The 144,179-nt window shown below is 43.1% G+C and overlaps 6 protein-coding genes and 1 pseudogene across 8 annotated transcripts in view; 3 read left to right on the top strand and 4 right to left on the bottom strand.

Moving 5' to 3' along the window:
• The window catches only part of LOC311133804 (DNA damage-regulated autophagy modulator protein 2-like), a 6,180-nt pseudogene extending 3,465 nt beyond the window's left edge, over nucleotides 1–2,715 (top strand). The window contains exons 5-8 of the transcript XR_014615391.1: nucleotides 618–793; nucleotides 993–1,075; nucleotides 1,142–1,234; nucleotides 1,402–2,715. The product of XR_014615391.1 is annotated as a DNA damage-regulated autophagy modulator protein 2-like (transcript). The remainder of the gene's footprint in view (nucleotides 1–617; nucleotides 794–992; nucleotides 1,076–1,141; nucleotides 1,235–1,401) is intronic.
• A 4,723-nt stretch (nucleotides 2,716–7,438) lies between these two features.
• tpgs1 (tubulin polyglutamylase complex subunit 1) lies at nucleotides 7,439–9,423 on the bottom strand (the record flags this gene model as incomplete). Its single annotated transcript, XM_084166560.1, has 3 exons — nucleotides 7,439–7,930; nucleotides 8,367–8,526; nucleotides 9,095–9,423. 3 exons carry the CDS (start codon nucleotides 9,421–9,423, stop codon nucleotides 7,439–7,441), a joined length of 981 nt encoding a protein of 326 aa, XP_084022686.1.
• Nucleotides 9,424–10,467: 1,044 nt separating this feature from the next.
• Nucleotides 10,468–40,762, bottom strand: LOC311134250 (DENN domain-containing protein 2D-like). Its single transcript, XM_084167875.1, has 13 exons — nucleotides 40,384–40,762; nucleotides 33,764–33,862; nucleotides 30,408–30,574; nucleotides 30,215–30,327; nucleotides 28,816–28,885; nucleotides 28,648–28,725; nucleotides 17,008–17,148; nucleotides 16,501–16,649; nucleotides 16,194–16,365; nucleotides 15,743–15,793; nucleotides 15,394–15,475; nucleotides 14,344–14,583; nucleotides 10,468–11,103 (listed from the first exon to the last, which is right to left on the bottom strand). The coding sequence occupies exons 2-13, from the start codon at nucleotides 33,852–33,854 to the stop codon at nucleotides 11,015–11,017; spliced, it is 1,443 nt and encodes a 480-aa protein (XP_084024001.1). The 5' UTR covers nucleotides 33,855–33,862; nucleotides 40,384–40,762; the 3' UTR covers nucleotides 10,468–11,014.
• Nucleotides 40,763–55,643: 14,881 nt separating this feature from the next.
• Nucleotides 55,644–63,097, top strand: LOC311134257 (transmembrane protein 263-like). Its single transcript, XM_084167883.1, has 3 exons — nucleotides 55,644–55,977; nucleotides 60,804–60,888; nucleotides 61,410–63,097. The coding sequence occupies exons 1-3, from the start codon at nucleotides 55,969–55,971 to the stop codon at nucleotides 61,715–61,717; spliced, it is 402 nt and encodes a 133-aa protein (XP_084024009.1). The 5' UTR covers nucleotides 55,644–55,968; the 3' UTR covers nucleotides 61,718–63,097.
• On the bottom strand, nucleotides 57,117–59,713 carry LOC311133355 (E3 SUMO-protein ligase ZBED1-like). Its single transcript, XM_084166856.1, has 3 exons — nucleotides 59,144–59,713; nucleotides 58,037–58,665; nucleotides 57,117–57,952 (listed from the first exon to the last, which is right to left on the bottom strand). Exons 1-3 carry the CDS (start codon nucleotides 59,700–59,702, stop codon nucleotides 57,560–57,562), a joined length of 1,581 nt encoding a protein of 526 aa, XP_084022982.1. The 5' UTR covers nucleotides 59,703–59,713; the 3' UTR covers nucleotides 57,117–57,559.
• Nucleotides 63,098–64,122: 1,025 nt separating the features above from the next.
• Nucleotides 64,123–74,610, bottom strand: LOC311133757 (cryptochrome-1-like). 2 transcript variants are annotated; one of them, XM_084167311.1, is made up of 14 exons: nucleotides 74,446–74,610; nucleotides 72,483–72,654; nucleotides 70,469–70,577; nucleotides 70,176–70,318; nucleotides 69,906–70,090; nucleotides 69,700–69,797; nucleotides 69,465–69,605; nucleotides 68,933–69,244; nucleotides 68,658–68,809; nucleotides 68,278–68,480; nucleotides 68,013–68,126; nucleotides 67,762–67,857; nucleotides 65,377–65,597; nucleotides 64,123–64,927 (listed from the first exon to the last, which is right to left on the bottom strand). In XM_084167311.1, exons 2-14 carry the CDS (start codon nucleotides 72,638–72,640, stop codon nucleotides 64,883–64,885), a joined length of 1,977 nt encoding a protein of 658 aa, XP_084023437.1. In that variant the 5' UTR covers nucleotides 72,641–72,654; nucleotides 74,446–74,610; the 3' UTR covers nucleotides 64,123–64,882. The 2 variants fall into 2 exon arrangements, with proteins under 2 accessions (XP_084023437.1, XP_084023438.1); XM_084167312.1 differs by having other exon boundaries at nucleotides 64,130–64,924; nucleotides 74,446–74,588.
• A 735-nt stretch (nucleotides 74,611–75,345) lies between these two features.
• On the top strand, nucleotides 75,346–116,727 carry LOC311133617 (retinoblastoma-binding protein 5-like). Its single transcript, XM_084167137.1, has 14 exons — nucleotides 75,346–75,452; nucleotides 76,673–76,698; nucleotides 80,484–80,656; nucleotides 80,857–80,997; nucleotides 81,318–81,480; nucleotides 81,656–81,765; nucleotides 81,951–82,070; nucleotides 82,313–82,466; nucleotides 82,660–82,731; nucleotides 110,835–110,952; nucleotides 112,613–112,682; nucleotides 112,819–113,066; nucleotides 113,152–113,229; nucleotides 114,603–116,727. The coding sequence occupies exons 1-14, from the start codon at nucleotides 75,434–75,436 to the stop codon at nucleotides 114,653–114,655; spliced, it is 1,545 nt and encodes a 514-aa protein (XP_084023263.1). The 5' UTR covers nucleotides 75,346–75,433; the 3' UTR covers nucleotides 114,656–116,727.
• The last annotated feature ends 27,452 nt before the right edge of the window (nucleotides 116,728–144,179 follow it).

The following is a 144,179-nucleotide window of genomic DNA, read 5'->3' as shown; positions in this document are numbered from 1 at the left end:
GCCATCCAGGACCTCTATACCAGGCGGTGTCAGAGGAAGGCCCTAAAAATTGTCAAAGACTCCAGCCACCCTAGTCATAGACTGTTCTCTCTGCTACCGCACGGCAAGCGGTACCGGAGCGCCAAGTCTAGGTCCAAGAGGCTTCTAAACAGCTTCTACCCCCAAGCCATAAGACTCCTGAACATCTAATCAAATGGCTACCCAGACTATTTGCATTGCCCCACCCCCGCTGCTACTCTCTGTTTATTATCTATGCATAGTCACTTTAATAACTCTACCTACATGTACATATTACCTCAATTACCTCGACTAACCGGTGCCCCCGCACATTGACTCGGTACCGGTACCCCCTGTATATAGCCTCGCTATTGTTATTTTTACTGCTGCTCTTTAATTATTTGTTACTTTTATTTCGTATTATTTTATATTGTATTTTCTTGTGATTTTTTTGCGTATTCTTTCTTAAAACTGCATTGTTGGTTAAGGGCTTGTAAGTAAGTATTTCACTGTAAGGTCTACACCTGTTGTATTCGGCGCATGTGACAAATAACATTTGATTTGATTTGATGTATGTAGGTGTGATACTGTAAATCAATCCCTCCCCTCCCCCTCTACAGAAAACCACTGTTCTCCATGCACCTGGTGGGGGCGATATTGACGTTTGGCGTGGGGGCCCTGTACATCCTGGTGCAGACGCTGGTGTCTCTGTACATGCAGCCTCACGTCCACGGGAAGAGTATATTCTGGGTCCGACTCAGCATTGGAGTGTGGACCTTCGCCAGCATTATCAGCAGTATCCTCCACTATATTTCTGCCAAACATGCAAATATGAAATCATGATTCATTGTTGCTATTAGACAATGCCATTAAATTACAGTGAATGGAAGCTGATAACTTGCAGAAATTGCAAGGACCTCTGACAATTGCAAGAGTTGCCCTCTGTAACACGGCTCTAGCTCCTGACTGTTGTACTCCTTGACTCCTTCTCTCAGTGTTTGTGTCATCTGTCATCATGTACAGCAGTCTGCCTGGAGTGGACGTGGCCCATAAACTGCACTGGATACCTGGAGAGACGGTCAGTAGCCTTATTCTGTGTGTGTGTGTGTGTGTGTGTGCGCGCTAACAGTTCTGTTTGTTGCAGGGCTACATTCCTCACATCATCAGCACCATCTCTGAGTGGTCTCTGGCTCTCTCCTTCATCAGTTTCTTTCTCAGCTATATCCGAGACTTCCAGGTACCACAGCTCTCCTCCTCATTTCCTTTATTCACTTACTGTATCACTAGGGCCACACAGAATCTGTTATTGCTGGGCTGCAGTAAAATCCTGCGTACCCCATAGCTCTCCAGGGCAGAAGTTGAAGAGCACTATTCTAACAACTGTGCTCCATTTCCCATCTGTAGAAAATAACGCTGCGGGCAGAGGCGGACCTACAGAGTAATCACATGAATGATTCGCCACACTACAGCGTCACCACACCTGTCAACCAATCAGAGACCTCTCCACTGCTGGCGGGGGGCATCTGAACAAGACCACTCCTAGTAGTGTGATGGAGTCAAGCTGTAAATGTGAACAAACTGAATGGAATAAATGAGATTATAAACCGGATGGTTCGAGCCCTGAATGCTGATTGGCTGAAAGCTGTGGTATATTATGACAAAAGCATATTTTTACTGTTCTAATTTCATTGGTAACCAGTTTATAATAGCAATAAGGCACCTCGGGGGTTGTGGTATATGGCCAATATACCACGGCTAATGGCTGTATCCAGGCACTCCGTGTTGCGTCCATAAGAACAGCCCTTAGCCGTGGTATAGTGGCCATATACCACACCCCCTCAGGCCTTAAATACAGAATGCTGAGTGTGCAATCAACAAGGACTAAGATACTGCTGATAAACCTCATTCTTAGAAACAGTGGAAATGCCTTTTGATGTCAACTGCACTATTTTCACTGACATTTGGTTCTTGTGTTATGAGCGGTACTTGTATTAGAGAGTAATTATATTTTTATTGGGCCTAAGGGCATCATCTGATAAGAGATGTCATCTGTGGTGTGCAGTGGTTTTGATATCAGAACACAACTATGCTATTCTTATCAACCACTGGATGGTGCCAAAGAGCCAGCAACATGGTCTAGCAACCCCCTCATTTTTACATTTTAGTCATTTAGCAGACGCTCTTATCCAGAGCGACTTACAGTTAGTGAGTTTTCATACTGTTGTTCATACCCTCGTTGTCAACACAAAAATAGACATGAGCATTTGTTGAGTGAGTTTATGTTGATTCTTTCATGAGAATTTATATAATTAGGTGGTTTGAAGCAAGGCACTTGAACTAATTATCTAGAAGTATAATGATGCATTTGCTCTACTTCACTTTTGCTTTGGGATGCGAAGTTATTTTGCTTGCTGTGAATCCCTCAGTGTTAATGTGGGAGAATAAGGAGATAATTGTGTTTTGCTTTAGGTTTGGTAATTACTGAATTATGGATTGTATTTATTGTGCTGTTCTATTTCTTCCCCAATGATGATTTAAATTACTTCTATACAGACCCATAAAAAGTAATGAATTCACATCTCTTTCCCGTTGAATGGATAAAATATAGGGGGAAATAAGCAGGTTTTTCATTATTACTGAATGTCTATGATTCTCTGGTTATTCATTTGTTTCTACTAAAAGTTTTTTTTTTTTTTTTTTTTTTTGTATAAAAATAAATGGCAGCTGGCTAGTTGTATTTGCACAACAAACACTTGTCTCTGAAATACATTCTTACAGTTTTTGGTTAGCTAGCGAATTTTAGCCGTAATTAGCATTGAAACAGGTCAATTACAATTCCCCACATGTCAGTTTCTTGTAATTGTTGGTAGCTATCTGGCCATCCAGAATTACAACAACTCATGGACTTCTGCCCCATTGAAGTGTGCGAATCGTTTGCGTGATGTCAGCTAACCCATCTATGATTATCTGGTTATTCATTTTAGATTTTAGTCATTTAGCAATTAGGGTTAAGTGCCTTGCTTAAGGGCACATTGACAGATTTTTCACCTAGTCAGCTTGGGGATTAGAACCAGCGACCTTTCGGTAACTGGCACAACGCTCTTACCCACTAAGCTACCTGCCGCCCATTTAAGCTCTACTAAAGGTTTATTTTGTTATATAAAAAAAATTGCAGCTGGCTACCTGTAGCCACCAGTTTCTATGACCACACTGGAGATATGTGAAGGAGGTATTGCCATCATTACTGTTAACTGACAGCAAATCTGATGTTCCATGTTAACTTAATAAACGGTCACATCTGCAGTAACTACATAGGAGCTTTACTTGTCTTGTCTCCATTGTTAGGAATCGCAAGCATCATATATTCACTGTTGTATATGAAGGCTTTATAACAAAAAACCTTTTACTTGTAACTAGGGCTGTTACGCGACCATATTACCGCCACATCGGCGGTCACGAGTCATGACAGCAGTAAAATTCCACGTGACTGTTTAGTCACGGTAATTAGGCTTTTCCAAGCACTGATGCTGCTGATGGTCATTAGTAGCCTACCAAACTTGCTAACTGCCTGGTACTCAGCACTCTATTGTCCCTCTAATCACTCTGACATCAATGCAAATGTCATCGAAAATCTAATCAAACACTTCAGGAGAGCCAATGAGCTCATGTTGCCAACATTTCTATAGGCCTGATGGCCTGTACTAAAAAGAGGAGGATCCCATCAGCTTTTTATAGGCTAGGCCTTTTTTTTTTTTTTTTTTTTAGCAGAAGCTCTTATCCAGAGCGACTTACAGTTAGTGAGTGCATACATTATTATAAAAAAAAAAAATCATACTGGCCCCCCGTGGGAAACAAACCCACAACTCTGGCGTTGCAAACGCCATGCTCCACCAACTGAGCTACATCCCTGCCGGCCATTCACTCCCCTACCCTGGGCCAATTGTGCACCGCCACGTGGGTCTCCCGGTCGCGGCTGGCTATGACAGAGCCTGGATTCGAACCAGGATCTCTAGTGGCACAGCTAGCACTGCGATGCAGTGCCTTAGACCACTGCACCACACCTTTCCTAATATTAAGCACATTGCTTCTCTTTACATTTACATTTACATTTTAGTCATTTAGCAGACGCTCTTATCCAGAGCGACTTACAGGAGCAATTAGGGTTAAGTGCCTTGCTTAAGGGCACATCGACAGATTTTTCACCTAGTCGGCTCGGGGATTAGAACCAGCGACCTTTCGGTTACTGGCACAACGCTCTAACCCACTAAGCTACCTGCCGCCCCGGCAATAGGAGTATAGCCTACCTGGCTGGCATGAAAATGAACTACGTGAAACGCGTCCTCCATTCGCTATTTAAGTGCACAGATGACATGTATTTTTTCCGCTGCCCCTGTTTCAAGACAATATTAGCCTATCACTTGTGAATGATATATTATCACTTGTGAATGATGCCCAGCTTAAGGCAAACAGCGCATAACTTCTTTTGCGACTTTTTCTAATCATAGTCGTACACCTCGTGGCCTAGCCCATAGGCCTATATGTTTTGATAAGGTTTGTATCACAACTAAAGTGGCCAAATAACTTCTTAAAATAAAGCACATTAATCTGCTTTACAACGGGTGTAGAGCCTAACTGGCATACATATGCAGCGCGTTTCAAGTTTGGGGAAGAACATTTCCACCATAAAAATGCACCTTTATAAAAAAGCAATACATGCTTGTGGTCACTTTAGAGAATGGTGTTTTCCTGCTAATGGACATTCACACTTATAGCCTAATGCCTTGTGCGCATTGCTGCGCGTATAATGTAAAGAAATAGACTCATAGTTTATTATCATGTTAAACTAAACGTTCTCATCTGTTGCGTCAGGCTCATTGCTTAAAACTGTTTTTTTTTAAGCTAGTGGTTGTATTAATTTGGGATCTATCGCATCCCACAACTGTTCTCGCACAGAATAGGTCAACTTTTGTACTATGGGGGATAGTAGATTGACATACAGTAGGCTAGTGCTTTTGCAGTTCATTAGGCCTACTCATCTTGTTGGCTGATGAAAAGTAAATGTGGACAGTTCTTCCAATATCTTCAATATGGCCTCGGAATTGGATAAGGACGCGCGCAGTTGCGTACCAGATGGGTCTGTCTTCACTTGTAGCCTGTGAGAAAGACCTGATCACGTGAAGGAGAGCAATGTGAGTGAGAGATGCTTCAGCACGCAGCCGGGAGAAGGGAATTATAATTATTATATTCAGCCCAAGGGCACAACGGCCACTGGCCGCAAAAGGCATGGATTCTTATAGGGGGCATTATGGCCACACAAAGGGGAAATTCTAGGCATTATCAAGTGCTTGTCAAATTGTGAATGAGAGACTGATTAAGTGTGTACAGCCTGCACAAAAAACAAAACAGAGCTCATGCCTTTCATGCAACTTTTTTCAAATCATCATTAGTGTCGCTTCATGCAGCCTTAGAATGTATTAAAAATCTAAACATATACTCCAACATTTGTATCACAACTAAAGTTACCTAAATAACTCTAAATTAAGCATATAGGAGTACCTGTTTCTTTGTTAACAGCTCAACACAGAATAGCTACATGTGCGCACTCCCTCAATTCGTTTGGAGAAAATATCCTTTCTATTTTATTCAGCTATGTTCAATTGTATTCTTCATACTATAAAAGAATGCCACGGAATTCTAAGCAAATCTTGTCTGCTAAATGAACTAGTGTAACCCACAGCCATATGGCATAGCCAGATCAGGGCTAACATAAGGACAACTCAAGAGTATGCTATTCTGTTCTTCTGAAATAGACTACATTTTCTTCATATCATGTTTCTTTAGACCTGTCTAAAATAAATTATGGATTTATTGTGATAGTGTAGGCTATATTACATGGATTTATTATACTTTTTTAAATGTAGATGTTCCAAAGGTCTGCATCAGTGGCTTGTAGCCTATGGGTGGAAGCCAGGAGATGCTAAATGTGTTTATGTTAATTAACGGTCAATTACCATGAGACTGGCAGTCACCGGCTAACAAAAGTTCATGACCGCCACAGCCCTACTTGTAACAGATAATGTTTTCATTATGTTATAGATTAAAGCATTAATACGCAAGATCCAGTTATCTGACATTTATTGGTATATTGAATCATATTTACATTATCATACTATATTATTATACAGTATACACTACTGTTCAAAAGTTTGGGGTCACTTAGAAATGTCCTTGTTTTCGAAAGAAAAGCAATTTTTTTGTCCATTAAAATAACATCAAATTGATCAGAAATACAGTGTAGACATTGTTAATGTTGCAAATGGCTATTGTAGCTGGAAACGGCTGATTTTTTATGGAATATCTACATAGGAGTACAGAGGCCCATTACCAGCAACCATCAGTCCTGTGTTCCAATAGCACGTTGTGTTTGCTAATCCAAGTTTATCATTTTAAAAGGCTAATTGATCATTAGAAAACCCTTTTGCAATTATGTTAGCACAGCTGAAAACTGTTGTGCTGATTAAAGAAGCAATAAAACTGGCCTTCTTGAGACTAGTTGAGTATCTGGAGCATCAGCAATTGTGGCAATCTTAATCTTTTATTTTTATTGGCCAGTCTGAGATATTACTTTTTCTTTGCAACTCTGCCTAGAAGGTCAGCATCCCGGAGTCGCCTCTTCACTGTTGACATTGAGACTGGTGTTTTGCGGGTACTATTTAATGAAGCTGCCAGTTGAGGACCTGTGAGGCGCCTGTTTCTCAAACTAGACACTAATGTATTTGTCCTCTTGCTCAGTTGTGCACCGGGGCCTCCCACTCCTCTTTCTATTCTGGTTAGAGCCAGTTTGCGCTGTTCTGTGAAGTACACAGCATTGTACGAGATCTTCAGTTTCTTGGCAATTTCTCGCATGGAATAGCCTTTATTTCTCAGAACAAGAATAGACTGACGAGTTTCAGAAGAAAGTTATTTGTTTCTGGCCATTTTGAGCCTGTAATCGAACCCACAATTGCTGATGCTCCAGATACTCAACTAGTCTCAAGAAGGCCAGTTTTATTGCTTCTTTAATCAGCACAACAGCTGTGCTAACATAATTGCAAAAGGGTTTTCTAATGATCAATTAGCCTTTTAAAATGATAAACTTGGATTAGCAAACACAACGTGCCATTGGAACACAGGACTGATGGTTGCTGATAATGGGCCTCTGTACGTCTATGTCGATATTCCATTAAAAATCAAAAAATTGCTTTTCTTTCGAAAACAAGGACATTTCTAAGTGACTCCAAACTTTTGAACGGTAGTGTATATTTAGCCATGCTGTATGTTCTTTCCAAGTGCTTCATAAGAACGAGGAAAGTCATTCACATCTCATTATACTAGGTTCTGTGCAAGAAACTACATTACAAGGAACTGTGCAGGCATTATAGGAACGAGTATACACCAGCAGCTAACACACAACTCTTACTCGAGCAATAAAGAGCTCTGCCGCAGCATCCTCAAATTCCTTGGCGTCCATGTTGACCCCGGCTGGTTCCGCTCCAGACATAGCCTGGGCAAGCTTACCGGGCGAGATCTTAGCACTCGCCTCCAGGTAGCGGCTAACCTTAGTGTTAGCCTCCAGGTAGGGATTGGCCTTAGCGTTAGCATTAGTGTAGTGGTTAGCATCTGAGGAGCCACCGTCAGACCGGGAGGTTTCCAGGGCTTCATGGAGGGTGCCCAGCACAGCCAGACATAGTGCCCGACCAGCAGGCCCCTCAGCTGGGTCGCAGACCTCCGCATACAGCCTCTGCGCCCGCCGGATGTAGTCAGAAAACACAGCACACGTCAGCACACCGTGCCTGAAGACGTCATAGGGCACGGCCTCATGGTCCTGGCAGTGGAGCCGGCGTAGCAGAGGGGCTGAAGTGGAGATGGGGACACCTCCCTCGCTGCAGAGACACTGGAGAGTAGAATAGAGCAGAACAAAATAGTACTTAGATGTCCATCTACAACAGAAATTTGTATTTTGCTCTGCTCTCAAACACCTCGGCCAACACACAAACACAGCACTTGAGAAGACCACACAGGGTCAGCTGCAGAGGTTAAGGGCTAGATTCAATCCGATTGCCCGTTTTCGGCTATGCACCTTTCAAATATTTTTGTCAATATATTTTGTCACATGCACCGAATACAACAGGTATTAAAGGCAATGTTTCCGTGTTTGTGGAGACCACATTCACGGTAAACGCTGCATATGTCAGCTCAATGGAAAATTACCTTTAAATGTAAATCACGCTATAACGCGGATCTATTTACCTTACTCAAGGGCACAATGGAAATGGTGGTTTCTGAAAGCAGCAGTGTATACAGTATGAATTGTCAATTGTATACCCTACCTGGAGGGTGTGTGTGTAGAGTCGGCCCCTGACCCCCCCACCTGGGCTGTTAGAGCTGCATGGACCAGCGGGGCCACTGGGACCCACTCCTCCTCGCCGCTGGGGCCCTGTCTGGGTTAGTAGGTCGTAGGCCACACGAACATTGTTGCTGAAGGCAGATCTGAATACATACACACACGTGTAGGTACACATCACAGGAGGTTGATGGCACCTTCATTGGGGAAGACAGGCTTGTGGTAATGGCTGGAGTGGAATAAGTGGAATGGTATCAAATACATACATAAATAAATACATTCCATTGGCTCCGTTCCAGCCATTATTATGAGCTGTCCTCCCCTCAGCAGCCTCCACTTGTACACATGCACAGGCACACATGGAAGCACAAGAGCATTTCCACTGGGCACAGACATCAATCAGTTCAACGTCTAGTTTTGATTTACATTTGGTTGAGCAGTTGTAAACTAACGTAAATTCAACGTGAAATCAACCAAAAATGTCACCTGGTCATTGGATTTAGGTTAAAAGTTAGGTAGAAAATGTTGATGACTTTTTGCAAATCCAATCAGTTTTCCACGTTGATTCAACACCACATAGATTTTTTGTTGTTGTTAAAATGACATGGAAACAACGTTGATTCAAACAGTTTTAGCCCAGTGGGTTGTGTTATTTCATTGTGAGATAAAACGAGAACATGCATTTTGCGACTGCCAAACTCAACTCTGTCTTACCTCTGAGAGTGATGCGCTAGACGCAGGTGCCATAGGGCTCGGCTCAGCTGCTGCTGCTCGTGTGCGCCTGCACCGAGGTTTAGCATATCTCCATCGCTGCAGCATCCAGCCATCCCATTCTCAGTCTCGGAGGCCAGATTACAGAAATGGTCTGCCAAAAACCCCACTGGGTCCTCCGACCTGGCCTCTACCATCTTTAACAGAGCCCCCCGGAGTAACTCCCCGACTCCCGCCTGCGATAAGAACTCCCTCTCAGTGTCAGTCTTGGTTGGTTTGGCTTCGGACATCCCCGAAGTTCCCCCGGCCCGACGTTTCTCCGCCATTGTCATTCTAGGTAGTGACGGAAGTGATTCGTTCCTCAGGACCGCTCCGTTTGGAAAATGTGAACGTTTTTAATGCACACCCTGCGCCATTGCACACCGCAGTAATATAAAAATCGCCTTGAATGGAAAATGTGTGTGCTTAATCGTGATGACAGAGAGAAAAAAACGAGAACAAATTATTGATGCGTCTCTCGCTCTCTGGCACTGGTTGCTAGGGACGCTATTTCATGCTCCGGATGTGGTGTGAGTGTCAAAGATAATCTCAATGGTTTCTAAATGATGGGGCGTTGCTCAGCCTTCTTGACATCTCAGTCGACCAGACAGGTAATACAGGCCCTAGTTTTGTCGCACCTGGACTACTTGCCCAGTTGTGTGGTCATGTGCGGCAAAGAAAAAGGACATAAGTAAATTGCAGTTGGTCCAGAACAAAGCAGCACGTATCGCACTTAGAATGTACACGGAGGTAAAGTGTCAGTGACATGCATGTACGTCTCTAATGGCTCAAAGTTGAGGAGAGATTGACTGCATCACTATAGGTCTTTGTGCGAGGTATTGATGTGTTGAAGGTACCGAACTGTCTTTTCAAGCAGTTGGCACACAGTTCGGACACTCATCGGTACAACACAAGACATGCAACCAGAGGCCTCTTCACAGTCCCCAGGTCCAGTACAGAGGCTGGGAAACGCACAATATTAAATAGAGCCATGACTACATGGAACTCTGCCACCCCAGGTAACTCAAGCTAGCAATAAAACCAGTTTCAAAAAACAGATTAAATAACACCTTACTGCACAAAGGGGACTGTGAAAAGACAAAGCCATTTTATATATATTGTAATTTGCACTGTACTATGTATTAGTCCTAGATAGTGTGTGTATGTACTGATATGTAGGCTGTGTGTGACGTTTTAAATGTATGCATTTCAGCCCTTGACTAATAATGTTCTGTACTATGTATTATGTCATGTTTCATGTGGACCCCAGGAAGAGTAGCTGGTGCTTTTGCAGTGGCTAATGGGGATCCTAATAAATACCAATCTAGACAAAAATGTTAATCATCATTGGTCCAACTTTTATTCACAATTCTAAAAAGTTTTTATTCACATCCTATCTACCATTCACATTCATACCCACAGCTTAAATAAACAAAAACAATTTATAAAGGCACCCTGTAGGCATAATAAACATAAAATATTTAGGATACTATGAAATACTCAGAGGTATGTTTAGTTATGAATGTAAGAGCAACTTGCAGCACAAAAGTGCAATAAATAAACCTTTATCAATTAACATTTTGCCAATTAATCACAACAGAAGTAACACATCCTTCAATAAACCTAGAAACATTGACAAAAACATGTTTAAGTGTTTCTTCATCTTTAGCACACATTCATTCAACATAACAGGGAGTAGTCTACCATTTTTACAGGCAAGAGAAAATACAGCAGACTCAGATTGTCCCTATCTTCGCTCCACTTAGATAGCCGCAATGTCCTGTAGCGTCACGCTTAGCCAGCATCACAACTGTATACAAATATAACATTGTATATACACAATCAGAATCAGGGAAGAAAATGTTTGTCTGAGGACGCCTACATTTACACCACAAGCCCTCTCACCCAGCCTCTCTTTGCCTTCTCTTTCTTCTTACTTTCTTGGTACTCCGCAATTTTTTGGTGGAAGAATCCTTTAAAAAAAAAAGACAGGGAAAAACACATTATTCATTGCTGAGTGGGTAAGTGTATATATATGCTCCTATGAAAAAGTGTTTGTTAATCACACATCTTCTTCCATCTTTTGTCAGTGCTTGGCCCAATTCTGTTCTCATTAAACATCAATGATCTACCAGAGATCTGCCCAAGTGCCAGCCTTCAAATGTACGCTGATGACACTTGTCTATGTGTCTGGTAAAACCTGTGCCGATGTCTCTAAACAACTGACAGAACATCTGGACTCAGTGGCTAGCAACAATGCCGAGACCCCTAGAGTCACTGTATAACCATGCGTTTAAAATCCTGGACAAAAAGCATATACGGTACCATCACGGTCACATCTTGAAAAAGTACAATGTACTAAGCTTTGAACACTTAATCAGATTTGTACATGTGAAGCTTGTGTTTAAGTGTCTCAATGGTCTTGCCCCTGAATCCCTGACCAAACACATGCAGAAGCTGCAATGGCCTGGAATGTCAACCAGGGTCCTTCTAAATCAGGTGTCTCCAACCTTTTCTAGCATGAGGTACTTAAAAAAAAAAAAGGAAATATGTCGTGAGCGATAAAAAAAAAAAAAAGCTTTCAAATAGGCCCATTCTTCTCATCTCCTCTCTCTTGCAACTCTTCCCCGGTCCTTAGTCTACAAGAGAAAGTAGTGCACTATATTTTCTGTCAATATACACTATATACACCAAAGTATGTGGACACCCCTTCAAATTAGTGGATTTGGCTATTTCAGCCACACCCGTTGCTGACAGGTGTATAAAATCGAGCACACCGCCATGCAATCTCCATAGACAAACATTTGTAGTAGAATGGCCTTATTGAAGAGCTCAGGGAATTTCAATGTGGCACAGTCATAGGATTCCACCTTTACAACAAGTCAGTTTGTGAAATTTCTGCCCTGCTAGAGCTGCCCCGGTCAACTGTAAGTGCTGTTATTGTGAAGTGGAAACGTCTAGGAGCAACAACGGCTCAGCCACAAAGTGGTAGGTCACACAAGCTCAAAGAACGGGATCACCGAGTGCTGAAGCAACACTCACTACCGAGTTCCAAACTGCCTCGAAGCAACGTCACCACAAGAACTGTTCGTCGGTAGCTTCATGAAATGGGTTTCCATGGTCGAGCAGCCGCACACAAGCCTAAGATCACCATGCGCAATGCCAAGTGTCGGCTGGAGTGGTGTAAAGCTCGCCGCCATTGGACTCTGGAGCAGTGGAAATGCGTTCTCTGGAGTGATGAATCACACTTCACCACCTGGCAGTCCGACGGACGAATCTGGGTTTGGCGGGTGCCAGGAGAACGCTACCAGACCCAATGCATAGTGCCAACTGTAACGTCTGGTGGAGGAGGAATAATGGTCTGGGGCAATTTAAACGAAATTCCATATTCTGAGACCATGTCAATGCTTAAATCACATCAGAAGACTATTTTTTAGGTCTGGAACAAACTGATTTGAGTGCAATACCCCTTTAACTGCGCATCTGGCCCTTTAATTGCACGTCTAGCGAATGAGGAATGTGCATCTGATGTGCAGGTCTAGTGATGCTTCTGAACTGCTGCTTCTCATTTCATGGCAAAGTCAGCAAATAACAAATAATAGATACAAATGATATACTTCCTCATGATATACTTATGCCAGGTAAGCCTACTTTGCAGTTAACATTTAATTGAGAAGGTTTTGGGGAAAGTATTTCTGTCAACCCACAAGACGGTTATCACATCAACTGGCTACACACGGAGTGATAGACAAACGCACGCACCACACAGACAGACGGGGGCAATATTGCTGGAAATTAATTGCCTGATATTATGTTCGGTTTGGCCTTTTAAGCCAATAGTTGCTAACCAGGGGTGGGATAATGTTGCGTTGATTACATAGTAGCTGGGAGTGTGCGGTGTCTGATAGTTGTGAGATTTGTTTATGACCATTTGCAATGGAACACGTGAAAATTGCATGTACTTTCAGAATTGTTTGGCAAGCTACTCATAGGTGGGCTGCGAGCTATCGCGATCTACCTGTTGGAGACCCCTGCTCTATATAAAACTTATATAGGCCATTCCTTCTCCTACAGAGGAGCACATGCATGAAACACTATCAGAAGAACATAAACTGCTGGAACATTTGAATACGTTCAAAATAAATACCGAAAACTTGTTGCTACAGCTCCAACAGTGCAATCATGTATGAACTGATGTGCGTTATCCAACAGACCCATTAAGACCCTCCAAGTCATAAATAGACCTACTAGGGGTATATACAGTGAGCTCCAAAAGTATTGGGAGAGTGACATTTTTGTTGTTGTTTTGGCTCTGTACTCCAGCACTTTGGATTTGAAACGATACAATGTCTATGGAGGTTAAAGTGCAGACTGTCAGCTTTAATTTGAGGGTATGTTCATCGATATCGGATGAACAGTATATGTATTGTGCCATTTTGGAGTCACTTCTATTGTCAATAAGAATAGAATATGTTTCTAAACACTTCTACATTAATGTGGATGCTACCATGATTACGGATAGTCCTGAATTAATCGTGAATAATGAGTGAGAAAGTTAGACGCACAAATGTCATAGCCCCCAAAAATGCTAACCTCCCCTGTTATTGTAATGGTGAGAGGTTAGCATGTCTTGGGGGTATGATATTTGTGCATCAGTAACTTTCTCACTCATCCTTATTTACGATTCACTCAGGACTATCAGTATCCCAATACTTTTGGTCCCCTAACATGGGGTGGGGGGGGGACTATGTACAAAACGTGCTGTAATTTCTAAACGGTTCACCCAATATGGATGAAAATACCCTAAAATTAAAGCTGACAGTCTGTACTTTAACCTCATAGTCACTATCATTTCAAATCCAAAGTGCTGGAGTAAAGAGCCAAAACGAAAAAGGTGTCACTGTCCCAATATTTTTGGAGCTCACTGTATGTATGAGATTTGCTTTGTGCATATAATTGCAATAATGTAGTGATGTGATTTTGTGATTTTTAATTGATTATGTATATCTTTATTTTATTTTGTTTCTATTAGAACCCATGGGAACAGGTGTTGAAAATTAGCGTGAGCTAGAAACATGCAATAATAGTGCATGCATTGGACCATTGTTTGTTCAATGTGTTTGTACTTGTCCCCATCCAAATAAACCAAATTAAATTCAAGTTGTATTCTATTCCATCCTATTCTATTGTATCAGGTAGTGATGTGACCATACCTTCCTGTGTGGGCTGTCTCTCTACTTCCTGGATGAAGAGGTCAAACATCTGTGTCTGGATGAAGCGTTTGACAAAATGGCGGCTGGCCTTCGGTTCGGAGGCCTTGCAGAAGCTCTTGATCTGGAACACGCCAGGCTGCCCGCCGCTTCTGCGATTAACATGGGAGGGGAAGTGGCCCACAGTCTTCACAAAGAAGGAGAGGAAGGCCTCCGAGACCACCTTATTCAACTCCTCCGAGGCTAGATACAAAACACAGAGTACAGATAATACAGATGATTCAGTCAGGATGCTGAGGAGGTGTCTACAAACACAGGTTGGAAGGTCTCAGACAACACCTCTCTCATATATTCTGAGGCTGGACACAACAAAGTGTACAAAATATTCAGTCAGTTTTTAAGTGGTGTCTGCTTTGAGATATCCAATATGTTGTTGACACAATAATAGGTTGGAAAGCCTCTGAGACAACTCTGTTCAGCTCTATGGCAACCACAACATGGTGGATTGGAGTGTGTGTGGATGGGGGTTGGGTCTGTGTGTGAGCGCTGAGGGGTTGCGGAGTAGCATCTGTGTCTGGATCAACTTAGGCACAATCGACAGTATCCAGAATGGAATTTCCAGGGTCGTGACCCTGGTCAAGCCCTGGGTGTACGTTTCTACAGTATGTTCTCCAACATCACAACCCTCCCACGCACACACATTCAGACTAACATAAACTTGGGACTTTCCAGGGTTCATACTGTGTGGTCTGAAAGAGATGTATGTTCATATTACAGCAACCATCCAGAACATTTCATTGTACATCCACCTCATTATTATGTTTAGTTCATTCTGCAGAGGATCTGACTTCTATCATTGGGTTTGTATGGACTATGATGCTGCCTCATGTGGTTTGATTTGTGGCTGACTGAGTCAGTCTTATCTGAAATCGAATGGAAGCCTGAGTCACTCTGTTTGCTGAATCCTCTTAAGCCCTATAAACTAAAATCCTTGGATGCGTTGATAATAAAAATTCCAGACATCAGAACAAAATGGAGGATGGGTCCACTCACTGGAGTTGTCTTTCCTGCAACACAAGGCCTGGAGAAGCTCCTCCTGTAGTTTCTCTGGTAGGATGGTGCTCTCGTCTCCTATCTGCGCCAGAGAGAGAGGACACACACACAGAGGAATCTGAGAGGTTGTTGCCAGACCAGCAAGAATGTTTTGGTATTTCTGAGTATACGCACATTCAGCCAGAGAGGGAAAAACTGGTCTGAACCACACACACAATCAAGTTGGCTTTCAAATGAGAATCATGGGAGGAGTGACGCTAGTTTACTAATCTGATTGTGAGAAGTGTTTGTTTATTTCTGTACTTTTGTTTTTGAACTTGAGGGGAAATATGGTGCATGCAATACTTACACAGGTGATGAAGGTGTTCTCTGCTCCCTCTGTCAGATCTACAATGAGCATCTGTTTATGAGACAGAATAACACACACACACACACGTGCATGTGTGTACATACACACAGAGACAGGTAAAGAAATAAACACACACACACACACACACAGATCTTCAGGTCGGAGATAACACACACACTGGCTGGTTTCAATTGGCTGTAATTGTGTTAGCTGTGGCTGAATGAGTGTCACTGGATATATTCTCCCCAGCCGGTCACACAATGTAGAGGCAGGAATGCCTGATCCCAAACATTGTTTACAGCACTCAACAACTGCCCTTAACCTTCTTTAAAAATCTGGCTTTGTCCCCAAAACATAACTCTTCATCAAATAGTATTTTCTGAAGCCGAAATGTACGTATACAAACACCTTATTCTGCTCTGCCATACACACACAGAACACACACACTCACGTCGCTCTGGTCGATGACATCATCCAGTTTGTTCTTTTGCACACCAAGCAGGTAGGGAGTGGGTGCCATGACGACATCAATCAGCACTGAGGGAACGATGGAGATGAAGGTGTGTTGCCATGTGAACGGATAGAGCAGCGCCGCAACCGCATGCAGCACCTGGGACAGGGTACTGTAAGGGGTGAAGCAGGTACAAACTTTACACCTATTCAACATGCAGACAACGGGCCTGCCCTTGTCCAAGACACTTAGACGACCCAGGCTCAGTGATGTCCTTTTGGGGTTAGGGTTAGGGTTGGTGTTGTACCTGAGTTCGTCAGCCATGAAGATGATTCGTCGTTCGAGCACGGTGGAAGCAAACACCCGCAACACCTCCTCGTCTGTGAGACAGCGGAACAGTGTCCGGAAATCCACATGCTCCAACCACGAGTCCAACGGCCTCGTCAAACTGATGATCTGGAGAGACACAGGCCAGGAGCAGAGAGACAAAAGGTCTTCAGGAGGTGTGTATACACAAGTGTGTGTGTGTATATTTCAGTGCTGGACTCTAGGGTGAAGGTCTTGATCCTCATCGTGATGCCAAGTGCTTTGTGTGTGTGTGTGTGTGTGTGTGCCTCCATGTGTCCTCCAAGGATGCAGGTTTTCACTCTTTCTTTGTACTTGATTGATCGATTAATGTCATTGATTAATTAGGAACTCCACCTCACCTGGTTCACTAGGTCTTAATTGGCCATTAATTTAAAGGAATTAACAAAAACCAGAAGACACACAGCCCTCTAGGAATTGAGTTAGATACCCCTATCATACTCCATACCTCTGTTCCAGACTCTGGTATGAAGCTCTTGATCTTGACAGTGTTTCCGGGAGCAGGGAACGGCGCCTCCCTCAGGCTCTGCATGAATGGATAGATCATCGCCATGGAGATCTGCCTGCGCTTCTCCACCTCATCAAAGATCTGAAACACATAGATATAGAATTATAGAACTGTAAGCACCATTCAAACTGTAGTAAAGCTCCGTTGTGGGTAGACCAGCCTCCATATTAGGCCTACCATTTAGAATGTGTCATCAGCCCTATGTAAATGTATTGCAACCTGACTTTTGATGAATGCTATACTCATCTAGTTAACACTGTCATCCCAAATATTCAGTGTATGTAGAAGAGTGGCTCTCAGGTTGTAAATATAGTTGTTCATAAACAGTTTGACTTATCAGGGAACTTTGGCCTAATGAAGTAGTAGGGAATGACGTAATTACGTCTGAGCCAAGGGTTACGAGGGCAGAACTAGACCAGCCCGTTTCTCTCTTCGTCTGACACACAGTTTTCGCAGTGCACTCAAGTAGACACACTCAGACGTCCACATACATACACAGACACACTGCTGACAACAAACACACTCCTTGCCTGCCTCAGAATAGATAATATACTGTAAGGGGTAGAAGTCACCCTCGTGGAACGAGGACATCAGTTTAACAACCCTCAGTGAAGATTGCCTTGCTACAACAGCATAGGGAGCTGAAGAACACCCCGTTCACTAATAATGAACAATTTCCCCATGAAATAGTGGAGAGAAGACGTGCCCTGTACCCCACTTTCAAAAGGCTCCTAGCAGAGAAGCAGAATGTTGTCTAGTGGTCGATAACTAGTACATAAAAAAATTGTATATGAAAAAATCAAGTGTTCAAGGACTCGAAGATTACAACGTGGCTGTGAGTGATAGCTACTTCCTGCTGAAGTAGTCCTCGATACACATTGCACCACATTACAATTATGGATTATTTTTTATTATTTATATTATGAATTATTGTATTTTTTTGTGTATTTCTATTCATGCAGTACAGAACCGTGGACTATGTGGACTTAAAATAAGGTTGGACTTATGGAAAGGCGAAATGTGTATGATGGACTTATCTTTTTTTTTACTTAGGCAATATGGAACTTTGAACTTAAAAATCTGGTTTGGATCTAGGGGAAGACGAAGATGGATAAGGCTGACCGTTTTTCTTTTTGTTTGTTTATTTATTTAAATTTGAAGACTGCACAGGCAGTAAAATAAAAAACCAAGGTTGTTTTTTGAGTTTTATATAATATGGCCCAATTGTAGAGATCAGGGTATATTATGACTTAAAAGCTGTTATATAGTGCAGCCCTTTTTGACGGATGTGCATCGGAACAAATAGAATTTAAGATACGCCTATACAATCTTATAATAATAATAATAATAATGTGTCATTATCTTTTTACATAAAAAAAAATAGATCTCAATATTAAAAATGTAAAGGACATATTATTGTTCTGATACACACCGGCAAATGGATTGGTTATTGTCAACAGGGTTGTTGCCTATATTAGTGTACGGCTGACTTGTTAACACTGGGTTAAACTGATTAAAGTTAAACGGTAGAGCCAACACATAACTGGCTTATGGAAGCACTTCTCTAAGCGAGAAGTATATTATATTTATACATAAGCTATATGCGCTACCCTTATATTCTCGATCCTAATGATACAGGCCTATGTGTAAAGCAGCCGAAGTGATAGGGCAACGACCCTGGAATAAAAACAAAAATGTATGTGGGTAGAGAGAAGGTTGGTTTTACAGGTTTACTCGCTCTAGATTGTCAGTACTGCATGTCTTTATTTTCTGTTTTCTTCCCCCTCGCACACACATATATACACATACATACAGTGGGGAGAACAAGTATTTGATACACTGCCGATTTTGCAGGTTTTCCTACTTACAAAGCATGTAGAGGTCTGTAATTTTTATCATAGGTACACATCAACTCCTGAGAGACGGAATCTAAAACAAAAATCCAGAAAATCACATTGTATGATTTTTAAGTAATTAATGTGCATTTTATTGCGTGACATAAGTATTTGATCACCTACCAACCAGTAAGAATTCCGGCTCTCACAGACCTGTTAGTTTTTCTTTAAGAAGCCCTCCTGTTCTCCACTCATTACCTGTATTAACTGCACCTGTTTGAACTCGTTACCTGTATAAAAGACACCTGTCCACACACTCAATCAAACAGACTCCAACCTCTCCACAATGGCCAAGACCAGAGAGCTGTGTAAGGACATCAGGGATAAAATTGTAGACCTGCACAAGGCTGGGATGGGCTACAGGACAATAGGTAAGCAGCTTGGTGAGAAGGCAACAACTGTTGGCGCAATTATTAGAAAATTGAAGAAGTTCAAGATGACGGTCAATCACCCTCGGTCTGGGGCTCCATGCAAGATCTCACCTCGTGGGGTGATTATATCAATAAACAACAATTTTGATCCTATTGTGCAAACAGATCCTCAAGGAAGACGGATCCTTTTAAATATGCTATTGGAGCAAAAACAGATCTGGTTAATTAATCTATAATGGGCCAAATAATTATGATCTACACTTCTAAAATATACACTACCGGTCAAACGTTTTAGAACACCTACTCATTCAAGGGATTTTCTTTATTTTAACTATTTTCTACATTGTAGAATAATAGTGAAGACATCAAAACTATGAAATAACACATATGGAATCATGTAGTAACCAAAAAAGTGTTAAACAAATCAAAATATATTTTACATGAGATTCTTCAAATAGACAATTTGCCGCCTTGACAGCTTTGCACACTCTGGGCATTTTCTCAACCAGCTTCACCTGGAATGCTTTTCCAACAGTCTTGAAGGAGTTCCCACATACAGTTGAAGTCGGAAGTTTACATACATCTTAGCCAAATACATTTAAACTCAGTTTTTCACAATTCCTGACATTTAATCCTAGTAAAAATTCCCTGTCTTAGGATCACCACTTTATTTTAAGAATGTGAAATGTCAGAATTATAGTAGAGAGAATTATTTATTTCAGCTTTTATTTATTTCATCACATTCCCAGTGGGTCAGAAGTTTACATACACTCAATTAGCATTTGGTAGCATTGCCTTTAAATTGTTTAACTTGGGTCAAACATTTCAGGTAGCCTTCCACAAGCTTCCCACAATAGGTTGGGTGGATTTTGGCTCATTCCTCCTGACAGAGCTGGTGTAACTGAGTCAGGTTTGTAGGCCTCCTTGCTCGCACACGCTTTTTCAGTTCTGCCCACAAATGTTCTATAGGATTGAGGTCAGGGCTTTGTGATGGCCACTCCAATACCTTCACTTTGTTGTCCTTAAGCCATTTTGTCACAACTTTGGAAGTATGCTTGGGGACATTGTCCATTTGGAAGACCCATTTGCGACCAAGCTTTAACTTCCTGACTGATGTCTTGAGATGTTGCTTCAATATATCCACATATTTTTCCTTCCTCATGATGCCATCTATTTTGTGAAGTGCACCAGTCCCTCCTGCAGCAAAGCACCCCCACAGCATGATACTGCCACCCGTGTGCTTCACGGTTGGGATGGTGTTCTTCGGCTTGCAAGCGTCCCCCTTTTTCCTCCAAACATAACGATGGTCATTATGGCCAAACAGTTCTATTTTGTTTCATCAGACCAGAGGACATTTCTCCAAAAAGTACGATCTTTGTCCCCATGTGAAGTTGAAAACCGTAGTCTGGCTTTTTTATGGCGGTTTTGGAGCAGTGGCTTCTTCCTTGCTGAGCGGCCTTTCAGGTTATGTCGATATAGGACTCGTTTTACTGTGGATATAGATACTTTTGTACCTGTTTCCTCCAGCATCGTCACAAGGTCCCTTGCTGTTGTTCTGGGATTGATTTGCACTTTTCGTACCGAAGTACGTCAATCTTTAGGAGACAGAACGCGTCTCCTTCCTGAGCGGTATGACGGCTGCGTGGTACCATGGTGTTTATACTTGCGTACTATTGTTTGTACAGATGAACGTGGTACCTTCAGGCGTTTGGAAATTGCTCCCAAGGATGAACCAGACTCTGAGGTCTTTGCTGATTTCTTTTGATTTTCCCATGATGTCATGCAAAGAGTCACTGAGTTTGAAGGTAGGCCTTGAAATAAATCCACAGGTACACCTCCAATTGACTCAAATTATTTCAATTAGCCTATCAGAAGCTTCTAAAGCCATGACATCATTTTCTAGAATTTCCCAAGCTGTTTAACAAAGGCACAGTCAACTTAGTGTATGTAAACTTCTGACCCACTGTAAACAATTGTTGGAAAAATTACTTATGTCATGCACAAAGTAGATGTCCTAACCCACTTGCCAAAACTATAGGTTTGTTAACAAGAAATTTGTGAAGTGGTTGAAAAACGAGTTAATGACTCCAACCTAAGTCTATGTAAACTTCCAACTTCAACTGTATGCTGAGCACTTGTAGGCTGCTTTTCCTTCACTCTGCGGTCCAACTCATCCCAAACCATCTCAATTTCGTTGAGGTCGGGGGATTGTGGAGGCCAGGTCATCTGATGCAGCGCTCCATCCCTCTCCTTCTTGGTAAAATAGCCCTTACACAGCCTGGTGGTGTGTTGGGTCATTGTCCTGTTGAAAAACAAATGATAGTCCCACTAAGCCCAAACCAGATGGGATGGCGTATCGCTGCAGAATGCTGTGGTAGCTATGCTGGTTAAGTGTGCCTTGAACTCTAAATAAATCACAGACAGTATCACCAGCAAAGCACCCCCACACCATAACACCTCCTCCTCCATGCTTTACGGTGGGAAATACACATGCGGAGATCATCCGTTCGCCCACACCGCGTCTCACAAAGATACGGCGGGTGGAACCAAAAATCTCAAATTTGGACTCCAGACCAAAGGACAAATTTCCACCGGTCTAATGTCCATTTCTCATGTTTCTTGGCCCAAACAAGTCTTCTTATTGGTGTCCTTTAGTAGTGGTTTCTTTGCAGCAATTCAACCATGAAGGCCTGATTCACACAGTCCCCTCTGAACAGTTGATGTTGAGATGTGTCTGTTACTTGAACTCTGTGAAGCATTTATTTGGGCTGCAATTTCTGAGGCTGGTAACTCTAATGAACTTATCCTGTGCAGCAGAGGTAACTCTGGGTCTTCCACTTTCAATGTTCTTGAAATTTTCAGGATTGACTGACCTTCTTGTCTTAAAGTAATGATGGACTGTCGTTTCTCTTTGCTTATTTGAGCTGTTCTTGCCATAATATGGATTTGTTATTTTACTAAATAGGGCTATCTTCTGTATACCTCCCCTACCTTGTCACAACACAACTGATTGGCTCAAACGCATTAAGAAGGAAAGCAATTCCACAAATTAACTTTTAAAGGCACACCTGTTAATTGAAATGGATTCCAGGTGACTACCTCATGAAGCTGGTTGAGAGAATGCCAAGAGTGTGCAAAGCTGTCATCAAGGGAAAGGGTGGCTACTTTGAAGAATCTAAAATATATTTTGATTTGTTTAACACTTTTTTGGTTACTACATGAGTCCATATGTGTTATTTCATAGTTTGATCTCTTCACTATTATTCTACAATGTAGAAAATAGTAAAAATAAAGAAAAACCCTTGAATGAGTAGGTGTCCAAACCTTTGCCTGGTACTGTGCATGGAGGAGGCTTAATCAAGCCAGCCGTCTTGATTACTTCCTTGTTTCATTTTTGCTGGCATCAAAAGTTTAAAAAGTATTAATAGGAGACAGAATCCGATCAGACCATCATCTAAATTGGCCTTCACATAACTCTTACAGAATTTCCACGTGGACAGGGATATTGGAAATTTAATCAAAACATTCCGGATGACAATTTGTTCTTAACTAAGACAAAATAATTAATAATTGACTTTTTTCTGCACAACATAGGCAGATCCCTTATTGTATTGGACACTTTCAAAATGTACTTTTAGAGGCCATTCAATACAACACTCATCATTAAAACAAAAGCAGTTTAGGTCAAAAGAGATTAGACTAAAAGCAAATTGAGGAAAGAACAGCACAGGTAGATAGCAATAAAAACAGTTCTATAGAGGCAAAAAATAAGTTAGAAGAAAAACAAAAATAATTGGAGGAACTTTATCAATAAATATTACATTTATTACAGAAATAAAGCGATTTGGAAGGAAAATTGTGAAAAATGCACTGCATTTTTCTTGAATCTTCAACATAGAAATGCTACCAAAAAAGAATTTACAGAAACTCGTTACAAATGACGGAGTCATCCATGATTCACCAAATAATATTTTGAAAGAGGACGCAAAATATTTTAAGCATATGTTTTTGTATCAGTCTCCTCCATCTCCAATTAATGGATGTTAACTGTAAGGATTATTATTATTATTAACAAAATGTACAGAAAGACCTGTGTGAAGGCCAACTTACAGAGTAGGAACTTCTTGAGTCAATTAAATCCTTTCAGTCTGGAAAAACACCAGGGCTTGATGGTATACCAGTAGAGGTATATCAGACCTTTTAAGAAGTACTCAAATATCCATTATTAGCATGTTTTAACTACTCCTATAAAATGGTAGACTTTCAGGTACTCAACAAGAATGTCTGATTTAATTACTACTGAAACAGGACACAAGTGGTAAGTATAAAGATCCAGTCCATAAAAAACAAAAACTGGAGGCCTCTTAGACTTCAAATGTTGTTATACGAAAACCTTGGCGAAATGCATAGCACAGAATAAAAATATTTTACCATATATTGTTCATCCTGATCAGACAGGTTTTTTCCATGGACAATATATTGGAGATAATATACAATTATTACTTGAAACAATTGAACATTATGAAATGTCAAAAGACACCAGCCCTGGTCTTCATAGCAGATTTTGAAAAGGCGTTTGACAAAGTACAACTAGAATTTATATATAAATGCCTGGACTACTTTAATTTCGGTGAATCTCTTACAGTGCCTTGCAAAAGTATTCATCCTCCTTGGCATTTTTCCTATTTTGTTGCATTACAACCTGTAATTTAAATTCATTTTTATTTGGATCTCATGTAATGGACATACACAATTGGTGAAGTGAAATGAAAAAAATAACTGTATTCACCCCCTTTGCTATGAAGCCCCTAAATAAGATCAGGTGCAACCAATTACCTTCAGAAGTCACATAATTAGTTAAAGTCCACCTGTGTGCAATCTAAGTGTCACATGATCTCAGTATACATACATACCACACACCTGTTTTGAAAGGCCCCAGAGTCTGCAACACCACTAAGCAAGGGGCACCAAGAAGACCAAGGAGCTCTCCAAACAGGTCAGGGACAAAGTTGTGGAGAAGTACAGATCAGGGTTGGGTTATAAAAAAATATCAGAAACTTTTAACAGCCCATGGAGCACCATTAAATCTATTATTTAAAAAATGGATAGAATATGGCACCACAACAAACCTGCCAAGAGAGGGCCGCCCATCAAAACTCACGGACCAGGCAAGGAGGGCATTCATCAGAGAGGCAACAAAGAGACCAAAGATAACCCTGAAGGAGCTGAAAAGCTCCACAGAGGAGATTGGAGTATCTGTCCATAGGACCCCTTTAAGCCGTACACTCCAAAGAACTGGGCTTCAGGAAGAGTGGCAAGAAAAAAGCCATTGCTTGAAGAAAAAAATAAGCAAACACGTTTGGTGTTCGCCAAAAGGCATGTGGGAGACTCCCCAAACATGGAAGAAGGTACGCTGGTCAGATGAGACTAAAATTGAGCCTTTTGGCCATCAAGGAAAACGCTATATCTGGCGCAAACCCAACACCTCTCATCACCCCGAGAACACCATCCCCACAGTGAAGCATGGTGGTGGCAGTATCATGCTGTGAGGATGTTTTTCCATCGGCAGGGACTGGGAAACTGGTCAGAATTGAAGGAATGATGGATGACGCTAAATACAGGGAAATTCTTGAGGGAAACCTGTTTCAGTCTTCCAGAGTTTTGAGACTGGGACGGAGGTTCACCTTCCAGCAGCATACTGCTAAAGCAACACTCGAGTAGTTTAAGGGGAAACATTTAAATGTCTTGGAATGGCCTAGTCAAAGCCCAGACCTCAATCCAATTGAGAATCTGTGGTATGACTTAAAGATTGCTGTACACCAGCGGAACCCATCCAACTTGAAGGAGCTGGAGCAGTTTTGCCTTGAAGAATGGGCAAAAATCCCAGTGGCTAGATGTGCCAAGGTTATAGAGACATACAGCTGCAAGTCTCTTTGGGTAATTGCTGCAAAAGGTGGCTCTACAAAGTATTAACTTTGGGGGGGGGGGTGAATAGTTTTGCACGCTCAAGTTGTTTTTTTGTCTGATTTCTTGTTTGTTTCACAATAAAAAAGATTTTCCATCTTCAAAGTGGTAGGCATGTTGTGTAAATCAAATGATACAAACCCCCCCAAAAATCTATTTTAATTCCAGGTTGTAAGGCAACAAAATAGGAAGAATGCCAAGGGGGGTGAATACTTTTGCAAGCCACTGTACATAAGTTATACTTAAACCCAAACTGGTTCTCAAGTAGATTATTAAGAAAGGCTCATCCTTAGTTTTTTTTAAATGGCGTTTTTGCCTTTTATACAGATTACAACTTCTCATTTCCGACTAATTGAAAATGAAACTTTTCAAAGTATCGCCCTTTCTTAAACAAGCCATACAAAGCTGGTTACAATTTCAATTTTATCCTCCAGAAAAGATAGATCAAATATTACAACAAATATTATGGTTAAACTCAAATATACAGTGAGGGGAAAAAAGTATTTGATTCCCTGCTGATTTTGTACGTTTGCCCACTGACAAAGAAATGATCAGTCTATAATTTTAATGGTAGGTTTATTTGAACAGTGAGAGACAGAATAACAACAACAAAATCCAGAAAAACGCATGTCAAAAATGATATAAATTGATTTGCATTTTAATGAGGGAAATAAGTAGTTGACCCCTCTCAATCAGAAAGATTTCTGGTTCCCAGGTGTCTTTTATACAGATAACGAGCTGAGATTAGGAGCACACTCTAAAAATTATAGACTGTTCATTTCTTTGTCAGTGGGCAAACGTACCAAATCAGCAGGGGATCAATTACTTTTTTCCCCTCACTGTACTGATTAATAAAAAATAAAAAATCTTTAACATTATTTTTTGGTATTATATTTATTAATGATATTATGAATAGAAACGGTGGAATTATGTCACATATGCAGCTATCAAAAATATATGGGAATGTCTGCTCAATCCAAAGTTACAACCAACTGATTGCAGTATTACCGCAAAAATGGAGGCAAGTGGATGAGGGAGTGGGTAGAGAACTTGTTTATCTGCCATATAATAAAAGATACAAATTGGCTGAAAAGGATTGGCATAAATAGAAAAATATACCAGTTTCATGTGAGGACAAAGATGTTGACAGCTGCACAATACAGGTTGCAAAATAAATGGGAAGAGATTTTCGATGTACCGATTCCATGGCACATGGTATATGAACTGATACAAAAAAAAACACTGAGTTGAATTTAAATTATACAAAATTCTTGCCACCACCAGAATGCTATATACAGTGCATTCAGAAAATATTCAGACCCCTTGACTTTTCCCACATTTTGCTACGTTACAGCTTTATCCTAAAATTGATTCAATTATTTTTCCTCATCATTCTACACACAATACCCCATAATGACAAAGCGAAAACAGGTTTAGAAATTTTAGCAAATGTATAATAAAAAATAAATAATAAATATATATATACACACACACCTTATTTACATAAGTATTCAGACCCTTTGCTATGAGACTCGAAATTGAGCTCAGGTGCATCCTGTTTCCATTGATCATCCTTGAGATGTTTCTACAACTTGATTGGAGTCCACAAGTGGTAAATTCAATTGATTGGACATGACTTGGAAAGGCACACACCTGTCTATATAAAAAGGTCCCACAGTTGACAGTGCATGTCAGAGCAAAAACCAAGCCATGTGGTCGAAGGAATTGTCTGCAGAGCTACGAGACAGGATTGTATCGAGGCACAGATCTGAGAAAGGTTACCAAAAAATGTCTGCAGCATTGAATGTCTCCAAGAACACAGTGGCCTCCATCAATCTTAAATGGAAGAAGTTTGGAACCACCAAGAGCGGGCCACCCGGCCAAACTTAGCAATCAAGGGAGAAGGGCCATGGTCAGGGAGGTGACCAAGAACCCGATGGTCACTCTGACAGAGCTCCAGAGTTCCTCTGTGGAGATGGGAGAACCTTCCAGAAGGACAACCATCTCTGCAGCATTCCACCAATCAGGCCTTTATGGGAGAGTGGCCAGACAGAAGCCACTCCTCAGTAAAAGGCACATGACAGCCCGCTTGGAGTTTGCCAAAAAGGCACCTAGACTCTCAGACCATAATAATATAATATACCATTTAGCAGACGCTTTTATCCAAAGCGACGTACAGTCGTGTGCATAAATTTTTACGTATGGGTGGTCCCGGGGATCGTACCTACTACCCTGGCGTTACAAGCGCCATGCTCTACCAATTGAGCTACAGAGGACCAAGTTTCTCTGGTCTGATGAAACCAAGATTGAACTCTTTGGCCGGAATGCCAAGCGTCACGTCTGGAGAAAACCTGGCACCATCCCTACGGTGATGCATGGTGGTGGCAGCATCATGCTGTGGGGATGTTTTTCAGCGGCAGGAACTGGTAGACTAGTCAGGATCGAGGGAAAGATGAACGGAGCAAAGTACAGGGAGATCCTTGATGAAAACCTGCTCCAGAGCGCTCAGGACCTCAGACTGTGTCGAAGGTTCACCTTCCATCAGGACAATGACCCTAAGCACACAGCCAAGACAACGCAAGAGTGGCTTCGGGAAAAGTCTCTAAATGTCCTTGAGTGGCCCAGCCAGAGCCCAGACTTGAACATCTCTGGAGAGACCTGAAAATAGCTGTGCAGCGACGCTCCCCCATCCAACCTGACAGAGCCTGAGAGGATCTGCAGAGAAGAATGTGAGAAACTCCCCAAATACAGGTGTGCCAAGCTTGTAGCGTCATACCCAAGAAGACACGAGGCTGTAATCGCTTCCTAAGGTGCATCAACAAAGTACTGAGTAAAAGGTTCTGAATACTTATGTTAATGCAATATATTTGTTTTTTCCGAATGCACTGTATATGGGACATACAACAATCTCAGCTCTGTAGATTTTGCTGCGAAGAAACAGAATCACTAGATAATTTATTTTGGTATTGCCTCTATGTAGCTTGTTTCTGGTCACAGGTTCAGGAATGGTTAAAAACAAAATCACAACATTCACTTAGAATTAACCTTTCAAATGGCCGTGTTGGGCGATTTGGAAAGCCATAGTCAATCAATAATATAATACTACTCGCAGGAAAGTTTTTTATCTTTACCTCACAATCTGTGGATACTATGCGATTAGAAAGGTTGAAAATTCATGTAAAACATCACAGCACAAAATATATGGCACATGGAAACCAAACGAGGGTGGTCTACGGTGATAGGTGGAATGGGCTGAGTGGGTGAGGTATGGGATTAAAGATGGGTTAATAATAATAAAATTTTAAAAAACTCAGTGAGTGAGTGAATATATAATGTGTTATGTCGCTAACCTTGGAGAAGAGTCCAAAGCAGGCCACCCGGCTGATGATGCAATAGGCCTCCGGAGGCCGCGCCCCTTTGCCACTGGGCTGCAGGAAACAACAACATGTCATGAGAAACTAAACACCTGAAAGTAATTCTCATGTCCTATGAACAGAATGACACCATGGATCATTTACCAGTAACCTCCTGCAGTAGCCATTCCTCCTACTGCCGTCAACCTCTGTCAACACGAAGGAGAATGTCTCACTGCAGAGAGAGAGAGAATAGAACACATGTTGATAGATTACACCTTTTTACACTTAGTCCTCAGAGGTGTAGGTTCAGAATCAGAAGAATTCTCAGATGTCATCATGATTCATTTCTTCCCCACCATCGGAGTCGTTTTCATTAAGATTTTGTAGCAACACTAATGAGTGCATCCATTCGTCTTGGTTTTCTAGCCATTGTAAATTACGCACGCTCTCACTGTGTACTCCAAGTTCCAAGTAGGCAAGAGTAGACTGATAGAGTACATACCATTGAGATTATAATTAGAATAGATCAATAAAATAGCATGCACTGTTCTTCATTCACAATTTGTGATTACATAATTATGCATCGTTCACTTCCCCTCGCTCATCAACTCATCCATTCTCCCCCATCATACTTTAGCCTACTTAATTTGTTATTATAGCCTGTGTGTGAAATTAATTTCGGTATAGTTTAGGTTCACTTTCGAGGCAATTATCGGGTTAATTTCAACTGGGCACATCTTCAACTATCGGAAAAAGGAGGGGAGCAGGCGCTACTGTCGAGCGAAGGAGGGGAAACAGGAAAAACCATATTAAAAAAATGACATGCCCTCCTAAAACTGTTTACAACACAGAGGGGGGCATGACTTTAAAAATGGCACAGTAATAAATGTTTTAAATTCATGGGCAGTCCAAATGACGGCTTTAGCGGTTCTATTGTGGGTTTTATAGTAACATGTAATTTAAAATGTAAAAATGTATTAGCCTACCTTTTAATGTGGCATGAATACAACCAGTCATGATGTTTTCATCTGATTGTAAAACAACTCACTTAAAAAAAAAGAGGTTACCATCGCACGTCTAAAATAGCATCTGATCGACTGAAACAGCACCCTTCGGTTTTACAGTATGTAGCCCCATGTATCTATGTCATGCCATACTCTTCTGGTCCAGACAGCATCAGATACATGGGCTACACATACTGAGACAAGCGCTGTTTCACTTGCTCTGATCAATATTTTATTTGGACGGGCCAGGAGGTACATTAGGGCTGGCAAGGCCCCCTAAGGGCCGCCCATAACACCGGCCCTGGTCAAAGCTAGGTTGTTTGCAAGAGATGATGCTTTGCAGTCTTCGCAAACAAACATTGCATACAGACACACGCTAAGCAGATTTGTTCTGCGTGTAAATAGAACGGTTTGTGTAAAGTGCGCCGGAAACACTTTGCCACATCCTGAGAACACTCTGCACAGCGGTGGGGATGTGGCAGGATGAAGAAAGTAGATCTTTGTACCTAGGCGTGATTGCATGTGCACGAGAGAGAGAGAGGGGAGGTGGCACGTACCTGGTGTATTCAGTGAGGGGGGCCCAGTTGACCCCCTCTGGGAAACAGAAAAGGAGGATTGCTTTCAGGGACTTCTCTTCTTCCTCTCTCTGTGAGCGCCTCATATTAGCTAGCTACAACACACACATTTTAGATTACTGCTAATTTATTAGCACAAATACTTTCTCACTGTGTGTATGTATGTCGGTCTGACCTTGGGGAACTGATATGTGATCTGGGGTTCGTACGTTCCTTCCCCCCTCTTCTTCCGTAGGCTGACCACCACCAGGTACTCAAAGAAGAGGTGACTCTGGTCCTGGGCTGAGGTCACCGCGAGGGCTGGGGCTGTAGGCCGAGGCAGGGTCGAATCCCTATCACTCCCTAAAAGACAGACAGACAGAGGGGGACAGCAGTGAAGACAATTATTCATAAACCTCAATACCATCAACTAACTAACTGTGGCTTGGACTTCAAGGTAGGTTTTCATTCCAAACATCACATGGCTTGGAACTGAAGATTTTACTTTGGTATGCAGCTAGTCAAGTAGGCCAAATAACTGTAAATCATGCATTGATGTCCGTGGAAGAATTAAAAAACAACAAAAATATATTTAAGTTAGGATTCAGCAGTGTGTAAATATACTGAACAAAAATATAAACACAAAATGTAAAGTGTTGCTCCCATGTTTCATGAGCTGAAATAAAAGATCCCAGAAATTTTCCAAATGCCTATTTCTCTCTAATTTTGTGCACAAATTTGTTTACATCCCTGCTAGTGAGCATTTGTCATTTGCCAAGATAATCCATTCACCTGACAGGTGTGGCATATCAAGAAGCTGATTAAACAGCATGATCATTACACAGGTGCACCTTGTGCTGGGGACAATAAAAGGCCATTCTAAAATGTGCAGTTTTGTCACACAACACAATGCCACAGATGTCTAAAGTTTTGGGGGAGCGTGCAATTGGCATGCTGACTGCAGGAATGTCCACCAGAGCTGATACCAGATAATTTAATGTTCATTTCTCTACCATAAGCTGCCTCCAACGTCATTTTTGAGAATTTGGCAGTACGTCCAACCGGCCTCACAACCGCAGACCACGTGTAACCACGCCAGCCCAGTACCTCCACATCCGGCTTCTTCACCTGCGGGATCATCTGAGACCAGCCACCCGGACAGCTGATGAAACTGTGGGTTTGCACAACAGATGACTTTCTGCACAAACGGTCTGTAACAGTCTCAGGGAAGCTCATCTGCATGCTTGTTGTCCTCACCAGGGTCTTGACCTGTCTATAGTTTGGCGTCGTAACCGACTTCAGTGGGAAAATGCTCACCTTCGATGGCTACTGGCACACTGGAGAAGTGTGCTCTTCACGGATTAATCCTGGTTTCAACTGTACCGGGCAGATCGTGTGTATGGCGTCGTGTGGGCGAGAGGTTTGCTGATGTCAACGTTGTGAACAGAATACCCAATGATGGCGGTGGTGTTATGGTATGGGCAGGCATAAGCTACGGACAACAAACACAATTGCATCTTATCAATGGCAATTTGAATGCACAGAGATACTGTGACGAGATCCTGAGGCCCATTGTCGTGCCATTCATCCACCGCCATCACCTCATGTTTCAGCATGATAATGCACAGCCCCATGTCGCAAGGATCTGACAATTCCTGGAATCTGAAAATGTCCCAGTTCTTCCATGGCCTGCATACTCACCAGTTTGAGATGCTCTGGATCGACGTGTACAACAGCGTGTTCCAGTTCCCGCCAATATCCAGCAACTTCGTACAGCCATTGAAGAGGTGTGGGACAACATTCCACAATCGCCACCTGATCAACTCTAGGCGAAGGAGATGTGTTGTGCTGCATGAGGCAAATGGTGGGCACACCAGATACTGACTGATTTTCTGATCCATGCCCATACCTTTTTTTTAAGGCATCTGTATTCCCAGTCATGTGAAATACATAAATTAGGGCCTAATTTATTTAAATTGACTGATTTCCTTATATGAACAGTAACTCAGTAAAATCTTTTGCATTTATATTTTTGTTCAGTGTAGTTCAAGAGGATGCCTAAACAATGCTCTACAGATTTTAAACACACAATACTCAAAGAAAACCACAGAGCTAAAAGAACTAAGAGGAACAGTGTGTTAAACAACTGAAACTACAAGAGGAGAAACACACGGATGTGCACACACAGACAGTCTTGTATAACTAACCTTGTGGGGACACAATTCAGTCTCATTCAAAATCCTATTTTCCCTAACCGTAAAACTAACCCTAACTCCCCTAGAAATAGCATTTGACCTTGTGGGGACTAACAAAATGTCCCCAGTTGGTCAAATGTTTGTTTGTTTACTATTCATTTCCTCATGACTGGTGTGTATGAAGTGCCACATTGCCACAAGGCTGTCTGCCTTCTAGACAGGTGGTGGTGGCCAGATGGGTAGGTGCCACATTGCCACAAGGCTGTCTGCCGTATAGACAGGTGGTGGTGGCCAGATGGGTAGGTGCCACAGCAGTGTTTCCCCTATCTTCAGTTAGCAGCGATGGGAGTGTGCTGCTAAATCGTTGCCGCCACTCCCCCAAAAAGATATATTTAAAGAAAGACAGTCGGGAGTATCTAAAATTCCCAAAATGTCATGGCATGGGGTCTCCATTGATTTTTTAACATGGTATGAGCCATGGCAAAATGTGTAGAATTTCAGATAATTCACTTTAAAACTAAAACAAATTCTCTCAGCACGAAGACAAAATGTGTAAAATTGCAGGAAATTAAAATGAAACATTGGAGGCCTCTAAAACTGTGCCATTGGCCACGCTCACACTTTGTTAGACAATGTGAGGATTTGTTAGGCAATGTGACAATTCCGCTTGTTACTTGTTACCCTCCACCAGTGAGAGTCAGGTGTGACGGTGACACTTTTTGAAAGACAGGCAAGTACCTTCCTCTACCACGTGACTCCGTGGGAAGAATGGAAACCATTTACAATGCAACAATGCCAATTAAGGCCCAATAGAACCAGTACGGCTAGATGGTCACCTACACACCTAATGACTTGCAACAATAGATGATATGCACACTGTCAAATACCAGGAGCTGTATTTTAAAAAACAACATCTATGTGAGAAAAATGTCCAGCATGGTCAAGCGTTAGGCTGGTTCTCTCTCTTAAAAATCTGAATTCCTCACATATCTCCAGAATAAGTGAATTTACGGAGAGGAAAATGTGCCTGTTTCATAAGTGTTTCTGTGTTTATAAGAGACATCCTTTTTTTTTATGAATCCAATGGGTTTGCCTGAGTGAGAGGAGAATAAAGCAGTCGAGGCCAAATCTTTTTGTGTGATTGACAGGCATGTTTAGTTCATGATCAGCATGATCCATGATTGCCTCTTACTGTCTGTTTGCTTAGAGTCCTGCATTTAACCTTTTCCAATAATGTATAATTTGTGTTCTATACACCCTTTGGCTCAGTTCCATTTTGACCCAAAGCCATTTTCCCTAACCCCAAGTCACTATAGGCCCAAAATGGAACAGACCCACTTCTATACAAGACACTCACGGTCTCTGTGGAACTTCTCCTGGAGGGACGAGAACATGGTAGTGAGCAGTTTCATTGGCCCATGGTCCCCCGCATCAACCTCATTGGACATCTTGGCACCTGCAGAGGAAGGAAGAGAGGGGGAGTGAAGGACCGATAAGAGAGGATGGAAAGTAGCGTGTTAGCATGGTGGAAAGCCCCCAAATCTTTTCACTAAGTTACTTTCACTTATCCGTATGTTTATGATTAGAAAGACAAAGGAAGGTTGGATGGAATTATTCAGTGATCGTTATCATGTAAGAGATGGATAGTAGGACAAATTACCCTCACTAAATTTTACTTCCCTTTTCCCCTTGTTGAGCTCAGACAATAGTTTAGGTCAAGAGGTTGACAAAAGGAACATTTGGGAAAATACCAACAGGTCATTAATGCGAATGTGTCACCTTCTGTTGATGCCCTCTACACAGACTGCAGGTTTCAGACATTGAGAATATTTAACTGAAAACTACATGAGACAAGAGGTGAATGAGACAAAGGAAGAGAAAGACAGAAGTACTGTACAGAAACATTTGGTTGAGAGAGAGATTGGGTATGTGAGAGAGAAAACTCCCAACTTGAAAGGGAGGTAAGAAAGACTGCTTAAGACGTGTGTTGAAAGATGGAGCACAACACACTTCCCACTTATTCAGCCCCTATATGGCCGCTGAACCACAAGCCGTCAAATCAATTAAGCCAAGACAAAAATGTGTTTCAGAAACTTAACAGGTCACATCCTGTAATTCAACATTCACGGTGTATCATACCAGTATATATATATATATATATATATATATATATATATATATATATATATATATATATAGCAATCTGTATTGGCATTTACTCTGTAGAGGTTGAATCTATATCAATCCTGACAGTGTAGTGGGTTAAACAGTAAACAGGAGGCATTTCAGGTGAAGTGGCACAAGTCATATGACCAGCTTTCCATTACAAACAATCACTGTGGATCTAAAAGAATAGGATAGGTATTAGCATAGCCCTTTTGGTAAGGTATAGCAGTATGGTAATAGCTCTGATTGTCTTGTAGGGTTTAGTGATCCAACTCAGACTGAGTTGATTGCACTACTGTAATGTATGTGTGTATTTAATGTACCGTCTAATGTATTGTGATTGTACACTCATGCTAGACACAACTGAAATTCTCTCTGGAAAATCCAGTTCTGTTCTACAGAAGTGACTAGGGCGATTTCTTTGCAGCCAGCTGTCACTGAGCCAGTAGCACCAGATTGGTGAGTTTTGCCCTGACGCACTAATATTACCATTTCAACATAGTCCCTATTCTCTGTGTTCAGTGTAAAAAAGTGTGTTTGCATTAGTTAGACTGTAAACAGTCAGATCCTGTAACAGCCATCTAGAATGGCGTAGCTAGGAAAGATGGATTCATACTGTTGTCATCAACAACAGCAATACTTTTACTCATAGGTATCTGAGTAGCCATGGATTGATTGCTTAAATCTGGGAGCACTTCAGTAAGATTGAAAAGTTTAGATGATCTTTAGATCGTAAAACAAGCTTACTTTCCTGTATTTTAAGGTTTAGGAACGTCAATAATCATAGCTTGCGATATGGCTTTCAAAACATATAGCCCTTATCTTTCATCAGCGAGAAAGAATCCTTCAAATAAATAAATAAATATACACTTACTGAAGCAGGTTGGCACAGATCCATACAGCTATATGGATGCCTCCATCTGATGAAACTACACTTCTGCTACACTTTCCGAGTTACGCTTACACACAGATGTTCGGAGCATGCTAATTAGCACAGGTGGTCGCCTCTTGTCTTCCCTGTTTTCCGTAAACAAGCATGGAGATATGGCTGTATCAAGGTGTGTATCAATTTAACCTTTTTTATTTTATGATTTCTCATTGACATGAAAGATATCTACAGCTGCACCATCGAGAGCATCCTTACTGGTTGCATCACCGCCTGGTATGGCAACTGCTCGGCCTCCGACCGCAAGGCACTACAGAGGGTAGTGCGTACGGCCCAGTACATCACTGGGGCCAAGCTTCCTGCCATCCAGAACCTCTATACCAGGCGATGTCAGAGGAAGGCCCTCAAAATTGTCAAAGACTCCAGCCACCCTAGTCATAGACTGTTATCTCTGTTACCGCGCGGCAAGCGGTACCGGAGTGCCAAGTCTAGGTCCAAAAGGCTTCTCAACAGCTTCTACCCCCAAGCCATAAGACTCCTGAACAGCTAATTATGGCTACCCGGACTATTTGCACTGCCCCCCCACCCCATCTTTTTACGCTGCTGCTACTCTGTTAATTATTTATGCATAATCACTTCAACTCTACCCACATGTACATATTACCTCAACTAGCCGGTGCCCCCGCACATTGACGCTGCACCGGTACCCCCCTGTATATAGCCTCCCTACTGTTATTTTACTTCTGCTCTTTTTTCCCCTCAACACTTTTGTTGTTGTTGGTTTTATTTTACTTTTTTATAAAAAAATTAATGCATTGTTGGTTAAGGGCTGTAAGTAAGTATTTCACGGTAATGTCTACACCTGTTGTATTCGGCGCATGTGGCAAATAAAATGTGATTTGATTTGATTTGATAAGGTCCTCATGCTTCCAAAACCGTACCGCAAGCGACACGTGTTAATGTTCTGATTGAGCGTAGAGGCTCTTAACAAAACTCCCCGTACAGAAGACTCTTTTGTCCAATGACTCTTATGTATAATGTACAGTCGTGGTCAAAAGTTGAGAATGACAAGTATTGGTCTTCACAAAGTTTGCTGCTTCAGTGTTATGAGATATTTTTGTCAGATGTTACTATGGTATACTGAAGTATAATTACAAGCATTCCATAAGTGTCAAAGGCTTTTATTGACAATAACATTAAGTTTATTTGCAGTGTTGACCCTTCTTTTTCAACACCTCTGCAATCCGCCCTGGCATGCTGTCAATTAACTTCTGGGCCACATCCTGACTGATGGCAGCCCATTCTTGCATAATCAATGCTTGGAGTTTGTCCGAATTTGTGGATTTTTGTTTGTCCACCCGCCTCTTGAGGATCGACCACAAGTTCTCAATGGGATTAAGGTCTGGGGAGTTTCCTGGCCATGGACCCAAAATGTCGATGTTTTGTTCCCCGAGCCACTTAGTTATCACTTTTGCCTTATGGCAAGGTGCTCCATCATGCTGGAAAAGGCATTGTTCGTCACCAAACTGTTCTTGGATGGTTGGGAGAAGTTGCTCTCGGAGGATGTGTTGGTACCATTCTTTATTCATGGCTGTGTTCTTAGGCAAAATTGTGAGTGAGCCCACTCCCTTGGCTGAGAAGCAACCCCACACATGAATGGTCTCAGGATGCTTTACTGTTGGCATGACACAGGACTGATGGTAGCGCTCACCTCGTCTTCTCCGTACAAGCTTTTTTCTGGATGCCCCAAACAACCGGAATGGGAATTCATCAGAGAAAATGACTTTACCCCAGTCCTCAGCAGTCCAATCCCTGTACCTTTTGCAGAATATCAGTCTGTCCCTGATGTTTTTCCTGGAGAGAAGTGGCTTCCTCGCTGCCCTTCTTGACACCAGGCCATCCTCCAAAAGTCTTTGCCTCACTGTGCGTACAGATGCACTCACACCTGCCTGCTGCCATTCCTGAGCAAGCTCTGCACTGGTGGTGCCCCGATTACGCAGCTGAATCAACTTTAGGAGACGGTCCTGGCGCTTGATAGACTTTCTTGGGCGCCCTGAAGCCTTCTTCACAACAATTGAACCTCTCTCCTTGAAGTTCTTGATGATCCGATAAATGGTTGATTTAGGTGCAATCTTACTAGCAGCAATACCCTTGCCTGTGAAGCCCTTTTTGTGCAAAGCAATGATGACGGCGCGTGTTTCCTTGCAGGTAACCATGGTTAACAGAGGAAGAACAATGATTTCAAGCACCACCCTCCTTTTAAAGCTTCCAGTCTGTTATTCTAACTCAATCAGCATGACAGAGTGATCTCCAGCCTTGTCCTCGTCAACACTCTCACCTGTGTTAACGAGAGAAACACTGACATGATGTCAGCTGGTCCTTTTGTGGCAGGGCTGAAATGCAGTGGAATTTTTTTGGGGGGATTAAGTTCATTTTCATGGCAAAGAGGGACTTTGCAATTAATTGCAATTCATCTGATCACTCTTCATAACATTCTGGAGTATATGTAAATTGCCATCATAAAAACTGAGGCAGCAGTAATATTTGTGTCATTCTCAAAACGTTTGACCACGACTGTAGTCATGATCAAGGGGCTAGGGAATATAGTGGGTCTACATGAAACACACGACCTAATGTTTTGGAACCAGTTGTCTGTTGAAGCAGAAATCCATGATGTCAAGAAACTCCAAGATAAGCCTTAACCTTTGGATTGAGCTAAGAATAAGGTCTCTTCCTTCAGACCCTCTTTAAGATAACAAATGGGCCAAACATGAGTGACTGAAAAATAAGCTTTTACACTTCCGTGTCTAATGTTCTAGTAAATAACAAATGAGAGTTGGCCTTAGTGCCAATTACATTTTAACTGTGGAGGTCTACGCTTCCCTAATTCTGCAGATATCATTTTCTACTCCTCTATAATATTTCACCATCAGTCTCACAGACCACTCATCATCTCTGTCAGTGCCTTCAGAAAGTATTCATAACCCTTGACTTATTCCATATCCCTTGACTTTGGTGTGTTACAGCCTGAATTTTAAATAGATTAAATTGAGATTTTATGTCACTGGCCTACACACATTACCCCATAACGTAAAAATTGAATTATTATTATTATTAATTTATTTTACAAATTTATAAAAAATGAGTCAATATGTATTCAACCCTTTTGTTATGGCAAGCCTAAATAAGTTAAGGAGTAAAAATGTGCTTAACAAGTCACATAATAAGTTGCATGTACTCACTCTGTGCAATAATAGTGTTTCATGTGATTTTTAAATGACTACCTCATCTCTGTACCCCACACAGACAATTATCTGTAAGGTCCCTCAGTCGAGCCGTGCATTTCAAACACAGATTCAACCACAAAGACCAGGGAGGTTTTCCAATGCCTTGCAAAGAAAGGCACCTATTGGTAGATGGGTTAAAAAAAAAAAAAAAAAGCAGACATTGAATATCCCTTTGAGCATGGTGAAGTTATTAATTACACTTTGGATGGTGCATTAATACACCCAGTCACTACAAAGATACAGGCGTCCTTCCTAACTCAGTTGCCAGCGAGGAAGGAAACCACTCAGGGATTTCACCATGAAGCCAATGGTGACTTTAAAACAGTTACAGAGTGGAATGGCTGTGATAGGAGAAAACTGAGGATGTATCAACAACATTGTAGTTACTCCACAATACTAACCTAAATGACAGAGTGAAAAGAAGGAAGCCTGTACAGATAAAAAAATATTCCAAAACGGTTTGCAATAAGGCACTAAAGTAAAACTGCAAAAATGTGGCAAAGAAATTAACTTTATGTCCTGAATACAAAGCGTTATGTTTGGGGTAAATCCAACACATCACTGAGAACCACTTCATATTTTCAAGCATGGTGGAGGCTGCATCATGTTATGGGTATGCTTGTCATCGGCAAGGACTAGGGAGTTTTCTTTTAACGGAATAGAGCTAAGCACAGGCAAAATCCTAGAGGAAAACCTGGTTCAGTCTGCTTTCCAACAGACACTGGGAGACATATTCCCCTTTCAGCAGGACAATAACCTAAAACACAAGGCCAAATATACACTGGAGTTGCTTACCAACACAACATTGAATGTTCCCGAGTGGCCTACTTACAGTTGACTTAAAAATCGGCATGAAAATCTATAGCAAGACTTGAAAATGGCAGTCTAGCAATGATCAACAACCAACTTGACAGAGCTTGAACAATTTAAAAAAGAATAATGTGCAAATATTGTACAATCCATGTGTGCAAAGCTCTTTGACTTACCCAGAAAGTCTCACAGCTGTAATCGCTGCCAAAGGTGATTGTAACATGTATTGACTCAGGGGGATGAATACTTATGTAATCAAGATAGTGTTTTATTTTTCATTATATTTTTTAATTAAATGTTTGAATTTTTCTTCCACTTTGACAGAGTATTTTGTGTAGATCGTTGACAAAAAAAAGTACAATTGAATCCATTTCAATTCCACCTTGTAACACAACAAAATGTGGAAAAAGTCAAGGGGTTTGAATACTTTGAAGGCACTGTATGGGTGGAAGTAAAAATACATTGCTATTTCACTCACTCATGATCCCCATACTATGTAATGGGAATATGGCACATTACAATGCTCTTCTGGGGTTACTAACATTTTCAATTGCCATTTACAAAGCACAATATATACAGTATACAGGTGGAACTATATGCCATCGCCAACAGTTGAGTATAGTTGAGAATAGCCTACTATTGTAACCAATAACAATCTGTATTGAAATGGAAAAATCAATACATGCTGATGTGAAAGGTGTCTCTGTGTCTAACAAGCATATCATATGTACAGTTCATTCAACTTTTTTTTTTAATCGTATTTTGACATACATAACCATTACAGCAAGAAAAACGGAAAAAGTATATAAATCAATGGCAAATACTCACTTTCCGCTGAATAGTTCAATAAGTAGCTTAAAGTTCCCTAAACGTTTTAGTCGCTGTTCAAATTCTGTCGTCTTTCACACCAGACAAACAACCAAACAGGCAACCAAGCAGCCCGTCGTTCAGTTGCCTTGAGAACTATCCCGCACACATGGAAACGATTTCCAGGAACCGTTTCTATTCCTCTCAGTGCATTTTGCGGATAAACACTTGTGGAAGACAGCTGAACCCTGCGCTCTCTTTATCCAGAAACGTTCACTTTCAACATAGTTCATTTGATGAGTAGCCTACGGTTAAATGTATTGATAGAATATAACCGTACGCAAGTTATCGAGACGACAAGAAGACTAATTTGACAGATACCATGACCCACGTCAGATGTGAGGCAGAAGGGGACACTGACACGCCCTTTTCCAAAGGTTCCTTTAAGCCTATTGGAGGGCGCGTTGTCTAATTAATTTAGGGAGGAACAGATTGGTCTGCTTCAGAGAATATGGAAATAATGTATAGTCTTATTTAGCCTATCCATATTTCATCTATGCTCTCATATGGTGATGCATTAAGCTGACTAATGTATATTCTAACACTGCACTAGAGACTGACATTTATACATATTAACCATACTCTCTTTCTAACCGTCTTTGAATGTGATGAGTAGGCAATCGTGATCTTGGGGGTGTGTTTACACAGGCAGCCCAATTATGATCTTTTGTTTTCACTACTTGGTCTTTTGACCAATCAGATCTGCAAAAGATCTGATGTGAAAAGATCTGATGTGATTGGTCAAAAGAATAATTAATGGAAAAAAATATCAGAATTGGGCTGCCTGTGTAAACGCAGCCATAGTGTCACGACGGATTTCTCATGTCTATGCTCTCATATTATCTGACATGAATACAACAGTCAACAAGCAGGCGATGTTTCTCATGTTCCTGGTTGACTCTTATGTTCTGGTTCTCCCTCTGACCATTTTCTAGTCATGCTCATTAAAAATGCATGCATGGGGGCAATGGATCATAGACCATAAATGAATGGCATAGCAGAGGCCCATAGGGGTAATCTTGAGACATTTTAGGGAAATGACTCCCCTTTGTGGACACAATGAGGATAGCAAAAGCCACTTCAAATCAAATCAAATCAAATATGATTTGTCACATCAAATCCAATTTTATTTGTCACATACACGTGTTTAGCAGATGTTATTGTGGGTGTAGCAAAATGCTTGTGCTTCTAGCTCCGACAGTGCAGTAATATCTAACAAGTAATATCTAACAATACAAATATAAGTAAGGAATGGAATTAAGAATATATACATATATGGAGGAGCAATGACAGGGCGGCATGTACTAAGATACAGTAGAATATTATAGAATACAGTATATATATATATATGAGATGAGTAATGCAAGATATGTAAACATTATTAAAATGACTAGTGTTCCATTTCTTAAAGTGGCCAGTGATTTCAATAGGCAGCAGCAGCCTCTAATGTGCTAGTGATGGCTATTTAACAGTCTGATGGCCTTGAGATAGAAGCTGTTTTTCAGTCTCTTGGTCCCAGCTTTGATGCACCTATACTGACCTCGCCTTCTGGATGATAGCAGGGTGAACAGGCAGTGACTTGGGTGGTTCATGTCCTTGATGATCTTTTTGGCCTTCCTGTGACATCGGGTGCTGTAGGAGTCCTGGAGGGCGGGTAGTTTGCCCCCGGTAATGCGTTCGGCAGACCGCACCACCCTCTGGAGAGCCCTGCGGTTGCAGGCAGTGCAGTTGCCATACCAGGCGGTGATACAGCCCGACAGGATGCTCTCAATTGTGCATCTGTAAAGGTTTGTGAGGGTTTTAGGTGCCAAGTCAAATTTCTTCAGCCTCCTGAGGTTGAAGACGCTCTGTTGCACCTTCTTCACCACACTGTATGCGTGGGTGGACCATTTCAGTTTGTCAGTGATGTGTACGCCAAGGAACTTGAAGCTTTCCACCTTCTCCCCTGCGGTCCCGTTGATGTGGATAGGGGGGTGCACCCTCTGCTGTTTCCTGAAGTCCACGATCATCTCCTTTGTTTTGTTGACATTGAGTGAGAGGTTATTTTCCTGGCACCACACTCCCAGAGCCCTCACCTCCTCCCTGTAGGCTGTCTCGTCACTATTGGTAATCAAGCCTACTACTGTTGTGTCGTCTGCATACTTGAAGATTGAGTTGGAGGCGTGCTTGGCCACGCAGTCATGGGTGAACAGGGAGTACAGGTGGGGGCTGAGCACACACCCTTGAGGGGCCCCAGTGTTGAGGATCAGCGAAGTGGAGATGTTGTTTCCTACCTTCACCACCTGGGGGGCGGCCTGTCAGGAAGACCAGGACCCAGTTGCACAGGGCGGGGTTCAGACCCAGGGCCTCGAGCTTAATGATGAGCTTGAAGGGTAATATGGTGTTGAATGCTGAGCTATAGTCAATGAACAGCATTCTTACATAGGTATTCCTCTTGTCCAGATGGGATAGGGCAGTGTGCAGTGTGATGGCGATTGCATCGTCTGTGGATCTATTGGGGTGGTAAGCAAATTGAAGTGGGTCTAGGGTGACAGATAAGGTAGAGGTGAAATGATCCTTGACTAGTCTCTCAAAGCACTTCATGATGACAGAGGTGAGTGCTACTGGGCGATAGTCATTTAGTTCAATTACCTTTGCTTTCTTGGGTACAGGAACAAAGGTGGCCATCTTGAAGCATGTGGGGACAGCAGACTGGAATAGGGAGAGATTGAATATGTCAGTAAAGACACCAGCCAGCTGGTCGGCGCATGCTCTAAGGACGCGGCTAGGGATGCCGTCTGGGCCAGCAGCCTTGCGGGGGTTAACATGCTTAAATGTCTTACTCACGTCGGCCACAGAGAAAGAGAGCCCACAGTCCTTGGTAGTGGGCCGCGTCGGTGGCACTGTGTTATCCTCAAAGCGGGCAAAGAAAGTGTTTAGCTTGTCCGGAAGCAAGACGTCGGTGTCGGCGACGTGCCTGGTTTTCCTTTTGTAGTCTATGATTGTCTGTAGACCCTGCCACATACGTCTCGTGTCTGAGCCGTTGAATTCCGACTCCACTTTGTCTCTATACTGATGTTTTGCCTGTTTAATTGTCTTGCGGAGTGAGTAGCTACACTGTTTTGGTTAAATGCGGTTAAATGCGGTCCATGGTTAAATGCGGTGGTTCACGATTTCAGTTTTGCGTGAATGCTGCCATCTATCCACGGTTTCTGGTTAGGGTAGGTTTTAATAGTCACAGTGGGCACAACATCTCCTATACACTTCCTGGCTACCTGGAACATGCGCCAAATGCAACAGGTGTAGACCTTACTGTGAAATGCTTACTTACAAGCCCTTAACCAACAATGCAGTTCAAGAAATAGAGTTAATAGTGCGGGTGGCCATTTGATTAATTGTTCAGCAGTCTTATAGCTTGGGGGTAGAAGCTTTTATGGAGCCTTTTGGACCTAGACTTGGCACTCCGGTACCGCTTGCCATGCGGTAGCAGAGAGAACAGTCTATGACTTGGGTGACTGGAGTCTGACAATTTTTTGGGCCTTCCTCTGACACCGCCAAGTATATAGGTCCTGGATAGCAGGAAGCTTGGCCCCACTGATGTATTGGGACGTACACACTACACTCTGTAGCGCCTTACGGTCGGATGCCGAGCAGTTGCCATACCAGGAGGTGATGCAACCGGTCAGGATGCTCTTGATGGTGCAGCTGTAGAACTTCTTGAGGATCTGGGGACCCATGCCAAATCTTTTCAGTCTCCTGAGGGGGGAAAAGTTGTTGTCGTGCCCTCTTCACGACTGTCTTGGTGTGTTTGGACCATGATAGTTTGTTGGTGATGTGGAAACCAAGGAACTTGAAACTCTCGACCCGCTCCACTACAACCCTGTCGATGTTAATGGGGGCCTGTTCGGCCCTCCTTTTCCTGTAGTCCACGATCATCTCCTTTAACGTTCCTTTATGTCATCCTTTGTTTGTCAGTGCAACAAATGTTCCCTTTATTCTCTTATAATAATACAGTATTTTTTCTTTGCCACTGTAACCTCTAAATCCAGATAACTTGAAAATAAAGTGTGGACAATGACCCAAAACACACCTCCAGGCTGTGTAAGGGCTATTTGACCAAGAAGGAGAGTGATGGAGTGCTGCATCAGATGACCTGGCCTCCACAATCAACCGACCTCAACCCAATTGAGATGGTTTGGGATGAGTTGGACCGCAGAGTGAAGGAAAAGCAGCCAACAAGTGCTCAGCATTTGTGGGAACTCCTTCAAGACTGTTGGAAAAGCATTCCTCATGAAGCTGGTTGAGAGAATGCCAAGCGTGTGCAAAGCTGTCATCAAGGCAAAGGGTGGCTACTTTGAAGAATCTCAAATAGAAAATATATTTTGGTTTGTTTAACACTTTTTTGGTTACTACATGATTCCATGTGTTATTTCATAGTTTTGATGTCTTCACTATTATTCTAAAAATGTAGAAAATAGTAAAAATAAAGAAAAACCCTGGAATGAGTAGGTGTGTCCAAACTTTTGACTGGTACTGTATATATATATATATATATATACACACTGCTCAAAAAAATAAAGGGAACACTTAAATAACACAATGTAACTCCAAGTCAATCACACTTCTGTGAAATCAAACTGTCCACTTAGGAAGCAACACTGATTGACAATAAATGTCACATGCTGTTGTGCAAATGGAATAGACAACAGGTGGAAATTATAGGCAATTAGCAAGACACCCCCAATAAAGAAGTGGTTCTGCAGGTGGTGACCACAGACCACTTCTCAGTTCCTATGCTTCCTGGCTGATGTTTTGGTCACTTTTGAATGCTGGCGGTGCTTTCACTCTAGTGGTAGCATGAGACGGAGTCTACAACCCACACAAGTGGCTCAGGTAGTGCAGCTCATCCATGATGGTACATCAATGCGAGCTGTGGCAAGAAGGTTTGCTGTGTCTGTCAGCGTAGTGTCCAGAGCATGGAGGCGCTACCAGGAGACAGGCCAGTACATCAGGAGACGTGGAGGAGGCCGTAGGAGGGCAACAACCCAGCAGCAGGACCGCTACCTCCGCCTTTGTGCAAGGAGGAGCAGGAGGAGCATTGCCAGAGCCCTGCAAAATGACCTCCAGCAGGCCACAAATGTGCACATGTCTGCTCAAACGGTCAGAAACAGACTCCATGAGGGTGGTATGAGGGCCCGACGTCCACAGGTGGGGGTTGTGCTTACAGCCCAACACCGTGCAGGACGTTTGGCATTTGCCAGAGAACACCAAGATTGGCAAATTCGCCACTGGCGCCCTGTGCTCTTCACAGATGAAAGCAGGTTCACACTGAGCACATGTGACAGACGTGACAGAGTCTGGAGACGCCGTGGAGAACGTTCTGCTGCCTGCAACATCCTCCAGCATGATCGGTTTGGCGGTGGGTCAGTCATGGTGTGGGGTGGCATTTCTTTGGGGGGCCGCACAGCCCTCCATGTGCTCGCCAGAGGTAGCCTGACTGCCATTAGGTACCGAGATGAGATCCTCAGACCCCTTGTGAGACCATATGCTGGTGCGGTTGGCCCTGGGTTCCTCCTAATGCAAGACAATGCTAGACCTCATGTGGCTGGAGTGTGTCAGCAGTTCCTGCAAGAGGAAGGCATTGATGCTATGGACTGGCCCGCCCATTCCCCAGACCTGAATCCAATTGAGCACATCTGGGACATCATGTCTCGCTCCATCCACCAACGCCACGTTGCACCACAGACTGTCCAGGAGTTGGCGGATGCTTTAGTCCAGGTCTGGGAGGAGATCCCTCAGGAGACCATCCGCCACCTCATCAGGAGCATGCCCAGGCGTTGTAGGGAGGTCATACAGGCACGTGGAGGCCACACACACTACTGAGCCTCATTTTGACTTGTTTTAAGGACATTACATCAAAGTTGGATCAGCCTGTAGTGTGGTTTTCCACTTTAATTTTGAGGGTGACTCCAAATCCAGACCTCCATGGGTTGATACATTTGATTTCCATTGATCATTTTTGTGTGATTTTGTTGTCAGCACATTCAACTATGTAAAGAAAAAAGTATTTAATAAGATTATTTCATTCATTCAGATCTAGGATGTGTTGTTTAAGTGTTCCCTTTATTTTTTTGAGCAGTGTATTTACTGCAACCGCCAACCACAGGAGGATTCAGGAGCCTCAATGAGGGTAGACAGCCTGCTGCTGCCTGCTGCTGCTGTGCTAATCGTCAGATGGGGGGAGGAGAGTTGGTAGGGGGCCCACGTTGCCTTGATTGGGTAACTGATTAATAATAAGAAATAATAATAAGAAATAATAGACTAATGTGACTGGTAAATTGTGTGAGTCAGGGGCTCAAACCCAAGTAGCCCACTCTCAATTTTCAAAATACACCAGAGAGCATAATTTAGCCACAGAGGATCAATAGTTTCTAAAAAATAACTGTGGATTACATTTTATCACAAGTGAATACAGGTAACTGCCAAAATAAAGGAAACACCAACATAAAGAGTCTTAAAAGGGTGTTGGGCCACCACGAGCTGTCAGAACAGCTTCAATGCGCCTTGGCATAGATTTTACAAGTGGATCTAAACCATGCCAGGAAAATGCACCCACACACCATAACATAAACTTTGTATCCCTCATTTACTCTAGTGTTTCCTTTATTTTGGCAGTTACCGGTTGCCTACAGTCAGGAAGGCCGCAATTTGGGCAGCATGCGTGCCAAATATACAGCTTGTTGCGTTGTGGCCATAGACATATAGTGCATTCAGAAAGTATTTATACCCCTTGACTTTTTCCACATTTTGTTACATTACATCCATATTCTAAAATTGATTAAATTGTTTCCCCCCCCCCCCATCAATCTACACACAATACCCCATAATGACATAGCAAAAACAGGTTTTTAGAAATGTTTGCAAATGTATTAATAATTAAAAACTGAAATATCACATTTACATAAGTATTCAGATCCTTTACTCAGTACTTTGTTGAAGCCCCTTTGGCAGCGATTACAGCCTCGAGTCTTCTTTAGTATGACACTACAAGCTTGGCACACCTGTATTTGGAGAGTTTCTCCCTTTCTTCTCTGCAGATCCTCTCAAGCTTTGTCAGGTTGGATGGGGAGCGTCGCTGCACAGCTATTTTCAGGTCTCTCCAGAGATGTTAGATTGGGTTCAAGTCCGGGCTCTGGCTGGGCCACTCAAGGACATTCAGTGACTTGTCCCGAAGCCAGTCTTGCGTTGTCTTGGCTGTGTGCTTAGGGTCGTTGTCCTGTTGGAAGGTGAACCGTCGCCCCAGTCTGAGGTCCTGAGTGCTCTGAAGCAGGTTTTCATCAAGGATCTCTCTGTACTTTGCTCCATTCATCTTTCCCTCAATGCTGACTAGTCTCCCAGTCCCTGCCATTGAAAAATATCCCCACAGAATGATGCCACCACCAAGCTTCATCGTAGGGATGGTGCCAATTTTCCTCCAGACGTGACGCTTGGCATTCAGGCCAAAGAGTTAAATCTTGGTTTCACCAGACCAGAGATTCTTGTTTTTCATGGTCTGAGAGTCCTTTAGGTGCCTTTTGGCAAACTCCAAGCTGGCTGTCATGTGCCTTTTACTGAGGAGTGGCTTCCATAAAGGCCTGATTGGTGGAGTGCTGCAAAGATGGTTGTCCTTCTGGAAGGTTCTCCCATCTCCACAGAGGAACTCTGGAGCTCTGTCAGAGTGACCATCGGGTTCTTGGTCAACTCCCTGACCAAGGTCCTTCTCCCCCGATTGCTCAGTTTGGCCGGGTGGCCAGCTCTAGGAAGAGTCTTGGTGGTTCCAATCTTCTTCCATTTAAGAATGATGGAGACCACTGTGTTCTTGAGGACCTTCAATGATGCAGACATTTTTTGGTACCCTGCCCCAGATATGTGCCTTGACACAATCCTGTATCAGAGCTCTACGGACAAGTCCTTCGACCTCATGTCTTGGTTTTTGCTCTGACATGCACTGTCAACTGTGAGACCTTATATAGACAAATCATGTCCAATCAATTGAATTTACCACAGGTGGACTTCAATCAAGTTGTAGAAACATCTCAAGGATGATCAATGAAAATAGGATGCACCTGCGCTCAATTTCGAGTCTCATAGCAAGGGGTCTGAATACTAAAGTAAATAAGGTATTTCTGTTTTTATTTTTTAATAAATTTGCAAAAAGATCTACAAACCTGTTTTCGCTTTGTCATTATGGAGTATTGTGTGTAGATTGATGAGGACATTTGTTTATTTAATCCATTTTAGAATAAGGCTGTAACATAACAAAATGTGGAAAAAGGGAAGGGGTCTGAATACTTTCCGAATGCACAGTATATATATTGTGAGAGTTCAGTGACCAGCCGGAGGAAGACGACACGACAGCACCCTCCTCAGGGGATAGGTACTCTGTGTAAAGCCAATTAGTACACAGCTGGAGCCACTAATTGCTTTGTGTCTTCCTCTATATAGGTGGGCCAGGAGAGGAGCTGAGGGGAGAATTGGGAGTAGAGACGGGTTCATGTGAGGACTTCGGATTTCTTCCCTCAGAGAAAGCTTCTTTGACTGGGGCACCTTGTCTCTTTGTTAACCAAGGAAGGAAGAGAGAAGCGTTCCTCCTGTAATTATAATGTGTAGAAGATAGTCTAAAGACAGGAGTAGCCCTTTGTTATTTTGCTTTCCCTTTTTGGCCACGGCCTTTTGGTCAACGGCTTAGTTTATGTTTATATGTTTTGTTATGCTGGTGTCTCAGCGTTGGACATTGCCCTGTACTGGAGTTATTTTGTCGGGCGAAAGAAGACCCGTTTGGTAAACAATATAAAAATTAAAGGAACCACCACCATTGCCTCCCGCCTGTGTTAGGGTGTTTTCGGACATGCTGATCCGTTCACTATATATACAGTGAGGGAAAAAAGTATTTGATCCCCTACTGCTTTTTGTACGTTTGCCCACTGACAAATGATCAGTCTATAATTTTAATGGTAGGTTTATTTGAACAGTGAGAGACAGAATAACAACAACAAAATCCAGAAAAACGCATGTCAAAAATGTTATAAATTGATTTGCATTTTAATGAGGGAAATAAGTATTTGACCCCTCTGCAAAACATGACTTAGTACTTGGTGGCAAAACCCTTGTTGGCAATCACAGAGGTCAGACGTTTCTTGTAGTTGGCCACCAGGTTTGCACACATCTCAGGAGGGATTTTGTTCCACTCCTCTTTGCAGATCTTCTCCAAGTCATTAAGGTTTCGAGGCTGATGTTTGGCAACTCGAACCGTCAGCTCCCTCCACAGATTTTCTATGGGATTAAGGTCTGGAGACTGACTAGGCCACTCCAGGACCTTAATGTGCTTCTTCTTGAGCCACTCCTTTGTTGCCTTGGCCATGTGTTTTGGGTCATTGCCATGCTGGAATACCCATCCACGACCCATTTTCAATGCCCTGGCTGAGGGAAGGAGGTTCTCACCCAAGATTTGACGGTACATGGCACTGTCCATGGTCCCTTTGATGCGGTGAAGTTGTCCTGTCCCCTTAGCAGAAAAACACCCCCAAAGCATAATCCTCACCGTTCTCATGATCATTGCAACTCCACGAGGTGAGATCTTGCATGGAGCCCCAGGCCGAGGGAGATTGACAGGTCTTTTGTGTTTCTTCCATTTGCGAATAATCGCACCAACTGTTGTCACCTTCTCACCAAGCTGCTTGGCGATGGTCTTGTAGCCCATTCCAGACCAACCACACCCCTAAAAACATAAACCCTGCCTTAGTAATTGAGATCATGCCCCCTAAAAACAATGTCCATGTCCGTAAAAACATGGATAACCTATGAAAGTCCTCTTCTCCCACCTTCAACATCTGATCTGAGAGCAGTGGCCAGCTTTTCCATACAGAGTAGTCTTGGTCCCAGCAGTAGGTCTTCAGGATGGGGTGGCAGGTAGCCTAGTACTTAAGAGTGTTGGGCCAGTAACCATAAGATCGCTGGTTTGAATTCCTGAGCCGACTAGGTGAAAAATCTGTTGATGCAAGGCACTTAACCCTAATTGCTCCTGTAAGTCGCTCTGATGACTAAAATGTAAGACAATCTCTGATAGGAAGAAGCATCAACTGTGGTGTGGCTGCTTTCCTCCAAGACCTGCTGTAAGCCTTGCCAGTGGAGATGAAGACTCTCCTGTTGGAGTGTATTCTCAAGCCTTTGCAGTAGTCTTAGGTAAAGAGACTGGGATGCAGTTGGATTGTGTGTGTGCACAGACTGTTGGAATGCATTGAATTTCAAGTGCACTTGTTTTGTTGCATTTTATCTCGTTGTTGTGGAAGGCTGGCTCTGAAGCCGAGGGATAAACATGGCAGAAATGTTCATTTAACTGTCGTACTTCACCTGCTTTTCAAAGGCCTCTGTAAGGCAGAGCGCCAAAGGGCTTAAATCTAGGACGTGACAGAGATAAGTATGCTGCAGGTGTGACAGCCAGTCTTCACATCTATTATTGGAAGAGCCACATTCTTCTTCAATACAGTCTGTATGGCACTGCCATCACATGAGACCATTCAGGAACGGAGAGATGTTTTTCTCTAGGCCGGCAGTGGTGCAGGCAGCTGTCTGTTTTGAAGAACCTCACCACCATCATTGTTGGCATGGCAACCAACACTCACTTGCTTCATTACGAACACAGTGCTTCCTGATGCTATGACTCACTGACTCACCTTGAGATCGCTGTACATATTGACTAGGCTAACGATGAAGTGCAAAGAAATGTGGGTGTACGCGTAATCATGATATTTGCTCTTTTAGGTACAGTAGCTTCTTCGTATATATTTGGACAGTGAAACATATATATATATTTTTTGCCTCTATACTCCAGATTTTGGATTTCAGATCAAATATTTCATATGAGGCGACAGTACAGAATGTCACCTTTTATTTGAGGGAATTTCATACATATCTGTTTTACCATTTAGAAATGAAAGCACTTTATGTAGCCATTTGAATATGTTTTTTTTTTTTTTTTTTGGGGGGGGGGGGGGGGGGGGGGGGCAAATTAACTTATAGTGTATTAAAGTAGTCAAATGTGTAGTATTTGGTCCCATTTCCCTAGCACACAATGACTGCATCAAGCTTGTGACTACAAGTTTGTTTTGGTTGTGTTTTGGATTATGTTTTGCTCAATAGGAACTGAATGGTGAATAATGTAGCGTCATTTTGGAATCACTTTTATTGTAAATAAGAATAGAGGATTTTTCTGACACTTCTACATTAATGTGGATGCTACCAGGATTATGGATAATCATGAATGAATCTTGAATAATGAACAGTGAGAATGTTACAGAGGAACAAAGATAGTACCACCCCGCAAAAAAAAATTGGTAGCTCAGTTGGCAGAGCATAGAGCTTGTAACGCCAGGGTAGTTAGTGGGTTCGAGTCCCATGACCAGCCATACGTAAATTGTATGCACGCTTGACTAAGTTGCTGTGTATAAAAGCATCTGCTAAATGGCATATATTATTATTTACTATTAGATCAGACTAACCTAGTAATCTGCTTGTGTTACAGCTTTGATGAACGGGTTGAGACCAAATAGAGACTACACTGACAGTCAGTCATGTGTGTCAATAAATGAGGTTCAACACTTGGATCACGAGCCCCGTGGCTCATGATGACTACATTACACAGCACTTATCTGATAAGTAGGTATGTGGGTGATGTCACCACCTGGGTAGGTGTCCAGACCACCCACAGAGATGGAGGGTGAGATAGTTCTGGAACACCAGTGGCCCAGTTCAGATACTTCTAGAATGCATTTGGAGAGATTTTAAACTGGGACCAGTGGTGGTCAGTGCCATTTAAGATGAGGGAGGAATATTTTTTTTTTTCATGATCATGGCCTTATTTCTATTACAGCATATTGGATGACTGTCATTCATATTCCATTCACCCTGTTCAATGTAACAGCGATAGGTTTAGGCTACTACATGATACTCAAATTTTCCCTATACCCATCATGAGGTTGCTACAACCTAGCCTATTAATTAAAGTTTACAACGTAGGTGCACACAGGTCAAGAGAACATTTTTAGGTGACAGACAGTGACACATGGACAGACAGTGACACATTAGTCCAACAGTTGCAAACAAGAGTTTCTATTTGTTCCATTTGATTCCGTAAAAAATAAAAAGAATCGGCAGAATGAATACACCCCTGATCACTCGTTAACACAGTTTCTTCTCGCATCTACAGTCAGGGAAAAAAGTATTTGATCCCCTGCTGATTTTGTACGTTTGCCCACTGACAAAGAAATCATAAGTCTATAATTTTTATGGTAGGTTTATTTGAACAGTGAGAGACAGAATAACAACCAAAAAATCCAGAAAAACGCATGTCAAAAATGTTAGAAATTGATTTGCATTTTAATGAGGGAAATAAGTATTTGACCCCCTCTCAATCAGAAAGATTTCTGGCTCCCAGGTGTCTTTTATACAGGTAACGAGCTGAGATTAGGAGCACACTCTTAAAGGGAGTGCTCCTAATCTCAGCTTGTTACCTGTATAAAAGACACCTGTCCACAGAAGCAATCAATCAATCAGATTCCAAACTCTCCACCATGGCCAAGACCAAACAGCTCTCCAAGGATGTCAGGGACAAGATTGTAGACCTACACAAGGCTGGAATGGGCTACAAGACCATCGCCAAGCAGCTTGGTGAGAAGGTGACAATAGTTGGTGCGATTATTCGCAAATGGAAGAAACAAAAATGAACTGTCAATCTCCCTCGGCCTGGGGCTCCATGCAAGATCTCACCTTGTGGAGTTGCAATGATCATGAGAACGGTGCGGAATCAGCCCAGAACTACACGGGAGGATCTTGTCAATTATCTCAAGGCAGCTGGGACCATAGTCACCAAGAAAACAATTGGTAACACACTACGCCGTGAAGGACTGAATCCTGCAGCGCCCGCAAGGTCCCCCTGCTCAAGAAAGCACATATACATGCCCGTCTGAAGTTTGCCAATGAACATTTGAATGATTCAGAGGAGAACTGGGTGAAAGTGTTGTGGTCAGATGAGACCAAAATCGAGCTCTTTGGCATCTACTCAACTCGCCGTGTTTGGAGGAGGAGGAATGCTGCCTATGACCCCAAGAACACCATCCCCACCGTCAAACATGGAGGTGGAAACATTATGCTTTGGGGGTGTTTTTCTGCTAAGTGGACAGGACAACTTCACCACATCAAAGGGACGATGGACGGGGCCATGTACCGTCAAATCTTGGGTGAGAACCTCCTTCCCTCAGCCAGGGCATTGCAAATGGGTCGTGGATGGGTATTCCAGCATGACAATGACCCAAAACACATGGCCAAGGCAACAAAGGAGTGGCTCAAGAAAAAGCACATTAAGGTCCTGGAGTGGCCTAGCCAGTCTCCAGACCTTAATCCCATAGAAAATCTGTGGAGGGAGCTGACGGTTCGAGTTGCCAAACGTCAGCCTCGAAACCTTAATGACTTGGAGAAGATCTGCAAAGAGGAGTGGGACAAAATCCCTCCTGAGATGTGTGCAAACCTGGTGGCCAACTACAAGAAACGTCTGACCTCTGTGATTGCCAACAAGGGTTTTGCCACCAAGTACTAAGTCATGTTTTGCAGAGGGGTCAAATACTTATTTCCCTCATTAAAATGCAAATCAATTTATAACATTTTTGACATGCGTTTTTCTGGATTTTTTTGTTGTTATTCTGTCTCTCACTGTTCAAATAAACCCATTTCTTTGTCAGTGAGCAAACGTACAAAATCAGCAGGGATCAAATACTTTTTTCCCTCACTGTATGCGCTCTCCTCCTCCCACCTTTTCCCTTCGCATGTGGACTTCAATGCACAACACATCAGCTGTATGTGACCAGGCGAAAAAAACTTTCCAAGCCAAACCATAACATAACCACTACACATAGCCTACATCGTTGTCGCCATATTAGCTAAAGTAACGTCATAGTCAACATAGTTAATAGAACTAACACGTTGGTAAACCTGCTACAATCATGCAGTAACGTTACAGTGTGCAGTCAGTGAGCAGTTTAGCATGGGCCCCGGTGGCAATACATTTGTAAAACCAAACGTTTACCTTGACTTGGAAGAGTTCCAGTGTTGTGTAGGATAGTCATAGCCAGCTAGCTAAAATAGCATACGTCTGTTTGAGCAGGGTGTTTGAGTAGGCTAAACTAGGTAGCTGCATTTGCTAGCTAAGTAAAAAAATAAAAAATAAGATGAAATCTCTCTCTATCTCTCTCTTGCTTCTCCTTCATTTTGGAAGAAATTCATTTGTTCAAAACTGTTGAACTATTGTCTTTCTCTCTGTTTGAGTCAACTACTCACCACTTTTTATGCACTGCACTGCAGTTCTAGCTAGCTGTAGTTTATGCTTTCAGTACTAGATTAATTCTCTGATCCTTTGATTGGGTGGACAACATGTCAGTTCATGCTGCAAGAGCTCTGATAGGTTGGAGGACGTCCTCCGGAAGTTGTCATAATTACTGTGTAAGTCTATGGAAGGGGGTGAGAACCATGAGCTTCCTAGGTTTTGTATTACAGAGTGCTGTTGAGGGTACTGTAGACCTTCATTGCAAAATAGTGTGTTTTAATCAATTATTTGGTGACGTGATTATATTTAGTATAGTTTTATCTAAAAAGGATAACTTTTTTAAATGTTTTACTATTTGTATTTTTATGAAATACACTGAATTCAATTCCTCCTCTGAGGAGCCTCTACTGACTGGGACAGATAGAGCTCTTGAACCAGGGTTTGCCACAACATGTTTTTATGAATTAGGATGCTGTTACCTATTGATGAACACAATATATTTCCTTCTCTGAAACACAGGATATATGTGATAAGGGTCCATATAGAGTTATTATATAGTTGGTATGGTGTAACATATTTGTTGAATATCTTAACATGGACAAATGCTGAATAAAGCAACGTTATATATTACTCACCTGTTGTTATTTGGTTGAAAAGATAAAAGATGTACTGATTCTTGTGAATCATATGCCATGTCGTGATCTTTGACAGCTTTAGTCCAAAGGGTCAATAAAAATTCGTCCGTATTACATAACGTTTTGTCGTTTTCTCTTTAAGTGAAGGCTGAAAAAGTTAATATGTATTCTATATGTAGTACACGTAAGAAGTGTAGTATTCATGAAAAGGAGAGAGAGAGAGAGAGGCTGCAGCCTGTTTTAGGTGACGCAAGATCCGGAGATGAGGGCCATACGAGTGCAGTAGTTGAGGCGCCACGTCCGCAGAACCAACAAGATAAACCGTATACTTTTTTTGGGGAAAAGTTTGAAGCCTCGCAAGTACGATTATACTTGTGTTGAAATACAGGGCAATACGTTATTAGTGAAGTATAGCTTTGAATAGATCTGTTTGAACAAAAGTAAGAACTCGGAGGCGGAACATTGCGATAGTATTTTCAGGGAGACAAACGAGCGCACCAGTTATTCTTTGTCCCAGGTGCGTTTTTTTGAAGACGTAGCATTCCCTTCTGCAAGCGGCCATCGGAAAGTACTGGAAACATGGTGAAGGTAAGGATTTGTCTTGCCTTTTATATCGATTTCATTTTCACAATGCATTCCTGTGTTTCGACAAGTAAAGTGATACTGCATATAGATTTGGGTATGATAAAACCATTGCGCACGAACGAAATGCACAACCGAATTGATTAGATCCAGAGTGACGCACAGATAGTCGTTTTACACAACAGGCTAAATAACCCAAAATACATGTTGTAAAAACGAAATATATTGCCCAAATTATTGACGTTTTGCCTTTCGTTATCCACGTTTCATGAGTGTTATTCGCACAACGTACGTAGCCCAAACAGAGAAGAGGTTTCACGACGGGGTTACTTTTTAAGACCCTTGTTTTTAAAAACCTGTAGCCTTGGCTCTGTCGTCTTATTGTGATTTTTCTTTGACGAACAAAATGGCATTTGAATCTACACGAAGCAACTGTTGATGATCACAAGTTTACTGGAGAACGGAGACCAAGTAGAGACTTTTGGACAAGGTGGATGATTGTATAATATAAGGCAGTTTATTCAGAGGTAAAGATATCTGTAAATAGCGTGCACGGACCCGTTCGTCAACCTCGTAGGGAGATATCTGAGAGCGCGCCCCAAAACATTGTGTGCTGACATTTTATACAATAAAATAAAGTAGGTTGATTCTAGTAGTTCCGATCTTCCGATTGGTCCTGATGAGTTGGTCGAGGTCATCTCCATTGCATTGGCTCTGAGTCGGGTTCTCTGTCTTCAGATGTTCAGCCTGACAGAAGGGGTTTTTTGTGTGTGTGTGTGCTTAACAATGATGATGTGTGTGTATGTGTGTGTATGTGTGTGTATGTATGTGTGTGTGTGTGTATGTGTGTGTGTGTGTGTGTGTGTGTGTGTGTGTGTGTGTGTATGTTTAACAATGATGATGTGTGTGTGTGTGTGTATGTGTGTGTGTTAAGGCTGAACGATTTTGGAAAATAATCTAATTGCGATTTTTTGCCCCCAATATTGCGATTGCGATTTAATATGCGATTTAATTTATTTATCCTTTTTCCCCTACAAAACATAATGAATGATTTAAATATGACCAACACAATAGTATATACATTTAGTGTGAAATGTTCTTTCCCATAGGCTGGGTCTATTTGTTAGAATTAAATTCAAACATGTATGACTTGAAATAAATGACATTTTTATTGAACTGCTCATTACAGAAACATCTGTGGCTTTGCCACTGTGCATTTAAATAATTTAAACAAAGGCATGAACTTTGTAAACACTGTGTGCAAAAGGTACAGTCTTAAGAAAAAAATAATTTTAAATTGTATGTATCTTACTGCTCCCAAGTCAGTAACATTTCACACAACTGAAACAAGGAATTTGCTTTGAAAATATTTTGTAAAATCAAAGTAAATAAAGTTATAAATAAAAAATGAGAAATGCACTTTTAATTTAGACAAACTATTTTTTATAAACGATTTGAATATTATAATATAAAATAGATGAGCCTCACTTATCTCAAGTACACAACAATAACACACCACACAGACTAAAGTTCACTACGAGTATGGCACTGCCAGCCATACTTATCCAACAGTTCTGTTCTCAGTGGCTCACAGGTTTTTTGCTAAGAAAACCAGAATATTGACTTTTTCTGGCTTCAAGGCTGAGCGAGTGCAAGTCACAATATTCCCTCCTGTGCTAAAAAGACGCTCTGAGGGAGCGCTTGTAGCAGGTACACAAAGATACTTGCGTGCCATGGTGCACAACTGTGGGTAGCTGATCTTGTGCACCCTCCACCAAGCCAATGGATCATCTTCTCCATCAATGGTAGGAGTCATCAGGTAATTGTTTATCTCTGCCTCTGCGACATCTTCAAGATTTACAGGCAAAGAAGGAGAGGCTGAACTGGTCTTGAAAAAACTGCCAAGAGACCTCTTCGTCTTTTCCCCCAAGGACTGTGCACTTTGAGGCATCTGAACAGTTTCAGTACGAGACCTCTTCTCCTATTAGATGAAAACAACAGCCATTAGTTTTCCAGTTAGATTTTACAGAAAATTTTTGTTTTTGTGAAATACATAATTATTTACCCAATGATATGTACGTTGTGCCAAGTCTACTATCTCTGTCTTCAGACGAGTCTTGATAGCAGGGATGTTGTCTGTACTGATGTACTGTATTTTGAACCTAGGGTCCAGGAAACAGGCAACATCCAAAAGCTCCTGGATGTTTGGGTCTCCATATTTGTTATTGAGGTATGCTAGGACTTTGGTTTTTATTGATTTAGTCAGGTCAGTGTCCTCAGCATCTTCAGCCAGGACTGATGTGGCAAAAAGGTGGAGAACTGGCTTGAGGTAGGAGATGCTTACATACTCCTCTCCAGAAAGAGCATCAGTAAACTCCAGTAGAGGATGCAGTGCCTTGTGAATCGACTCCAACACGTCAATATCCTGCCAGGTTGGGATAAGGGAGCGTGCATATCGATCTCCAGACAATACCTGAGAAATGGCTTTGGCCTGTTCAAGCACTCTGGCAATCATCATTTCTTTAGAACCCCATCTTGTTGGGCACTCCGTTATGAGGTTGTGCTCAGGGAGTTTGAGCTCTCTCTGTGCCTCCGTCAGGGCTGCTTTCTTCTTCCAACTGTGGGAAAAGTGCCCCACCAGCTTCCTGCACAGTGCTGTTGCCCTTGACACTCTGTCATCTTTGAGTGCATTTTCTAAAAGAAATAAAAAGTAGTGTATTACACACAATTTGAGTTTTGATACAAGGCTCTCACTATTACACACTCAAATTAGCTGTAATTCTGAAATACACACATCCACAACACATCCTCTCTCTCTCTCTCAATTCAAAGGGTCTTTATTTGCATGTCAATTCTCTCTCTCTTTCTCTCTCTCTCTCTCTCATAAACACTAAAAAAACATGTAAAAAACAAAAACAAGAAAAGAAAAAAAATGCAGGTGGGCATTCCACCACAGACAGACATATGATATAAGCAAGTAAAATGAATTTACATATTAGAAAAGGAGTGGAAGTATGAATTTATTTAATCCCATCCGATTTATATAATATCATTTATATATATTTGTATATTCAGCTTTACTAATCGACGCATCTCTCTCTCTCACACACACACACACACACACACACACACACACACACACACACACACACACACACACACGATAACTTACCAATGGCAAGATGTAATCTGTGGCCAAAACATTGGAGCCTCGTCCATTCATTAAGCCGCGCAGCAAGCACCATATTCGACGCGTTGTCCGTCGTGATGCAGACGTGATTCTCCTCGTGGAGATCCCAGCTGACAAGCCCTTCTCTCAGGCCGGCTGCAATATTTTCCCCTGTGTGATCGTCTGGGAAGTAGGTAGTTTGTAGGCAGCGAGCTCGGAGGTTGAAATCTTCATCAATAAAATGGACTGTAAGACTCTGGTACGGCTCAGCTGTGCGGCTTGACCACATATCAGTAGTGCTAGCAAAAAACTCCACCGTTTTAAGTTCCGCGGCGACTTTCTCTTTGCACTTTTTGTACAGCTCCGGTATGGCAGTCTGACTGAAGTATGTGCGGGAGGGTATACTGTAACGTTTATCAAGCGTATGTATTAATGCCATGAACCCAGGCTTGGTCACCGTGCTGAGAGGCATCATATCTTTGGCTATGAACTCGGTTATTGTCCGAGTGATTTCTCCGTGCCGTTTTGAATTACGTTCATACGGAGTGACACTTTCGAACATTTCTGTCAGTGATCCCTGTCTTGAGGTATTTGGCTTGTCTCGCGCACTGATGCTCGGCATTTTGGTCATACAACTGTCATGCATTGATTTGTGGTATTTTTTTAAGTGCTGAAACAGGTTTGTAGTGTTACCCCGTGAAGTAGCAATCGGAGCACGGCATGCTCTGCACAACACCTGACGCTGCTCAGCATCTTCTTTTTTAAAACCAAAATAGTTCCACACCACCGACGTGCTGTTCCTCTTCGATATTAAAGTATCAGCTGTGTCAGTTTCTGACTGTTCCGTCGAGCAAGAGGCCATTGCGCTGGACAGCATGAAAAGTCGCGTCACGTGACCACCTCAAATCGCGCACGTTGCGATTAGAAAATCGCGTTCAGTCAAATCGCGATATTATCGCGAATGCAATTAATCGTTCAGCCCTAGTGTGTGTGTGGGGGGGGTGTGTGTATGTCCTCAGAGCAATAACTCGTGAGTTTGGGAGAACTTGAGAGACCTATGGCGTGAGTGTTGTCCATAGCCACCTGCTGATAAGGCCGACAAGATAGAAGTCTTTGTGCATTGTATTAAGTCCAAAGGCCCCAACACAAGATGGGTTATGCACAAGATTTTAGTCAGACCAAGCTATAACATAATATATTTACCACGACACAACCAATGATTGTAGTCTATGGTTTTGCAACACGAAGAGCAAGATAACTTTAATGATCAATAATCACAGGTTTTGAACGTTGTTTGTGCTTGACAGGCCGCGTCAAATTGCACGTTTTGCGGAAGAAATCCCCAATAATAGCCTTTCTAATATGCTGTTACTTAACCTACTTATGCCTGTAGCACGTTTTTCTTCATGGCTGCTCAGTAGGCCTATAGGTTAAAGCCTGAACGCTCCCCCAACGTGGCAGCGAACATTTTGGATCAGAAATTAATTTCAAAGTGAGTTTGATGGTACTCGTTTGACTTTGCCTGCAGAGATGTTGCCTAATACCTATAGGGCTAGTGGTGGTTTAACAACGTGTAAGATATGCTACTTGTATGAACTTATTAAATAAGATATATTCTATAGGCTAATCTATATCTTTTATTTTTTATTTTTTTCTGTGTCAGAACGTGAACGCCACCCCAGAGCCTCAGCCTGAAGGTTGTCTCATGGGAGAAGAACCTGAGCCCACTGAAAACGACCCCACAGCAGGTAACCAGGCACACAAGAATACATTAACAGTGCACTCGGCATTGCGCAGTCTCTCTGCTGCATCACTCTTGGTGGGCATTTTTAAAGTGCCAGTTTGTCAAGGGACCCTTTAATCATCTGGGATATGGTGCAATCCAGGGTAAAGGGTTGCTTGGTGCTATTTAAGCAACTTTAGAGATGTATCAAGGGAATATGTTTGTGCAAGAGGAAGGGTAAGGGTTGTACTGCATGTCAGTCTGTCTCTGTCTTGTGGAGAGATTTCTCAATAAGTGCGTTATGTAGAATACCTCAAAGTATTGACATTTGTTACTATTGTTTAACGATATGATTCAATGTGTGTAGGTATGAGCCTATATCCAAGCACAAAACCTGTTTTCTCTCTGGTCTCTTACTCTCTGGTAGTGCTCTGTCTCACAAACATGACATGGTTTTCGCTCTTCCTTGCTCTCTGGTCTGTCTCTTTTTGAAACTGTACTGAGGTGTTTTGTGTGTCGTCTTTCTAAAAGCTATCTCTCTTCTAGATGAGGCGAAGGATGAAGGGAAGGAGCACCCCGTGGCCCAGCCAGGCATGATCTGGCGGGTCGGGGGTGGCCTGTTCAGCGCCAGTAAAACGATGGTGGGCGCCACAGTAGGAGGAGTCGCCTGGCTGGGTGGGAAGAGTCTGGAGTACACCAAATCAGCGGTCACCTCTGTCCCCTCGATGGGCGTCGGCCTGGTGAAAGGGGTTGCCGGGGGCGTGTCATCAGTTGCCGGGGGCGTGTCATCGGTGGGTTCCACTGTAGCCAGCAAAGTTCCGTTCAGATCCAAGACTAAGGACAAGGCAGAGTGAGGAAGAGGAGAAGATGATGATGGACACAACACACAATGCATCGCCCCCCCTGACTGAGCCATAAGAGGATGTGGTGAGAGATGAGACGAGAAGCTAGTCGCAGTGTTTTCAAAGTTCAGTGGACATTTATTTTTCTTCTGTTAGTTTGTACAGGACATTCACTAAGTTGTACCTGGGGAAACTTGTTCAGTAGTGCCTTCTGTAACCTCCCCCTTTTCCTTTTTGTTTATTCTGTTAGTCTGTAACCGCGTTTCCATCCATAGTTTTTATGCAAGTAAAGTCATACCGTATAAAAAAAAAAAAACACGACAGCTGTGATGGAAACAGGTAGTTTTGGTAATTTGCTATTTAACGCAACAGTTTTTGACAACTATAGGTTGAGTTGAAAATGCGATGGAAACATATTGAACTTGAGATTTTTATTCGGTACATGAAAACTTTAGCGAAAAAGTACATTTTGTGTGCTCTACATCATCACGCACTAACTTTAATCTGCAACAAGTCCGTTTGGTGGAAACACCACTGGTGGGAAAATTCGCATTTTCTTTATGCTGATTTTTGAATATTTGCATGAAAATCTGTCGCCAATTGGATGGAAACGTAGCTAGTGTTGAAGAGGGAGATCAATGTAATTCAGGGCAGGGGTCACATATGTCCCTTTCTCTGCTGTCCTTACCCCCCTCCGTTCCCCCTCAAAACACCATTTCACTGTGCAATGTGTACAGGGGCTCGTCATCCAATCCTACATGGGCCCCTGAAGCCTTAAGACAATGTCTAGCAGTTTGGGAGAGACAGACAGGCTAGCTTGGGTTCTTCTCCAACCAACTAAAGCCTGGTTTGTGGTTTATGATGTGCTGGTATTTTTGTTTGATCTTTTGTGACCGCTCTCCAAACACAGAGCATTGGTCGTTTCAAAATGCTACAGTAAACCTTATGAACATGTGTTGAAGATATAGCTGTTTGGGACTTCTGAAAAGAGTTTGATAGCATTGACAAAATAAAAGTTGGAGGTGGTGTGATTCCAAGAGGGACAATAGCCCTGTTTAGGTTGATGCGGTGGCAAATTGATATGATCACTTTAATCATGGTTTTTCAATAGATTCATATATGAACTGGAAATGTCATCAATTTTATATAAAAATATATATATTTATTGATGAAGGGCTAGTTGTTTCTCAACTGCCTGTCTGTTTTGGCCCCTTTTTTTATGGTTACGTGAACATTTCTATGGAAATTCAGCATATCAATGCAAAGTTTTGGGTTTGATTTTCTGCATTCTGCCATGACTGGGCTATTGCTGGTAGAGAATGCTGATGTGAATGTCTTGTATGTTTGTACTTTCCGACATAATAATAAAGTATTGTGGGAAGTTTGACGTTATTGTGCCTCTGTGTCTTATTCACAGCTTGGGATGTACCATGTGGTTAAGACAAAGGCTGCCCAAATCTGATCTTATGCCAAATTATTTGCAAAAGAGCTGATCTGATTGGTCAAAAGACCAATTATTGGTGTAAACGCAGCCATAGAGTGCAACCAAAGTCGAGATGGTACCACCAGAGACTGACGAGGAAGCGAGACATCCCATTCACATTTTTATTATGGTTCATATACAGTCAATGAACTAAGCAGACCAGACCCAGCTGCTATTGCATTGGTGCCTATGGTGTTAAACAGACCATTTATTTTTCATTGGTAAGCTGCCTGAGTGGGACATCTTCATTTATCCACTGTCTTTGGTACCACATCACTAGATGAGGGTAGTCCATTGGGAACTGCATTTCTCTAATGGCAGCATACTCGTGTTTGTGTAATGTCTATGTTGCCATGTTGAAGGTCTCTTGAGTGTTGCTGATCCTCAAGGATCTGAGTGTTTGGGTCAATATGGAGTCCTATTATTAGCCTGGGTGCCAGACTGTTGCTGCATTACACAGCACTACATCACTATGGACAGGACAACAGGTTGACTAGTCTATAGCTCAAACTAACTGGCAACCAGCCAGACAATTTATAGAATCCTTTCTCTTGACAGTTATTTTTACTGCTCTTCATGTATTAAAAGATCACTGTTGTCAAGTCTATTTAAACAAGCTGCTGATAAACCAGTGGTATCTTGTATGTTATCTGTCTCAGGGAGGGATGTTAACAGACACTTGCCCGCTCCATATCCTTGGTGTCAGTCTGGAACCAAGATGGTCTCGCTTCAAGTCAACTCTTTCCAAACCGGTTCAACACAGAAAAAGATGAGAATGAGTGCCCCAGCTAAATTATTGTAATAACTTTAATTATTACCAATATCTCTTATGAAATAATTTGCCTAATGAAACGTTGCAAATTCCTAAACAGAGAAATTAAAATACCCTTAGAAATTAGACCAGACATTAAAAAGTCAAGCATACAGAGTTATTTCAACCATTTAATTTGTTGTGCTAGAGGTATACTGTATATACATTACATTATTTTAACATCTGTGAAGGCAATTTTTTGGTAATTCTGTAAAAACAAAAAGTAACAAAAGCAGTCGTACAATTCCATAGGGAAAACAACAATAGCGTTCACTCTTCACCCTCCATTTTAGCAGAAATTAAGAAACATGGTGGGAAAATAACACAATGAACAGCCTTATGCTTTTACACACACTTTTGCTACAGAGAGCAGCTGGTTTGATTTGACCAATCAGCTTGCTGCGATCCTCAGGGTTAGAAGTCAAAGGTAATGGGGGGTCCAGATCTAAATATCAGGTCTCCTGTGAAATGGTTTTATCGTTGTCTGCTCTGTCCGAGTAAGTCCAGTTGGAGTTTGTCTTCAGGCTATGTTTCAGACATACAGTACAGAAGTAAAGCTACAGTCTAACAGTAACTGACATATTTACATAATCATTTACATCATAACATATTATAGACTACATCATGTTCAACCCAGGTGGGGAATTTAGAGTCCTAACCTTGGGCACCCAAAATTAGATTCCGATAAATCCAAACTGATTTGACCATTTTTCCAAATTTAAATAATACATTTTTGAGATCACAACTCTGAAAACTAAGACTCAGGGACTTTCATGTCACATCTCATACAGGAACAGAGACTTTTCCTTGATACAAAAATATTTATTTAAACATCTATGTACAGTATGTATAATAATTTCTATCTATCTATGACAGCAGCAGCTTATGAAGACACAGCCATCCTCTCATCCTGCTGACTCGTACTCTTCTGAAACACAAACACAGAACAAAGGAAACATTATTATTATGCTTTACTAAGTAAATACCTGATGGGTTTACTGTATCACAATGCAGAATCACTGATAAACTGAGTGTAAAAAAAACTCACACTTGACTTCCCCCCCCCCACTAGCTCTGACTTTGCTGATAGCTACTTTATTGAGGAAAAATGTACTTACTATAACCGTGAGATGTGGTTGTCCCACCTAGCTATCTTAAGATGAATGTACTAACTGTAAATCGCTCTGGATAAGAGCGTCTGCTAAATGACTAAAATGTCAATGTTGAGTCAGTTATACTATGCTCCTAAAAGTCTAACTTCATGAACTCAGAAACATGAATATTTCCATTTTTTTTGTAACTTATCGATCCCCCCCAGGTACATAACATAGACTGTAGAAAACAGAATGTTAACACACACATTGACCCCTGACTTACCCGTTTATTGTGTCGCTGTACCTTGAAGGCGGAGGACAGAGAGTCGTTGTCTCCGGCCACTTCCTGTTCCGACTCCCGTCCCCTCTTCCTAGACCCGCACCCGGCCCCACCCCGGACCAGACGACCTGGATACTGAGGCACAGCAAAGTCATGGGCACATCCTGTCTGACAGAGTCCATGATTGGACGAATGTGCCTGCTCTGTGTGCGCCATTCCACAGCCTGCAGTGACCAAGAGACAAACAGAAATAGACCCATAAGAATTTCCTCCTCAACATAACACTGTAAGTGACTGTTGTGTCTAGTCTGATATGATATACTGTGTCTAGTCTGATATACTGTGTTTAGTCTGATATGATATACCGTGTCTAGTCTGATATACCGTGTCTAGTCTGATATGATATACTGTGTCTAGTCTGATATACCGTGTCTAGTCTGATATACTGTGTTTAGTCTGATATGATATACCGTGTCTAGTCTGATATGATATACCGTGTCTAGTCTGATATACTGTGTCTAGTCTATGATATACTGTGTCTAGTCTATGATATACTGTGTCTAGTCTGATATGATATACCGTGTCTAGTCTGATATACTGTGTCTAGTCTGATATACAGTGTCTAGTCTGATATACAGTGTCTAGTCTGATATGATATACCGTGTCTAGTCTATGATATAGTGTGTCTAGTCTATGATATACTGTGTCTAGTCTATGATATACTGTGTCTAGTCTATGATATACTGTGTCTAGTCTATGATATACTGTGTCTAGTCTATGATATACTGTGTCTAGTCTATGATATACTGTGTCTAGTCTATGATATACTGTGTCTAGTCTGATATGATATACCGTGTCTAGTCTGATATACTGTGTCTAGTCTGATATACTGTGTCTAGTCTGATATGCCGTGTCTAGTCTGATATACAGTGTCTAGTCTGATATGATATACTGTGTCTAGTCTGATATACAGTGTCTAGTCTGATATGATATACTGTGTCTAGTCTGATATACTGTGTCTAGTCTGATATGATATACCGTGTCTAGTCTGATATGATATAGTGTGTCTAGTCTATGATATCCTGTGTCTAGTCTATGATATACTGTGTCTAGTCTGATATACAGTGTCTAGTCTGATATGATATACTGTGTCTAGTCTGATATACTGTGTCTAGTCTGATATGATATACCGTGTCTAGTCTGATATGATATAGTGTGTCTAGTCTATGATATCCTGTGTCTAGTCTATGATATACTGTGTCTAGTCTATGATATACTGTGTTTAGTCTGATATGATATACCGTGTCTAGTCTGATATGATATACCGTGTCTAGTCTGATATACTGTGTCTAGTCTGATATACTGTGTCTAGTCTGATATACTGTGTCTAGTCTGATATGATATGCCGTGTCTAGTCTGATATACAGTGTCTAGTCTGATATGATATACTGTGTCTAGTCTGATATACTGTGTCTAGTCTGATATACTGTGTCTAGTCTGATATGATATACCGTGTCTAGTCTGATATACTATGTCTAGTCTGATATGATATACCGTGTCTAGTCTGATATACCGTGTCTAGTCTGATATGATATACCGTGTCTAGTCTGATATGATATACCGTGTCTAGTCTGATATGATATACCGTGTCTAGTCTGATATGATATACCGTGTCTAGTCTGATATACCGTGTCTAGTCTGATATGATATACCGTGTCTAGTCTGATATTATATGATATACCGTGTCTAGTCTGATATACTGTGTCTAGTCTGATATACCGTGTCTAGTCTGATATGATATACCGTGTCTAGTCTGATATGATATACCGTGTCTAGTCTGATATACCGTGTCTAGTCTGATATGATATGATATACCGTGTCTAGTCTGATATACTGTGTCTAGTCTGATATGATATACCGTATCTAGTCTGATATTATATGATATACCGTGTCTAGTCTGATATACTGTGTCTAGTCTGATATGATATACCGTGTCTAGTCTGATATACCGTGTCTAGTCTGATATGATATACCGTGTCTAGTCTGATATTATATGATATACCGTGTCTAGTCTGATATACTGTGTCTAGTCTGATATGATATACCGTGTCTAGTCTGATATGATATACCGTGTCTAGTCTGATATACCGTGTCTAGTCTGATATGATATGATATACCGTGTCTAGTCTGATATACTGTGTCTAGTCTGATATGATATACCGTATCTAGTCTGATATACTGTGTCTAGTCTGATATGATATACCGTGTCTAGTCTGATATGATATACCGTGTCTAGTCTGATATGATATACCGTGTCTAGTCTGATATGATATGATATACCGTGTCTAGTCTGATATACCGTGTCTAGTCTGATATACTGTGTCTTACTCTGAGTGTATGTTGGTCCAGGTCGTGGTCTAACGCCCCTGGGTCCCGGCTGCTCCTCACCGTTCACTATTACACTTCTGTTTTCTCTACCACGGCCTGGATAGAGGAGAAGAGAGGGGGAGGAGGAAAGGAGAGGAGGGGAGGGTGAGATGAGAGTAGAGTAGAGGATAGAAGTGTGGGTTAGATTGTGCTCATTTTGCAGTCGTGGTGTGATAACAGTAAAGGAGTTTTAGGCCATGGTCCTTGCTCACCATGATGGCTGTTGGTCCCGCTGTGTTTTCTACCAGTAGAGGGCGACGCCAGCGGCTTGACCTCATTCACATTCAGACCCTCAATAGGACTGGTTGGCACAGCAGCTAGTAAGCCTATCAGGACAGTGAAGGAGAGAGACAAGTTCTAATGAGCAGGTGTGATAAAGAGAGAGATAGCGACAGAGAGAAGGAGACAGACAGAAAGCAAGAGAAATACAGACAGAGACAGAACAATACAAAGCGAAGGAGGGAGAAAAATACTTACTGAGTCCTCTGTATCTGGACAGCTGCTGGTAGATTTGTCTCATCCTCTCTATGTTGAGTCGGCTGGCCTCTGCATGGTTCACCATGGGTTTGGGGTAGTCCACGCCGACCACACACTTGGCCGCCCGCTGCACCTCTATGGGGGCATTCCAAGGGTCGTAGATGTACTTGTCTGGCATGTCTTTCAGGACAGGTAAGTATCGCCTGCAAGCAGAAGGAGAAATTAAAATTACGCCTCGTCACCACTGCCAGAGGAGTTGGTTCAGCACAACATACAGACAGCAGTCAGACAGACAGAACAGCCTTGCTAATGTATGACTTGTTAAAGCAGATACTTTGAGTCTGTGTGCATGTTGTGTGTGTGCATTTAGATATACCAACCTGATGAAGTCTCCTTCTGGATCTATTTTTCGTCCGAAGCCCACAGGACAGTAGCAGTGGAAGAACTGCTGGAAGAAGGAACTGCAGGAGTGACACAGCCAGCTGCCTGCGTTCACACTCCAATCTGCATCCAGGAGCAGCTCCTCAAACACCTGACAGACAGGTACACAGACACAACATGGTCAGATACACAGAACAACAACACAGTCTCTCTCTCTCTCTCTCCTCCCAGCTGATCCACATCCCTTATCTCCCTCCACCTTCTCTCTCTCTACCTTCATGCCCTCCTCCCAGCTGATCCACAGGTCTCCTCTGGTGAGGAAGCAGGCCACAGCGTGTCTGGCCAGGTGGTGGATCCATCCTTCCTGCCTCAACTGGGTCATGATGGCGTCGATCCAGGGGAAGCCCGTCTTGGCCTCGGCCCACTTGGCCAGCGCCTCTGCGTTGCGGTCCCAGGGGATGCGGATACAGATGGGGTTGCCCTCCATCTTGTCGAAGCGAGGGTTGTTAGTGGCAGCAGTATAGAAGAACTCACGCCACAGCAGCTTGTCGTAGAGGGAGATGGGAGGACTGTCGTTCGTCTTCACCTGAGGCGAGGACAGAGAAGATAAATATAACACGAGCAAAATAATAAACAACCTTGCGTGATAGTTGTGATCAGTGTGAGTTGGTGTTAGTGTTAAGTAAGGATACGTGTGTGTGTGTTGGTGTTAGTGTTCAGCAGGGATAGATGTGTGTGTGTATGCATGTGTGTGTGTGTGTGTGTGTGTTTGTCTGCGTGTGTGTGTGTGTGTGTGTGTACAGTACCTCTTTGTAGAGCTCAACCAGTTTGCTGTAGAAGAGTCGACAGGACAGACATCCAAAGCGAAGGTAGGGGCTGAGACCCAGAGGACTGGCGAGCAGGGGGCTGGCGGTCTTCCTGGGACGCTCAAAATTCACCTGCCATGTCTGGAGAGAGAGAAAGGTTTAATATATGATACATATATGATATAAAACATAAGTCTGAGTCAATGAGTCTGTATGTGTATGTGTTGTTACATACTGTGGAGAGGTCAGGTCCAAGTTGTCTTTCTATCCTGGTGAGAGCTTCACTCTCTCCTCCAGGCCACACAGCTGGAGCCAAGCCCTCAGTGTCAAAGCCTGGGGAGGGAAACAGGCACACAGCATGTTTAGACACTTGCGGTAAAAGTATCTAGAATTTTTTTTCACAATATGGATTCCAATGGGAACAATTGTGAAGTGTCTTACCCAGCTCCTCCAGTAGGGGCACTCCGTACTTGTCCGTGTGGTTGTCTGAGACGGGGGTGACACATCGACCCATGCTGGCCTGGGACAGAGCCTCTACTGGGGAGTCCGGGGGCAGCATGGAGCCCACCAACGTCTGGAAACGCTTGAAGGTGAGAGGAGGGTGACCACCGTTCAGCTCCATGATCCTACAGAGAGGAGGAGAGGGTTTCAATTCAGGGCTCGGTTTAATACAAACCTCCATGTGAAAATGTCACTGGGTGTCCCACTCACTTGTCCAGGTCGTAGAGTGTGTGAGAGGTCCTGCTGACGACCTCCACTCCAGCCTCTGTGGCCAGCTTCTTAATGGCTGCATCCCTCTCCTTACCGAATGGCTCAGAGTCACACTCAAACGTCAGCCGCGAGATGTTCCAATCCTGAGAGGACAGGACACAGCAAACACTGATACAGCATGGTGGATATTTGCTGTCTCTGGGTGGAGGGTTTGAGGGAGGCTGTGGAGAGGGTATGGGTGAGGGGGAGAGGGTATGGGTGGGGGGAAGATGGTAGGGATGATGGGGTCTCACCTTAAAGAGTCGGGGGAAGATGTTGGCCGGCTGGCCTCGGATCACAAACAGACGGGAGCTGAGCTTCTGGAGGCTTGCATCTAGATCTTCCAGACACTGCAGCAGGAACCTGAAACACAGGAATGGGCGGACAACTGTCACTATATGGCCATGCAGGAGAGGACGCTGCTTTACGGGCATTCTCACAGTGTGAAGAGACTCATGTTTGTGAGTTAAACCTGACACCATGTATGATTGAATAAAACCCTAATAAGTCCCACTAAATAATACATTATTTAGAATGAAGAACATGTTTGTTGGGCCAGGATATAAATACAAACTAAATCACTGTCCAAGAAGCATACTGACACCCTTTGACCATATGTCCATAATTCATGTTAAGATGGTGATCGTACATACAGTATAACAGTGCAGGTTTCTGGCACAACCTGCACGACTGCAGGCCACCACTAGTGCAGGTTTATGGCACAACATGCACTGTCTACAACGGAAACAGCCCAGCACACAGAGGCCACTCACACCTTCACAACAACCATAATGTCACACAAACATTTGCCTTTTTGCATTTACATCACCTTTCTAGCATTTATGGTCATTGAGGCACAGATTCTGGCACAGATTCAGACCTTACTGTTGCAGATGTAATATTTGGAATGAAACTGTGCAACGGTTACATGGTTCAGTGATCAGTGTGGTATCCCAGATGACTGATTGACAGAAAACGCTGTGATCCTCCTGCCACAGAACAGTCCCCTGAGAGGACAGCAGCAGGTGGTACATGGTGTGTGTGTGTGTGTCTAGTGTGTGGGCAGAGTTAACACCTGAACACCTTTAAAGGTGATAAACAGGCTGTGGAGAAAGACAAGATAACCCTGTGTAGGCCTGCTATCTGCCTGTTGATTCATAAGAGTTTCCCAGATCAAATAAAATCGGAATAAAAAAGGTTAAAAAGTATAGGTGTGGACAAATTGATTTTTTTCTCAGTTTAATAGATGGCTAATCCAGCTGCAGATATGAGGGCCACTGCTGCTTCCTGCTGCTTGAGCAGTTTTAAAGATCCAGCTAGGCCGCTCCACCACAGCACAGCCTGCTGTAAAGTAGGTCATCCCAATAGCAACCACTACCTCAGAAAACTTAACTCTCTATTGGCACACTAACCTGGCCCGCTGCCTGGACGATGCCATTTTACAGACCTTGGCTCTACGCTCGTTGGTTTTTTAAGGATGCCAGAAAAAATGCCCCAGAGAGGATTTCTTAAATTGTACAGAAAGTGAAAATAACATTTGTCTGGCAGAGGCAATGGCAAATACTTGGAGGAAAATATTATCTGTGTCTATTACACTATGAATGCTCTCTTAACCATCTCTGGAAGAGAGAAGCTGTTGCTTCTGCATGCCAGTCATTCAATTAGGCCTAGTAGTATTTCGTCTATCTTCTGAGTTAAAAGAATCAAGGAATAAGCACCACTACACTTTTTAAAATGCTAGCCTACGAAATAGCCTAGTAAATAATTGGAGAATACTCAAACATAGAATCCACTAACTTTCAATACAGAAGACAATGCTGTTAACACTACTTTTATTTTGAAAGCAGACAGAATTACAATATAGGCCTACTGCTACAGTCCTGCTCTGCTGGGCCTGATCTATGGATGTCAAGATCCAGGCCTTCCACTGGCACATCTGAACACTCCATAGCCTACTTCTGTTTTCTCTAGCTTGGCCAGATAGTGGTAACCGTCTGATGGGAACTGTTCTGAGAACCACTTGATCACTATAACATCTGGTCTGGGTCAATAAATTGGACTTCCAATTCACTTCTTGAATTGAAATGGAACTGACCACAATCCTGCCTACAACATCAACTTCGTAATACACTGAACAACACTGTTAAATAGTTAACACTGTAATAACACAAACATTCAGAGCATACACAATGCATCTGTTTACTAGGACAATAGAATCTTATTGATTGGTTGGTTGATAGATTAATAGATAAATTAGTTGTGCCTCACCTCCACCGGTTGACCCCCAGGTTGGAGGAGCCAGCGAACCAGGGGTCCAGGAAGTAGACACAGCGCACCGTGTCTGAATCCCGCACCGCCTCCAGCAGGGCCGGGTTGTCATGGAGACGCAGTCCTTTCCGGAACCAGTGGATGGAGTTCTTGGCCATATTCGAAACAGGGACTGAAAAAATAGTTTTCTTTTATATGTTTAGAAGCCCAGTATGTGCTATAGTGCAGGGTGCCCCCCCGGGTGCACGTTTCAGTTTTTGCCCTAGCACTACACAGCTGATTCAAATAATCAAAGCTTGATAATGAGTTGGTTATTTGAATCAGCTGTGTAGTATTAGGGAAAAAAACAAAATGTGTACCCGGGGGGGGGGGCAGGATCGAGTTTGTGAAACCCTGCTATAGAGAATGGGTCACCTTATTCAAATAAATAATAATAATAATAAAAATAAATAAAAAGCAAGTTATATATTTTTTGGTGCAAGTTATACTACATCGTTAAAGAGATGTAGTATAGAGAACTGATAATTAAACACACTGGAATACTTGTCAGCTTGTAGTCCTAAAAATCGGAAATGAGTTACCTCTGCTTCATTCAGCCATTTCTATGGGGGAAATTAATGGGGAAGAATGGGGTTTTGGGACAAACGCTGAAAATAAGGTCTAAGGTTAACACATGCTTAGGAGATCTTATATGTTTTGTTCAATGAGATAATCAGTCAGTTAACATGACCTTTATGAATTATGAAGCCTTTATGTGCTTTATATTCTTATTTTGATTATATAAATGCTTCAAAATTCGCAAAAAGTGACATTAGCTGATGAAGATTATCTCATAGAACAAAACATGTGATCTCCTAAGCCTGTGTTTACCACATACCTTATTTTCGGCATTTATCCAAAAACCCTACAATAACCCCATTCATTTCCCCATAGGCTTTGGCCAACGAGCCAGGCAGAGTTAGTGCTTACAAAAATACACTATTACTATTGCTCTCTATTATGAAGTATAATATTCATATTACACTATTCAATGCAATGCACTGTTCAATGTTCACACTGTAATGATTATGAAATGCTAATGAACATGTTCAGGTGAAAGTAGCAGACTAAACTAAACTCCAGGATTTACCATGTAGTTGAGCAGCAACTAGTGTGGGCTGACTGGAGCTCCAACGTCCATTAAAATAACGTTTTATTTTATTTTTTAATAAAATTTCAGCACAGGCTATTCTTTGGGTGCTGAAAAAAAATGTTTATCAATTCGCACAGGCTAGTCGCCCCTCAACTCCATCGTAAATCGTGGAGTTGAGTTTAATCGGCTAGGTGAAAGTGGACTTTTGTTAGAAATAATGTAAAAATGCTTGCAATGCTCACAGCACTTTCATTTGTCTTCAATTCTACCATGAAGTTATTTTCATATTTCTGTGACATGTATATAATATAATACATTTATATGATGTATAGAGTCAAATGGGCCTGACACAAATATGGTCATCCAAAATAGTTTAGTTTACTTCTCACCTCAAAAAATTTTGGGGGGGACAAATCATTCAAAAATAACAAAATATTGCTTTACTGTTTTTATCAGCAGGGATGAAGAAAAAAGCAATACATTTAGTTTCTCGACTTTTGAATAAATATAAGTTATATCACACTCAAATACAGGGCAGTTTAGAGCACACTTCACAATGTAGGTCAATCTGGTCACCATAACAGCTAGACTGTTACAGCATCTGACCACAGCATCATTCGCATTATATACATTGCATAACTGCACATAAATTGCTCAGAAAGCTCAGACACACTTAAACACACATTTTACACCTTATCCAAGGACAGACAACTTGTTTTGTTATTTGGCAATGCACAGCCTCAGAAGCGGGTCAGTTAGTAATACATGTTCCCCTACTTTATATGGAATACACCTAATACGTTATGATAACCAATAATCTCAATTTCTTACCTATAATGTGTACTCAAGGATGTGTCTTTTATGTCATTACCGTTGACAGGGCCGTTTAATCCCACGGGTGGTCTCTCAAAATGTAAATTAAACTGTCTCGGGTACAGTTCTACCAGTGCAATAAATAGTTTCATAACTGTTCTAGCTACAACGCATGCTCAATGTTCCAGTGAACAATATGATATAGAAATATTGATTAATAGATATGATGTCTGTTTCAAACCACAGGACCTTAACTGTCTAGTTAGAAATATCTATCCTCCCAGCGACACGCCCCAACAAGCTACAAATAAGCGACCTAGAAAAAGGAAGTATCCAATTGGTGGATTTCCAAGTGACGCAGTGGGCATGTACTCACGTTTCTGTGGCATGGCTCCAGAGCACTTTGTGCAATATTTAGAGGCTTTTGGTACACTAAATATGATTTTTTTTGATGAAGTTTTCGTGCCATTCATGTTTTTATTATGGGCTGAACATTTTTATTTTACATGTAATACCTCAATTTCGATAATCTGAAACCCCGCCCTGTTTTTCTGTGGAACATGTGATTGGTTACTTTGGGAGAGACCCGGATGATCACGGGTGGTAGAATTTTCGAGTCCCATGGAAGCAGTGATGGCTCAAAGTAGCGTAATTGCTTGTTAAAACATGGGCACAAGCGGAACTTTGTCGGTCTTGATGGAGGGTGTTATGAATTAACGTTATACGTATATATATTCCGATTTTCAATCAGTAGATGAAATCATGCGTACACAAATCTAAGTAACAATAAATAAACGAACACACCACCGTATCGACAAATTCATTCATTCTTCATTGATTTTTGTTTGGGCAGTTTCAGCATCGCTTTGTTTGGGGTCCTTCCATTAGCTAAGCATCAGTCGCGCTCTTGTTAGCAACAGAGCTACAAAGCTAAACGGCAGTGTTTTGGATACATCAACTTGAAGACGGTTTATTTTGATATTCATGGTATCAGAATTGTTCAGCGATGAATTTAGAGTTGCTCGGTAATGATCATTTATCATTCTTCAATAATTGATTGGGTGCAAAAGCGCACGTAAACGAGGATACCGTAACTAGGCAGCACTAGCATGCTAGCTTGCTCGTTACTAGCGCTCAAGAAACATTAAGTAACAGTGAATAGTTAAAATACATTTCCATAGTGTTAATCTTACATTTGAGGTACAAGGTGAAATCACACAGCAAATAGCAGGAAACAACGACTATACGTTAGTCAATGAATGAACGATCTGCGTATGTATGGTACTGTAACTGCCGTTAGAAGGATAAACAGTAACGTTAGTCTATTTGCTCTTTGCAGCCTGCGGATTGTGCTGGCCTTTTCCAGTCGGTGATCTTCAAGCTGTTGTTTTATCATAACAGCTTGTAATACTGTTTTAGAAACCTTTGGAACTTTAATATCAGCGATAAATAATATTTCAAAAACATACTTACTGTATGCAGTTGCACACTGCTGTGTATCTTTTCTATTTGAAAAATGTATCACTGATAAGAAAGGAAAGTTTCAAATGTTTCCATAAGCGAGACATATTAACGTTTAGACAGCGTTTGGTGATTTCCCTCACATGGCAGATATGTTCGTAAATAGAGCTAACTCCTCGATCACACCGACAGTGTCATTGTGCAAAATGGTACCCCGCATCATCTGGATATGTGTGTAACAAAAGTTCAACATTCACCTTCTGCTACCATTTCTGTCAAGCCGTCTACACATACAGTTTGATACATACGTTCGATAAATCCAAGGAAGAATACACTGCCTCTGCAAGGCAAACGCAGCGTTCCATTGGAAATGAATGGACTTCTGGTGTGGTCCCCTGTAGCTCAGTTGCAACGCCAGGGTTGTGGGTTCGTTTCCCACGGGGGGCCAGTATGAAAAATGTATGCACTCACTAACTGTAAGTCGCTCTGGATAAGAGCGTCTGCTAAATGACTAAAATGTGTGATGGTGGCGTAATAATATAAATATGCCATTAAGCAGACGCTTTTATCCAAAGTGACTTAGTCATGTGTGCATACATTTTTACGTATGGGTGGTCCCGGGGATCGAACCCACTACCCTGGCGTTACAAGCGCCATGCTCTACCAATTGAGCTACAGAGGACCACTCTAATGCGCTAGCATTACCATCTATGAATGGGCAAACCCAGCCCTAGGCATTACAGTACATGAATGGGCTAACCATATTCTTTGTTTTCTACTACAGAGTCATTCGGGCAGAACTATCCAGAGGTAGGCCATTCCTGTTCTACTGTTACCTGTAACTTGTCAACACAACATCTCTCCCTCACAGTGAATGGTTATGCCCTCTTCCTCACAGTGAATGTTTATGCCTTCTCCCTCACAGTACAAAAGCGCACGTAATGCGTATATGCTTATTCTAGTCCTAAGAGTAGAACATAGCCAAGCGGTGCTCAAACCTCCAGAGGCATAGCTAAAGCTTGTGCTTGAGGTTGAGCAGACGGTCCATTGAAAATATGACCCAAAAAATGTCAACCAACCTTTACTTATTGATACTAACTTCATTCTCGATTTGGAAGGCACCGGTGTCTTAAACAATGTTTCTAGTTGCAGGTGGAACCCCGATAACTAAATATTCAGACAGATATTAAATCCACTTTTTGCACCGAGTTAGAAGTTCCCTTACCATTGTAGCTGCCAGACATCTTACATTTCCCAACATCTTTGCTGGAACTAGTTATTTCTAGGCTCCGTGGCCGCATGATGAAGAAGATAACAGCTTGTCACACAGCGCAACACAAATAAAGATCTACACACATGCTAGAGGCATTTCTCACTTGGTACAAATATCTTTCTGAATATTTCCTCATTATTGGAGTTCCACCTGCAACTAGAAAAATGAGTTTTCCCAAGAATGAAGGAAGTATGGCCACGTTAAAGGGATAATCCACCTCAAACCACTAATTCCTATGAGGTAGCTACACAATAATACCAAAGTAAATAACAGCATGTGAAGTAGCTAGCTAGCTGTAAAGTCGCCTAAAGAAACTGCACTATCAATTTAGAAGTAAATCTCACAGAGTTCAACTTGCAGTTCTCTGCCCAGAGTGAGTGAAAGATTACGTTGCTATGGCAACAACAGCCCTTTCCCACGTTTCTGACAGACAGGGTGCATTGCAAGATGGTACTTTTTTTACATGTTTTACATTTTTAGTCATTTAGCAGACGCTCTTATCCAGAGCGACTTACAGTTAGTGAGTGCATACATTTTCGTACTTGAAGGAGAAACAGAGTTGAATAATTTGGTACACTGTTGAGCACATCTAAGCAAAATATATACAGTGCATTCGGAAAGTATTCAGACCCCTTGACTTTTTCCACATTTTGTTGCGTTACAGCCTTATTCTGAAATTGATTCAATTGTTTTGTTTTTTCATCATCAATCTACACACAATACCCTATAATGACAAGGCAAAAACAGGTTTGTAAAATTTTTTGCAAATGTATAACAAATACAAAAAACGGAAATATCACGTTTACATACACTACCGGTCAAAAGTTTTAGAACACCTACTCATTCAAGGGTTTTTCTTTTCTTTTTACTATTTTCTACATTGTAGAGTAGTAGTGAAGACATCAAAACTATGAAATAACACATATGGAATCATGTAGTAACCAAAAAAGTGTTAAACAAATCCAAATATATTTTATATTTGAGATTCTTCAAATAGCCACCCTTTGCCTTGATGACAGCTTTGCACGCTCTTGGCATTTTTTTGGTTACTACTTGATTCCATATGTGTTATTTCATAGTTTTGATGTCTTCACTATTATTCTACAATGTAGAAAATAGTAAAAATAAAGAAAAACCCTTGAATGAGCAGGTGTTCTAAAACCTTTGACCGGTAGTGTAAGTATTCAGACCCTTTACTCAGTACTTTGTTGAAGCACCATTGGCAGGGATTACAGCCTCGAGTCTTCTTGGGTATGACGCTACAAGCTTGGCACACCTGTATTTGGGGAGTTTCTCCCATTCTTCTCTGCATGTCCTCTCAAACACTTTCAGGATGGATGGGGAGCGTCGCTGCACAGCTATTTTCAGGTCTCTCCAGAGATGCTTGATCAGATTCAAGTCCGGGCTCTGGCTGGGCCACTCAAGGACATTAAGAGAGTTGTCCCGAAGCCACTCCTGCATTGTCTTGGCTGTGTGCTTAGGGTCGTTGTCATGATGGAAGATGAACCTTTGACCCAGTCTGAGGTCCTGAGCGCTCTGAAGCAGGTTTTCATTAAGGATCTCTCTGTACTTTGCTCTGTTCATCTTTCCCTCGATCCTGACTAGTCTCCCAGTCCCTGCCGCTGAAAAACATCCCCACAGCATGATGCTGCCACCACCATGCATCACCGTAGGGATGGTGCCAGGTTTCCTCCAGACGTGACGCTTGGCATTCAGGCCAAAGAGTTCAATCTGGGTCTCATCAGACCAGAGAATCTTGTTTCTCATGGTCTGAGAGTCCATTAGGTGCCTTTTGGCAAACTCCAAGCGGGCTGTCATGTGCCTTTTACTGAGGAGTGGCTTCTGTCTGGCCACTCTACCATAAAGGCCTGATTGGTGGAGTGCTGTAGAGATGGTTGTCCTTCTGGAAGGTTCTCCTATCTCCACAGAGGAACTCTGGAGTTCTGTCAGAGTGACCATCGGGTTCTTGGTCACCTTCCTGACCAAGGCCCTTCTCCCCCGACTGCTCAGTTTGGCCGGGCGGCCAGCTCTAGGAAGAGTCTTGGTGGTTCCAAACTTCTTCCATTTAAGAATGATGGAGGCCACTGTGTTCTTGGGGACCTTCAATGCTGCAAAAATGTTTTGGTACCCTTTCCCAGGTCTGTGACTCGACACAATCTTGTCCAATTAATTGAATTTACCACAGGTGGACTCCAATCAAGTTGTAGAAACATCTCAAGGATGATCAATGGAAACAGGATGTACCTGAGCTCAATTTGGAGTCTCATAGCAAAGGGTCTGAATACGTACAGTGAGGGGAAAAAGTATTTGATCCCCTGCTGATTTTGTACGTTTGCCCACTGACAAAGAAATGATCAGTCTATAATTTTAATGGTAAGTTTATTTGAACATTGAGAGACAGAATAACAACCAAAAAATCCAGAAAAACGCATGTCAAAAATTGTATAAATTGATTTGCATTTTAATGAGGGAAATAAGTATTTGACCCCCTCTCAATCAGAAAGATTTCTGGTTCCCAGGTGTGTTTTATACAGGTAACGAGTTGAGATTAGGAGCACACTCTTAAAGGGAGTGCTCCTAATCTCAGCGTGTTACCTGTATAAAAGACACCTGTCCACAGAAGCAATCAATCAATCAGATTCAAAACTCTCCACCATGGCCAAGATCAAAGAGCTCTCCAAGGATGTCAGGGACAAGATTGTAGACCTACACAAGACCGGAATGGGCTCCAAGACCATCGCCAAGCAGCTTGGTGAGAAGGTGACAACAGTTTGTGCGATTATTCGCAAATTGGAGAAACACAAAACTGTCAAATACTTTCCAAATGCACTGTACATTGTCATGACGATATAAACAGATAAATATGTTCTAGACAAGTATACCCATACCAGTTATTGGCTGATTTGGCGATCTGGAGTGCAGGTAATTGTTTTAAAACTGTTATGAAATGGGATAGTGTGTTATCCCCTATCTCCAGTGACCAGAACCATGTAACAGTAGCTGGCTATGACACGTTCCTACACGATTTCCTGATTTCACAGATGGACCACATAGAAGTTAAATAATGGGGACATTTTTTATTGAACATAGGCTTTCACCAAATTGACAGTAGTTTCAAAATTTTATTTTTGGGGGTGGATTATCCCTTCAAGGTTGGTTGAATTTTTAAAAACCGTATTGTCAATGGACTCTGCTCGACCACAAGCTTGAGCTATGCCACTGGAGGTTCGTGCACCACTTGGCTAAGTAGAACATCGATATACAAATGTGTGTGTGTTGTCTGTGTGAGTGTCTTGACATATCATTGCTATCTCATTGGCAGGAGGCAGATGGCACTCTGGACTGTATCAGTATGGCTCTGACGTGCATCTTTAACCGCTGGGGCACGCTTCTGGCGGTGGGGTGCAACGATGGACGCATCGTCATTTGGGACTTCCTGACACGGGGCATCGCCAAGATTATCAGTGCTCACATCCATCCAGTCTGCTCACTTTGGTGAGAAAACAAACTACGGTCACAACAAAGGAAAAACACACACACCGTTCAGAGTCCGCAAACCATGTTTATATATGCTCAAATGTTCTTCTTGTATTTTCTCATAAACCCATCATTTCGTTCCAGAGCCCTTGTCAAGGGGTGTTTTGACTGTGGTTCTGAATCTTAACCTTCCTAAACGTTTCCCTGTGTGTCTGCAGTTGGAGTCGAGATGGGCACAAGCTGGTGAGTGCGTCTACAGATAACATAGTGTCCCTGTGGGACGTCCTGACGGGAGACTGTGACCAAAGGTTCCGCTTCCCCTCGCCCATCCTAAAATTGCAGTACCACCCAAGAGATTTGTGAGTATATATCTGTATCTACCTCGTCCTATACCTCAGCCTAGTCTTATCCTTTCTAACTAATTCTAACTCCTAACCTCATCCATCAAACTACAAGTTAGTACAACCGACCCCACCCACCTGGGAGTATATATCTATACCCCAGCTCAGTATATACCTCGACCTTAGCTCAGCCTACACCTCAGCCTCTTATGCTTCCTAACTGATTGTCACTCCTAACCTCAACCCATCAAACTGTATGGAATAATGGAATATCTGTATGGAAAAATATAGAAAGCACCACTTGAAATGCCAACCTGTCCCCTCCCGTTGTGTTTCAGGGACAAGGTCCTGGTGTGTCCTATGAAGTCAGCCCCGGTACTGCTGACGCTGTCAGACTCTAAACATGTGGTTCTGCCCGTGGACGATGACTCTGACCTGAACGTGGTGGCGGCCTTTGACCGGCGGGGGGAGTACATCTACACCGGCAACGCCAAAGGAAAGGTCAGAGGTCACCAGGGGCTGGGACAGTTTAGATTTGAAACCTTGTTTATTTATTTGTGGATCAGACATACTCATTTTGTCATTCTTTTTCTATTTAGCACTTTATATATGATATATAGGTTGTATATGTGTGTGTTGGTGTGTGTGTGCTGTTTTCATTGATGTGACCCTGCAGATTTTGGTGCTGAACACGGACACACAGGATCTGATGGCATCGTTTCGTGTTACGACAGGGACCAGCAACACTACAGCCATCAAGTCCATAGAGTTTGCACGCAAGGGCAGGTGAGAGGACTGAGAGGGAACTAATTAGTGTGTGTTTGGGAAGGCTGAAAAGGCAATAGAACTCTTATGATTGTGTGGAAAATAGTTCTGGTGTTTAGAAGGTAGTTGTCGGCCTTTATGGAGAATATTTCGAAGTTTCATCAATAGACTGATCATGATCCATTCTCTTCTCCTCCTTCCTCCAGTTGTTTCCTCATCAACACAGCAGACCGAATCATCAGGGTGTATGACGGGAGGGAGATTCTCACCTGTGGGAGAGACGGGGAGCCAGAGCCCATGCAGAAACTACAGGACCTGGTCAACAGGTACACATACACACCGCCGCTGATAATGGCTGACCCTGGCCGTGACCCCCGAGGGTGTCTCAGGGGGAGTTGGGATATGCAAAAAACACATTTCACACATGCTTATAATAGAAAACAGGACAAATATAAACACACACACACACCTTCATGGCGCATACAAACCACACACATGCACACTTTGATACATCTCTCTCCTCTTCTCTTTCCCTCTCTCCCTCCACTCTCCTCCCATCTCGCTGAAGAACTCCCTGGAAGCGGTGTTGTTTCTCTGGGGATGGGGAGTACATCGTGGCTGGTTCAGCCCGGCAGCATGCTCTGTACATCTGGGAGAAAAGCATTGGTAACCTGGTGAAGATCCTCCATGGAACCAGAGGAGAACTACTGCTGGACGTGGCTGTAAGGAACCCCAAACCTCTTTCTTTCTCGCCCGACCCCCTTGGTTTTTCTCTGGAGATATTCTCTTTTTGCATCATTTCAAGGGGGGAATTATTTGAATTGTCTTTAGACTCACAGAATAAACAGTAACTCATTGTGCTGATGAACATTGACCTGACCCTGTGCTGACCTATTAACCCTGACCTCTCTGCAGTGGCACCCTGTGCGGCCAATCATCGCCTCCATCTCCAGCGGAGTGGTGTCCATCTGGGCTCAGAACCAAGTGGTGAGTGACAGACAACACAGGTTTGACCTGAGTTCTATACCCGGGTAGTGGTCTGGGTGCTGGACTGGTCTCTTTGTGCTATTGGCTAGGTCTTGAGATTGATTGATTTCAGAGAGTGATTCCACTGCCTTGGTAAGGCAATGATGAACGGTGATTCCATGCCAGCCCCAAAATATTTTTGGTATCTCACATTGTTCTGGCTATTTTCACATAGAAACTTCATTGGCAGGAAGGATGTTTGAGATGCTTTTTACATTTGTAACACAAACCATTTTTGACAAAATCATGATGAAAGTGGCCAATTTAGGAACTTTTTAGACCTATAAAGGGCTTGCAGTTGCGTCACAAATCACCTAGCAGTCGCACCAAGCTCCATGTTGGAAGACCAAACTCAGTCTGTTGAAAGTCCTCCAATCGTCCACATGGCTGGCTACCACCGGAAACTTCGGGAAGATTGCCCATTATTTAGTTTTTCTAAGGACCCAGAAAACGGAGGCAGTGAGAGAACCTAATCAAGTAAGTAAAACTATGTTGAAAGTGATCAAAAAAGATGTATTATTAGCTAGCTTGCTACAGAAACTTAGTGTGCAGGCTAACTCAAATGAGCTGCTAACGTAATGTTCGCTACTTAGCTAACTGTACATACTGTATAGTTAGCTAGGTGAATTAAATATCACCAGCTTGCTAACTTCATATTAGCTAGTTAGTTATCTTAACCTGTACGGGATCGGTGTCCCGTATACGGGATGGTTGAGCTAACGTGCGCTAATGTGATTAGCATGACTGTTGTAAGTAACAGCAAACTTTCCAGGACATAGTCATGTCTTAGATGGGCAGAAAGCTTAAATCCTTGTAAATCTAACTGCACTGTCCAATTTACAGTAGCTATTACAGTGAAAAAAAAACATGCTATTGTTTGAGGAGAGTGCACAACAACAAAAAACGTATCACGGCAACTGGTTTGATACATTCACCTCTGAAGGTAAATAATGTACTTACATTCAGTAATCTTGCTCTGATTTGTCATCCTAAGGGTCCCAAAGATAAAATGTAGCATAGTTTTGTTTAATACAATCCATTTCTACAGTCGTGGTCAAAAGTTTTGAGAATGACACAAGTATTGGTCTTCACAAAGTTCGCTGCTTCAGTGTTATGAGATATTTTTGTCAGATGTTACTATGGTATACTGAAGTATAATTACAAGCATTCCATAAGTGTCAAAGGCTTTTATTGACAATTACATTAAGTTTATGCAAAGAGTCAATATTTGCAGTGTTGACCCTTCTTTTTCAAGACCTCTGCAATCTGCCCTGGCATGCTGTCAATTAACTTCTGGGCCACAACCTGACTGATGGCAGCCCATTCTTGCATAATCAATGCTTGGAGTTTGTCAGAATTTGTGGGTTTTTATTTGTCCACCCGCCTCTTGAGGATCGACCACAAGTTCTCAATGGGATTAAGGTCTGGGGAGTTTCCTGGCCATGGACCCAAAATGTATTGTTCCCCGAGCCACTTAGTTATCACTTTTGCCTTATGGCAAGGTGCTCCATCATGCTGGAAAAGGCATTGTTCGTCACCAAACTGTTATTGGATGGTTGGGAGAAGTTGCTCTCGGAGGATGTGTTGGTACCATTCTTTATTCATGGCTGTGTTCTTAGGCAAAATTGTGAGTGAGCCCACTCCCTTGGCTGAGAAGCAACCCTACTCAGGATGCTTTACTGTTGGCATGACACAGGACTGATGGTAGCGCTCACCTTGTCTTTTCCGGACAAGGTGTTTTCCGGATGCTCCAAACAATCGGACAGGGGATTCATCAGAGAAAATGATTTTACCCCAGTCCTCAGCAGTCCAATCCCTGTACCTTTTGCAGAATATCAGTCTGTCCCTGATGTTTTTCCTGGAGAGCAGTGGCTTCTTTACACCAGGCCATCCTCCAAAAGTCTTTGCCTCACTGTGCGTGCAGATGCACTCACATCTGCCTGCTGCCATTCCTGAGCAAGCTCTGCACTGGTGGTGCCCTGATCCCGCAGCTGAATCAACTTTAGGAGACGGTCCTGGCGCTTGCTGGACTTTCTTGGGTGCCCTGACGCCTTCTTCACAACAATTGAACCTCTCTCCTTGAAGTTCTTGATGATCCGATAAATGGTTGATTTAGGTGCAATCTTACTAGAAGCAATATCCTTGCCTGTGAAGTACTTTTTGTGCAAAGCAATGATGACGGCACGTGTTTCCTTGCAGGTAACCATGGTTAACAGAGGAAGAACAATGATTTCAAGCACCACCCTCCTTTTAAAGCTTCCAGTCTGTTATTCAAATCAAATCAAATCAAATTATATTGGCCACATACGCCGAATACAACAGGTGCAGACATTACAGTGAAATGCTTACTTACAGCCCTTAACCAACAGTGCATTTATTTTAAATAAAAAAGTAAAATAAAACAACAACAAAAAAGTGTTGAGAAAAAAAGAGCAGAAGTAAAATAAAATAACAGTAGGGAGGCTATATATACAGGGGGGTACCGGTGCAGAGTCAATGTGCGGGGGCACCGGCTATATGTACATGTGGGTAGAGTTAAAGTGACTATGCATAAATAATTAACAGAGTAGCAGCAGCGTAAAAAGATGGGGTGGGGGGGCAGTGCAAATAGTCTGGGTAGCCATGATTAGCTGTTCAGGAGTCTTATGGCTTGGGGGTAGAATATGTTGAGAAGTCTTTTGGACCTAGACTTGGCACTCCGGTACCGCTTGCCATGCGGTAGCAGAGAGAACAGTCTATGACTAGGGTGGCTGGAGTCTTTGACAATTTTGAGGGCCTTCCTCTGACACCGCCTGGTATAGAGGTCCTGGATGGCAGGAAGCTTGGCCCCAGTGATGTACTGGGCCGTACGCACTACCCTCTGTAGTGCCTTGCGGTCGGAGGCCAAGCAGTTGCCATACCAGGCGGTGATGCAACCAGTCAGGATGCTCTCGATGGTGCAGCTGTATAATTTTTTGAGGATCTGAGGACCCATGCCGAATCTTTTCAGTCTCCTGAGGGGGAATAGGCTTTGTCGTGCCCTCTTCACGACTGTCTTGGTGTGTTTGGACCATGATAGTTCGTTGGTGATGTGGACACCAAGGAACTTGAAGCTCTCAACCTGTTCCACTACAGCCCCGTCGATGAGAATGGGGGCGTGCTCAGTCCTCTTTTTTTCCCCTGTAGTCCACAATCATCTCCTTTGTCTTGGTCACGTTGAGGGAGAGGTTGTTATCCTGGCACCACACGGCCAGGTCTCTGACCTCCTCCCTATAGGCTGTCTCATCGTTGTCGGTGATCAGGCCTACCACTGTTGTGTCGTCGGCAAACTTAATGATGGTGTTGGAGTCGTGCCTGGCCATGCAGTCATGGGTGAACAGGGAGTACAGGAGGGGACTGATCACGCACCCCTGAGGGGCCCCCGTGTTGAGGATCAGTGTGGCAGATGTGTTGTTACCTACCCTTACCACCTGGGGGCGGCCCATCAGGAAGTCCAGGATCCAGTTGCAGAGGGAGGTGTTTAGTCCCAGGATCCTTAGCTTAGTGATGAGCTTTGAGGGCACTATGGTGTTGACTGCTGAGCTGTAGTCAATGAATAGCATTCTCACGTAGGTGTTCCTCTTGTCCAGGTGGGAAAGGGCAGTGTGGAGTGCAATAGAGATTGCATCATCTGTGGATCTGTTGGGGCGGTATGCAAATTGGAGTGGGCCTAGGGTTTCTGGGATAATGGTGTTGATGTGAGCCATGACCAGCCTTTCAAAGCACTTCATGGCTACAGACGTCAGTGCTACGGGTCGGTAGTCATTTAGGCAGGTTACCTTAGTGTTCTTGGGCACAGGGACTATGGTGGTCTGCTTGAAACATGTTGGTATTACAGACTCAGTCAGGGACATGTTGAAAATGTCAGTGAAGACACTTGCCAGTTGGTCAGCACATGTTCGGAGTACACGTCCTGGTAATCCGTCTGGCCCTGCAGCCTTGTGAATGTTGACCTGCTTAAAAGTCTTACTCACATCGGCTACGGAGAGCGTGATCACATAGTCATCCGGAACAGCTGGTGCTCTTATGCATGCTTCAGTGTTGCTTGCCTCGAAGCGAGCATAGAAGTGGTTTAGCTCGTCTGGTATTCTAATCAGCATGATAGAGTGATCTCCAGCCTTGTCCTCGTCAACACTCTCACCTGTGTTAACGAGAGAATCACTGACATGATGGCAGCTGGTCCTTTTGTGGCAGGGCTGAAATGCAGTGGAAATGTTTTTGGGGGGATTAAGTTCATTTTCATGGCAAAGAGGGACTTTGCAGTTAATTGCAATTCATCTTGTAATACCTTGCTAAAACCAAGTATAGAGTTTATTTGTTATAATTCATTGGTATTAGATTTAAGAGGTGATCAAATAGCTCCTGATTTGTAATGTCGTTAATGCATTTCTTTTGAAGCAATGTTTTAAAAAATGTACAAGTGAATAGGTTAGTTTACTTTTAAGTTTCTCGTTAAAGTTTTGACCAATGAGGTAACTTGTTAAGTTGTGGCCAATGGGAGAGTGGACTGGTTGCTGGGAAAGAAAGAGAGGGAAAGGTTGAAAGAGGGGAGAGGAGAGACGTTAGTGGGGTTGGTGAAGGAAAAACGACCAAAGGAAACGATAAAGAGAGAACAAAACCATACCTACAGAGGTTTTTTTAAAGGGAAATCCTGATTTTATTTCTATAAGAGAGTGTTATTATTTCGTTAAGAAAGACCTAGTGGAGACTGAAGCTGCCGTCGCATTGTGGAGACATTCGACATCCTAGAGGTTAGCCTAGCATCGTGGAAGACTTGGAGAGAATTGCTTGTGATGATCAACGAGTTCGAGTTTCCAACAGATGTCTGTTGCTGCTACGGAGTACTGGCTGCATTGATAGCTGTGTTCGCTGTGGATCTTGTGAGGACACCTGCACGGAACTGCTATACTTTGCTGAGGTATTATCTACAAGTAGTGAGTACCTACAAATGTGGGGTGGACTTCGGGACATTATGTATGTCGTCATTTTTTTAACGCGCGCCCAGGGTTTAAGCAAGCTTGCAAATAATTTGGACATGGGTTGTGGAAAAATCATTGGGGTTTATTACATTGAAAATGTGATTAATATAGATCTTGAACCTTATGTCTGTTGTATTGGTGGAGACATTTACTGTTTCAGTTTCATTTAATGCATGGGAAAGCATATCCTTATAATAATAACCAAGTCTATAATCATTCTATCTGAAGTTAAAACCCTATTTGTCATTCACCCTAGCAAGTTTACAATAGGGATTCTTATTGGAGATGTCCTTCTCACCTAATATCCCATGCTGTTCAGATATTCTAAATAAGGTAATATTGTGAGAGTCAAATTCGAGCCTGGTGAGAGGGTTACATTTTTGGGGGCTCGTCCGGGATCTTGGTTATTGTTGATGGGATATTTTTGACTCCCCATTTGACAATTTTGAATTGAAATTTTGGATTTTCTTCTGACATTGCTGTATAGGCATAAACCTACAACATGGATGTTGAAGAGATTGTTACCTGGTGTAGAGAGAAACAGCTAGCTACTAATCGTGCAGTTGTCCTTAGCAGTGTTACAGATGAGGTTCTGCTGGAAACGCTGACTTGTGTTAAGGCTTTTGGTAAAATTAGACTGCGTGGTCGTTTGTTTTTATTCAGCTGGTAAAAAGCAGTATGTTTTGGTAGAGATATCAAACAACCTTAACGAAATAGCTGTGCCAAGTGTTGTTGGGATACCTGGAGAGTTGGGTCCCTGGCCTGTACATGTAGTTTCACAAGTTGCATCTCCTGTTGAGAGAGAGGGTGAAGATTTTCAGGCGAAGCTATTATCCTTTCTGAGATATGAAGGGAAGACTGTGGCTGATGTTAAAGGCCTCGTAAGTTCCTCTGGTGCTGACCTCAATGCTGAACTGGCTACTGCCATAAGTTCACTGGTAGAGAAATGCAACAATGTGCCATCCGAGACTCAGAGTTACCGTAAGCTACGTATGTTCTCAGGTGTGAAGCCCACTCCTAGTGGAGAGGAAGAGTATGACGTATGGGCTGAGCAAACCACCCATTTTCTAGAGGAATGGCAGTGCACCGACAATGTGAAAAAACAGAGAATAATAGAAAGTCTTAAAGGGCCTGCTGTGAGGTTCTTCAGGACCGGAAACCCCCATGCTACAGCGATCGAATACATGAAGGCTCTAGAAACTGCATTCGGTACCACCGAAAGTGCACCTGATCTCATGGTAAGGTTCAGAAACACATTCCAGAGTGAAGGAGAGAAGCTTTCAGCTTACCTGTTGAGACTTGACAAATTGCTGCACACTGTATATCGAAAAGGAGGCATTGAGCTGTCAGAGATGAATCGCACACGCATTGGCCAAGTAGTGAGAGGTGCATCCTCACATCACATGGTTGCGCTTCGTATTCGCATGACCTATAAGCTGCGTGATCCACCAACCTTTACTGAGCTGCTGCAGGAAGTAAGGGAGGAGGAGGACATGATTCAAGACAGGAACGCAACGAAGAGTGTTGTGAAGTCTGTTGCCCAGTAAAGGAGCGACCTGACGTCCCGGTGAAGATACGTTCCACAAAGTGCCACAAGTATGAAGACATGAAAGACTTGCTACCTACAGGTTTAGTTGGCCCAAGTTCTGTCGTTTCTGTACAGATTGAAGGTGTCTATGCTAAAGCTTTACTAGATAGTGGTTCTGAGATTACTCTACTTTACAGATCCTTTTATGACAAGTACCTGACGCATTTGCCATTGATTCCTATAGGAAACTTAGAGATATGGGGCCTTAGCTCTGAGCAGTATCCATATGATGGCCATTTGTCGCTCAAGCTTGAGTTCTCGGGATCGGTTGTGGGCGTAGCAGAGACCATTGAAGCACTTGTGTTGGTATGTCCAGATCCGGCCATGAAAGGTGACGTGTCTATTCTGGTCGGCACAAATACGTCTGTAGTGAAGAGACTTATGACTGCTTGCAGAGAAAAGGAAGGTGAAGGTTTCCTTAGCACACTACAAGTTCATCCTGCTATCAAGGAGGCATATGAGAGGATGAGAGAAAGCTCAACTGATGATGATGAGAAGAGAGGAACAGTCTGGTTCGCACAGACAAAACCTGTCACCCTGCCACCTGGTGGGCAGGCGAGAGTAACTGGAATTCCAAAGTTTCCTGGGATACCTTCTACTCAAACCCTTCTGGTAGAGAGGCCTAAAGAACCTTGGTTCCCTGAAGAACTACTAGTGAGGCCTGAAATCCAGACGGTTGCAGTTGTGTCGTCTAGAAGAATCACCCTTACTGTCAGGAATGTCTCGACAAAGGAGATCACTCTGAAACGAGGTATGCCCTATTGCTCATCTGTTTCCTGTAGATGTTGCTCCTGGTGTTCCATTGAAAAGAAAGCAGGATTCATCTGAGAAGTTGACATCTTCTTCATTCAACTTTGGAGATTCTCCAGTGCCTGAGGGATGGAAGAAGAGGTTATGTGAAAAGATGATGGAACGGAAAGAAGTGTTCTCAACACATGAGTTTGATGTGGGTTGTTCAAAGAGTACTCATCACACCATCAGAGTTACTGAAGACAAACCGTTTAGGGAGAGATCTCACCGCTTGGCTCCAGCTAATGTTGAATATGTAAGGAAGCATCTAAATTATATATTAAATAACTTGAAAAGTTCTGGGATCATATTTGAGTCGAGAAGCCCCTATGCATCTCCTATTGTGGTGGTGAGGAAAAAGAATGGCACCATACGCATGTGTGTTGATTACAGGACCCTCAACAAGCGCACTGTTCCCGACCAGTACACAGTCCCACGTGTGGAGGATGCTCTGACATGTTTGAGTGGGAGCAAATGGTTCAGTGTGTTAGATCTCCGAAGCGGATACTATCAAATCCCAATGGATGACACAGATAAAGAGAAGACTGCATTTATCTGTCCAGTTGAATTTTACCAATTTGAGAGGATGCCACAGGGTGTGTCCGGAGCACCTGCAACATTTCAACGTGTCATGGAACAGACAGTTGGAGACATGAATCTACTCAAAGTTCTTGTTTACCTTGACGACTTAATCGTGTTTGGAAGGACGCTGGAAGAACACGAGCAGAGGTTGCTCAAGGTGTTGAAAAGTGAAGGCCTAAAACTGTCCCTTGACAAGTGTCAGTTTTGCCGCACATCTGTCAACTATGTTGGACATATCATATCCCAGAATGGAGTGGCCACAGACCCATCAAAAATGTAAGCTGTCACCATGTGGCCAAGGCCTGAAACTGTGACTGCTCTGCGTTCTTTTCTAGTATTCTGTGGATATTACAGGAGATTTGTGAAAGACTACTCTAAAGTGAGTTACCCCCTGAATCAGCTCTTATGTGGATATCTTCCCGCAGGCAAGAAAGGGAGAAAGTCCAAGGAAGAGGTGAAAGCCTACCTCAACAACTCAGAACCATTTGGATCAAGGTGGAATGAGAAGTGTGAATTGGCATTCGAGACATTGAAGGAAAGCCTCACAAAAGCTCCTGTGTTGGCTTTTGCTGATCCTCAGTTGCCATACGTTCTACATGTAGATGCTAGCCGCGAAGGGTTAGGTGGAGTACTGTACCAAGATCAAGGTGAGGGTCTGCGTCCTGTGGCATTTGTGAGTCGAAGCCTGACTGTTTCTGAACGCAACTACCCAGCTCACAAGTTAGAGTTTCTTGCGTTGAAGTGGGCCGTGGTTGATAAACTACATGATTACCTGTATGGGGTCAAGTTCGAGGTTAGAACAGACAACAACCCATTGACATATGTCCTCACGTCCGCAAAACTGGATGCCACTGGTCATCGTTGGCTGGCTGCGTTGTCTACCTATGACTTTAGTCTCAAGTACAGGCCAGGCAGGCAGAACATAGATGCCGATGCTTTATCTCGCCGCCCTCATCAGCAATATGCAGTGGAACAAGATTGGAGAGACATTCCTGCATCCGGTGTTAGAGCCATGTGCCAGATGTCTAATGTTGTTAGAATAACTCCTGGATCATCTCATAGTAGAGTGATTGATCAGTTGGGAGCCTCTATGCATGCTGTGCCTCAAGCATACTGTAACCTGAGCATGCTGACATCTAACATGCCCAGATTGAGCACTATGGAACTTTCTGCATCGCAACAAGAAGACCCTTGCTTAGGAGAGATGTGGGTTGCTCTTAATAAACATGATATCACCAGGGTGACCAAGACAAAACATCCACTCATCTCTTTGCTCCTGAGAGAGTGGGAGAAGCTAAAGATGGAAGATGGAGTTATGTACAGGATCACACATCCGCCAAACAAGACTCGTCGTGCTCAGTTACTTCTTCCAGAGAAGTTCAGAACTATGGTTCTCACGTCGCTGCATGATGACTCAGGTCATTTAGGATTTGACAAGACATATGGACTTGTCAGAGACCGGTTCTACTGGCCACGCATGAAGATGGAAGTAGAAGAGTGCTGTAAGTCCTGTGCTCGCTGTGTACAGAGGAAAACACTTCCAAAGATAGTTGCTCCGCTTGGTCATATGCAAAGTGATGGACCTATGGACCTTGTGTGTATGGATTTCCTGTCCATTGAGCCTGACTCCAGTAACACAGCAAATGTTCTGGTCATTACGGATCATTACATAAGATACGCTCAAGCTTTTCCTACGAAGGATCAGAAAGTGTCCACGGTCGCCAAGGTATTGTGGGAGTGGTACTTCATCCATTATGGTCTGCCCAAGAGGATGCATAGTGATCAAGGTAGAGATTTTGAAAGTCGACTCATCCATGAGCTACTGAATATGCTTGGAGTGGAGAAGTCAAGGACAACACCATATCATCCTCAAGGAGATCCGCAACCCGAGAGATTCAACCGAACCTTGTTGAACATGCTTGGAACTCTTGATCCTACACGAAAGTACAAATGGAGTCCGTATGTTGGGCATCTAGTGCACTCGTATAACTGTAGTCGGAATGAAGCGACTGGCTATTCGCCATATTTTTTTATGTTTGGACGTGAAGCTAGATTGCCTGTTGATATTTGTTTTGGAGTCTCGAGTGATAGCTCTTCAGAGAGAACTTACCTCAAGTATGTATCTGATATGAAGAAACAGTTACAAGCTACATACAAACTTGCTGAGAGCACTGCTGGAAAGCAAAACCAAGAAAACAAACAGTGATATGATAAGAAGATTTGCTATACGCAACTTATGCCTGTAGACAGAGTCCTCATACGGAATCTAGGATTGAAAGGAAAACATAAGCTGGCAGATCGCTGGGCCTCTACGCCATATGTGGTGGAAAGTCAGATGTCAAACTTACCTGTGTTTCGTTTGAAGCCTGAAATTGGAGATGGACCCATTAAGATTCTTTATTGGAATCACCTGCTACCACTGGGGCAGAAAGTGGACATAGAACCTGTGATTAACATAGAACCAACACCTGGTAGAAGGACCCTGCAAAGGAGGAGGAAGAGAAAAGGAAATGAAAAGTTGCCTGGAAACTGTACTCCTCGGAATGATGAGAAAGTTGAAGAGGTTGAGAATCCAGAAGATGAGAAGGATTTTGACTCAGAAGATGAGGACATCGGAGTATGGTATGAAGAGACAAATACAAACTGTATAAGCCGAGAAGTGGAAGAGATGTCGGAACTATTTAACTTAGAATTAGACATAGTTTGGAATCAAATGACAGGGGAACCTGAAAGAGCAGACCAAGTTCTGGAAGTAAAAGAGTCCAGTCAAGAAGCTGAGGTCGCAACTGGAGTTGAAGCAGATGATAATGAGGCATCTAACTCAGTTGAAGAGATTCCAGAAGAGGAACGAGAAGTTCAGGGAGAAGTGGAAACTTCTGAGGAAATGGAAGGACCAAGATCTCAGAGAGTAAAGAAAGCTCCTGTATTACTTACCTATGATAAACCTGGAGTTCCAAGTATAGCCCCAGTTGTCAGATATTGTTCCACGCTGTACAAGTGGATCGAATAAGGGAAACACAAATGTATCTCCTTTTCAAATTATCTAACAAGTTGTCTCAGCTTTAGGTTGTAGTTAAGAGTTGACACGTTTACTTGTTATTACATTTCACTTACGTTTACAAGTCATGAGGACATGCCTATTTTGGTGGGGGGAGAGTGTAATACCTTGCTAAAACCAAGTATAGAGTTTATTTGTTATAATTCATTGGTATTAGATTTAAGAGGTGATCAAATAGCTCCTGATTTGTAATGTCGTTAATGCATTTCTTTTGAAGCAATGTTTTTAAAAAATGTACAAGTGAATAGGTTGGTTTACTTTTAAGTTTAAGTTTCCCACGTATCTCGTTAAAGTTTTGACCAATGAGGTAACTTGTTAAGTTGTGGCCAATGGGAGAGTGGACTGGTTGCTGGGAAAGAAAGAGAGGGAAAGGTTGAAAGAGGGGAGAGGAGAGACGTTAGTGGGGTTGGTGAAGGAAAAACGACCAAAGGAAACGATAAAGAGAGAACAAAACCATACCTACAGAGTTTTTTTTAAAGGGAAATCCTGATTTTATTTCTATAAGAGAGTGTTATTATTTCGTTAAGAAAGACCTAGTGGAGACTGAAGCTGCCGTCGCATTGTGGAGACATTCGACATCCTAGAGGTTAGCCTAGCATCGTGGAAGACTTGGAGAGAATTGCTTGTGACGATCAACGAGTTCGAGCTTCCAACGGATGTCTGTTGCTGCTACGGAGTACTGGCTGCATTGATAGCTGTGTTCGCTGTGGATCTTGTGAGGACACCTGCACGGAACTGCTATACTTTGCTGAGGCATTATCTACAAGTAGTGAGTAACTACAAATGTGGGGTGGACTTCGGGACTTTATGTATGTCGTAATTTTTTTTCTGAGCTCCAACGCGCGCCCAGGGTTTAAGCAAGCTTGCAAATAATTTGGACATGGGTTGTGGAAAGATCATTGGGGTTTATTATTTGTATTTCTTTTGATGTGATACATTGAAAATGTGATTAATATAGATCTTGAACCTTATGTCTGTTGTATTGGTGGAGTCATTTACTGTTTCAGTTTCATTTAATGCATGGGAAAGCATATCCTTATAATAATAACCAAGTCTATAATCATTCTATCTGAAGTTAATACCCTATTTGTCATTCACCCTAGCAAGTTTACAATAGGGATTCTTATTGGAGATGTCCTTCTCACCTAATATCCCATGCTGTTCAGATATTCTAAATAAGGTAATATTGTGAGAGTCAAATTCGAGCCTGGTGAGAGCGTTACAATCTGATCACTCTTCATGACATTCTGGAGTATATGCAAATTGCCATCATAAAACTGAGGCAGCAGACTTTGTGAAAATTAGTATTTGTGTAATTCTCAAAACTTTTGACCACGACTGTATATTCAAATGTGGGAACTGGGTTCTACAGTTTGAACCCCTGTTGTCTCTGGCTCCACACCCACCCCGCCCGGTCATCTAGATGTGTGAAAGTTAGTCTATAAGCTAATGATCCATCATGTATGACATTCCTGGGAGTGTGTAAACTTACATTTTGTATTACCATATAATTTTTTTATGTTCTCTATAGTTATGTACTTGAAAATGTATCAGTTGACCAATTCGGCACATTTGGGCAGACTTGATACAAAATAGTCAAAATAGCAATGCTTCACTGGATCAATCTGAAACTTTGCACACACACTGCTGCTATCTAGTGGCCAAAATCTAAATTGCGCCTAAACTGCGATATTATATTATGGCCTTTTACCAGATCTAATGTGTTACATTTTCCTAGATTAATTTCACATTTCCACAAACTTCAAAGTGTTTCCTTTCAAATGGTATCAAGAATATGCATATCCTTGCTTCAGGTCCTGAGCTACAGGCAGTTAGATTTGGGTATGTCATTTTAGGCGAGAATTGAAAAAAAGGGTCCGATCCTTAAGAGGTTAATGTTTTTATCATTGTAACTCAATCAGTTAATCAAATTTTATTTATAAAGCCCTTTTTACATCAGCAGATGTCACAAAGTGCTATACTGAAATCCAGCCTAAAACCCCAAACAGCAAGCAATGCAGATGTAGAAGCATGGTGGCTAGGAAAAACTCCCTAGAAAGGCAGAAACCTAGAGAGGAACCAGGCTCTGAGGGGTGGCCAGTCCCCTTCTGGCTGTGCTTGGTGGAGATTATAACAGTACAGAGTTTTCTCCAAGATGTTCAAACGTTCATAGATGATCAGCAGGGTCAAATAATAATCACAGTGGTTGTAGAGGTTGCAACAGGTCAGTACATCAGGAGTAAATGTCACTTTTCATAGCCGGGCATTTAGAGTTTTAAGTAGCAGGTGCGGTAGATAGAGTTGAAAACAGCAGGTCTGGGACAAGGTAGCACGTCCGGTGAACAAGTCAGGGTTCCATAGCCGCAGGCAGAAGAGTGGAAACTGGAGCAGCAGCACGACCAGGTGGACTGGGGACAGCAAGGAGTCATCAGGCCAGGTAGTCCTGCATTTGTAGCTAGGTAGGTAGCTAGCTAACAGCCATGGAAGAGGGTGACATGATTAGCTAGCACTTCCAGCTGTCATAGAAGGGAGAGGAGGCTACTCTAGATAGGACAGGTAACTTTGTGGGAGGACATTATGAAACTATTCTAACTGTAAGTCGCTCTGGATAAGAGCGTCTGCTAAATGAGTAAAATGTAAATGTAAATGTAAATATTATCCAGTTCCAGTCCCTAGCGAGAAACACTGAGTACAGAGAGATATAGCAACATAATATTCAGGGCTGTGTCTTTGTGACATTTTTGGTCCTCAGATACACAGAGCCGTCAAACCCTGTATTACATTTTAGTCATTTAGCAGACGCTCTTATCCAGAGCGATTTACAGTTAGTGAGTGCATACATTTTCCAGTATGTAGATGAAGAGGTCCCAATGAATGTCCCAAGAGAATAAGGGTACATCCTTGTATACCAGCTTGGCACACCTGTATTTGGGGAGTTTCTCCCATTCTTCTCTACAGATCCTCTCAAGCTCTGTCAGGTTGGATGGGGAGCGTCGCTGCACAGCTATTTTCAGGTCTCTCCAGAGATGTTAGATCAGGTTCAAGTCCGGGCTCTGGCTGGGCCACTCAAGGACATTCAAAGACTTGTCCCGAAGCCACTCCTGCGTTGTCTTGGCTCTGTGCTTAGGGTTGTTGTCCTGTTGGAAGGTGAACCTTCGCCCCAGTCTGAGGTCCTGAGCGCTCTGGAGCAGGTTTTCATCAAGGATCTCTCTGTACTTTGCTCCGTTCATCTTTCCCTCGATCCTGACTAGTCTCCCAGTCCCTGTGAAAAATATACCCACAGCATGAAGCTTCACCGTACGGATGGTGCCAGGTTTGGTTTCATCAGACCAGAGAGTCCTTTAGGTGCCTTTTGACAAACTCCAAGCGGGCTGTCATGTGCCTTTTACTGAGAAGTGGGTTCCATCTGGCCACTCTACCATAAAGGTCTGATTGGTGGAGTGCTGCAGAGATGGTTGTCCTTCTGGAAGGTTCTCCCATCTCCACAGAGAAACTCTGGAGGTCTGTCAGAGTGACCATCGGGTTCTTGGTCACCTCCCTGACCAAGGACCTTCTTCCCCAATTGCTCAGTTTGGCCGGGCGGCCAGCTCTCGGAAGAGTCTTGGTGGTTCCAATATTCTTCCATTTAAGAGTGATGGAGGCCACTGTGTCATTGGGGACCTTCAATGCTACAGAAATTGTTTGGTACCCTTCCCCAGATCTGTGCCTTGACACAATCCAGTCTCGGAGCTCTACGGACAATTCCTTTGACCTCATGGCTTGGTTTTTGCTCTGACTTGCATTGTCAACTGTGGGACCTTTTATATAAACAAGTGTGTGCCTTTCCAAATCATGACCAATCAATTTAATTTACCACAGGTGGACTCCAATCAAGTTGTAGAAACATCTCAAGGATGATCAATGGAAACAGGATGCACCTGAGCTCAATTTCGAGTCTCATAGCAAGGGGTCTGAATTCTTATGTAAATAAGGTATATCTGTTTTTAATTTTTAATACTTTTGCAAACATTTCTAAAAACCTGTTTTCGCTTTGCCATTGGGGTATTGTGTGTAGATTGATGAGGAAAACATTTAATTGAATCAATTTTAGAATAAGGCTGTAATGTAACAAAATGTGAAAAAAGTCAAGGTCTGAATACTTTCGAATGCACTATGTTAGCACATTTTGTGAACAGAAATACAGTTTAAAATTCAAACAATGTACAGTGAGGGAAAAAAGTATTTGATCCCCTGCTGATTTTGTACGTTTGCCCACTGACAAAGACATGATCAGTCTATAGGTTTATTTGAACAGTGAGAGACAGAATAACAACAAAACAATCCAGAAAAACGCATGTCAAAAAAGTTATAAATTGATTTGCATTTTAATGAGGGAAATAAGTATTTGACCCTTCTGCAAAACATGACTTAGTACTTGGTGGCAAAACCCTTGTTGGCAATCACAGAGGTCAGACGTTTCTTGTAGTTGGCCACCAGGTTTGCACACATCTCAGGAGGGATTTTGTCCCACTCCTCTTTGCCGATCTTCTCCAAGTCATTAAGGTTTCGAGGCTGACGTCTGGCAACTCGAACCGTCAGCTCCCTCCACAGATTTTCTATGGGATTAAGGTCTGGAGACTGGCTAGGCCACTCCAGGACCTTAATGTGCTTCTTCTTGAGCCACTCCTTTGTTCCCTTGGCCGTTTGTTTTGGGTCATTGTCATGCTGGAATACCCATCTACGACCCATTTTCAATGCCCTGGCTGAGGGAAGGAGGTTCTCACCCAAGATTTGACGGTACATGGCCCCGTCCATCGTCCCTTTGATGCGGTGAAGTTGTCCAGTCCCCTTAGCAGAAAAACACCCCCAAAGCATAATGTTTCCACCTCCATATTTGACGGTGGGGATGGTGTTCTTGGGGTCATAGGCAGCATTCCTCCTCCTCCAAACACCGTGAGTTGAGTTGATGCCAATGAGCTCGATTTTGGTCTCATCTGGCCACAACACTTTCACCCAGTTCTCCTCTGAATCAATCAAATGTTCATTGGCAAACTTCAGATGGGCCTGTATATGTGCTTTCTTGAGCAGGGGGACCTTGCAGGTGCTGCAGGATTTCAGTCCTTCACGGCATAGTGTGTTACCAATTGTTTTCTTGGTGACTGTGGTCCCAGCTGCCTTGAGATCATTGACAAGATCCTCCCGTTTAGTTCTGGGCTGTATAAACCTATTACAACTGGAGCAGGCCAACCCTGCTGGGTGTGTTCAGGCTTCTGTTCCAGCCCAGCACTACCACACCTGATTTAAATGTATCAAACCTAATTAGTTAATAATCAAGTGTGATATTGCTGGGCTGGAACAGAAGTCTGCTCACTCATTAGATCAGGGATCAGTGTCGCAAGGTTGGCCACCTCTGGTATTAACTTTTTTTGGTTCCCCTGATATTATGTTTTAGTAATAATAGCCTACTTGTTACTAAAATGTCTAACCTTTCCATATTAGTTAGCTTACTTATACACTTTGAAATGATATGAAAGTGTTGATTCTTTGAAGTTAAGTGTTTTAAAATTGTTTTAATTGTCAACTTAACTATTATTCAAGATGAACTAGTGTAATCACAGATCACAATCCTGCAATAAATCTGTCTCGAATTTGTCTGTGTTTCTAGCATTGTGTTTTCAAATGAACATTACCTTTTTGTTCAGTCATAAGCTCTCCAATTAGTTTTATTTGATTGTCACAATTTTTTCAGGATATCAGCCATGTGAACCCATTTTGCAGCTGATAATGGCATGCAATGCCAAAGTAGCCATAGATCTACAGCAGTGGTTCCCAACTCCAGTCCTTGAGTACCCCCAACAGCACACATTTGTTGTAGCCCCAGACAACATACTTGATTCAACTCATTGAGGGCCTGATGATTAGTTGACAAGTTGAATCAGGTGTATTTGTCTGCGGCTACAATAAGACTGTACTGTTGGAGGGTACTCGAGGACCGGAGTTGGGAACCACTGACCTACAGTATGATGACATTAGCCTTATGGGCATTTGCAATGCACACCTTGACATTGTGCATCTGAAGCAGAGAATAGCTTAACTCACACACTGTTTACATATTGTTCATCTATATGTTCTCAATTTAAAAATTATACCAGTAGACAATGTATATTTTTACATTTACGTCATTTAACAGACACTCTTATCCAGAGCGACTTACAGTAGTGAGTGCATACATTTTTGTACTGGTCCCCCATGGGAATCGAACCCACAACCCTGGCGTTGCAAGCGCCATGCTCTACCAACTGAGCTACACGGGACCGCTAATCATTATACTAGACTTTGTACATGCCTTGTGCTGACATTACATTTTTTGGTGCAAATCCATCCCTTGTAATCTAGGTGGTGAAATGTCTGACAGCAGGAGATGGATCCTTAGCTTAAAACATACACACAACAACTACTACCACCACGTTCAATGCTAAATACTTTTCTCCAAGAAAGTCTGAGTGGCACTTGGAGGTGCCACTGTGATAATGAAGATGGTTTGCTTAAGACTACCACAACAATTACATTGTCTATGCTAAATGTGTTTAAATTGTAAAGAAATAAAATAAATAGTTGGGCAATAAGAAATGTTTTATTCAATGGGACTTGGCAAAGCAGAGATGACAAAATACTTTTTAATTCACCCATACAACAAAATAGCCTATTATTAAAGTACAGTATGTTTATAATATCATAAACAATAGGCTTTTATACATTCCAAATTACATTTTATATACAGTTGAAGTCGGAAGTTTACATACACATAGGTTGGAGTCATTAAAACTCGTTTTTCAACCACTCCACAAATTTCTTGTTAACAAACTGTAGTTTTGGCAACTTGGTTAGGACATCTACTTTGTGCATGACACAAGTAATTTTTCCAACAATTGTTTACAGACAGATTATTTCACTTATAATTCACTGTATCACAATTCCTGTGGGTCAGAAGTTTACATACACTAAGTTGACTGTGCCTTTAAACAGCTTGGGAAATTCCAGAAAATCATGTCATGGCTTTAGAAGCTTCTGATAGGCTAATTGACATCATTTGAGTCAATTGGAGGTGTACCTGTGGATGTATTTCAAGGCCTACCTTCAAACTCAGTGCCTCTTTGCTTGACATCATGGGAAAATCAAAAGAAATCAGCCAAGACCTCAGAAAAAAAGTCTGGTTCATCCACATGTCTGGTTCATCCTTGGGAGCAATTTCCAAACGCCTGAAGGTACAATGTTCATCTGTACAAACAATAGTACGCAAGTATAAACACCATGGGACCATGCAGCCATCATACCGCTCAGGAAGGAGACGCGTTCTGTCTCCTAGAGATGAACGTACTTTGGTGCGAAAAGTGCAAATCAGAACAACAGAAAAGGACCTTGTGAAGATGCTGGAGGAAACAGGTACAAAGTATATATATCCACAGTAAAACGAGTCCTATATCGACATAACCTGAAAGGCCGCTCAGCAAGGAAGAAGCCACTGCTCCAAAACCGCCATAAAAAAGCCAGACTACTGTTTGCAACTGCACATGGGGACAAAGATCGTACTTTTTGGAGAAATGTCCTCTGGCCTGATGAAACAAAAATAGAACTGTTTGGCCATAATGACCATCGTTATGTTTGGAGGAAAAAGGGAGGCTTGCAAGCCGAAGAACACCATGCCAACCATGAAGCACGGGGGTGGCAGCATCATGCTGTGGGGGTGCTTTGCTGCAGGAGGGACTGGTGCACTTCACAAAATAGATGGCATCATGAGGAAGGAAGATTATGTGGATATATTGAAGCAACATCTCAAGACATCAGTCAGGAAGTTAAAGCTTGGTTGCAAATGGGTCTTCCAAATGGACAATGACCCCAAGCATACTTCCAAAGTTGTGGCAAAATGGCAAAAGTCAAGGTATTGGAGTGGCCATCACAAAGCCAACCAATTAGCCTGTTACCAACCCAAAAAATGGTGTTTGACCAGATACAGTGCTATTTTACAGTAAACTAAATTGACAACAAACTTTCAGCATGCTTATAGAGAAATACATTCAACAAGCACAGCACTTACACAAATGACTGATCATTGGCTGAGAGAAATTGATGATAAAAAGATTGTGGGGACTGTTTTGTTAGACTTCAGTGCGGCTTTTGACATTATCGATCATAGTCTGCTGCTGGAAAAACGTATGTGTTATGGCTTTACTCCACCTGCTATATTGTGGATCAAGAGTTACCTGTCTAACAGAACACAGAGGGTGTTCTTTTAATGGAAGCCTCTCCAACATAATCCAGGTAGAATCAGGAATTCCCCAGGGCAGCTGTCTAGGCCCATTACTTTTTTCAATCATTACTAATGACATGCCACTGGCTTTGAGTAAAGCCAGAGTGTCTATGTATGCGGCTGACTCAACACTATACATGTCAGCTACTACAGCGACTGAAATGACTGCAACACTTAACAAACAGTTGCAGTTAGTTTCAGAGTGGGTGGCAAGGAATACATTACACCTAAATATTTCTAAAACTAAAAGCATTCACAAATCATTCACTAAACCCTAAACCTCAACTATAATAAATAATGTGGAAATTGAGCAAGTTGAGGTGACTAAACTGATTGGAGTAACCGTGGATTCTAGACTGTCATGGTCAAAGCATATTGATACAACAGTAGCTAAAATGTGGAGAAGTATGTCCATAATAAAGCGCTGCTCTACCTTCTTAACAGCGCTATCAACAAGGCACGTCCTACAGGCCCTAGTTTTGTCACACCTGGACTACTGTTCAGTCGTGTGGTCAGGTGCCACAATAAAGGACTTAGGAAAAGTGCAATTGGCTCAGAACAGGGCAGCACGGCTGGCCCTTGGATGTACACAGAGAGCTAATATTAATAATATGCATGTCAATCTCTCCAGACTCAAAGTGGAGGAGAGATTGACTTCATCACTACTTGTATTTATGAGAGATATTGACATGTTGAATGAACCGAGCTGTCTGTTTGAACTACTGGCACACAGCTCGGACACCCATGCATACCCCACAAGACATGCCACCAGAGGTCTCTTCACAGTCCCCAAGTCCAGAACAGACTATGGGAGGCGCACAGTACTACATAGAGCCATAACTACATGGAACTCTATTCCACATCAAGTAACTGATGCAAGAAGTAAAATTAGATTTAAAAAACAGATTAAAAACACCTAATGGAACAGCTGGGACTGTGAAGCAACACAAACATAGGCACAGACACATGCATACACACACAAGATAACATACGCACTATACACACACGTACAGTGGGGGAAAAAAGTATTTAGTCAGCCACCAATTGTGCATGTTCTCCCACTTAAAAAGATGAGAGAGGCCTGTAATTTTCATCATAGGTACACAACTATGACAGACAAATTGAGAAAAAAAAAAGTAGGATTTTTAATGAATTTATTTGCAAATTATGGTGGAAAATAAGTATTTGGTCACCTACAAACAAGCAAGATTTCTGGCTCTCACAGACCTGTAACTTCTTCTTTAAGAGGCTCCTCTGTCCTCCACTCGTTACCTGTATTAATGGCACCTGTTTGAACTTGTTATCAGTATAAAAGACACCTGTCCACAACCTCAAACAGTCACACTCCAAACTCCACTATGGCCAAGACCAAAGAGCTGTCAAAGGACACCAGAAACACAATTGTAGACCTGCACCAGGCTGGGAAGACTGAATCTGCAATAGGTAAGCAGCTTGATTTGAAGAAATCAACTGTGGGAGCAATTATTAGGAAATTGAAGACATACAAGACCACTGATAATCTCCCTCGATCTGGGGCTCCACGCAAGATCTCACCCCGTGGGGTCAAAATGATCACAAGAACGGTGAGCAAAAATCCCAGAACCACACGGGGGGACCTAGTGAATAACCTGCAGAGAGCTGGGACCAAAGTAACAAAGCCTACCATCAGTAACACACTACGCCGCCAGGGACTCAAATCCTGCAGTGCCAGACGTGTCCCCCTGCTTAAGCCAGTACATGTCCAGGCCCGTCTGAAGTTTGCTAGAGTGCATTTGGATGATCCAGAAGAGGATTGGGAGAATGTCATATGGTCAGATGAAACCAAAATAGAACTTTTTGGTAAAAACTCAACTCGTCGTGTTTGGAGGACAAAGAATGCTGAGTTGCATACAAAGAACACCATACCTACTGTGAAGCATGTGGGTGGAAAAAATCATGCTTTGGGGCTGTTTTTCTGCAAAGGGACCAGGACGACTGATCCGTGTAAAGGAAAGAATGAATGGGGCCATGTATCGTGAGATTTTGATTGAAAACCTCCTTCCATCAGCAAGGGCATTGAAGATGAAACGTGGCTGGGTCTTTCAGCATGACAATGATCCCAAACACACCGCCCGGGCAACGAAGGAGTGGCTTCGTAAGAAGCATTTCAAGGTCCTGGAGTGGCCTAGCCAGTCTCCAGATCTCAACCCCATAGAAAATCTTTGGAGGGAGTTTAAAGTCTGTGTTGCCCAGCGACAGCCCCAAAACATCACTGCTCTAGAGGAGATCTGCATGGAGGAATGGGCCAAAATACCAGCAACAGTGTGTGAAAACCTTGTGAAGACTTACAGAAAACGTTTGACCTGTGTCAGTGCCAACAAAGGGTATATAACAAAGTATTGAGAAACTTTTGTTATTGACCAAATACTTATTTTCCACCATAATTTGCAAATAAATTCATTAAAAATCCTACATTTTTTTTTCTACATTTGTCTGTCATAGTTGTGTACCTATGATGAAAATTACAGGCCTCTCTCATCTTTTTAAGTGGGAGAACTTGCACAATTGGTGGCTGACTAAATACTTTTTTCCCCCCACTGTACACATGGATTTTGTACTGTAGATATGTGGTAGTGGTGGAGTAGGGGCCTGAGGGCACAGTGTGTTGTGAAATCTGTGAATGTATTGTAATGTTTTTAAAATTGTATGAACTGCCTTAATTTTGCTGGACCCCAGGAAGAGTATGGGGATCCATAATAAATACAAATACAAAGGTCAGCCATTTTGGTCAGGGAGTTGGTCAACCACAGTTTGCCAGTGCTGGGATAAGTTATTGTGTAAAATTATGCATTTTAAGAATGTATATGCGCTGCATGTTTGTTAGCTAGCTTGCCAACCAGTTTTGAAGGGATGATTCCATACATGTATCTAATTAACTGCCAATATGCCCAACATTCCATTTAAAAAATGCAGTCAATACACAGCCATGCACTGGCTGAAATTTACATTTACATTTACGTCATTTAGCAGACGCTCTTATCCAGAGCGACTTACAAATTGGTGCATTCACCCTATAGCCAGTGGGATAACCACTTTACAATGTTTTATTTAAAAAATTTTTTTTTTTTGGGGGGGGGGGGGTCAAATCAGTTGATGACAAGTACTGATATTGTATCATATAATAGCACTCACAACTTTCCAAGAAAAACTAAAATGGAGACAATTATGGTCTTTATGCATGTATTTTAGAGGCTATTTATACAGAAAATGTGTATAAAATCTGTATAAGCTGTATTTATGATTATATGACAATGTTCTATGTTGACAATAATTCTACTACACAATTTCTGATATATCACATGCCTTACTTTTATTTTCCTGCATAAGAAAAATCAGGATTATGCCTCTACTGCCATTCATTCCAAATTGACTGATTTGGATTTCTCCCTGGCCAATATGGCTACAATTTTCACCCCCACTTTCACCCCATTTTCACCCCATTTCTCCCTGGCCAATATGGCTACAATTTTCACCCCCACTTTATGACATAGCCCCTCTAGTCATTTAATAGGCTCTCTATGGTCTGTACCAAGGATCATAGGATTTTTTTTTTTTACAGTAGGAATAGATCCTAAAAGGGCCACTTTCATCATGATTTTAAATATTTTTGTTATTTGTTTGTGACCAACTTTTTATTTAGTTTGTCATTTTTTCAGAAGGGGTTACAGGGACAGGTATAACATTCAAAGTCATATTAATTCAGATATATTCATACATTCAGTTATAATATTTGCATTTCATACTTTCCTGTACCTGTGGGCTGCCACTCGAAAGAAGAAGAAAAATGCATACAAAGACAAAGAACAGCAACAACAGTTTTGTAATATTCTGTATGCAAGGAAAATAAAGAAGGCTCCCCAACCCCGTCAATCACCATCCACCAGCCCACATCCTCCCTCCCCACCCGGAAACCATGTCTTCTACCCCGCCTAGCCCCCCTCCACCCACATCTTCATCTTTCCTCAAACCATTACTATCCATGATATCGCCAAGGATACAGATACCACATTTGGACCATTGGGGCGATGTGAAAGGCCATCCTCCAGATCGCAAGGCATAATTGTTAAATATTTGAGTCTGGGCGTGCCATTTCGTTTCCCAGTTGCATAGATTTGTGTGATAAATAATAGGTCCAAAGCGTAGTTTACATTGTTTAAGAGAGAGACCAATGAACACCACATCTTCCAGGGCAATGGGGACCACCATATTTCTCTCTGTTATCAGCCAGGGAGCGGAAGAGTAATATCTAAAACAATTTATAATTGGGTGAAATGCCCTCTCTGTAAATGTATTAATTTAGTCCGGGATCTCTTACCTTCCCATATACATTTTGAAAACGCTCTGTGGATTTTATCCCAATAACCGGAAGGGGGAGACTCAATTTCACAATAGAAATTCTGCCGGTGAGAGCGACTGAAATGTTAGTCCATCTACTGAGGTCTGATTTAATTGATTTGAGCGTTCTGTTGAAGTTTTCGGCAATGGTTTTATCTAAAGAAGGAAATATACTGTATCTATTCCTAAATATTTAAAATGACAAACAATTGGGATTCCATAATTAGAGATTGGGTCCTCTGTCGGGTTCTTGAGGGGGGAGTAAGGAAGATTTGGTTAGATTTATTTTAGAACTTGAGATGGAGCTGAATTTGTCTATGATCTTCAAAGCGCTTGGGAGAGATTGAGATACATTATCTAGATAAAGTAAGATATCGCCGGCGTATAATGAGATGACGTAATCCGTAGGATTGAGAGATATTGGTGTAATTTCTTTCGATTGTCGAACTGCCTGGGCCAGGGGCTCCATAGAAAATAAAAATAGCAGAGGTGAGATGGGATCACCTTGCCTGCTACTTCTAGTTATTCTGAACAGAGCAGGTATTGCCTGTTATTACTATGGCTGAGGGATTGGCATATAGAATTGTTGTCATATTCAATGGTTGCAATATCCGCTAATTGATCATTACTGCAAAGCTTGGTAGCCAGTAGACGACTGGGTCGATTACCATTGGAAGTAATGGTTAAGTCTAACTCAATGGATGGCAAATATCTCTGTCTTATAAAAGGAAATGGTTTGTGATACCAATGTAAAAAGCATGTTAAAGGTAGACTCAGCGAAATGACGTTACCACGAGCAGCACCGCAGATATTGAGATGAGTGAGATTCAAGACTTCGCTCTAACACAGTCACATATGTTCTAGCAGTGTCTGAATCCTGGCTTAGGAAGGCCACCAAAAATTCTGAAATTTCCATCCCCAACTATAAACATTTTCCGTCTAGATAGAACTGCCAAAGGGGGTGGAGTTGCAATCTACTGTAGAGATAGCCTGCAGAGCTCTATCATACTATCCAGGTCTGTGCCCAAACAGTTTGAGCTTCTACTTCTAAAAATCCACCTTTCCAGAAATAAATCTCTCACTGTTGCCGCTTGCTACAGACCCCCCTCAGCCCCCAGCTGTGCCCTGGACACCATATGTGAATTGATTGCCCCCCATCTATCCTCAGAGTTCGTACTGCTTGGTGACCTAAATTGGGATATGCTTAACACCCCGGCCATCCTACAATCTAAACTAGATGCCCTCAATCTCACACAAATTATCAACGAACCTACCAGGTACAACCCTAAATCCATAAACATGGGTACCCTCATAGATATCATCCTGACTAACTTACCCTCTAAATACACCTCCGCTGTCTTCAACCAGGATCTCAGCGATCACTGCCTTATTGCCTGCGTCCGTAACGGGTCCGCGGTCAAACGACCTCCCCTCATCACTGTCAAACGCTCCCAAAAACACTTCAGCGAGCAGGCCTTCCTAATTGACCTGGCCCAGGTATCCTGGATGGATATAGATCTCATTCCGTCAGTAGAGGATGCCTGGTTGTTCTTTAAAAGTAATTTCCTCTCAATCTTAAATAGACATGCCCCATTCAAAAAATACAGAACTAAGAACAGATATAGCCCCTGGTTCTCCTCAGACTTGACTGCCCTTGACCAGCACAAAAACATCCTGTGGCGTACTGCATTAGCATCAAATAGCCCCCGCGATATGCAACTTTTCAGGGAAGTTAGGAACCAATATACACAAGCAGTTAGGAAAGCAAAGGCTAACTTTTTCAAACAGAAATTTGCATCCTGTAGCACTAACTCCAAAAAGTTTTGGGACACTGTAAAGTCCATGGAAAATAAGAGCACTTCCTCCCAGCTGCCCACTGCACTGAGGCTAGGAAACACTATCACCACCGATAAATCTACAATAATCGAGAATTTCAACAAGCATTTTGCTACGGCTGGCCATGCTTTCCACCTGGCTACCACTACCCCGGCCACCAGCTCTGCACCCTCCGCTGCAACTTGCCCATGCCCCCCCCCGCTTCTCCTTCACACAAATCCAGACAGCTGATGTTCTAAAAGAGCTGCAAAATCTGGACCCCTACAAATCATCTGGGCTAGACAATCTGGACCCTTTCTTTCTAAAACTAGCCGCCGAAATTGTCGCAACCCCTATTACTAGCCTGTTCAACCTCTCTTTCGTAACGTCTGAGATCCCCAGAGATTGGAAAGCTGCCGCGGTCATCCCCCTCTTCAAAGGGGGTGACACTCTAGATCCAAACTGTTACAGACCCATATCCATCCTGCCCTGCCTTTCAAAAGTTTTTGAAAGCCAAGTCAACAAACAGATCACCGACCATTTCGAATCCCACCATACCTTCTCCGCTATGCAATCCGGTTTCCGAGCTGGTCATGGGTGCACTTCAGCCACACTCAAGGTCCTAAACGATATTATAACCGCGATCGATAATAGACAGTACTGTGCAGCCGTTTTCATTGACCTGGCCAAGGCTTTCGACTCTGTCAACCACCGCATTCTTATTGGCAGACTAAATAGCCTTGGTTTCTCAAATGACTGCCTCGCCTGGTTCACCAACTACTTCTCAGATAGAGTTCAATGTGTCAAATCGGAGGGCCTGTTGTCTGGACCTATGGCAGTCTCTATGGGGGTGCCACAGGGTTCAATTCTTGGGCCGACTCTTTTCTCTGTGTATATCAATGACGTCGCTCTTGCTGCTGGTGACTCTCAGATCCACCTCTACGCAGACGACACCATTTTGTATACCTCTGGCCCTTCATTGGACACTGTGTTAACAAACCTCCAAACGAGCTTCAATTCCATACAACACTCCTTCAGTAGCCTCCAACTGCTCTTAAACACTAGTAAAACTAAATGCATGCTCTTCAACCGAACGCTGCTTGCACCCGCCCACCCAACTAGAATCACTACTCTCGACGGGTCTGACCTAGAGTATGTGGATAACTACAAATATGTAGGTGTCTGGTTAGACTGTAAACTCTCCTTCCAGACTCACATTAAGAATATCCAATACAAAGTTAAATCTAGAATCGGTTTCCTATTTCGCAACAAAGCCTCCTTCACTCATGCTGCCAAACATGCCCTCGTAAAACTGACTATCCTACCGATCCTTGACTTCGGCGATGTCATTTACAAAATAGCCTCCAACACTCTACTCAGCAAATTGGATGTAGTCTATCACAGTGCCATCCGTTTTGTCTCCAAAGCCCCATATAATACCCACCACTGTGACCTGTACGCTCTTGTTGGCTGGTCCTCACTACATATTCGTCGCCAAACCCACTGGCTCCAGGCCATCTATAAATCACTGCTAGGCAAATCCCCGCCTTATCTTAGCTCATTGGTCACCATAGCAACACCCACCCGTAGTCTGCGCTCCAGCGGGTATATCTCACTGGTCATCCCCAAAGCCAACACCTCCTTTGGCCGCAATTCCTTCCAGTTTTCTGCTGCCAATGACTGGAACAAATTGCAAAAATCTCTGAAGCTGGAGACACTTATCTCCCTCACTAACTTTAAGCATCAGTTGTCAGAGCACCTTACCGATCACTGCACCTGTACACAGCCCATCTGAAATTAGCCCGCCCAACTACCTCATCCCTATATTGTTATTTATTTTGCTCATTTGTACCCCAGTATCTCTATTTGCACATCATCTCTTGCACATCTATCATTCCAGTGTTAATACTAATTGTAATGATTTTGCACTATAGCCTATTTTATTGCCTTACCTCCATAACTTGCTAAATTTGCACACACTGTATATATATGTATTTCTGTTGTATTTTTGACTTTGTGTTGTTTTACCCCATATGTAACTCTGTGTTGTTGTTTTTATCGCACTGCTTTGCTTTATCTTGGCCAGGTCGCAGTTGTAAATGAGAACTTGTTCTCAACTGGTTTACCTGGTTAAATAAAGGTGAAAAAAATAATAATAATAATACAGTGTCTGCACATGTGCACGGGTTTGCTTCACGCTGTTCACAGCGTGGTAGCCAGTGCACCAAAACAGCGGAGAAGTTGAGCCTTGCGCTTCAACGCTCTTAGTTTTTGCGGAAATTGACCCACTATGCTGTTTACTTTCTGCATCTACGTCATATTGCTGAGTCTACCTTTAAACATCCTTCCTCCCATTGAAGATTTTATGTGAGAATTGCCAGAACAGTCTGGAATACCAAAAATGCTGGCGTGGAATCGCCCTTGAAGCAATGTTAAAAGAGGAATAATTTAGGAGTCCACAAGATTCCAGAATCATGAACCAAAACTATGTCTACTGATGAGGATGGATGTTATGGTTGTGGATCTAATGGAATGGGTTGGTTAATTCATTCCATGCTGTGATTTTGTGTTCAGGAAAACTGGAGTGCGTTCGCCCCAGACTTTAAGGAGCTGGATGAGAACGTGGAGTATGAGGAGAGAGAGTCTGAGTTTGATATAGAAGACGAGGATAAAAGTGAACCTGAACAGACAGGTACACACACACACACACACACACAAACGTGTGCATAAAGGGAGAGACATTGCTACTTGTCAGGGACTTACAGTGGCTTGCGAAAGTATTCACCCCCCTTGGCATTTTTCCTATTTTGTTGCCTTACAACCTGGAATTAAAATTGATTTTTGGGGGTTTGTATCATTTGATTTACACAACATGCCTACCACTTTGAAGATGCAAAATATTTTTTATTGTGAAACAAACAAGAAATAAGACAAAAAAAAAACAGAAAACTTGAGCGTGCATAACTATTTTGCAGCAATTACAGCTGCCAGTCTCTTGGGTATGTCTCTATAAGCTTGGCACATCTAGCCACTGGGATTTTTGCCCATTCTTCAAGGCAAAACTGCTCCAGCTCCTTCAAGTTGGATGGGTTCCGCTGGTGTACAGCAATCTTTAAGTCATACCACAGATTCTCAATTGGATTGAGGTCTGGGCTTTGACTAGGCCATTCCAAGACATTTAAATGTTTCCACTTAAACCACTCGAGTGTTGCTTTAGCAGTATGCTTAGGGTCATTGTCCTGCTGGAAGGTGAACCTCCGTCCCAGTCTCAAATCTCTGGAAGACTGAAGCAGGTTTCCCTCAAGAAAGGCCCTGTATTTAGCGCTATCCATCATTCCTTCAATTCTGACCAGTTTCCCAGTCCCTGCCGATGAAAACCATCCCCACAGCATGATGCTGCCACCACCATGCTTCACTGTGAGGATGGTGTTCTCGGGGTGATGAGAGGTGTTGGGTTTGCGCCAGACATAGCGTTTTCCTTGATGGCCAAAAAGCTCAATTTTAGTCTCATCTGACCAGAGTACCTTCTTCCATATGTTTGGGGAGTCTCCCACATGGCTTTTGGCGAACACCAAACGTGTTTGCTTATTTTTTTCTTTAAGCAATGGCTTTTTTCTGGCCACTCTTCTGTAAAGCCCAGCTCTGTGGAGTGGTCCTATGGACAGCTTCGCTTCGCAGCTCCTTCAGGGTTATCTTTGGTTTCTTTGTTGCCTCTCTGATTAACGCCCTCCTTGCCTGATCCGTGAGTTTTGGTGGGCGGCCCTCTCTTGGCAGGTTTGTTGTGGTGCCATATTCTTTCAATTTTTTAATAATGGATTTAATGGTGCTCCGTGGGATGTTCAAAGTTTCAGATATTTTTTTATAACCCAAATCTGATCTGTACTTCTCCACAACTATGTCCCTGATCTGTTTGGAGAGCTCCTTGGTCTTCATGGTGCCGCTTGCTTCGTGGTGCCCCTTGCTTAGTAGTGTTGCAGACTCTGGGGCTTTTCAGAACAGGTGTATATATATACTGAGATCATGTGACACTTAGATTGCACACAGGTGGACTTTATTTAACTAATTATGTTACTCCTGAAGGTAATTGGTTGCACCAGATCTTATTTAGGGGCTTCATAGCAAAGGGGGTGAATACATATGCACGCACCATTTTCTGTTATTTATTTATTGAAACAAGTAATTTTTTCATTTCACTTCACCAATTTGGACTATTTTGTGTATGTCCATTACATGAAATCCAAATAAATATCAATTTAAATTACAGGTTGTAATGGAACAAAATAGGAAAAACGCCAAGGGGGATGAATGCTTTTACAAGGCACTGTATTTGTGTGTTCATGTGTGTGTCCCAGGTGTGGATGCTGCGGAGGATGAGGAGGTGGATGTGACCTCTGTTGACCCCATTGTGGCTTTTTGCAGCAGGTGAGTGTGTGTGTGATGATGATGAAGGTAGACAGGTGTTGTGATAGTGAGACGTTTATAGGCAAGGCAATTGAATAGAAATGTAATTGCAATACAATACTAATGTTGATTGTGCCCCCTCACCCCCTCGTGTTAGTGATGAGGAGCTGGAAGACTTCAAGGCCTTGCTCTACCTGCCCATCGCTCCAGAGGTAGAGGACCCTGAGGAGAATCCATTTGGTCCCCCTCCGGATGCAGCTGTCCAGACCGCCCCCGCAGAAGATGGTTCTTCCCACACAGGGGGCGGGGACAAGAAGCAGCGCCAGCCATCCTCAGAAGGAGCTCCGCCCAAAAAGAAGGGCCGTACCACCACCATCATCGAACTACAGGGGGTGCCCAGTGATGGTGAGAGTCAGAAGAACACACACACAACAATTTTTAACCATTGATTGGATACCTATTTGACTTGTATATTCTCCCCCTATCCCAGAGGTGCACCCCTTACTGGGGGTGAAGGGAGACAGCAAGTCCAAGAAGAAGACAGCAGGACGGCCGAAAGGCTCCAAAGGTAAAGAGAAAGACTTCCCCTTCAGGCCCAAACCCTACAGGGGGGACAGGGTCTACCCTGACGGAGTGGAAGTGGGAGGAGTAGGGATGAAAGGCAGAGCGGAGGGGGGCCTTACTGCTGCAGGTAAGGATGTGATATGATGCCACCACGGGGAGCTATGCTGATCCTGCTAGCTAAAATACTTCAGCAGCCCTGTGCTCCCGCGGCCCGGCTCGGCCGACCCCACAAACAGACACTGACCCTTTAACTGAGCCGCCCAAACTGCCCCCTATCCCCAGGCCCCCAACCCCCAACCCCCCACCCTACAACCCACCCCCCTTAACTCTGCTGATTAGGAACTGATTCTGGGACAGATTTGAAATGTGGTGGTGGGACTAATCCAAACAAAATCAAGAAAGATTCTCCCCACTGTGAGGAGATGGGTTAGTTTTGATTCTGGCTTCCTGGTTGTTGGTTTGGTTTGGTTTCCAATATGGCCACCGGTTGGCCGACTGGCCTGGGGCTAGCTGGCTCTATACTGACCTGACCTGACCTGCGGCTGGTTTGTCTACTTCCTGCTTGCCCTTTGACCCTCCTGCTCCACTCCGCTCCGGCCTCGCTCTTCCCTGGGCTTGTGTGTCTGTAGGTGTGTGTTGGTGGGTGGGTATATCCAGGTTTGTGTCTAGGTTGGATGTGTGTGTGTGTTTGGGTGTTTGTACGTTTTGTATATTTGTGGAATCAAGAATCAAGTTTTCTGCTCTAAGATAAGGGATGTTTGCCAAGCTTTTTTTAACAACTGGCAAATCATCCTGCTGGACCACAATGCAAGACACTGAGAGTTGAGCAAAACTGAGCTGTCTTAGGCTGTGTTCAAAGTTCTTCTCATTTTTTGTTTGTAAAAAACAACTCATGCATTGGTGTCCCTCGGGCCCATGACACCGGGCTATGCAATGTAATTGGGTCAAATTGCATCAGTGATTCAAAAGGAGACATTGACAAATGTTTGCTATTGAAATAAATAAGTGAAACCTTGCAAGCAAGCAGTGATGGAATTTATTCTTTTGAATCACATTTTATTTTCCAATACACCTCCAAAAGCATCTCTTTTCAAGTTGCATTATTGAAAAATCGTTATGGTAAGAGATGATATACCTGAAATGCCTCTGCTTTGAATTCTGTGTTTAGTTAATGTTGACCATACTGTCTGCTCTGGGAAAAGTATGAAATTGATACACTATAATTTCTGTACCTGGGAAGAAGGTAAGACGGACAAAATGTAGTGTTCAAGACAAGGACATCATTCCTGAGCGTTTCTCCTCAGTAGATAAGGAGTATGTTCGTTGTGAGACCTTTTCTATGTATTATATGTGATATTATTGGTGTCTTTCCTACAGGGAGCCTGGTTTCACAGTCCTACAAACAGCATGATATTGTGGGTCTGGACTGAGCCAGCATCTTCATCATCACCCCCTGTGGTTCTGGAGGGGGAAGGACAGGCACCTGAACTGTTTTTACGCTCTCCTAAACTCAAAAGACAATTTTTGTGACATCACTCAACTCTCATTATGACATCACATCGCTCAGGCTGTTGACTGTGGGGTTTCGTAAATCCACCGGCTGTCTCGCTTTCTGTGTTGCCATGGTACTTGGATTATCTCCATTCTATCAAAGACTGCTGTATGAGACCTGATGATGTCACAGGTTTGGATGAGAGTTCTGACTGGTAACTCTATGCCCCTGCAACATGGCAGATTCACACTTTCTCTTTTTGCAGTTTTTGGTAAGAGTAACAGAAATGGACCAAGAGAAGGGCAGCAGGTAGCCTAGTGGTTAAGAGCTTTGGGCCAGTAACCGAAAGGTCGCTGGTTTGAATCCCCGAGCAGACTAGGTGAAAAATCTGTCGATGTGCCGTTGAGCAAGGTACTTAACCCTAATTGCTCCTTTAAGTCGCTCTGTCACTCACTGCACAGTAGGGTTGAATAGCGGGTTTCCTGCGAAAACCCACTCCCTTTTCCTGGGATATATAACTGAGAAACCGGTAAATTATATTTCTTTTTTTCTTGTGACAGGTAGGCCTACATTTGCTGTAGCATGCATAGGCTATACTACAGTATGATAATATAAGGACTGAATGCGCGTCTAATTTACACATCTCCATCTGGCTTTCGGGGTCACCTTACTTTTTAATTGTAAAGATAGATATTGTGTTATATTTACAGCTGCAGAATTTTAAAACAGCCTTTCACTCGCATATCATTGCTTTAAATCAGTGCGTACTTGAGCACTGTCTTTCTCTCTCTCTCCATCAATTCCATTCAAATTGCATCCAAAATAGATAATCCTGTTCAAGATTGATACCTGTCAAAAGTTGGGACACACCTACTCATTCAAGGGTTTTTCTTTGTTTGTACTATTTTTTACATTGTAGCATAATAGTGAAGACATCAAAACTATGAAATAACACAAATATCATGTAGTAACAACAAAGTGTTAAACAAATCAAAATATATTTTAGATTCTTCAAAGTAGCCACCTTTTGCCTTGATGACAGCTTTGCACACTCTTGGTATTCTCTCAACCAGCTTCATAAAGGAATGCTTTTCCAACAGTCTTGAAGGAGTTCCCACATATGCTGAGCACTTGTTGGCTGCTTTTCCTCCACTCTGCGGTCCAACTCATCCCAAACCATCTCAGTTGGGTTGAGGTCGGGTGATTGTGGAGGCCAGGTCATCTGATGCAGCACTCTATCACTATCCTTGGTCAAATAGCCCTTACACAACCTGGAGGTGTGTTTTGGGTCATTGTCCTGTTGAAAAACAAATGATAGTCCCACTAAGCGCAAACCAGATGGGATGGTGTATCGCTGCAGAATGCTGTGGTAGCCATGCTGGTTGAGTGTGCCTTGAATTCTAAAGAAATCACCGACAGTGTCACCAGCAGAGCACCATCACACCACCTCCTCCATGCTTCACGGTGGTAACCACACATGTGGAGATAATCCGTTCACCTACTCTGCGTCTCACAAAGACACGGCGGTTGGAACCAATAATCTCAAATTTGGACTCATCAGACCAAAGGACAGATTTCCACCGGTCTAATGTCCATTGCTCGTGTTTCTTGGCCCAAGCAAGTCTCTTTTCTTATTGGTGTCCTTTAGTAGTGGTTTGTTTGCAGCAATTCGACCATGAAGGCCTGATTCACACAGTCTCCTCTGAACAGTTAATGTTGAGATATGTCTGTTACTTGAACTCTGTGAAGCATTTATTTTGGCTGCAATCTGAGGTACAGTTAACTCTAATGAACGTATCCTTTGCAGCAGAGGTAACTCTGGGTCTTCCTTTCCTGTGGCGGTCCTCATGAGAGCCAGTTTCATCATAGCGCTTAATGGTTTTTGCGACTGCACTTGAAGAAACTTTCAAAGTTCTTTTAAATGTTCCGTATTGACTGACCTTCATGTCTTAAAGTAATGATGGACTGTCGTTTCTCTTTGCTAATTTGAGCTGTTCTTGCCATGATTCCATGTGTGTTAATTCATAGTTTTATTCTACAATATAGAAAATAGTAAAAATAAAGAAAAACCCTGGTATGAGTAGGTGTGTCCAAACTTCTGACTGGTACTGTATATGTAGATACAGTGGCTTGCGAAAGTATTCACCCCCCTTGCCATTTTTCCTATTTTGTTGCCTTACAACCTGGAATTAAAATTGATTTTTTGGGGGTTTGTATCATTTGATTTACCCAACATGCATACCACTTTGATGATGCAAAATATTTTTTGTTGTAAAAAAAAAAAACAGAACTTGAGCATGCATAACTATCCCCCCCAAAGTCAATACGTTGTAGAGCCACCTTTTGCAGCAATTACAGCTGCAAGTCTCTTGGGTATGTCTCTAAAAGCTTGGCACATCTAGCCACTGGGATTTTTGCCCATTCTTCAAGGCAAAACTGCTCCAGCTCCTTCAAGTTGGATGGGTTTCGCTGGTGTACAGCAATCTTTAAGTCATACCACAGATTCTCAATTGTGGATTGAGGTCTGGGCTTTGACTAGGCCATTCCAAGACATTTAAATGTTTCCCCTTAAACCACTCGACTTTAGCAGTATGCTTAGGGTCATTGTCCTGCTGGAAGATGAACCTCCGTCCCAGTCTCAAATCTCTGGAAGACTGAAACAGGTTTCCCTCAAGGATTTCCCTGTATTTAGCGCCATCCATCATTCCTTCAATTCTGACCAGTTTCCCAGTCCCTGCCGATGAAAAACATCCCCACAGCATGATGCTGCCACCACCATGCTTCACTGTGGGGATGGTGTTCTCGGGGTGATGAGAGGTGTTGGGTTTGCGCCAGACATAGCGTTTTTCTTGATGGCCAAAAAGCTCAATTTTAGTCTCATCTGACCAGAGCACCTTCTTCCATATGTTTGGGGAGTCTCCCACATGGCTTTTGGCGAACACCAAACGTGTTTGCTTATTTTTTTCTTTAAGCAATGGCTTTTTTCTGGCCACTCTTCCGTAAAGCCCAGCTCTGTGGAGTGGTCCTATGGACAGCTTTGCAGCTCCTTGAGGGTTATCTTTGGTGTCTTTGTTGCCTCTCTGATTAATGCCCTCCTTGCCTGGTCTGTGAGTTTTGGTGGGCGGCTCTCTCTTGGCAGGTTTGTTGTGGTGCCTTATTCTTTCAATTTTTTTATAATGGATTTAATGGTGCTCCGTGGGATGTTCAAAGTTTCAGATATTTTTTTATGACCCAACCCTGATCTGTACTTCTCCACAACTTTGTCCCTGACCTGTTTGGAGAGCTCCTTGGTCTTCATGGTGCCGATTGCTTGGTGGTGCCCCTTGCTTAGTGGTGTTGCAGACTCTGGGGCCTTTCAAAACAGGTGTGTATATACATTCTGAGATCATGTGACACTTAGATTGCACACAGGTGGACTTTATTTAACTAATTATGTTACTCCTGAAGGTAATTGGTTGCACCAGATCTTATTTAGGGGCTTCATAGCAAAGGGGGTGAATACATATGCACGCACCACTTTTCGGTTATTTATTTTTTAGAATTGTTTGAAACAAGTTGTTTTTTCATTTCACTTCACCAATTTGGACTATTTTGTGTATAAAATCCAAATAAAAATCTATTTAAATTACAGGTTGTAATGCAACAAATTAGGAAACACGCCAAGGGGGATGAATACTTTTGCAAGGCACTGTTATTTATTCAGACACATAACAATTAAATCTTCTTGAAGAGAAGGGAAATGAAGCCGTCTGCATTCTAGTCCTATATTATTCAAGCATGTCATTACAATGATGAAGATAAGGACAGAGAAAATTGTTTGATTTAACTGTTGAAAGCAAGGAATGAATCAAGCAACAATAGAGAGAAAGAGGTAGGCTAATATGCAAGTCGCGCAACATTAGGGGAAATATTATGAAAGGTAGCTTATATAGGCCTATGCGTCAGCCTACTAATTATACAACTATTAAATTGGCCCTATTATATTTCAAAATCAAAATTTAATTTGCTAGCCTATAATTGTATTTCTGTAGGCCACATGTACTGCACCAGCATTGCATGTTCTCTCACAGCTTCATGGTTTGAACAAGGTGTGTAATTCCAGTTATATAATGCAATACAGTACAGTAATACAGTCCACACTCAAAAATAGTAGCGTACTGGAGCTTGTTTAATTTATTTACCCAAGACAGAATAGCTACATCTATGGGCTTTTATGTTTTTCTGTAATCCATAATGTGCGATAGCCTAGCTATACAGTGCATTCGGAAAGTATTCAGACCCCTTGACTTTTTCCACATTTTGTTACGCTACAGCCTTATTCTAAAATATATGTATTTTTATGTATATTTTTTGGGGGTGGAAATTTATTAAAAATAAAAAACTGATATCACATTTACATAAGTATTCAGACCCTTTACTCAGTACTTTGTTGTAGCACCTTTGGCAACAATTACAGCCTCGAGTCTTCTTGGGTATGACACTACAAGCTTGGCACACCTGTATTTGGGGAGTTTCTCCCATTCTTCTCTGCAGATCCTCTCAAGCTCTGTCAGGTTGTATGGGGAGCGTTTCAGGTCTCTCCAGAGATGTTAGATCGGGTTCAAGTCCGGGTTCTGGCTGGGCCACTCAAGGACATTCAGAGACTTGTCCCGAAGTCACTCCTGCGTTGTCTTGGCTGTGTGCTTAGGGTCGTTATCCTGTAGGAAGGTGAACCTTCACCCCAGTCTGAGGTCCAGAGTGCTCTGGAGCAGGTTTCCATCAAGGATCTCTCTGTACTTTGCTCCGTTCATCTTTCCCTCGATCCTGACTAGTCTCCCAGTCCCTGCCGCTGAAAAACATCCCCACAGCATGATGCTGCCACAACCAGGCTTCACCGTAGGGATGGTGCCAGGTTTCCTCCAGACGTGACGCTTGGCATTCAGGCCAAAGAGTTCAATCTTGGTTTAATCAGACCAGAGAATCTTGTTTCTCATGGTCTGAGAGTCCTTTAGGTGCCTTTTGGCAAACTCCAAGCAGGCTGTCATGTGCCTTTTACTGAGGAGTGGCTTCCGTCTGGCCACTCTACCATAAAGGCCTGATTGGTGGAGTGCTGCAGAGATGATTGTCCTTCTGGAAGGTTCTCCCATCTCCACAGAGGAACTCTGGAGCTCTGTCAGAGTGACCATCGGGTTCTTGGTCACCTTCCTGACCAAGGCCCTTCTCCCCCGATTGCTCAGTTTGGCCGGGCGGCCAGCTCTAGGAAGAGTCTTGGTGGTTCCAAACTTCTTCCATTTAATAATGATGGAGGCCACTGTGTTCTTGGGGACCTTCAATGCTGCAGAAATGTTTTGGTACCCTTCCCCAGATCTGTGCCTCGACACAATCATGTCTCGGAGCTCTACGGACAATTCCTTCGACCTCATGGCTTGGTTTTTGCTCTGACATGCACCGTCAACTGTGGGACCTTATATAGACAGGTGTGTGCCTTTCCAAATCATATCCAATTAATTGAATTTACCACAGGTGGACTCCAATCAAGTTGTAGAAACATCTCAAGGATGATCAATGGAAACAGAATGCACCTGAGCTCAATTTCGAGTCTCCTAGCAAAGGGTCTGAATACTTATGTAAATACTTTATTTTTATTTTATTTTTTTATACATTTGTAAAAATGTCAAAAAATCTGTTTTTGCTTTGTCATTACGGGGTATTGTTTGTAGATTGATGAGGAAAAAATATAATTTAATCAATTTTAGAATAATGCTGTAAAGTAACAAAATGTGGTAAAAGTCAATGGGTCTGAATACTTTCCGGATGCACTGTGTATTTTATTTGACCTTTATTTAACCAGGGAGTCACCATAGGCTTTGTATTGGATGACGGCACAATAATTTGGGCTTCTTTGGGCTTAGGCTCATAAAATGTCCATAGTGTATGACTCATCAGGCTCAGGTAGCATCAGGTTTGAATTTTCATTAATTTTCTATCCAGACATATTTATTCTCAGGATGGAACATTTGTAAAATTCCCAGAAAATATTTAACCCTATTACACAGTACAGATACTGGAGTGTCCTCTCCACCAATCAGAGCTAAGGCAGTTCAGTCACCATTTTGTAACCTTCAGAATGCTTTGACACAGGTTTGTGCCACATGATGGCGCTGCTGCAGCACCAATCCCCCAGCAGAGCGGAGTGGAGCCTGGTGAGATACAGTCTTACTGCCTGGAAAAGCTATATGGTGATAATGAAGAGCTTTTCTCTGTCATTTGGATTCCATTTTGTGCTTCTGCACAGTTGGATTCCATTTTGACTTTATTTTATAAAAGAACTGAGAAAAAAATTATAGAAATATGGATTGTGATTGAGAGCAGTGAAAATACACCACATAACAGCCAACAGGCTAGTTCTACTTAACCGTTCCCAGTGTGTGCATTGCTTATCTGGTAGAGTGAACCAACTTTGAGTGTTGCAGATGAAAATGTACCATATAGGAAAAATCACAATTGTGTCTGACTGTCTCTGCCTATGTGTGTCTGTGGACATCTGGCCACCCTCTCAGGCTGTCAGAGTTAAAAAGGAATTAGTGAATGGGCAGAAGAAAGAGCGTTTCCTCAGCATGGCTGACTGGCTCATCATTCACACTGGTTACATAAGACTGAGCTCATTAGACGATTGGCCAGATGTATCGCATGTTGGCGTTCTGGTGATGGGTGGGTGCTGCTGACGACATGAGTTTTGAGTCAGACTAAAGACAGGCTGGAAGGATTTAAACCAGGAAGAAGTCTCATTCAGATCAATGTCTGAATCCCAAGTGACACCTTATGCTACCGTGGCCAAAGACAGTACTGTGCCATGGCCTATAGAATGCACTACTTTGGTTTTGACCAGAGTGTCTATGTAGTGTAGTCGTACACATTCCACTATATGTGAAATAGGGTGTCATTTGAGGTTTGCTTAAATAATCTATTTCCCAAGTTTGTCAAGTATTTACAGTACATGGTATAATCCTTCCAGATAGCACATCATCTCTGGAATGACTGATGACTGACCACCAAGTTATCATAATGAAAACCTACTTGTCTCCTTTTAGTTATCCACACACTGATGTAAAAGAATTGACCGGTCAAGCCAAATTCCTGGAATTTGCCATCTTGTTTCTTCAGATCAGTTAGGTCCATGTTGGACAGCTCAACGAGGGCAATGGTGTCTCTGCTCTAGGAAACAGAGTGGACTCAACATTAATGTGAATGGATGTGTAAACGACTCCATAATAATACAGGTTTACAAAATGGCTGGAGGCCAAACTGCTGTGAGAACTGGACACATTAGCCTAGTCGGAAAAGTAAACAAGCTCCTACCCCTCCTGTCTTAGCAAATCGGAACGAACGGAATAGGTAAGGAGGCTCTATTGAAGGATAGGTGGAGCTAAATGTACCTTATCTGATCACATCGTAGAATCAAAATTCAAACACTGGACAGGTTTTAGTAGCTAATTAAAATCTCTTTATTACAACCACATGTACATCATCATATTCCAAAAAGAGTCTTCTGAAAAGTGAAAATGAGCAGAACCAGAGATTTGCACAGACACTAAGGTGTGGGAGCTGTTTGGAGCCCAGTCCGAGGGGAAACAGTACAGTGGGGGTAGAGAAAACAAATCTGAGGTGTGCAGAGCTTTAAATCACAAGTTCCCCCCCCCCCCAAACATCTCTCATGTGTGCTCTCACTTCTCCTAGGAAAGGAGGGCTATTTTCAGCCTTGATAATCCTCACATATAGAGGGAGGAGGGGGATGAAGGAAATAAATCCTGTCTTGTTCATCCATTATTCAGGGAGTTTGAGTCATGCTGAGTGTGACGTGGAACACCTTGAGGAGAGAGCGAGCAATCCAACATGCTCTCTTTCTACCTCTCTGTATTTTATATATAAATATATATTTATTTATTTCTCCCTCCATCTCTCTCCCTCTCTCAGCTCACACACCAGACAGGTGTGAGTCCTACATGCTGTGTGTGTGTAAGAACCACATGCACGCTGTGTGAGAGTGAGTGTGTGTGAGAAACACACACAGTGCATTAAGGTGTGTGATCCTGTAGCACCATGTGCCACTAATGACGAGTGCTGATGATGCTACGCAAAAAGCAAATCACACCTCTGATCACACCTTTCATTTCAGTTATCAACGATAGTATTAGTAGTACCTACAACAGTGACTTTAGTTAACATTTGCTGCATAACCCTGACATAAGCCTATTTGACCCCTATCTATTAATCAATTAAATGAGAAACTAAATGTCACAGACATTGTGGCCCTGGACAACTAGAGCTTGACACCCCATTGTCCACCCTGTACCCTGGCGTTGTACCGTACGTTCCATAATTAATATGTACAGAATAGAACAACAATAATGCTGAGGGAACCTGGCTATACATAGCCAGCTATGACCAATATACAGAATCCTGGTCCACTCAAACCATAAATAAAGCCAGATACAGATCTTTACAAATTATAAAAACAATTTGCTTTTTGTTGTTTACATGGATTGTGACTGTTTTACAAGAAACATATCTGGAAGGGATCTACACCACTACAGTAAACTCTTCTAATCTGTAACCTTCCGTAAAACAGATAATTCTACAGTCATTCCACTGGCCAGTGTCCCTTCACTGGACGATCAAGGTTGTAAGGGTTAACTGTAAAAATACCTGCCTCTTTTCTGGGCTTAACTGACTGCTTGGCTCAGTCCCAAATGGCACCCTATTCCCTACATAGTGCACAACTTTTGACGATAACCCTATGGGCCCTGGTCAAAAGTAGTGCACTATATAGGGAATAGGATGCCATTTGGGACACAGCCCTAACCTGCAGAGACCTCCAGCACCAAACCACCAACCACAAACCCCTGGCCAGCTCAGCCTTCACCATCTACCTACTACTCTACAGTACCTATCTCTGGAACCACCACTTAAAGATACAGAGTTAATGCCTCAATAGACAGGCAATGTAAACATCATGCCAATGATAGGATGGGTTGGGTTGGTTGTTGTGCAATCAAGGGTACCAGGTAGTTTGAGCACGATCACATCTGGTACCAAAATCTCCTACTGCAACACCATTCCCCTATAAGACTGTAAACGGGATCTCTGTGTCAAAAACACATTGATTGTGTGGGGTGGTTATCAATCCACAAAGTACTCCACTAGCTGTGTTGTGGCATCTTATATCCTCTCCAGTAAGCTGCTGTTTTCTGGTGGATTATCTTACAGTACAGTATTGCTTTTAGAAATCTCAGTCACAACTTTAGTTGAGGCATAAAAGTCCAAACGTAAGAGTTTCATCAATGTCACCAGGCAGCATTTTTGCACAAAAAAATACCCAAAGATAAAATCAACAAAATGACATGATACTGTATTGTGTTTCGCAAATTGTTTCACAAACCCCATGAGCATGAGGTAGCCAGACATGGGGCAGACACACACACAGATTGATCCTCCCTCACACACACACACAGATTGATCCTTCCTCCCTCACACACACACACAGATTGATCCTTCCTCCCTCACACACACACACAGATTGATCCTCCCTCACACAGACACACAGATTGATCCTTCCTCCCTCACACACACACACACACAGATTGATCCTCCCTCACACAGACACACAGATTGATCCTCCCTCACACAGACACACAGATTGTAACAGATACACACTTGCAGTGTGTAACAGTAGTCAGTAAGAAGTTCTGACACATACACACACTTTGTCAGAGGTGCTGTACAGTGGTGACACACACTCATATACTCACACACATACACTCACTCTCAAACAAAGCTATTGTCCATGGTGCTTTATGGTGGAAAAAACACACAGACACATACACACCCTATACAGTAGTGACAGTCAGTAGTGAGCTGGGACAGAGGGACATCTCCTCCCCGGTGCCCAGCCTCGTCCCATGAGTCAGCAACTCCTCCACCGTCGTCCAATCATCTAACAGCTTCCTGTTCCGCAGACGACTCAACTTCTTTTGGCTGAGTTCCAGCACCGTGCTGCACCGGCCATCTCCCAAAGACCCTCCCCCTCCTTCTCTGATAACTCCTCCTCTTGTGTTGACCCCTGCCTCTCTCCTAGATCCTGATCCTCCATTGGCTCCTGGCCGTGTGTAAGCCTGCTGCCCTCTGGCCTGCTGTTGTTGCTGTTTCTGCTCGCGGGCCAGTAGGAGGTGCTCCCGTCTCTCAGTGCGGCTCCAGTACCTCCCCCTCATCACCTCCTGGCTTTCCTCATCCGTACTCATCCCGCTGCGCTCGTCTGCTAGCCGTGATGCCCGGTCACGAAGAATCTGGTTCCTCACAGCCCTTGGGTTAGGGTTAGGAAGGTTGGGGTTGGTGTTAAGGGTAGGGTCAGGGTCAGGGTTGGGGTTAGGATTGGGGCCCATCCTGGACACTCCAACGACCCCAGCCCCGACCCCAATGTGGCCCTCCAGGGTGCTGTAGAGGCCCCCACCACCCCCGGACCCCTGGCGGGACAGACGGTTGGCTGGTTTAGGCCATGTCTCATGGATGTCTATGGATGTCTGGGGTGGGTGGCTGAGGGTGTGGAAGCGGTGCACCCCTCTTCCTCTCTCTCTTTGTCTTTCTCTTTCCCACTCTCTTTCTTTCTCTTTCTCTCGTTCTCTTTCCCGCTCTCTTTCTCGCTCCCTCTCTCTTTCTCTTTCTCGCTCCCTCTCTCTTTCTCTTTCTCTCTCTCGCTCCCTCTCCCACACTGGTAGGTCTGTCATGAAGCTCCTTTCCTGCTGCTGCCTCCTGTCGTTAACCAGCTGGTCACGATCTCCACTATTGTCCCAGTAATGTCCCCTGGGTAAGGGCACGGCCCCTCTGTGTTCCCCCGGAGAGGTTGCATGGTGCTGGGGTGAGAGGGCAAATCCTGCTGGGTGTGTGAGGACTAGTTCTGGTTCTCCCTCTTCAGGCAGGCCCAGCTCCAGGCCTCTAGATGGAGCTACTCCACAGTGCTGCAGGGTGGCGTAAGAGGGGGAGGACGGGTGACTGGCCCGTCTGACACGCTCCTGGGGTGGACCCCGGTGGTGCAGGGTCCTGCTTCTCCTCAGCTGACCCACCGAGCTGGAGCCATGGTGCTGCAGCGGAAGCCTGTGGTGGCCGGAGGGGGTACTGCAGGCGGAGAGGACAGGGGCGTGGACAGAGAGGGGGCCAGGGGTGTGCTGGGGGTTGAAGAGGGAGCCACTGCTGGAGCTGTGTCTGCTCAGACAGGGACGATCCGCCTTCCGGAACTGGACGGACGACACCCTGAAGATACAGAAAACAACTATTAGAAACGGAAGCGATAAATACAATGGTACAGTGTTGAACAACATGCATTATCATCGTTGAACACTGGACTGAACACTTTGAAGATGGGGTTTGGATGGTTATGGATCATGTTATCATGATAAGCTATGATAATCATAGTCTGGTGATAAACCCCTACCTGAAGAGTCCGCGGGGTGAAGGGCCCATGGATGGAGCAGCCAGGCCAAGCGTGGGGCAGGAGTGCTGGGGCTGCGTGGTCAGTGCCTCAGGTATAGCCTCCAGCAGCTCTCTGTGGTTCTTCTGGCAGCTGTCGCGGCGCTCCCGTGCACAAACCTCCCCCTGGTGGTGCAGACGAGCGTTGTACAGGCACATACGTTTCTCTAACAGCCTCTGGAAACGGCGGAACTCTCCGGTGCTCACGCTGTAGAAGCCAGAGTCACTCAGCTCAGACGAGATGAAGGATTCAGAGGACGGAGAACCTCCACCTCCACCCCCTCCTCCGCTGACCACCAGGCCCCCACCGGAGCCTCCTCCCCTGGGGTGACACTCCTCCAGACCCCCCTCCTCAGTCTCCAGGCCAGAAAGGTCTCCCTGGTGCAGGCTACCGTCGGTCCAGCCCAGGCCACTGTCCAGCTCATGGTGGAGAGGTAGGTAGCCCAGAGGTTTCTCCAACATGTAGTCCTCATCCTCAGTCTGAAGGAGAGAGAGAGCGAGAGAGGGACAGAGCGAAAGAGGGAGAGAGAGAGAACACACAGTCACACACATACAGTATGTAGATATACAGTACACACACGCACACAGACACACACACCTGGCTGAGGAAACTGCTGGGCTCCTCAAGGTTGGTGTTGCAGCAGCCAATCAGACAGCTCTGATCCCTTGGAACACGACGGGCAAGCTCCAGGTCCTTAAAGAGAGAGGGAGGGAGGGAGGGAGGGAGGGAGGGAGGGAGGGAGGGAGAGGGAGGGAGAGGGAGGGAGGGAGGGAGGGAGGGAGGGAGGGAGGGAGGGAGGGAGGGAGGGAGGGAGAGAGAGGGCGATGAGAGAATGAGAGAGCGGTTAATCAATGTTTAACTAACTGTGAATAATGTGTGTTTACGTGAATAAACAAGCATTAGATTTTTTAAATGCTAATTATAGAACTTTGGTTATGTAATTAAAATGTTCATATAGGCGATCAAGCCTTTATCCCCCCAAAAAATCCCTAAAATATCCCTATGTTATCAGGTGTCCTGATTATTAAGTATGGCTTTTAATGCAAGTGCATTACATGCTGTGGGTTTGCAATACATATTGACTGAACTGTAGTTTGTGTCTTGCAGCAGTGGTTAAATCAGTGTGTGCTGTAGACAGTAAATGTTTGTAGATGGGAGAGAGGAGTGTGTTTTTCCCTCTGTCTCTCTAAGCTGAGCATCCTTCCATTCTCCAAGGGGATTTCATTAGGCACAGCTCACATTCCGCCCACTGAACACGTGAGTGCTGTTTATGACTGTGTGACCGTGTGCACATGGGTGTGTGTGTGGCTAAGTGTGTTTGGGAATATACTGTGTAGTGTGTGTTTGTTTGTGCTTGAGGATAAATGTGGTGATGATTTAGATGTAAATGTGATCATATCTTTGATTTGGTTAGTCTTCTTTTATTGATGCAGCATAGCATCCTGGCTGGGCATCCGGGCCTGAGCAATCACGCTTGTCTGTGTGTACTGTATGTGTGTGTGTGTGTGTGTGTATGTCTTTGTCTGTGTGTGTGTGTGCTTGTGAGTGAGTGAGTGTATGTGTGTGTGTGTATAGTTCCACTCAGGTCCCAGATGCTTAGCTGAGGGGAGCTGCTCCATTAAATAAAGGGGGAAAGGCTTTGTTTTACAGCCTGATCTACACTAGAGGAAATACAGCCTGATCTACACTAGAGGAAATACAGCCTGATCTACACTAGAGGAAATACAGCCTGATCTACACTAGAGGAAATACAGCCTGATCTACACTAGAGGAAATACAGCCTGATCTACACTAGAGGAAATACAGCCTGATCTACACTAGAGGAAATACTAAGCCCTACTGAAAAAGAAAAGCATATTTATAAAAAACAAACACATTTTGGCATTAAAGCCTTAATCACCGAACTTCAAGGGTGCTTTTCCTCCAAGAGAGACTCCAATATGGACTGGACGGCAGGTCTTTTGGACGTTAGCCCTGATTCAGACCAAACATTTGCAGCCTGGATCCTATTCAATCGAAAAGGATATCCGGATATCTACGGTTTATTCTCCACACACACACACACACACCCTGGAGAAGTAAGCCCTGAACCTGCTCTAATGCAGTCCACTGTTCAAAGAGCACTGTGTACACTCTCACCTCCAGAGCCATATAACCCACCACTACACCCACACAAGCTCCGCAGTGTCGTTTTTTAAAAACTGGACAGTTTTCTTCAATAGAATATGTATTTCCATCCTCTTAATGGACAGAACAACACAGATACACAGTATGCTGTAGTTCTAGCTATTTCCGTCACATGTACTGTACCATACAATACAGTGGGTTCATTATATTGGCTCTATAATCACCAGTGACACAGGAAGTCATATCTGTCACAAATTATTAGTGGGGTGCAAGATTTAACACTGCTGTAAGGCCTTTAATTGATGTGTCTTGTCACTGATACAGGTACTGAGTGATGAATGGTGGTACACTCACAGACAGCGCCCACATATTGTACAACTTATTATAGCGTATGGCTTTGGCTGACAACATCAAGTCATTCTTTTTCATTCAAAACTAAAGCAAAATGAAATGGCATCCTACTACTACTAGTGTAAGTGTGTGTGTTTTGTCTCACCTGGTAGCCCAGTGGATCCATGTCCACTATGTCTCGTGGAGCGTTGGGCAGGTACTCATATCTCCCGTTGTCACGGTGATCACGAGGCAGACTCATGTGGCTGCAGTAGTGTCTGAGAGAGAGATGTGGAGTCAATAAATCTAACATCTAGTGGAGTAAGATATTAGTGAATTTTATAGACATCTGAAGTGTGTACGTGTGTGAGAGAGAGAGAGAGAGACAGAGAGAGCATGTGTGTGAGCATTTGTCTGTGTGTTAGCATCTGTGACTCTACCTGTCCGGGTTGACCCTGGGCATGGTCCCAGCTGCTGTGACCCCCAGACTGTGCAGGGCCAGGTGGGGGGCCAGGGGGAGGGGCTCCCAGTGTCTTTCCGTCTGCGTGCTGCAGTCCTGTAGGCCATAACCCCTCCTACGCTGGCCCTTGATCTGCAGCGTGATTGGGTGCTCATAGGCAGCCAGGATTCTAAGAGCATCCCGTTTACTCAGGTGAGAAAGATCCCGTTTGGTTAGGTGACTCAGATCCCGCCCACTGACCTGTGAGGAGACACAGAGAGAGACAGATGACACCCTATTCCCCATGTAGTGCACCAGGGATGCATTGTGGGGGTTCAGAGGTGACTCATCTACCCTGTAGAACACTCAAATCAAGGGAGGGGATGTAGAGATGAAAACTAAAGGGTTCCAACCCAAGACGAGAAACAAAACATTTGGGATTCGATACCTGGCTATGCTGTACCCCGATGCCAAGCATAGCACCAGAGCCATGCCACTAGAGCCGTGAGCTAACAACACATGACCCAACCCAACCAGAGTGACACAGTTGTATACAGCATTTCATAACTACTGCCCATCACTAACATGACTCACCACCTACTACAGTACACACACACACAACTACAGAGACAGCACAGGAGGCTGGTGAGAGGAGGACGGTTCATAATAATGTCTGGAATGGAGTGAATGGAATGGTAACATGTGTGTGATACCATTCCATTCACTCCATTCCAGCCATTACTATGAGCCCGTCCTCCCCAATTAAGGTGCCACCAGCCACCTGTAAGAGAGAGAGAGAGAGAAGTAAAGAGAGAATGAGAGAGCTGTGTAGATTACAGAGAGAGCACTGTGTGTGTGCCGTATTTCTCTTTGAGGGTAACTGCATAATGTGTTGTATTCAAACACAATCGAACAGTGTGTGTTTCTGATGTGTGTGTGTGTGTGTGTGTTTTTGTGCATCTGCTTGTCGACATGATCTGGAGCTGTTGTCTTGTCCTCTGATTTTCGAGACATGCTAACGTCATGAGGAGATACCCAGCCAAGCACACATCCAACCTTACCTGAGGCATGCTGTAACACACACACACACACTGGCAGTATTATGGTGGCCTTTTACTGCGTGCCATGTGCGCTGATACAAAATGGCAACGGTACAGAGAAGCTCTGTGGAGGAAGAGGCAGGGGACTGGGCATCACCCCACGACAGAAAGAGAGAGAGAGGAGGGGAGGAGACTGGGCATCACTCCATGGCAGAGAGAGAGAGAGAGAGAGAGAGAGAGAGAGGAGGCGCAGAGGGCAGGAGAAGAGAAGAAAGGAGCAGAGGAGAGGAGACTGGGCATCACCCCACGGCAGAAAGAGAGAGAGGAGGGGGGAGCAGAGAGGAGAGGAGGAGAGGAGAGGAGAGGAGAGAAGGGAACAGAGGAGAAGGGAGCAGAGAGGAGAGAAGGGAACAGAGGAGAGGAGAGAAGGGAGCAGAGGAGAGAAGATGATGAACAGTACAGATGGATGTGGAGAGGGATGGAATATAAGGTCAATAGATGGATATGAGAGAGAGAGATAGATAGGAAAGGAGAGAAGGAGAGAATTGAGAGAGGAAGGGAATTGAAAGAGAGAGAGAGAGAGAAAGAGTCACAGCTCTCAGTGGTGTTGGATGGGGAAAGCTGTCACTCCTTGTAATCATCAACGCTGGTCACAAGAGGCTGCCACACACACTCATACACACTGTCACACAAGGACATACACACTGTCACACAAGGACATACGCACACACACAACCCTGAATACCCCCAACAAAGAAAGCACAATCACGAGCCTCACCATGACACGAGCGATACATTTGGCTAGAACAGATCTGTCTGTAGACATGATCTTTCTAGAAGAAGATAGAACTCTTTCATACACATATGGTCATTTCTCTGATAATAAGATATGCGCCTGTCTAACTCTTATTCTGTACTATTCTCACAAGCACACTCACAGACTCCCACATATTGACACACACCCACATGCATGCATGCACACGCGCACACACAAACATGCACGCGTACACACAGAGAGAGAGAGAGAGAGCAGGCATCATGTCATGGTGTGTATTCTGTGATCTCCTTGATCATCTACATGCACCCAGAGTTCCCCACACCCCTGCCTCTATCCATAAATCACATCTACACATTTGCCCCCACACACACACACACACAGATGCGCATCGCAGGAAAGAATGCACATGCACGCAGGCATGCACGCACCACACACACGCGCACCACACACACACACAGATTTAGAAGGGTGCACACTAACCCCCATTCCATCGCTGAACCACGGCCCTGAGAGCCGACAGCCCATTGCCACGGCAACGGATGAGCGCTGAGTCCGAGGGTTCCCTCCGTTTTAAAGACGGGCGCAGACAACAAGAGGAAGAGGAGGACGAGGAGTGATGAAGGATCCAGCTCGGGCATAGACCCCTGTGCTCCAGCAGAGACAGAGAAAGATCTCAATGCTCTCTCTCTCTCTTCTCTCCCTCTCTCCTTCAGGCTCTCTGTTTCTCCCTTGTTTTCTCTCTCTCTTTCTCCTTCTGTCTCTCTCCCTACCAGAGACAGAGGCAGCCTCTGCTAACACCCAGAGAGACAGTAGGCACTCTCTTGCTCTCAGCGCTCTCTCTCCGCTTGCTCACTATCTCCCTCTCTCTTTCCCTCTCACACACACACTCTTTCTCACTCTCTCAACTGTCATTCTCCCCCCCCCCCATATCTATCACACTCTCTCTCTCCTTCCTTCCCTCTATATCTCTCCCTCCTTTCTTCTGTGCCAGTCTTGTGTTGAGGCTCCACCCCCTCTTGCACAGATAGTGCATAGTAACCCTGCTGGACTGTGAATCTACACACACGCATGTACGCACACACAGACACTCGTGCATGCACACACACACACTTTGTGATTGGTCACTTGCTCTGGGTTATCAGTTTATCACATGGCCAGGCTAGGGGGTAGATGAGAGGGGTAACCTCCCCCTGCAGGGTTTTCCTCAGATGGAGGGAGATTCTTCTCTGTCTAATACAGGCTCTCATACGCTCTCCTCTGCTCTCTCTCCCGCTCCATCTTTTTCCTGTTCTTATACTCTCCTTCTCTCATTCCTGTACCTCCCTCCCTCTTTCACACCCTTCCCTTTCTCTGCCTCTAAAGTACAGTTATCTTCCTTGTTATCCATCCCCCATCACTCTCCCTCCCTCCTGCTCTCACTCTTTATTCTGTAGAAGCATCATGAGCTGGAAGAGGAACCCTTCTCTCCCCAATAGAACACAGGAAGCAGCTCACATATGAACACATATTGTATACAGTACCAAGACAGATAGTGTACAGTATGTTGCCCCCACACATATAATGAATAATCAGTTCATTGTAGCAGCGCTGTGTACTAATAATAATATACAGAGGCAGGCATGGAGATGATGGATGGATGAGAAAAGGAGAGATGGAGAGATTGATAGGTGAGAGATGGATGTAGGTTTGATTACATCCGACTCATCCTCTGTAACCCCTCACACACTGTGCCTTGCCCTGGATACCAACATCAGCTCGACAATGACATGTAAACGTTAACGTTAACTGTAACGCAAGTGTGTGCTTACTGTGCCTTCAGAAAGTATTCACACCCCTTTACCTTTTCCACATTTTGTTGTGTTACAGCCTGAATTTAAAATTGATTACATTTAGATTTTCTGTCACTGGCCTACACACAATACCCCAAAATGTTAAAGTGGAATTATGTTTTTAGATTTTTTTTAACTACTTAATAAAAAAGGAAAAGCTGAAATGTCTTGAGTCAATAAGTATTCAACCCCTTTGTTATGGCAAGCCTAAATAAGTTCAGGAGTAAAAATTAGCTTAACAAGTCACATAATAAGTTGCATGTGTGCAATAATAGTGTCAAACATGATTTTTGAATGACTATGTCTGTACCCTACACATACAGTCGTGGTCAAAAGTTTTGAGAATGACACAAATATACATTTTCACAAAGTCTGCTGCCTCAGTTTTTATGATGGCAATTTGCATATACTCCAGAATGTTATGAAGAGTGATCAGATGAATTGCAATTAATTGCAAAGTCCCTCTTTGCCATGAAAATGAACTTAATCCCCAAAAAACATTTCCACTGCATTTCAGCCCTGCCACAAAAGGACCAGCTGACATCATGTCAGTGATTCTCTCGTTAACACAGGTGAGTGTTGACGAGGACAAGGCTGGAGATCACTCTGTCATGCTGATTGAGTTAGAATAACAGACTGGAAGCTTTAAAAGGAGGGTGGTGCTTGAAATCATTGTTCTTCCTCTGTTAACCATGGTTACCTGAAAGGAAACACTTGCTGTCATCATTGCTTTACACAAAAAAGGCTTCACAGGCAAGGATATTGCTGCTAGTAAGATTGCACCTAAATCAACCATTTATCTGATCATCAAGAACTTCAAGGAGAGAGGTTCAATTGTTGTGAAGAAGGCTTCAGGGTGCCCAAGAAAGTCCAGCAAGCGCCAGGACCTTCTCCTAAAGTTGATTCAGCTGCGGGATCGGGGCACCACCAGTGCAGAGCTTGCTCAGGAATGGCAGCAGGCAGGTGTGAGTGCATCTGCACGCACAGTGAGGCGAAGACTTTTGGAGGATGGCCTGGTGTCAAGAAGGGCAGCGAGGAAGCCACTTCTCTCCAGGAAAAACATCAGGAACAGACTGATATTCTGCAAAAGGTACAGGGATTGGACTGCTGAGGACTGGGGTAAAGTCAATTTCTTGGATGAATCCCCTTTCCGATTGTTTGGGGCATCCGGAAAGCTTGTCCAGAGAAGACAAGGTGAAGACAAGGTGAGTGCTACCATCAGTCCTGTGTCATGCCAACAGTAAAGCATCCTGAGACCATTCATGTGTGGGGTTGCTTCTCAGCCAAGGGAGTGGGCTCACTCACAATTTTGCCTAAGAACACAGCCATGAATAAAGAATGGTACCAACACATCCTCCGAGAGCAACTTCTCCCAACCATCCAAGAACCAGCATGATGGAGCACCTTGCCATGAGGCAAAAGTGATAACTAAGTGGCTCGGGGAACAAAACATCGACATTTTGGGTCCATGGCCAGGAAACTCCCCAGACCTTAATCCCATTGAGAACTTGTGGTCAATCCTCAAGAGGCGGGTGGACAAACAAAATCCCACAAATTCTGACAAACTCCAAGCATTGATTATGCAAGAATGGGCTGCAATCAGTCAGCATGTGGCCCAGAAGTTAATTGACAGCATGCCAGGGTGGATTGCAGAGGTCTTGAAAAAGAAGGGTCAACACTGCAAATATTGACTCTTTGCATAAACATAATGTAATTGTCAATAAAAGCCTTTGACACTTATGGAAAGCTTCTAATTATACTTCAGTATACCATATTAAGATCTGACAAAAATATCTAAAAACACTGAAGCAGCAAACTTTGTGAAGACCAATACTTGTGTCATTCTCAAAACTTTTGACCACGACTGTACAATTATCTGTAAGGTCCCTCAGTCGAGCCGTGAATTTCAAACAGATTCAACCACAAAGACTAGCGAGGTTTTCCAATGCCTCGCAAAGAAGGGCACCTATTGGTAGATGGGTAAAAATTAAAAAGCAGACATTGAATATCTCTTTGAGCAAGACAACATGGAATTTTCCTGTGGCCTAGTTACTGTTTTGACTTAAATGGGCTTGAAAATCTATGGCAAGACTTGAAAATGGCTGTCTAGCAATGATCAACTACCAACTTGAGAGAGCTTGAAGAATTTTAAAAAGAATAATGTGCAAATATTGTACAATCCTGGTGTGCAAAGCTCTTAGAGACTTACCCAGAAAGACTCAGCTGTAATCGGTGGAAAATGGTGGTTCTAACATGCATTGACTCAGGGGTGTGAATACTTATGTAAATTAGATATTTGAAGAAAATAACATTACATTTTTAATTTAGGCCGTACCACAAAATGTGGAATAAGTCAAGGGGTATGAATACTTTCTGAAGGTACTGTACATGCATGCGAGTGTATAAATGTGTGTGCAAAAATGTATTTTTAATTTATGTGTGTACTGTGTGTTTGTTACATTTACAGTGCATTCGGAAAGTATTCAGACCCCTTGAATTTTTCCACATTTTGTTACGCTACAACCTTATTCTAAAATTGATTAAATTGTTTTATTTCATCATCAATATAAACACAATACCCCATAATGACAAAGCAAAAACTGAAATATCACATTTACATAAGTATTCAGACCCTTTACTCAGTACTTTGTTGAAGCACCTTTGGCAGCGATTACAGCCTCGACTCTTCTTGGGTATGATGCTACAAGCTTGGCACACCTGTATTTGGGGAGTTTCTCCCATTCTTCTCTGCAGATCCTCTCAAGCGCTCGCTGCACAGCTATTTTCAGGTCTCTCCAGAGATGTTTGATTGGGTTCAAGTCCGGACTCTGTCCCAAAGCCACTCCTGCGTTGTCTTGGATGTGTGCTTAGGGTTGTTGTCCTGTTGGAAGGTGAACCTTCGACCCAGTCTGAGGTCCTGGAGCAGGTTTTCATCAAGGATCTCTCTGTACTTCGCTCCGTTCATCTTTCCCTTGATCCTGACTAGTCTCCCAGTCCCTGCCACTGAAAAACATCCCCACAGCATGATGCTGCCACCACCATGCTTCACCGTAGGGATGGTGCCAGGTTTCCTCCAGACGTGACACATGGCATTCAGGCCAAAGAGTTCAATCTTGGTTACATCAGACTAGAAAATCTTGTTTCTCATGGTCTGAGAGTCATTTAGGTGCCTTTTGGCAAACTCCAAGCGGGCTGTCATGTGCCTTTTACTGAGGAGTGGCTTCCGTCTGGCCACTCTACCATAAAGGCCTGATTGGTGGAATGCTGCAGAGATGGTTGTCCTTCTGGAAGTTTCTCCCATCTCCACAGAGGAACTCTGGAGCTCTGTCAGAGTGACCATCGGGTTCTTGGTCACCTCCCTTCTCCCCCGATTGCTCACTTTGGCCGGCTGGCCAGCTCTAGGAAGAGTCTTGGTAGTTCCAAACTTATTTCATTTAAGAATGATGGAGGCCACTGTGTTCTTGGGGACCTTCAATGCTGCAGAAATATTTTGGTACCCTTCCCCAGATCTGTGCCTCAACACAATCCTGTCTCGGAGCTCTTCGGACAATTACTTTGACCTCATGGCCTGGTTTTTGCTCTGTTATGCACTTTCAAATGTGGGACTTCATATAGACAGGTGTGTGCCTTTCCAAATCATGTCCAATCAATTGAATTTACCACTGGTGGACTCCAATCAAGTTGTAGAAACATCTCAAGGATGATCAATGGAAACAGGATGCACCTGAGCTCAATTTCGAGTCTCATAGCAAAGGGTCTGAATACTTATGTAAAGATGTTTGTTTTTTATATATATTTTTATAAGTTAGAAAACATTTATGAAAACCTGTTTTCACTTTGTCATTATGGGGTATTGTGTGTAGATTGATGAGGAAAAATAATAATTTAATCAACTTTAGAATAAGGCTGTAACGTAACATACCATTTCCATACTGGTCTGCCGTGGGAATCGAACCCAGCGCCATGCTCTACCAACTGAGCCACACAGGTGTGTGTGTGTGTGTGTGTGTGTGTGAAGATTCCTGCTAGATGCATGTCTTAGAAATTCTGTCGTTTGTATGTTGATGTGTGGGGGTGTTAGGATGCGGAAAACAGAGAGAGGAGAGGAGGGAGCAGAAAGAGAGAGAGAGAGCAGAGAAAGAGAGAGAGGGAGCAGAGAAAGAGAGAGAGAGCAGAGAAAGAGAGAGTGAGCAGAGAAAGAGAGAGAGCAGAGAAAGAGAGAGAGCAGAGAAAGAGAGAGAGAGCAGAGAAAGAGAGAGAGAGCAGAGAAATAGAGAGAGAGCAGAGAAAGAGAGAGAGAGCAGAGTAAGAAGAACAGAACGACACACACCATCCATTACGCAGTCTGTTTCTGAAACGGTAGTAGAGCAGTGAGCAAGATAATCCAGCCCTCCTGTACATCACGGTCACATTACATGTAGGCCCCTTCAGTGTGTATTAATTATATACATGCTCAGACACTATAAATGATTGTGCTCTAAATACAGACATGCACATGCTTCAGTTGCCATCTGTGCCAGGACAAAGAGCCAATCACACCATCTCTGCCTCACTGTTTTCAAGGAAAGAATGAGTGTGTGTGTACGTCACGCAGGCTATTCATATATTGCATATACACAAACAGTATTCCATCATTTCTATCTCATTGGTGAGGTAATTTCTGTCACACCACTGAGTATTAATATGCAGTCCCATGTAGCTCAGTTGGTAGAGCATGGCATTTGCAACGACAGGGTTGTGGGTTCGTTTCCCACGGGGGACCAGTATGAAAAACAAAATGTAAATGACTAGAATGTAAATGTATTACCTCTTCCCGCTGGAAATCATTTAGTTGATTATGGGATTCCATTCCACATTAGTTCATGTTATAGCATGTAATCTTTTAAAAATAATTATTCCCCTAGAAAAAAAAGATGAGTGTAAATATTGACCTAAGCTGTCTCAAAGTGAAATAATGAAATTATAACCAAGCAAGCCCACATCGCTAGCGTCCTTGTTAAGGCTAATAGAACTGGACGCATGCTTCATCTCTTCTGCATGATCTCCTAAATGTGTTTTCTGCTTTGCTGCTGCTGCTGGTTAGGCTGAACTAATGCTGCCTGGCCTGGCCTGGCCTCTATCGGCACTGGGATGCCACACTGAGCAACCCCTAATGAAGTTGGTGTGTACAGTCAGGGTCAGGACACAGAGCCTCATTCCCCTCTTTTCGACTAGGGAGGTAAAGGGAGGATGAGGGAGGTCGAGGGAGAACGAAAGATGACAGAAAGGAAGAGGGTAGGATGGGGGAGAATGAGTGAGAGTGAGGAAGAGGGAGGACAGGGAGAATGTGGGAGAGAGAGGATGAGGAGGGTGAACAAGGGCCTGGGTTCACCCTGAGGGAGAGCAAAGGAGTCACACAGAGACGAGGAGGCACCAGGGAAACAAACCAAACCAAGCAGAGATAGCGTGACTGAGAAATGAGGGGTGAGAGGCATTCACTTACATATCACTTACATCTCCATACCACATAACCCTTACATATCCATATCCCTTACATATCACATATCCATATCCCTTAGATAGCCATATCACATATCCATATCCCTTACATCTCCATATCACATACCCATATCACATAACCCTTATACACTGAGTATATCAAACATTAGGAACACCTTCCTAATATTGAGTTGCATCCCCCCCATATCCCTTACATATCCATATCACATATCACATATCATCTCCCTTACATATCCATATCACATATCCCTTACATATCCATATCACCTATCCATCTCCCTTACATATCCATATCACATATCCATCTCCCTTACATATTCATAACACATATTTTATCGGTCTTCCCACAGGATAAGGGCATGGCTGGTTTCTGATACAAGGTAGTGGGTTCGATCCCCGGGACCACCAATACACAAAAATGTATGCACGCATGACTGTAAGTCGCTTTGGATAAAAGCGTCTGCTAAATGGCATATTATTATTATTATTATTATTATTATTATTATTATTATTATTATTATTATTATTATTATTCATATCCCTTACACATCCATATCACATATCTATATCCCTTACATATCCATACCCTTTACATATCCAGATCATACAGTGTATATCTCTCACTCTATTTTCGCCCAAGAAATGAGCATTATTTTCGCTGAAGACACAATTATCAGCAAATGACAAAGAAAAGGTCCTTTATCATACATTAAATACACTGTTTGTTTCTGTTTCTTTTCCAACTCCATATTAATACCCATCATTTTGTAATGAGATGTTCGACGAGCAGGTGTCCACATACTTTTGGTCATGTAGTGTAGTTTTGGCCATATTGCTTTCACCACTGTCATCTATAGGGGACAACTATTTATAATGAAATTGTTATATAGGCTATGTCTTGACCAGAATACATTTATTTATCTATGCATTGCAGTAGACAAATAGAACCTGCTCATCTCTCTACCTCACTGTTTCATGGCTCCGTTTCCCTGGTCTGGAAGAATCCTTTCCATCAGTAAGGAGAGCACTCTAAAGACCTCTGTCACGTCACCACCTCAGAAAAGGCTCATGTGAATAATTTATTCCCTCCCTTTTCCCAGAACTCTCCACTCACTGACGAGAGCAACACAGATCTGCACTTTCCTGGAGCTTTTCTGAAATATCCTTCTCTCTCACACACACACACACACACACACACACGCCTGTCTGAAAAGCTTGCTCGCGTTTGCATTGCCCCACATTTATTTTCGTCACCACTGTCAAATGGTGTAACATCGTCCTCTTCTCCACCAGCAGTTATACAGAGCCCAGCCTTGGGTTTAAATCACAGTACTGGAGGCACAATAACTAGAAACACTCCCTATCCTTCTCCTGTTCAGCCATGATAACGCTTTAAATCCACCAAATCACAGACTGCATTCTACTGTACAGTATAATGAACAATTGCTCAATACTTTGCAACTATACTCAACTTGCTACTCAACTACATTGAACACATGCATATGGGGCTTTTTTGTAGTGGTTGTGGTAATAACATAATTTGAGCTAAGGCATTAGCACTCCTTGGTAGGGAAAACAACACATGATCTAAACCCACAGGATCAGAAATGTAAATATTAAGGCAGTGGGGTTGAACTCTTCAATTTGCAATGTATCAGAAACCAGCCATGCCCTTATCCTGTGGGAAGACCGATAAAACATTGATTGAAAAGCTGAGCTTCTCTCTCAAGGCTGAGCTCAGAGTGCAACACAGATTTCTCTGAGAAATACACGCATGGTGAGAGAGGTGGGAGGGAGTATGAAGTAGAGAGAGGCAGAGAGAAAGAGGGAGGGAAAGAGAACAACAAGAAAAAGCAGAGAGGGAAGAAGCAGAGAGGGAAGCAGCAGAGTGGGAAGAATCAGAGAGGGGAGAAGCAGAGTGGGAAGAAGCAGAGAGGAAAGAAGCAGAGTGGGCAGAAACAGAGAGGAAAGAAGCAGAGTGGGAAGAAGCAGAGTGGGAAGAAGCAGAGAGGAAAGAAGCAGAGAGGAAAGAAGCAGAGAGGGAAGAAGCAGAGAGGGAAGAAGCAGAGAGGAAAGAAGCAGAGAGGAAAGAAGCAGAGTGGTAAGAAGCAGAGTGGGAGGAAGCAGAGAGGGAAGAAGCAGAGTGGGAAGAAGCAGAGTGGAAAGAAGCAGAGTGGGAAGAAGCAGAGTGGGGAGAAGCAGAGGGGGAAGAAGCAGAGAGGAAAGAAGCAGAGAGGGGAGAAGCAGAGAGGAAAGAAGCAGAGAGGAAAGAAGCAGAGAGGGAGGAAGCAGAGTGGGAAGAAGCAGAGTGGTAAGAAGCAGAGTGGGAAGAAGCAGAGAGGAAAGAAGCAGAGTTTGAAGAAGCAGAGAGGGCAGAAGCAGAGAGAGAGCTTTCAATTTTGTGTAGATGAGGGATATACATTTTTAAATATAGTATACATCTAATCTAATTTTGTATTGTCCTATCATGATGGAAAGATCCCCAACCCTATATCCTGGACACCCACCTGAGTGACCCATACACCAAAGAGAAGTTCCCATCTCTTATGAACCTGCTGTGAGTATGCAGCCTAAACAGAGAAATAAATGCGGTCAGAGACCTACACCGCCCCCTCAAGATTCTGAGCCTGCCTGGCAGGGTTTGTCCTACAAAGACAGAGCCCCCTGATGGGAGAGCATTATATACAAGGAAATTCTCAAAGCTGCTAATGAGAACCATGACAACCTTTTACCTAGCCGGTGGGGATTCCGGTGGGGTACCCCCACCCAGGTAGTGGCAGTGCTGGCAACACTGGCTGTAGTAACCCATGGGGAGGGGGTCACACTCGGACAATCAGAGAGGGGGTTTATCATTGTGGCCCAGGTGGCAAAAAATAATCAAAGGTCTGACTGCACGGAGATGCTTGGGGAAAATGGTTACAACGGGGGACCAGAGTGTTTGTGTCTCAGGTGAAGAGGGTGGATCTGATCTCCATCACCTAGGACTTGACATAGATTAAGTAGATTAATCAAATCTCACATTGTTGTCAATTTCTGCTCAATCTTGCATGCTTTCTCAATCAGCTGTAACTGTATGTGCACTCGTAAATCAGGTCCTTTCTTGAGTTGGGCTCTGGGATATAACAACCGTTGAGTATCTGATTTTATGGTGGATTGTGGAGGAGGGGGGTTGAGTGTGTTGGAGTATGTGAGTATGTGCGTGTGTGTTTGTCCGGCATCTGTTGTGGGGGGGTGGGGATGTTGGGGGGGGGGGGGGGGGGGGGGGGAATGGACCACGGTAATTATTTGCTAGGATAATAATTGCTTGTCAATAAATGTAATGTAATACAATGGCAATCCGGGTTATATGTTAAAATCCTACGTATGAACTGCCGACATTATTACGCATATTAATTGATAATGATGGAAAATAAGATATGCAAGATATTTGAATAGATATATATTTTTTAATAGTTATATATAGAGGTGACAGCATTGGAAATGCTTTTGGCGGTTAATCTGCTTCTGTTTTGTGCATGGCACTGTGTGCTGTTTTTGATGGATGGGTCCTGGCCTCTCGGGGCCCTAGGGATCCGGAGGGATGTGGGTGGGATGCCGATCACTGGGATGACGGCTCAACTTGGGATGGGGAGGAGCTTTAGCGGGGGAATTAGTGGAGAACAATTGAAGGGATACTTAGTAGCAATGCAAATACAGTGGGGAAAAAAAGTATTTAGTCAGCCACCAATTGTGCAAGTTCTCCCACTTAAAAAGATGAGAGAGGCCTGTAATTTTCATCATAGGTACACGTCAACTATGAGAGACAAAATTAGGGGAAAAAATCAAGAAAATCACATTGTAGGATTTTTAATGAATTTATTTGCAAATTATGGTGGAAAATAAGTATTTGGTCAATAACAAAAGTTTCTCAATACTTTGTTATATACCCTTTGTTGGCAATGACACAGGTCAAACGTTTTCTGTAAGTCTTCACAAGGTTTTCACACACTGTTGCTGGTATTTTGGCCCATTCCTCCATGCAGATCTCCTCTAGAGCAGTGATGTTTTGGGGCTGTCACTGGGCAACACGGACTTTCAACTCCCTCCAAAGATTTTCTATGGGGTTGAGATCTGGAGACTGGCTAGGCCACTCCAGGACCTTGAAATGCTTCTTACGTAGCCACTCCTTCATTGCCCGGGCGGTGTGTTTGGGATCATTGTCATGCTGAAAGACCCAGCCACGTTTCATCTTCAATGCCCTTGCTGATGGAAGGAGGTTTTCACTCAAAATCTCACGATACATGGCCCCATTCATTCTTTCCTTTACACGGATCAGTCGTCCTGGTCCCTTTGCAGAAAAACAGCCCCAAAGCATGATGTTTCCACCCCCATGCTTCACAGTAGGTATGGTGTTCTTTGGATGCAACTCAGCATTCTTTGTCCTCCAAACACGACGAGTTGAGTTTTTACCAAAAAGTTATATTTTGGTTTCATCTGACCATATGACATTCTCCCAATCCTCTTCTGGATCATCCAAATGCACTCTAGCAAACTTCAGACGGGACTGGACATGTACTGGCTTAAGGAGGGGGACACGTCTTGCACTGCAGGATTTGAGTCCCTGGCGGCGTAGTGTGTTACTGATGGTAGGCTTTGTTACTTTGGTCCCAGCTCTCTGCAGGTCATTCACTAGGTCCCCCCGTGTGGTTCTGGGATTTTTGCTCACCGTTCTTGTGATCATTTTGACCCCACGGGGTGAGATCTTGCGTGGAGCCCCAGATCGAGGGAGAATATCAGTGGTCTTGTATGTCTTCCATTTCCTAATAATTGCTCCCACAGTTGATTTCTTCAAACCAAGCTGCTTACCTATTGCAGATTCAGTCTTCCCAGCCTGGTGCAGGTCTACAATTTTGTTTCTGGTGTCCTTTGACAGCTCTTTGGTCTTGGCCATAGTGGAGTTTGGAGTGTGACTGTTTGAGGTTGTGGACAGGTGTCTTTTATACTGATAACAAGTTCAAACAGGTGCCATTAATACAGGTAATGAGTGGAGGACAGAGGAGCCTCTTAAAGAAGAAGTTACAGGTCTGTGAGAGCCAGAAATCTTGCTTGTTTGTAGGTGACCAAATACTTATTTTCCACCATAATTTGCAAATAAATTCATTTAAAATCCTACAATGTGATTTTCTGGAGAAAAAAATTCTCAATTTGTCTGTCATAGTTGACGTGTACCTATGATGAAAATGACAGGCCTCTCTCATCTTTTTAAGTGGGAGAACTTGCACAATTGGTGGCTGACTAAATACTTTTTTTCCCCACTGTATGTGGGTGTGTATGTGTGTGTGTGTATGTGTGTAAAAAATAAAATAAAAAAGCAGAGAGAGAAGAAGCAGAGAGGGTGGAAGCAGAGTGGGAAGAAGCAAAGAGGGAGGAAGCAGAGAGGGAAGAAGCAGAGTGGGAAGAAGCAGAGAGGAAAGAAGCAGAGAGGAAAGAAGCAGAGTGGGAAGAAGCAGAGAGGAAGGAAGAGAGAGTGAGAGAAACAGTGAGAGAGAGAGAAAGAGGGAGAGAGGGAAAGAGGAGATAGATGACATGGCTAGCAAACCAGAGGGGCTTGAGGGAGATGTCAGCTCTAATCAGACAAGCTATAGGAGAGGTGGGTGTGTGTGTATGTGTGTACTGTATGTGTGTGTGTGCATGCTTTCATGTGTGGGTGTGTATGTGAATGCTTACGTCCATGCATGTGTGTGAGTGCTTATATGTGCGTGGCTGTGTGCATGTATGTGCGAATATGTATGTGCGTGTGTGTATGTGTGTGGGTATGTGTGTGGGTAGAGAGGCCCGTGACAATGCCATATTCCCACGGGGGGCCAGCATGAAAAAAATAAAAAATAATGTATGCACTCACTAACTGTAAGTCGCTCTGGATAAGACCAAAATGTAAATG

The sequence above is a fragment of the Coregonus lavaretus genome (assembly GCF_964263955.1).
Source record: "Coregonus lavaretus genome assembly, chromosome: 8".
In the NCBI taxonomy this organism is placed as follows: Eukaryota; Metazoa; Chordata; class Actinopteri; order Salmoniformes; family Salmonidae; genus Coregonus; species Coregonus lavaretus.
The sequence above is the reverse complement of the archived record's forward strand: the minus strand, read 5'-3'. Positions and strand labels throughout refer to the sequence as shown.

Excerpts from the sequence above, each read along its gene's own strand:
- LOC311134250 (XM_084167875.1), bottom strand. The coding sequence starts at position 33,854 with ATGTCCAATGAGGTTGATGCGGGGGACCATGGGCCAATGAAACTGCTC. Across the intron at positions 30,575-33,763 it reads GGAGAAGTTCCACAGAGACC|GGAGTGATAGGGATTCGACC; the intron begins GTGAGTGTCTTG and ends TCTGTCTTTTAG. Across the intron at positions 15,476-15,742 it reads AGAACACCTTCATCACCTGT|ATAGGAGACGAGAGCACCAT; the intron begins GTAAGTATTGCA and ends TCTCTGGCGCAG.
- LOC311134257 (XM_084167883.1), top strand. Across the intron at positions 60,889-61,409 it reads TGAAAACGACCCCACAGCAG|ATGAGGCGAAGGATGAAGGG; the intron begins GTAACCAGGCAC and ends TCTCTCTTCTAG.
- LOC311133355 (XM_084166856.1), bottom strand. The coding sequence starts at position 59,702 with ATGTTCGAAAGTGTCACTCCGTATGAACGTAATTCAAAACGGCACGGA. Across the intron at positions 58,666-59,143 it reads CAGATTACATCTTGCCATTG|AAAATGCACTCAAAGATGAC; the intron begins GTAAGTTATCGT and ends TATTTCTTTTAG. Across the intron at positions 57,953-58,036 it reads CACAACGTACATATCATTGG|GAGAAGAGGTCTCGTACTGA; the intron begins GTAAATAATTAT and ends TTCATCTAATAG.
- LOC311133757 (XM_084167311.1), bottom strand. The coding sequence starts at position 72,640 with ATGGCCAAGAACTCCATCCACTGGTTCCGGAAAGGACTGCGTCTCCAT. Across the intron at positions 70,319-70,468 it reads TCTTCCCCCGACTCTTTAAG|GATTGGAACATCTCGCGGCT; the intron begins GTGAGACCCCAT and ends CTGTCCTCTCAG. Across the intron at positions 64,928-65,376 it reads TACAGCGACACAATAAACGG|AAGAGTACGAGTCAGCAGGA; the intron begins GTAAGTCAGGGG and ends TTTGTGTTTCAG.
- LOC311133617 (XM_084167137.1), top strand. Across the intron at positions 76,699-80,483 it reads TCGGGCAGAACTATCCAGAG|GAGGCAGATGGCACTCTGGA; the intron begins GTAGGCCATTCC and ends TCTCATTGGCAG. Across the intron at positions 82,732-110,834 it reads TCTGGGCTCAGAACCAAGTG|GAAAACTGGAGTGCGTTCGC; the intron begins GTGAGTGACAGA and ends TTTTGTGTTCAG.